We start from the raw sequence: 138,092 nt of genomic DNA, 5'->3' as shown, positions 1-138,092 counted from the left end.
TATAAAATGAATAAACCAGAGCAAGGACCCATTTCCACTGGGGTTACGTGATCATTTCAGAAACACCACCAACACAAATCTAATGCAAAACCCTGAAAGCATATTGTTATTGAACTACAGCATCTCAAAGACATTCCTAGGGACTCATTAATAATAAGTGAGCTTTCAAATATTCTGGTCATTTCCCCCCTCATGCAGAAAGTGTCGACTTTATTGGATAAACATTTCAATCCCTGTACATTTATTAAAATTATACTTTTACAATGCGTTTGCAGGAAAGTGAAAGTCTCTCTGATGCTGAAGAAAGATGCGAGGCGCTTATCAAAAGCAAAATCCAGCTCGAGGCAAAACTTAAAGAGACAACGGAGAGACTGGAAGATGAGGAGGAAATGAACTCTGAGCTGACTGCCAAGAAGAGGAAACTGGAAGACGAGTGCTCTGAGCTCAAGAAGGACATCGACGACCTCGAGCTCACACTGGCCAAAGTGGAGAAGGAGAAGCACGCCACAGAAAATAAGGTGAGGATTTTAACAAGCGACATGCAATTATTTATTAAAAAACTGAACACAAACAAATCCATTGGTTTTGTTTCTAACCCTTTTATATAGGTTAAAAACCTTACTGAAGAAATGGCTACTCAGGATGAAAGTCTTGCAAAATTAACCAAGGAAAAGAAAGCCCTCCAAGAGGCACACCAACAGACCCTTGATGACCTGCAAGCAGAGGAGGACAAAGTCAACACTCTGACCAAAGCAAAGACTAAGCTGGAACAACAAGTGGACGATGTGAGTGAAGCAGACCAAGCAGACTCTCAAGGGGTTTAACTTCATCAAATACAATCATATCATATCATTGGCTTTTCCTTTTGTGTAGCTTGAAGGTTCACTGGAGCAAGAAAAGAAACTCCGTATGGACCTTGAGAGAGCCAAGAGAAAGCTTGAGGGAGATCTGAAGCTAGCCCAGGAATCCATAATGGATCTGGAAAATGACAAGCAGCAATCAGATGAGAAGATAAAGAAGTAAGACTACTATATAGAAAGAAATGTAGATTTAAATGTGTAGATTTAACAAGCAAACAAAATAACTAAATGAACATAAGGATCTACGCTGGAGACAATACTGGGACTAATTTGGCCCCCGATTGATTCATAAATCCAGATATTAATAATGCAGGTCATGTTATATAAGAACATAAGACAATTTAGGAAAAAGAGAAAACTATTCAGTCCACCAAAGATTGTATGGTTCCTAGCAGCAGGTTGATCTCCAAAACGTTGATCAAGTCGGGTCTTAAAGGGTGGTTCAGCATTAGCTACTGTATGTGTTCATGTTAGAAAAAAAGTATTCTTGCCAGAGGTGGGATTTGAACTCCTCAGTAGGCGACTGCAACCTGAATACAGCGCCTACAACCGCTAGACTGTACTTTTACTACTGTGGCTCAATTCATTCCATATCAATTCTTTGAACTTTCCAGGAAGGACTTTGAAACAAGCCAGCTGCTAAGCAAAATTGAGGATGAACAAGCTGTGGGTGCTCAACTTCAAAAGAAGATTAAGGAGCTCCAGGTATTGTGGGGAAATCAAACTCTTTGAATTCACAGAAAATAACTGATCACAGATGTTTGACTCCAGCTGAGAAATGTTTCCATTTTGTTCCATTTTCTAGGCGCGCATCGAAGAGCTTGAAGAAGAAATCGAAGCAGAACGAGCTGCTCGGGCAAAGATTGAAAAGCAAAGAGCTGATCTTTCCAGGGAACTTGAAGAGATCAGTGAAAGGCTTGAGGAAGCTGGCGGTGCAACTTCAGCTCAGATTGAAATGAACAAGAAACGTGAAGCTGAGTTTCAGAAGCTCAGACGTGACCTGGAGGAGTCCACTCTGCAGCATGAAGCCACTGCAGCTGCTCTTCGCAAAAAGCAAGCCGACAGCGTGGCGGAACTGGGAGAACAAATCGACAACCTCCAGCGTGTGAAACAGAAGCTCGAGAAGGAAAAGAGTGAATTGAAAATGGAACTCGATGACCTCTCCAGCAACATGGAATCTGTAGCCAAAACCAAGGTACAGTGAACAGCGGATGTATGTATGCATGTATGTGTGTGTGTGTGTGCTCTCAGGACAAGCCTATAGGATTGTGTTCATGTACACTAATCCTTTTCATCTTTTAACTAAAGGCTAACCTGGAAAAGATGTGCCGTTCTCTGGAGGACCAGCACAGTGAGATTAAGACCAAGAACGACGAGAACGTGCGTCAGATCAATGACATCAGTGGGCAAAAAGCACGTCTTCTGACAGAGAACGGTAAGCCGGTACCTGCTGCCTGATGCAATTGAATTGACAGCACAGTAGAAGAAAGAGCGTCCTTGAAAACTCTCAATGCTTCTGTTTCAGGTGAATTCTCTCGCCAGCTGGAAGAGAAGGAAGCTTTAGTTTCTCAGCTGACGAGGGGCAAACAGGCTTTCACTCAGCAAATTGAGGAGCTCAAGAGGCAGCTGGAGGAAGAATCAAAAGTAATACTGCCATTATTCTATTACACAGTGCTTTCAGACCTTAGGCATGCTTTTAAAATGTCATTTTATTGAACCCGTAGATTGATACCATGCCAACTGGCTAATGCAGGGTCACGTGACCAATAGTCTGTGCTGTTCCCCAAATGATCTGTAATCAATAGCAGTCAATAGAGCCCCCTGAGGACACCCCCACAATAAACAGAACAGCGGACCAGCTACACGGTCACAGACTTCTTAGGATGAATCATTTTTAATAAATACAAGTGTAATAAAACAGCTAGTGACTTTAGACTTCACCTTATAATGGAACAAACGACCTCCAGAGAGCAATAAAGCCCACTGTCTCACTTCCTCAGCCTCTGGGCAACGGGTTTCCAGTATAAGACTCAACTCCAGTCAATATTTGTACATTGTAATCTCTTCGTATATGGTGTTGTAGTCTTTGGCATTGCATGTTTTTTATTATAATATTCCTGTCATTCTTTAAAGGCCAAGAGTGCCCTGGCTCATAGTGTGCAATCTGCCCGCCATGACTGTGACCTGCTTCGTGAGCAATTTGAGGAGGAGCAGGAAGCCAAGGCTGAGCTGCAGCGTGCAATGTCCAAGGCTAACAGTGAGGTGGCTCAGTGGAGAACCAAATACGAAACTGATGCTATCCAGCGCACGGAGGAGCTTGAAGAAGCAAAGTAAATAACCACGCTTTACTTCACATACATTTCAGTGCATTCATTCTCTGCTCCCTTTTCTAAACACAAACACTCATTCCCAGGAAAAAGCTGGTACAGCGCCTTCAAGATGCTGAAGAACACATTGAGGCTGTGAACTCAAAGTGTGCCTCTCTGGAGAAAACCAAACAGAGGCTCCAGGGTGAAGTGGAAGATCTCATGGTTGACGTAGAAAGAGCAAATGCACAAGCCGCTGCTCTCGACAAGAAGCAGAGAAACTTCGACAAGGTACGCAAAAGATGGCTGTTCAAAAACCTAATACAGGGCATCTGGTAGAAATATTGCTGTCTGGCTCAAAGTTAGTAACAAAGAGACATCTTGGTGTATATTTATGAGCTGTATTGTTTCAGGTTCTTGCTGAGTGGAAGCAGAAGTTTGAAGAAGGCCAGGCAGAGCTGGAAGCTGCACAGAAAGAGGCTCGCTCTCTCGGCACTGAGCTCTTCAAATTGAAGAACTCCTATGAAGAATCTTTGGACCACCTGGAAACCCTTAAGCGGGAGAACAAGAACTTACAGCGTGAGTCCCGACTTCAACACCCTGTTCACACTCAGATACGGGTTCATTCACTCATCTCGTGCTCACATTGGTTTTGTAAAGTCAACCATTTTGTCCAGTCACTGTAAATGTTTCTGACACCAAGGATCACAGACAGAATTGGGCAGAAATGTGGCAAATGTAATGTAAACAAATGTAAAATTGTATATGCCAGTATTAAAAATGTATAGCACTAATTATAATACAATCTCTGTGTGATACACTGCAGTGAGAGCCAACGACAAGGTAAAAGTGGAAGAAACCAAGTGAAGCAGACAAACGTTTTGGCTAGTGTCTTCTTCAGTGCACTAATGCAATTCTGACTGTGCATTCTGAATCATGGAGGAGCAACATTTGAATCTGTTGTCTCTAAGCCTGCAGTGGGATGCTGTGAATGAAAAGCGCCCGGTTATTGTTGCATTCCAATTCTAACCATGTTTCTCATCTTCTTCTTCGTCTTGTAGAGGAGATCTCTGATCTGACTGAACAGATTGGTGAGGGTGGGAAGGCTATTCATGAGCTGGAGAAGTCAAAGAAGCAGACTGAAACTGAAAAGTCAGAAATCCAAACCGCCTTGGAAGAGGCAGAGGTAATTCTTTAGAAACACACACCTTCTCATCTCCATGTCCATTATCTCTATACTATGTTAAGTTTCCTCTCTATCTTTCTCTTTGAATCTTTAATAAAACAGGCTACACTGGAGCACGAGGAGTCCAAGATTCTCCGTGTCCAGCTGGAGCTGAACCAGGTGAAATCGGAGGTTGACCGAAAGATCGCCGAGAAAGACGAGGAGCTGGAACAGCTGAAGAGAAACAGTCAGAGAGTGGTGGACTCCATGCAGAGCACTCTCGACTCTGAAGTTAGGAGCCGCAACGATGCCCTGAGAGTGAAGAAGAAGATGGAGGGAGACCTGAATGAAATGGAAATTCAGCTGAGTCACGCCAACCGCCAAGCAGCTGAATCTCAGAAACAACTGAGGAACGTCCAAGGACAACTCAAGGTAGGGAGACTTTCTTTTGAGGGCTAGTGTCACACATTTCACTTGTGAACAGATCTTCCTAATTGTCTTACTGGTTTTTATTTTCTATCCAGGATGCTCAACTGCACCTTGACGATGCTGTCCGAGGACAGGAAGACACGAAGGAACAGCTCGCCATGGTGGAACGCAGGAACACCCTGATGCAGGCTGAAATTGAAGAGATGAGGGCTGCCCTGGAACAGATAGAGAGAGGCCGCAAAGTGGCTGAACAGGAGCTCATTGACGCCAGCGAGCGTGTGCAGCTGCTGCACACCCAGGTCCGAAGGAATTCCTGCGGTGGTGTTGTTTTTTATTCTTGTTTTAAATGATGTTTATGAGCTTTTGGGAGCTGACAGTCTTTACCTTGTTACAGAACACCAGTCTCATCAACACCAAGAAGAAGCTCGAGTCTGATGTTAGCCAGCTGCAGAGCGAAGTAGATGACACCATCCAGGAAGCAAGAAACGCAGAAGAAAAAGCCAAGAAAGCCATTACTGACGTGAGTCTTTTTTATGGGTAATGATAGATGCTATTGGATTGGGGGCTGTGTGTTTAAACACCTGTTACTTAACATTCACCTTGCAAGCTGTGGAGGTTTCGCTTGCTCCAGTTCAAAACCTACATTCAAACCAATGTGGTGTGCAGGGATGAGGCTCTCCACCACTGAGCAATTGATGTTCAATCAGTTCAGCATTAACGGCCAACCGCAAGAGACAGTTAGGTGTCCCAACTTAAATACGAGGCCACTTAAACAATGACAAGAACATTTTCTACAGTTAATGACAGCTGCACAGGACATTAATGCTATTATATGAATGAAAAGATTTTTAAATCTTTTTAGTTTCCGTACTTGATAATTTAGGCTGCTTGGCATTTATGAGCTTCACGATTCTAAAGTCCTCTTAGCTTTTAGATGCCATCTACCTGTGGGATAATTACCGCTCTACTCAGAACCTGTTTGGCTGAGACATGCCGTGAGGCTCACAGTTACAATTTCCCCATTTCTACTTCTGCTCCAGCTCTAAATGTCTTCCCTTCAACTACCAGGCTGCCATGATGGCAGAGGAGCTCAAGAAGGAGCAGGACACCAGCTCTCACCTGGAGAGGATGAAGAAGAACCTGGAACAGACAGTGAAGGACCTGACCCACCGTCTGGATGAGGCTGAGCAGCTGGCCATGAAGGGTGGAAAGAAACAGCTCCAGAAACTGGAGACCAGGGTGAGCTGAACATCTGGAGAAGTACTTTGCAGGTCCAAACTTGGGTGACTATTTGGAATAACTTGGAATGCTTTGACTTTCCAGGTGCGCGAGCTGGAGAACGAGCTTGAAGCTGAGCAGAGACGTGGCATCGATGCGGTTAAAGGAGTCCGCAAATACGAGAGAAGAGTCAAGGAGCTCAGCTACCAGGTACAGTGAAGCCTTCAGCATTGCAGCATTGGGCTTAGACATTGAAAACATATTGGGGGTTATTGAAGGTACAGAGAAGGGCAACTAGGCTGATCCCAGGACTTAATGGAATGGGTGATGAGGACAAGTGTAAAGAATGAAATCTCTTCAGGTGAAGAAGTAAGAGCTAAAACTCTGGGATCATAAGGAAGGGACGAGCCTTGTTGGGTCGAATGGACTCTTCTCACTCCCAAACTGTCCTTATGTTTTTATAATGTTATATTTTCATAACCCCCTTTTCCTTGTTAGGTTCTTGAAAATCACAATAAAAAGAAAAAGTATGGAATTTATTTTTCTGTCCAGCAGAATATGAATATATTGCTGCCTGTATAATTTATGAATGTATTGAGTCTGATCACTCTGAATGTGCTCTATTGCAGCGTTAAGTTTAGTAATTGGTCACGTGAGTTATTATTGTGATTGATTTCATCGCAGGGTGAAGAAGACAAGAAGAATGTGGCCAGACTCCAGGATCTGGTTGATAAGCTGCAGCTGAAAGTGAAGGCTTACAAGAGGCAGGCTGAGGAAGCTGTACGTGACCCTTGAGATCTGAAACACCATGTTTTCTGAAGCACCGCTTTTCTTTCACTCTTGTATTTGAACCCATTTGTGTAACCCTGTGTCTCGCGCTTCCCTTTCAGGAGGAACAAGCCAACACCCACCTGGCTAAGTTCAGGAAGGTGCAGCACGAGCTTGAGGAGTCTGAGGAGCGCGCTGATATCGCTGAGTCCCAGGTCAACAAGCTGAGGACCAAGAGCCGCGAGCTGGGAGCCAAGGTGACTTAAAAGATGAAATCCAGCACAGTTCCCTTTACTGCAAGGCATTTGAACTGGTCTCAGTTAAGCATTTGCCAGGAGAGCATTGGTGTTCCTCCTGAGCAGCGCTCTGATCTTTGTGAAAGCATTTTACTGATTTTAAGGAACTTCAGTGCAGTGATAGAGATTTTGGACAGGATTTCAGAAGCAGCGTTATATATTTCTAATTACAAATGTTGGACAATATAGTAACATATCTCTCATATTCTATACTAGAGGTATATCTTATTAATGCTTCAGTATGTGTATTAATTAAATGTAGTGTTTTGTTTTAAATGTTGGTGAGATAAAGCAGGGTGGTCTGTTTTATTTTCAAGCATGATTTTTTTTTTTTTAAACAGTTAAAGAGTAAAGCTGTGTTTGTCTCACAGTGTGCACAGTGACTAATCGTGAATTCATTTCTTTGTTTCTAAAGGGAAAGGAAGCCGAAGAATAGAGGACTCGACGACTTGAACCAGAGATTCATATAATATGAAATCTGCTGAATAGTCACTGTAGGATTATTGAAAAATAAATAGACTTCATTTGCATCCTCTCCCTGTGTCTTGGTGTTTTTCTTCTTTCCTGACACTCTAGTCTTAACACTGATGTAAAGCATCCAGAAAGAGCGCTCTGTTCAGTACGAGGAGGAGACATTTCACATGTCTGTTGTTATTTTTAAATTTATTTATGGTTTTATTTTCTTCGATAATTAACTGATGGTGAAAATATAATCTTTAAAAGGTGGACCTAAAAAAACGAAATATTCCACAGTTTAGCATTTAGTGTTATTCAGGTAAGCATTTAACACGAGAACGAGTGCGTTTACAGGCACACCAAGAACAACCATGATCAGTCAATCTGACCAGCCTGTTAAAAACAACATAAATATTATAATGAAAGGAGAAACGTAGTTTTATTCAGGAACGTCATATAAAGCATCTGCACAACCGAAACATTGTAAATAAACAGAAATGTGTTTATATCCAGACATATTACATAACGTGCATCCTCAAAAAAATGGTAAAAATGAAATAAAACAAATATTTGAAAACAAATGTGTGTATATACAGGTATATCACGTACATACAAAACTGTACAACATGGGTTCAAATAAATGGGTTTATATTGCCTACATAACAAAGTGCATATACGGAACCAAAGCCACGTGTTTATACACAGACATACTATAATCGAAATGACATGAATAAATAAACATTTGAACAGAATGGGCTTCATTTACAATCATTTACAAAGTCTGAGTGCTGGCACAAATCATATGCTTTTCAACATACGCAGTCTTTATGCATTTGACACAGCTATCAGCAGTAACTCAGGCTTCTGGCACCAAAAGCTCCACAGGCATATACTACCTGCAGCTTCAACACCAGGATTTATAGTGTTCCAAACAGTGCCCTCATTACCAGCCTCTTGAGTGCCAGGTGGTGCTGGCTCTACTGCTGCTGAAGCGGCTGCCTCAGGTGAAGTAGCGGCTGGGTCAGGTGCCGGGGCGGATGCAGGTGAAGTGGCTGGCATCCTTGCAGGGGCTGCCACAGGATTGCTTCTTCTCCCACGAGATTTCTCCTGCACCCTCGGCGTCACTGCTGCTGGAAGATTCATCTTCGCAAACCCAGTCTGCTTCGGATCCAGACTGGTCACTGTCTGTCTCTGCTGCATCAGAATCGCTGTTTGGTAAAAATTAGCTGTAATTCCAAACACTGCTTTGCTGCCCCGCGTCTTCCGCGATCCATTTCCACTGTGTATTAGGATGAAAATGAATTTCTTAGAAACCAGAGTGCAGACAGACAGCCTGGGTCAGGGTAATTAGTACATATATTTAGGAAAGGTCAGGAAAGCACAGCTCTGTATCTTAAACACACGCACCACAATTTACATTTAAACTGGTCATTCTAGTGTTAAATATTTAGGAACAATTGTTGTATAGTAATTCTACAAAATTATCAATGTTGAACGTGACAACACTATTTTATTGTATTTATTGCTTTAATAAATATTATCTTTAATCGTGGAATATTGTGCTATTTTTAGACCTTGAAATGCCGTGAAATAAGATATTTTTTACAGTGTAATAAATACAGCCTGGTTCATAACTAACTGCCCTGCAATGGATCTCCCAGAGGCTGATGAGTTAATAATACAGAGCTCCCCCTACTGGTCAGAAGAGGACTCGCGTTCTCTGTCAGCACTTCTTGAATCATATACTGTTCTGTATATAGAGCACCCCCTGCTGGTCAGAAGAGGACTCGCGTTCTCTGTCAGCTCTTCTTGAATGATATACTGTTCCGTTTATAGCGGCCAAATCTACCAACGCGTAAAACCTGTCACATTCCACATAGCAGTTCATGATGCAGAGATTAGCCTCTTCATTCCTACAGGCATGACAAGCATGAGAGTCTGAACAGCTGGCTCTGAATCAACAGCATAGTGTGTGTGTGTGTGTGTCTCAGTGTCTGTGCATGTCTCTGTGTGTGTGTGTCTCAGTGTCTGTGCATGTGTGTGTGTGTGTGTGTGTGTGTGTGTCTCAGTGTCTGTGCATGTCTCTGTGTGTGTCTCAATGTGTGTGTGTGTGTGTGTGTGTAGCTATGGCCAAAAGTTTTGAATCACCTAGAATATTAGGTTTGAGGTAAAAAAGTAAACTGATATGAACATAATTTAGATATTTTATTTAACATAATGTAATCAAAGAAACTACAATATGATATCACAAAAGTCATAATAGTAGTACAGTAGTATTTCATGTTAGATTTCAAAATGTCAGTTTTTCCGTGAAGCGTATGTAATTCCACATGTTAACATTACATTATTCAGCAGGTTTCGTTCCACTTTATGAAGCAAGTTAATTCTATAGGAGGATGCAAAACATTTGGGCATAGCTGTAGATATGAATCCCTTTAAATGCATCTATCAACCCCAACACATATACCAACGACAGACAGCTAGAACTGAAGAGCTGCTCCTGAACTCAGACCAAAGCCCCCTAACACACACTTACATTAAAAACACAGGATTCATTAATTGCAACAAGAAGCTCTTAAGGAACGATGACAGACGTCCAGCAGTAGAGGAGAATGAAACATGAAGCTGCAGTATTTTTAACAGCAGATAGCTTTCATCGGGATTGGTGTGTTCAGCATTTCTTTACAGAGTTTGAAATGATATGCAGCTCTGTGTATGGGAGCCAAAACCCTCACTGTGTAAATTGACCCGTCAGATTTCACCAAGAACAAGTAGAAGAATTGTGAGGAAGATTAATAACAATCCGAGATTGACTGCCAAAGATATTCAAAGTGAATTGGCTGCAAGTGGGACTGGGGATTCCATTTCAAACACAGGTCGAGGTCTCAATGGTCGCAGGCCAAGGAAAAAGCCAGTCTTAGGAAAACGTAACAATGACAATCGCTTAAAAAAGGCATTTGAATGCTGGGTATGAGTTCTGGTCAAATGTTTTGTGGAGTTATGAAGCACAAATCAAGCTGTTAGATCACGCTGATTGTCGTTACATTTGGAGAAAGCCACATTACATCAGGGCTTCTGGTTTTCAGGGTTTTCATTTCGACTTTTCGCTCTCTCCTTTACGAATTGATTTTCACAATGAACACATTTCTCAGTTTGAATTCAGAAACCAAAACTAGTTAAACAGTGCTCAGAGTCATTTTAAAAGGAAAGTATTTAAACACGATGAAAACACAGAAAACGTTAGGTTACCTACCTTAACCATGGTTCCCTGAGAGAGAGAGGAAAACCACCAACATGACGATGGGATGTCCCTGCCCACTGGGGAGGTATCATTAATGATTTAGATTCTGGTATAGTAAGCTAAAATAGGAGGAGTGGCAAACACTGTTGCAACAGCAAAGGTCATTCAAAATGATCTAGACAGCATTCAGAACTGGGCAGACACATGGCAAATTACATTTAATAGAGAAAAGTGTAAGGTACTGCACACAGGCAATATAAATGTGCATTATAAATATAATATTGGAAATACTGAAATTTAATGAAGGAATCTATGAAAAAGACCTAGGAGTTTATGTTGACTCAGAAATGTCTTCATCTAGACAATGTTGGGAAGCTACAAAAAAAGGCCAACAAGATGCTCGGATATATTGTGAAAAGTGTTGAATTTAAATCAAGGGAAGTAATGTTAAAACTTTACAATGCATTAGTAAGACCTCACCTAGAATACTGTGTTCAGTTCCGGTCACCTCGATACAAAAAGGATACACAAACACATTAATGGATTTGCCATGGCAACAAAAGCCTCTAAGTACCTCCACTGTTTTATTTTCAAACACACTTTCCCTTGACAAAGGCATGCTGAACACACTGAAACTGTGGGAAGTTGACTCTGTAAGAGATAGTAAACTAACCCTTCTAAAAGTGTGTCATGAAAGCACAGCAAAGTGTAATCAAGCAGTGAAAGCAGGGTAAAGTACAGGTAAGCACTGTAAAGAATAGCGAGGTATGGTAAAATGTATTAAAATAAACAACTGCAATAAACGTATAACTGTGGGAAAAGCATGGAGGGGAAACTGCTCAAATACCTTGGTAATGTTGTATTAAAATCAAGATATAAATGTGTAAAAAGAAAGAAACCAATCAGTGTACAAAATCATAATGGGAAACACAATTAAGAGCCCATGGTTACAGTGAAGGTCTGCAGGAGTTGTATGGCAGCCACAGTCCTGCAGACTTTAGTTGCAGTTTGATCCAATCTGTCCAGTCTATCAAATCACATGCAAAGTCTATACATTAAGTTTGCTGACAGCAAGATAACATATAGAGCGCCCCCTGCTGGTCAGAAGAGGACTCGCGTTCTCTGTCACCACTTCTTGAAAGATATACTGTTCTGTATATAGAGCTCCCCCTGCTGGTCAGAAGAGGACTTGCGCTCTTTGTCAGCACTTCCTGAATGATATACTGCTCTGTAGATAGCGGTCCAAACTACCAACCTGTCACATTCCACATAGCAGTTCATAATACAGAGATAAGCCTCTTCATTTCTACAGGCATGACAAGCATGAGAGTCTGAACAGCTGGCTCTGAATCAACAGCATAGTGTGTGTGTGTGTGTGTGAGAGAGTCTGAACAGCTGGCTCTGAATCAACAGCATAGTGTGTGTGTGTGTGTGTGAGAGAGTCTGAACAGCTGGCTCTGAATCAACAGCATAGTGTCTGTGTGTCTGTGTGTGTGTGCGTGTGGGTCTGTGTATCTCAGTGTGTGTGTGTCTCAGTGTGTGTGTGCGTGCATGTGTCTCAGTATGTGGGTGTGTGGGTGTGTGTGTGGGTGTGCGTGTGGGTCTGTGTATCTCAGTGTGTGTGTGTGTCTCAGTGTGTGTGTGCATGCATGTGTCTCAGTATGTGGGTGTGTGGGTGTGTGTGTGGGTGTGCGTGTGGGTCTGTGTATCTCAGTGTGTGTGTGTGTCTCAGTGTGTGTGTGCATGCATGTGTCTCAGTATGTGGGTGTGTGGGTGTGTGTGGGGGCGTGCAGAGGTCCCAAGTTTCATTAACTGCACCCCCCTGATTAATCTGACCTAAATAATTAAAACTACATTTTGAATCCATAAAATAGAAAGAAAACCACAACACTGATTCATTTAAAATGACATAATTTGCAGCTTGAATTAAGAACCCAGCGGTGAATGAATCACACACACAGCGCTGGCCAAAAGTGTTGCGTCATCTAGATTTTTTTCGGATTGAGACATCGTTACAAAAACAAGACTGTGAACACAACTGAAATCTTTTATTTAACATGAGGTAATGCCAATCGACCTTTTGTAGTAAAAACATAAAAGTCCTGGGCTGTTGTCGTTACACGTGGTCTACCGGCTCTTGGGCGGTCAGGTGTTGTTCCACGTTGCTGTATCGGTGACAAAGTCGTCCTATAGTGCTCTGGGAAACATTCAGACGCCGTGCCACGGCGGGCTGAGATTCTCCGGCTTCCACGTGTGTGTGAATGACACGCGTGGAGCGCGCAACCCTTTCCAAGTTCAAACACTTCAAGAATAAAGTTTAGCAACTCATTTCGTTTTTTGTTACGACAACTTTCTCTGGGGCTGACTAAACTCATAACATGTGTATTCATTATTATTATTATTGTTATTATTATTATTATTATTATTATTATTATTATTATTATTATTATTATTATTATTATTATTTATTTATTTATTTATTTCTTAGCAGACGCCCTTATCCAGGGCGACTTACAGTCGTAAACAAAAATACATTTCAAGAATCACAGTACAAGTATCAATACAATTAAGAGCAAGATAAATACAATGACTTCAGTTCTAGTAAGTGCAGGAATATGACAAAATACGATTCAATAACGGAGCAGATAACAGTGTCAGTGATAGTTACATCAGGATACGATTAAATACAACTAAATGTTGTAACGTAACTTAATCCATTTGAGTTTCATTTACTTTTTAATAATCAAGTTAGTTTGAACATTGCAGTTTATGGCAGCATTTAGAAGAGCTGGAACCAGACAGGTGCAGAGATGGAGATAGAGGGAGAAGGGAGTGACGTCACATCCGTAGACTGACCACCGAACTGGTGGGGGGGGGGAGGAACACACAACACAAGGAGAACACGTGTAAGGGAGCAGGCGGGGGTACAAGAGACAAGCAAACACAACACACCTACATAGTTAAAAAAAAAAAAAAAACGATGCCAAAAAATACATTGAACCGCAAGGGCTGATGGGAATCGAGTCCCCTGAGTCTACTAATTTACGTTTGAACAACTAAAGTTCATTTGAATGTTCAACTAACTTAAAATGGATGAGTGTCATGAATACAAATTGATTTTTTTCAAGATAATGTAACTTTAATGTATGGCGTTCACAGTGTATAGATTGAGTTTGCTGACAGTAAGATATCATTAGGCACCATGATTAGTTATACAACATCAGCATATATATTTGAGTCAGTAACCCTAACCCAGGATAACATTAGGCACAGTGACTAGTTATACAACATCAGCACATGTCACTAATAGATTATGGAATGCCATATGCTAGCCTCCTGACAAAGTGGAACTGATATCTATAATGCAATATAGGAGCAAAGCTACATGACCAAATACAGCTGGCAGTTTTGCTGGAGTGGCAGAAAAGCTCCTGATAAAAGCAGAGCCCGAGCGAGCCTCCAGCACTGGTCCTAGAACATCCATACTCTGGTAAGTGTCTGGAGGGTAACTGTCTGTATCTGTTGAGCAGTGTTGAGGCTGTGCTGTTTCACTTTGGTTTAGTGCACAGATCGTTTGGGGCGTTTGTGGGGCCGGAAGCCTCTTGCACGAGATGACTTCTCTCTTATGAAAAATAAGAGACGTCCTCCGCGTGATGTATTGTCGTTCAGGCAGCTTTTTTGGTGTTGAGGCTTCCGCATTCTAACTCCGTGCCTTTCTACTGTAAGCATTGTGCGTTTTTAGTGATGTTCTGTAACGACAGCGATGAAAATGTTGCTTCATTCTGTGTGTGTTTAATGCGAGCTAGCTGTGTTGGTGTCAATAGCAATGATTTAACGTGTTAAAGGCTCCGTGGCGTGCTGTGCAGGGAGTCACACAGGATCCTGCCTGGGTCTTCAGATCTTTGCTGGGGTTCCACATCGCTATGGACGCAGAGATGGCGAGATACGGACCGGCCGCTAAAAGCGCCTCCGGAAACCCGAGAAAGAAGCGAGTCCCAAATCAGACCTTACGCCCAAACCGCCGCAGAGCAGAAACTGGAGACCGGGGTGAGCTGAACACCTGGAGAAGTACTTTGCAGGTACAAACATGGGTGACTATTTGGAATAACTTGGAACGCTTTGACTTTCCAGGTGCGCGAGCTGGAGAACGAGCTGGAAGCTGAGCAGAGACGTGGCGTCGATGCGGTTAAAGGAGTCCGCAAATACGAGAGAAGAGTCAAGGAGCTCAGCTACCAGGTACAGTGAAGGCTTCAGCATTGCAGCATTGGGCTTAGACATTGAAAACATATTGGGGGTTACTGAAGGGGAACTAGGCAACTGAGATACACGAATAGGTGAAGAGGTAGCAAGTGAATTCTTAAAGGAGAGGAGAAAAGTCGGATTAAAACACCGACAATCACAAACTCTAATTATAACAGTACTATGTACACTTTAGAACAAATGTTTTTATATACTTTTAAAAAAAAAATGACAGAGAAGTGAACCGCCGTGTAGTTCCAGCTAGCTGTGTGTGTTTTGCAGGGTTGAATAAATAAGAATTGGATTAATATGCGGTTAACCATTCTCCGAGGTTTAGTTACAGATTAATAAACACTCAATCGCTATGCCATGCGTGTGTGTGCGTCGTCTCATCGCTCATCGTTTTATTTGTACGTTGAGTGTATTTTTTGAGTTTCCTGCTCCAGTAAATAGACATTCGATACATACATGCCATATTCCCTAAAGAAAAAACAAACAAAGCCGCGTAAAAGCTGGAGAAAAACGTTTTTGTTTTTTTTTACTGCCGACATTTTTAAAATTAGAGCTTCTTAATATGCAAGCCGTGCAGTCAGCGTTATAAGAACCAATCAGAGTTGGCGAATTGCCACGTGATCGCCGGTGTCTACAAAAGTCGCTCAGCTGGTTGCTTGGAAAGTAGAGCCCGGCTCCACTTCAAGCAACTGGTTGCAGGGACATCCACATATAAGCGACTCGGTTACAAGCAACTAAGTTGCGCAACTGATCGCTCAGGTGTGGACCCAGCTTTACAGTTCCTGACCTTCAGTGCCATCTAGTGGTCGAATATCAGAACGCCACTGTGGTCGTTCCACCTGTGTTCCAGACTTTGCTTTCACTGCCTTTTGTTAATAAAAGATGATGTCGCTGCTAACAGGTCCCTCTTTAGTCACTACATGTTTATTTGTACATTGTGTGTTTGCTCGTACATATGTGTGCTCATACAGACGTTTACGAGACAGTAGGCTTAAGCCTATGTTGGTTTGATGTCGTGCCAAGGGGAGTGGGCTACAGTGAGGGGGGCCCCCAAATCAAATCCTGCTTAGGGCCCCCAAAAGGCTAGAAACGGTCGTGTGTGTGTGTATATATATATATATATATATATATATAATATATATATATATATATATATATATAAAGGGCGTCTGCTAACTAAGAAATAAATAATAATAATAATAATAATAATAATAATAATAATATATTACTGAAATACATTATTTTGTAATCATATATGATTACAAAATAATGTATTTCAGTAATTCTTATACCTCAATATATTAAACTGGAAAAAAAGATATAAATCATAATTTTTTGTAATGAATTTTAGTTTGGGGGGGAACATGAATCCAACCGTGGACAATACATATGTATCGCGTATAAAACTCAAAAAATAAATGTATATTTTAAAACAAAATTAGCCACAGACTGGATATCCAATCCAATCGCAATTGTCTCTGGAAAAAATAAAAAACCCTCCAAATTTCGCATCCCTCTAGTCGTAAACGAGTCACGTGACGATTTAATTCTCGTGATTCCGAGTGGACAGAAAAAAAATTGCATTTAAAAAATATGTTTGATTTTTTTTTAAATAAGAATTGAATTACAACGTTTATACTTGTATTGCTTTTGTTATTTATCGTCTCCTGGTGCTTAACATTACATAGATCCGCCTGTGATTAAATACACAGCCTTTACAGTAAATAAATATATTAATCAAATATATTAATATATAAATAATACATCCAATATAGTATTACTATATCTATATTAATTAAACCATATATATATATATATATATATATATATATATATATATATTTGACCCAGGCACACGTTAGATTCTTAATTGCACATTTACTCAAACAAGCGCGGTGAAAATGGGAGATTTACAAATACTGCACCGATCTGTTCGTTGTATTCGATTTGATAAACATAGCGAAAAGTTAAAAACGAGAGCTGAAAATATAGGAAATCAAAAATGAAGGGTTAATTCTGCATTTCTGTGCTTCAGGGTTCCAGTAATACACTCCCGTGTTTATATGAACGAAACTGGCGTTTCAAACCGGCTTTTTTTTTAATGAATTCGCCAAATATTTTTGACGTAATTATTTATGGAGTTTCATTATTTCCACAGTCAATTTCCAATGTCTTTGAAACAACCCTTTGTGTTTCACACAACCAAGTGAAACTCAAATCAAATTAAAATTAATGTATTCGTGTATTAGGTGTATGGCGTTATTGTATTGGCGGGTTCTGCATACAGCACGTAACAGGAACGGCAAAAAAATCAAAAATCACTTCAAAGAGAAATATTCTTTAAAATCCTCTGCTTACTTCTGGCGTTTTTACATTTCTTGAAACCAACAAAAAAAAACGGTTAACGGATATAATCCGTTTTTATTTCGCTATTATAAAATGAGTCACTTTACAGTCAAATAACGCTTAATTTCACCGGCTTGAACTAAACCGTAAAAAAAAAACTAACACTAGGTATAATGTATGCCTGTAAACAGTTGTTATTTTAAATACACGTACATCAAAACTCATTTTATAAAACCAATGTTCTAGTATATCATATTTTTGTTCTCGTCTACTAGCCCGAATGCTCCTATCGGCGGCGCTCGTCATAGCGTTTAGACCGTGAGCCAATCACAGAGGCGCCTCACGTCGGTCACGAGACACCGCGAGCGGCTGGGTTGCTAGGCAGGGCAAGCGCTCGCGTAGCTCGCGAGGGTGATTCAATTTTCAAACACACATCATAACATTTTTTAAATATAAATAAAATTACTTTCATTTTTTTTTTCACCTCTGAAATCTAGCGCCTCGCCCCGCCGTCTCTCAAGAACAGCTTGAAATGTTCTGTGAAGATGTGGACGCCGTTGAGACGGTATCAAAACGGGAGAGGACACGGAGGACAGACGAGGTGAGCTGGGTTAGTCAGTAATGTTTACACGAGAGCGAGTTTTCAGAAAAAAAATAAAAACTAAACAAATGTATTCGAAAAACTGAATTAGATTTATTTATTTATTTTTCTGAAAACGACACTTTTTCTGTGTTCACGTCCCAACTCGACCCCCCCGTAATTCCTGGACATTTTAAGACAGGGCCGGTTTTTCAAGTCTCGTCTCCAACCGCAAATTATAATTGACTTTATTAAACATGTAAAGCGAGTGTGATTTGCGTGGAACTGGAAGGAAATTGAACGGTTTTGGTAACTAATTACCAACCTGATCCGGGGCGGGCATTACTTACCGTGAGAGGTCGTTTCCGTCAATCAGAGCTGTACAGCTCGCTGATTGGCTGTGTTTGTCTGCTTGGGGGCGGGACTGTGTGAAGCAGGAAGAAATAAATAAATAAAATTAACCGCAAGGTTTAAACGAGAAAGCGCGCTGGTGAGTGATTCTCTTTAAAGATGGAATTGCACTATTTTGATAGCTAATGTTTACCATATCAAATATAAAGTCGTACAATTTTAATATGATGCAGCTCCCCCGATAGAATCGCCCCCGCGATTCACACTCCCTTTACTTCTTGTGGATTTAAAACGATTTTAGTTGTGGTTTAGAAGCGAGTTAAAAACAAGATTAAAACGGATACATGTTACATAGTAATCATTTTACATTTCCTACCTATTAAAAAATCCTATCGTGTGTGAGCTGAAATTGATAGGGATACATTTTTACATTTCAGCATCACATTTTCCTAATATACACATTCTTACTAAAATCTTACTGCTCCTCATTTGTGTATATATGGCTCCCAACTGTCCCTCATTATCAGTGACACTGTGTGTGTGGCTCCCAACTGTCCCTCATTATCAGTGACACTGTGTGTGTGTGTGTCTCCCAACTGTCCCTCATTATCAGTGACACTGTGTGTATGACTCCCAACTGTCCCTCATTATCAGTGACACTGTGTGTATGACTCCCAACTGTCCCTCATTATCAGTGACACTGTGTGTATGACTCCCAACTGTCCCTCATTATCAGTGACACTGTGTGTGAGGCTCCCAACTGTCCCTCATTATCAGTGACACTGTGTGTGAGGCTCCCAACTGTCCCTCATTATCAGTGACACTGTGTGTGAGGCTCCCAACTGTACCTCATTATCAGTGACATTGTGTGTGTGGCTCCCAACTGTCCCTCATTATCAGTGACACTGTGTGTGTGCCTCCCAACTGTCCCTCATTATCAGTGACACTGTGTGTGTGCCTCCCAACTGTCCCTCATTATCAGTGACACTGTGTGTGAGGCTCCCAACTGTACCTCATTATCAGTGACACTGTGTGTGTGGCTCCCAACTGTCCCTCATTATCAGTGACACTGTGTGTATGACTCCCAACTGTACCTCATTATCAGTGACATTGTGTGTGAAGCTCCCAACTGTCCCTCATTATCAGTGACACTGTGTGGGGGGGCTCCCAACTGTCCCTCATTATCAGTGACACTGTGTGTGAGGCTCCCAACTGTCCCTCATTATCAGTGACACTGTGTGTGTGGCTTCCAACTGTACCTCATTATCAGTGACACTGTGTGTGTGGCTCCCAACTGTCCCTCATTATCAGTGACACTGTGTGTGTGGCTCCCAACTGTCCCTCATTATCAGTGACACTGTGTGTGCCTCCCAACTGTCCCTCATTATCAGTGACACTGTGTGTGTGGCTCCCAACTGTCCCGCATTATCAGTGACACTGTGTGTGTGGCTCCCAACTGTCCCTCATTATCAGTGACACTGTGTGCCTCCCAACTGTCCCTCATTATCAGTGACACTGTGTGTGTGTGAGGCTCCCAACTGTCCCTCATTATCAGTGACACTGTGTGTGAGGCTCCCAACTGCCCCTCATTATCAGTGACACTGTGTGTGTGTGACTCCCAACTGCCCCTCATTATCAGTGACACTGTGTGTGGCTCCCAACTGCCCCTCATTATTAGGGCCCTGTGTTTTTCATGACTTTTTTTTTAACCTGTAATTTAGTCCTACAGCCCCTAGATGTCGATGTAGCCTCCACAGTAAGCCACATAATGAGCAATCTTTAAACAATGACATCATTACGTTACTTTAACCATTTGAATTGCTCATTCCTTTACTACAAATTACTTAACAGATTAATGCTAAACAGAATGCCTGTTAATGCCTCACATCCCTGTGAATACGTATAACAGGATTTTAAAAGGATATTTTTTTTTAATTCAGTATTATTTCAGAGAACTCATGAGTGTAAATACGTTAGGTTTTAATTTACCAGTACACTTTTACACAAATCATTTCGTAAAAAAAATTAATAATAATTACATTTTCTTGGGCACAAATATATATTTTGTCAACAGAAGAGAAGATACTGTTTTTTTTACAGTCAGCATCAAACTCTGCAATGATAGGAGGCTGTGTGGTCCAGTGGTTAAAGAAAAGGGCTTGTAACGAGGAGGTCCCCGGTTCAAATCCCACCTCAGCCACTGACTCTGTGTGACCCTGAGCAAGTCACTTCACCTCCTTGTGCTCCGTCTTTCGAGTGAGACGTAGTTGTAAGTGACTCTGCAGCTGATGCATAGTTCACACACCCTAGTCTCTGTAAGTTGCCTTGGATAAAGGCGTCTGCTAAATAAACAAATAATAATGAAATCTAGTGGGAGAGGTAACCAAACTACAAACATGCTGTGGGTCTAAAATCCTCACTGCCTTCAGAAACGTGTGAGCTGGTTAAATAGAAAGTGGTTTTGTTGTGCATGGATCAGGGTTGTAGTAACGCGTCTCGTTTTAACATCACACTGTTTGTTTTTTCTCAGTGCTGTGCCACTCTCGTGCCAGTGCTCTCGTGCCAGTGCTCTCGTGCCAGTGCTCTCGTGCCAGTTTGATGAATCCTAACGTTACGTCTTTCAGAATAAGTTCTGCCCAGTGTGCACCACACCAGGTGGATAGAGCTGCGGGCGAGCTCTCAAAGAAATGCTTATTGAGTTTGTTGGTGCATCTATTTGTTCTAAAACAGCAAGTCCCGAGGTAAGCTTTTTCTCCACATGCATCACTTTATAGAATGGCAGTCACTGTCTCTGTGTTTTCTAATTAGCCGGAATTGTCTAGGTTGAAGACACACCGTGGCTACACGGACATCTGGAGGTTCAGGGCTGAATTGCAGTTAAAAAAAAAATGTAATGAAAAACGCGGTTCCCTTCTCATTATCATTGATATTGTGTGGGGCTCCGAATTGTCCCTCATTATCAGTGACACTGTATACAGCTCATTATTATTATTTATTTCTTAGCAGACGCCCTTATCCAGGGCGACTTACAATTGTTACAAGATATCACATTATTTTTACATACAATTCCCCATTTATACAATTGGGTTTTTTACTGGAGCAATCTAGGTAAAGGACCTTGCTCAAGGGTGTCCCCCACCTGGGATTGAACCCACGATCCTCCGGTCAAGAGTCCAGAGCCCTAACCACTACTTCACACTGCTGCCCTATACATTACCATACAATACAGTACAATACAGTTTATTACAGTTCTGCTGCTACATTAGTGAAATAAATCTCTGTTTGAAGGCCTTGCTTCTGATAGTCTGGAGAGTGAAAGTGACCCCACCCCCTGCAGAACCCTCTGTCATGTTAACAACCAATCAGCTGCTGCCTTTGATGATGGGCATGGTTTGCAGCCAGTAAAGATGCTTGAAACTGCTGAAGTGAAACGACGAGGAAGTACAAATCTAACACATTTCCTGGAATGGCAAACCAGGACATTGAAAAACACTTGTGCTGTTTTATTATGAAAATCTAACTTTGCAATTTGACACATTCTTTTCAGACTTCATAGTGAATAGATCTTCAGATAGGTGACATTGAAGTGATGTGTGAGCCGCAGCCTCTTTATCATTGAAGTGATGTGTGAAGTGAACTGAATTGAATTGGTTGGTCGTGGTTTGGGAAGACCTAGATAATGTCAACACCAAGTCTTATCGCTTCATTCCCTGCAGGGGCTTCATGCCACCATTATGGTCAAGTTATGGTACCTCTGGATGTTTTACATCAGTGTTAAGACTAGCATTGTCAGGAAAGAAGAAAAACACCAAGACAGAGGGAGAGGATGCAAATGAAGTCCATTTATTTTACAGTAATTCTACAGTGACTATTCAACAGATTTCATATTATATGAATCTCTGGTTCAAGTCGTCGATTCCTCTATTCTGCTTCCTTTCCCTTTAGAAACAAAGAAATGAATTCACGATTAGTCACTGTGCACACTGTGAGACAAACACAGCTTTACTCTTTAACTGTTTAAAAAAAAAAATCATGCTTGAAAATAAAACAGACCACCCTGCTTTATCTCACCAACATTTAAAACAAAACACTACATTGAATTAATACACATACTGAAGCATTAATAAGATATACCTCTAGTATAGAATGTGAGAGATGTGTTACTATATTGTCCAACATTTGTAATTAGAAATATATAACGCTGCTTCTGAAATCCTGTCCAAAATCTCTATCACTGCACTGAAGTTCCTTAAAATCAGTAAAATGCTTTCACAAAGATCATAGTGTTGCTCAGGAGGAACACCAATGCTCTCCTGGCAAATGCTTAACTGAGACCAGTTCAAATGCCTTGCAGTAAAGGGAACTGTGCTGGATTTCATCTTTTAAGTCACCTTGGCTCCCAGCTCGCGGCTCTTGGTCCTCAGCTTGTTGACCTGGGACTCAGCGATATCAGCGCGCTCCTCAGACTCCTCAAGCTCGTGCTGCACCTTCCTGAACTTAGCCAGGTGGGTGTTGGCTTGTTCCTCCTGAAAGGGAAGCGCGAGACACAGGGTTACACAAATGGGTTCCAATACAAGAGTGAAAGAAAAGCGGTGCTTCAGAAAACATGGTGTTTCAGATCTCAAGGGTCACGTACAGCTTCCTCAGCCTGCCTCTTGTAAGCCTTCACTTTCAGCTGCAGCTTATCAACCAGATCCTGGAGTCTGGCCACATTCTTCTTGTCTTCTTCACCCTGCGATGAAATAAATCACAATAATAACTCACGTGACCAATTACTAAACTTAACGCTGCAATAGAGCACATTCAGAGCGATCAGACTCAATATATTCATAAATTGTACAGGCAGCACTGTAGATTTAGACTTTATTAAACCAATTCTTTAATGGAGCTCAATGCAAAGAAAATAGCCAGTTTTAGGTAACCCTGGATTGCTGTCACCCTCCCCTCATGAAATATATGTCCTTTGTCATTATATATTAAGTGATTATCATAATATTTATCCTTTGGCAGTTAAACTTTATTATCTCCATTCTACAAGACTTTTACAGTTTTCCCAGCATTCTTAGGCTTGTCAGTTATTGCTTAGTTGGAGTAGGTCACAGCCCCACTTTCATATTCTGCTGGACAGAAAAATAAATTCCTACTGTTTCTTTTTATTGTAATTTTCAAGAACCTAACAAGGAAAAGGGGTTTATGAAAATGTAACATTGTAAAAACATAAGGACAGTTTGGGAGCGAGAAGAGTCCATTCGACCCAACAAGGCTCGTCCCTTCCTTATGATCCCAGAGTTTTAGCTCTTACTCCTTCACCTGAAGAGATTTCATTCTTTACACTTGTCCTCATCACCCATTCCATTAAGTCCTGGGATCAGCCTAGTTGCCCTTCTCTGTACCTTCAGTAACCCCCAATATGTTTTCAATGTCTAAGCCCAATGCTGCAATGCTGAAGCCTTCACTGTACCTGGTAGCTGAGCTCCTTGACTCTTCTCTCGTATTTGCGGACTCCTTTAACCGCATCGATGCCACGTCTCTGCTCAGCTTCAAGCTCGTTCTCCAGCTCGCGCACCTGGAAAGTCAAAGCATTCCAAGTTATTCCAAATAGTCACCCAAGTTTGGACCTGCAAAGTACTTCTCCAGATGTTCAGCTCACCCTGGTCTCCAGTTTCTGGAGCTGTTTCTTTCCACCCTTCATGGCCAGCTGCTCAGCCTCATCCAGACGGTGGGTCAGGTCCTTCGCTGTCTGTTCCAGGTTCTTCTTCATTCTTTCCAGGTGAGAGCTGGTGTCCTGCTCCTTCTTGAGCTCCTCTGCCATCATGGCAGCCTGGTAGTTGAAGGGAAGACATTTAGAGCTGCAGCAGCAATAGAAGTGGGGAAATTGTAACTGTGAGTCTCATGGCATGTCTCAGCCAGACAGGTTCTGAGTAGAGCGGTAATTGTCCCACAGGTAGATGGCATCTAAAAGCTAAGAGGACTTTAGAATCGTGAAACTCATAAATGTCAAGCAGCCTAAATGATCAAGTACGGAAACTAAAAAGATTTAAAAGTCTTTTCATTCATATAATAGCATTAATGTCCTGTGCAGCTGTCATTAACTGTAGAAAATGTCCTTGTCATTGTTTAAGTGGCCTCGTATTTAGTTTGGGACACCTAACTGTCTCTTGCGGTTGGCCGTTAATGCTGAACTGATTGAACATCAATTGCTCAGTGGTGGAGAGCCTCATCCCTGCACACCACATTGGTTTGAATGTAGGTTTTGAACTGGAGCAAGCGAAACCTCCACAGCTTGCAAGGTGAATGTTAAGTAACAGGTGTTTAAACACACAGCCCCCAATCCAATAGCATCTATCATTACCCATAAAAAAGACTCACGTCAGTAATGGCTTTCTTGGCTTTTTCTTCTGCGTTTCTTGCTTCCTGGATGGTGTCATCTACTTCGCTCTGCAGCTGGCTAACATCAGACTCGAGCTTCTTCTTGGTGTTGATGAGACTGGTGTTCTGTAACAAGGTAAAGACTGTCAGCTCCCAAAAGCTCATGAACATCATTTAAAACAAGAATAAAAAACAACACCACCGCAGGAATTCCTTCGGACCTGGGTGTGCAGCAGCTGCACACGCTCGCTGGCGTCAATGAGCTCCTGTTCAGCCACTTTGCGGCCTCTCTCTATCTGTTCCAGGGCAGCCCTCATCTCTTCAATTTCAGCCTGCATCAGGGTGTTCCTGCGTTCCACCATGGCGAGCTGTTCTTTCATGTCTTCCTGTCCTCGGACAGCATCGTCAAGGTGCAGTTGGGCATCCTGGATAGAAAATAAAAACCAGTAAGACAATTAGGAAGATCTGTTCACAAGTGAAATGTGTGACACTAGCCCTCAAAAGAAAGTCTCCCTACCTTGAGTTGTCCTTGGACGTTCCTCAGTTGTTTCTGAGATTCAGCTGCTTGGCGGTTGGCGTGACTCAGCTGAATTTCCATTTCATTCAGGTCTCCCTCCATCTTCTTCTTCACTCTCAGGGCATCGTTGCGGCTTCTAACTTCAGAGTCGAGAGTGCTCTGCATAACGTCTATCACTCGCTGACTGTTTCTCTTCAGCTGTTCCAGCTCCTCGTCTTTCTCAGCGATCTTTCTGTCAACCTCCGATTTCACCTGGTTCAGCTCCAGCTGGACACGGAGAATCTTGGACTCCTCGTGCTCCAGTGTAGCCTGTTTTATTAAAGATTCAAAGAGAAAGATAGAGAGAAAACTTAACATAGTATAGAGATAATGGCCATGGAGATGAGAAGGTGTGTGTTTCTAAAGAATCACCTCTGCCTCTTCCAAGGCGGTTTGGATTTCTGACTTTTCAGTTTCAATCTGCTTCTTTGACTTCTCCAGCTCATGAATAGCCTTCCCACCCTCACCAATCTGTTCAGTCAGATCAGAGATCTCCTCTACAAGACGAAGAAGAAGATGAGAAACATGGTTAGAATTGGAATGCAACAATAACCGGGTGCTTTTCATTCACAGCATCCCATTGCAGGCTTAGAGACAACAGATTCAAATGTTGCTCCTCCATGATTCAGAATGCACAGTCAGAATTGCATTAGTGCACTGAAGAAGACACTAGCCGAAACGTTTGTCTACTTCACTTGGTTTCTTCCCCTTTTACCTTGTCGTTGGCTCTCACTGCAGTGTATCACACAGAGATTGTATTATAATTAGTGCTATACATTTTTAATACTGGCATATAAAATTTTACATTTGTTTACATTACATTTGCCACATTTCTGCCCAATTCTGTCTGTGATCCTTGGTGTTAGAAACATTTACAGTGATCGGACAAAATGGTTGACTTTAAAAAAACAAATGTGAGCACGAGATGAGTGAATGAACCCGTATGTGAATGTGAACAGGGTGTTGAAGTTGGGACTCACGCTGTAAGTTCTTGTTCTCCCGCTTAAGGGTTTCCAGGTGGTCCAAAGATTCTTCATAGGAGTTCTTCAATTTGAAGAGCTCAGTGCCGAGAGAGCGAGCCTCTTTCTGTGCAGCTTCCAGCTCTGCCTGGCCTTCTTCAAACTTCTGCTTCCACTCAGCAAGAACCTGAAACAATACAGCTCATAAATATACACCAAGATGTCTCTTTGTTACTAACTTTGAGCCAGACAGCAATATTTCTACCAGATGCCCTGTATTAGGTTTTTGAACAGCCATCTTTTGCGTACCTTGTCGAAGTTTCTCTGCTTCTTGTCGAGAGCAGAGGCTTGTGCATTTGCTCTTTCTATGTCAACCATGAGATCTTCCACTTCACTCTGGAGCCTCAGTTTGGTTTTCTCCAGAGAGGCACACTTTGAGTTCACAGCCTCAATGTGTTCTTCAGCATCTTGAAGGCGCTGTACCAGCTTTTTCCTGGGAATGAGTGTTTGTGTTTAGAAAAGGGAGCAGAGAATGAATGCACTGAAATGTATGTGAAGTAAAGCGTGGTTATTTACTTTGCTTCTTCAAGCTCCTCCGTGCGCTGGATAGCATCAGTTTCGTATTTGGTTCTCCACTGAGCCACCTCACTGTTAGCCTTGGACATTGCACGCTGCAGCTCAGCCTTGGCTTCCTGCTCCTCCTCAAATTGCTCACGAAGCAGGTCACAGTCATGGCGGGCAGATTGCACACTATGAGCCAGGGCACTCTTGGCCTTTAAAGAATGACAGGAATATTACAATAAAAAACATGCAATGCCAAAGACTACAACACCATATACGAAGAGATTACAATGTACAAATATTGACTGGAGTTGAGTCTTATACTGGAAACCCGTTGCCCAGAGGCTGAGAAAGTGAGACAGTGGGCTTTATTGCTCTCTGGAGGTCGTTTGTTCCATTATAAGGTGAAGTCTAAAGTCACTAGCTGTTTTATTACACTTGTATTTATTAAAAATGATTCATCCTAACAAGTCTGTGAATGTGTAGCTGGTCCGCTGTTCTGTTTATTGTGGGGGTGTCCTCAGGGGGCTTATTTGACTGCTATTGATTACAGATCATTTGGGGAACAGCACAGACTACTGGTCACGTGACCCTGCATTAGCCAATTGGCATGGTATCAATCTACGGGTTCAATAAAATGACATTTTAAAAGCATGCCTAAGGTGTGAATGCACTGTGTAATAGAATAATGGCAGTATTACTTTTGATTCTTCCTCCAGCTGCCTCTTGAGCTCCTCAATTTGCTGAGTGAAAGCCTGTTTGCCCCTCGTCAGCTGAGAAACTAAAGCTTCCTTCTCTTCCAGCTGGCGAGAGAATTCACCTGAAACAGAAGCATTGAGATTTTTCAAGGATGCTCTTTCTTCTACTGTGCTGTCAATTCAATTGCATCAGGCAGCAGGTACCGGCTTACCGTTCTCTGTCAGAAGACGTGCTTTTTGCCCACTGATGTCATTGATCTGACGCACGTTCTCGTCGTTCTTGGTCTTAATCTCACTGTGCTGGTCCTCCAGAGAACGGCACATCTTTTCCAGGTTAGCCTTTAGTTAAAAGATGAAAAGGATTAGTGTACATGAACACAATCCTATTGGCTCGTCCTGAGAGCACACACACACACACACATACATGCATACATACATCCGCTGTTCACTGTACCTTGGTTTTGGCTACAGATTCCATGTTGCTGGAGAGGTCGTCGAGTTCCATTTTCAATTCACTCTTTTCCTTCTCGAGCTTCTGTTTCACACGCTGGAGGTTGTCGATCTGTTCTCCCAGTTCCGCCACGCTGTCGGCTTGCTTTTTGCGAAGAGCAGCGGCAGTAGCTTCATGCTGCAGAGTGGACTCCTCCAGGTCACGTCTGAGCTTCTGAAACTCAGCTTCACGTTTCTTGTTCATTTCAATCTGAGCTGAAGTTGCACCGCCAGCTTCCTCAAGCCTTTCACTGATCTCTTCAAGTTCCCTGGAAAGATCAGTTCTTTGCTTTTCAGTCTTTGCCCGAGCAGCTCGTTCAGCCTCGATTTCTTCTTCAAGCTCTTCGATGCGCGCCTAGAAAATGGAACAAAATGGAAACATTTCTCAGGTGGAATCAAACATCTGTGATCAGTTATTTTCTGTGAATTCAAAGAGTTTGATTTCCCCACAATACCTGGAGCTCCTTAATCTTCTTTTGAAGTTGAGCACCCACAGCTTGTTCATCCTCAATTTTGCTAAGCAGCTGGCTTGTTTCAAAGTCCTTCCTGGAAAGTTCAAAGAATTGATATGGAATGAATTGAGCCTCAGTAGTAAAAGTACAGTCTAGCGGTCGTAGGCGCTGTATTCAGGTTGCAGTCTCCTATTGAGGAGTTCAAATCCCACCTCTGGCAAGAATACTTTTTTTCTAACATGAACACATACAGTAGCTAATGCTGAACCACCCTTTAAGACCCGACTTGATCAACGTTTTGGAGATCAACCTGCTGCTAGGAACCATACAATCTTTGGTGGACTGAATAGTTTTCTCTTTTTCCTAAATTGTCTTATGTTCTTATATAACATGACCTGCATTATTAATATATGGTTTTATGAATCAAAGGGGGGCCAAATTAGTCCCAGTATTGTCTCCAACGTAGATCCTTATGTTCATTTAGTTATTTTGTTTGCTTGTTAAATCTACACATTTCAATCTACATTTCTTTCTATATAGTAGTCTTACTTCTTTATCTTCTCATCTGATTGCTGCTTGTCATTTTCCAGATCCATTATGGATTCCTGGGCTAGCTTCAGATCTCCCTCAAGCTTTCTCTTGGCTCTCTCAAGGTCCATACGGAGTTTCTTTTCTTGCTCCAGTGAACCTTCAAGCTACACAAAAGGAAAAGCCAATGATATGATATGATTGTATTTGATGAAGTTAAACCCCTTGAAAGTCTGCTTGGTCTGCTTCACTCACATCGTCCACTTGTTGTTCCAGCTTAGACTTTGCTTTGGTCAGAGTGTTGACTTTGTCCTCCTCTGCTTGCAGGTCATCAAGGGTCTGTTGGTGTGCCTCTTGGAGGGCTTTCTTTTCCTTGGTTAATTTTGCAAGACTTTCATCCTGAGTAGCCATTTCTTCAGTAAGGTTTTTAACCTATATAAAAGGGTTAGAAACAAAACCAATGGATTTGTTTGTGTTCCATTTTTTAATAAATAATTGCATGTCGCTTGTTAAAATCCTCACCTTATTTTCTGTGGCGTGCTTCTCCTTCTCCACTTTGGCCAGTGTGAGCTCGAGGTCGTCGATGTCCTTCTTGAGCTCAGAGCACTCGTCTTCCAGTTTCCTCTTCTTGGCAGTCAGCTCAGAGTTCATTTCCTCCTCATCTTCCAGTCTCTCCATTGCCTCTTTAAGTTTTGCCTCAAGCTGAATTTTGCTTTTGATAAGACCCTCACATCTTTCTTCAGCATCACAGAGATTTTCACTTTCCTGCAAACACATCATAAATGTTTTAGTAAAGGAACAGGAATTGAAATGTTTACCCAATAAAGTCGATACTTTCTGCATGAGGGGGGAAATGACCAGAATATCTGAAAGCTCACTTATTATTAATGAGTCCCTAGGAATGTCTTTGAGATGCTGTAGTTCAATAACAATATGCTTTCAGGGTTTTGCATTAGATTTGTGTTGGTGGTGTTTCTGAAATGATCACGTAATCCCAGTGGAAATGGGTCCTTGCTCTGGTTTATTCATTTTATATGCTGGTTTGGTCCAGAAGGAGGTGGCAAAAAGAATCATGAATCATGAATCTCTCACGTCTAGGCAGTGTCCACCACATGAGATAAAGCAATTGAAAGGATGATAAGCCATAGTAATAAAGAATGGATACGTACCGACTGGACTTGAAGCAGCAGGTCATTCTTTTCCTGCACCACAGAAACCATTTTCTCCTCCAGTGACTTGCGTTTTGCTTCTGACTTGGCCAGATTTTCTTTGCACTTTTCGAATTCTTCCTTCATGTTGGCCATTTCCTTTTCAGATTCGGCGCTCTTCAGGAGTGGCTTGATCTTGAAGTAGAGCTTCATCCACGGCCAGTGTTTCACATTCATGAATGAACGAATGTTGTACTGGATGGTGAAAAGAGCTTCCCTATAATACATGAACAAAAGAACACAAATTATATATGAGCCTTTTTGTAAAACTCTTTTGTTTAACTCACAAAAGCAGAACACTGTTATATCTGATTCTTGAAACGTTTCCATAACTATAATATATATTTCTAAAAAGAAATCACAATGTGCTGGGGAATCAAATCTCAAAGTCTTTTTGCATTTTATCCGTAGCAACATAAAACAAAGTTTATGAAATGTTCCTATTGCAGAAATGGTTTGTTATTTCTTCATCACCTTCTTTCCATCATCTTTTTGAATTCCTTTCTCATCAGGAAGCCACGGGCCTGAGCCTGAGTGCAGGTCACGAGTTTGGCTAGCTTTTCATCTCGCATCTCCTCAAGTACACCCAGCAGACCAGCTTTAAAGAACACCTGAATTCAAGAGATTCACGGTAAAATAGGCTTTTGTCTTAGCATGGCACACCATTAGACTAGGGGTACAGAGTTCACTTAATCATGTAACAATAAACAAAGAGTCTCTATCTTGAAAATGATTGACTTTCATAAGTATAATGTGGTTTACATTAGCATTTAAATCCATCTTTACTGTTCAATAACATTTTCAAGGTGATGCTAATTTTAAAGACATATTTATGTAGACTAACCTTGGTGTGCCCAAATTTATACTCGTCGTGATTTATATCAATGGATCCCAAAAGCTTCTCTGATGCTTTCTTGTTGTCCATGAACTGACCATCAGGGATGACACTTGCATTTAATACTTTGTATCTATGTCAGAAATAGTGAATACATGTCATTATACACTTTGAATAGCTGCACAGAGAAATGTAAAAGAATGAAAAAGCTTTCATGAGAGGGAAACTCAGAGGTGTTGATACCTTTGCTTGAAGTCACCATACAAGATTCTGCTTGGGAATCCCTTTCTGCAAATTCTGATACCTTCCAGCACACCGTTACATCTCAGCTGGTGGATAACCAAATGATTTTCCATAAGGGCTGTAAAGAAGGGTACATGTTATATAGAACAGTAATCATGTTTTTATAATTTAAATACAAATAAAAAGCCACGTCATTTATGTACACGTAATTGATGTTGCTTGCGATACTCATGCATATATAGAAGTGTTAGACGATAAAGCAATTTTCTGTTCTCGATTATCGGCTGTCAATTAACACGATAATCATGATTATCGGCTGAATAAATAAAATACTTGTCTTGTGTCTTGTTATTGTTCCATATACCGCATGACGAACTTTCAAAGGTTTAGAACTACCTTTTGAATTGCTGACTAGCGAACAAACCTTCAAACCTTTGAACACAGCCTGAAATACCTGTGATTGCAGTTAGACATGTGTCAGGAATGAGCATCAAAATGAAGAGTCTCACACGCTATAACATCATAAGTACCTGGAGTCTTTGACTCGTTGGGAATCAAGCAGCGCACAAAGTGAGGGTGAGTGCTCCTCAAGTTGGACATCAGTTTGTTCAGATTCTCCTGTAGCATGATGAACATTGGAAGATTGATTTCACATTTTTCAATTCATAAACGACACGTAGTACAGATTCAGGGCGATACTCGGATTCTCCCAGTATTCATCGTCAGGTATTAAATAAATCAAAGCACATCTATTTATTAATGTGTTGACTTCAAAGCAGGACAAGCTGCCCTTATCTCAACTCTACAATTGAGTACCAATCAATGCCAGTGAACTTTCACATGGAGTGTTTTCAAAGATCCGGGACGCTGACATATTTACTGCTGTATCACCGTACCATCGCCATAAACTGACCAAATATGTTGCAAAACTAGCAAATGCATTTGATGCAAGCGGAGTACAAAAAGGTGAAGCAGGAACACATACCCTGAAGAGTCCAGACACAGTCTGGAAGGAGCCACCCTTCTTCTTGCCAGCCTTCTTCGCGCCTCCAGCATCTTCAAATGCAAAAGAGCAAAACCTCAGACAGGTGAAGTACAATCAGTATGAAGCAGGTTGAACCCCTCCCTTAGCCCTCAATAGCAATGTGTGTATAAAATGAAAACCATTAGAAACGTCCAGAATCTGACACAGGTAATCTGCAACACCTTGAAGGGTTAAACTGTATGTTTAAAGGGTTATGAAGGTTCACAAAAACAAGTCACAGGTCTGGCTAAAACTGCTCTTATCAAGATTGTATACATGGCTGAGTGGAACGAACAAAGGTGGAACACATAAGGGTGAGTTGGAGCTGTAGAATATAAATACTTTCAGAAGTAATGAGGCTATTCGGGAGACTCACAATGACAGCCACACTCCTGTCCTGAAAGAATACCTCCAGTTCAGGTAAATATCACACACCTATCTTGTAACTGTATATTAAACTAGATGGCTATTATGCCATGTCTAGATATATAATCTAAATAACTTTATTTCTGTATTACTGATAATCATTGAATGCTAATCCTTGAATAATGTAAGCTTAATAAATACATTATTATTATTTTCTTAGGAGACGCCCTTATCCAGGGCAACTTACAATTGTTAGAATATATCACATTTTTACATACAATTACCCATTTATACAGTTGGGTTTTTACTGGAGCAATCTAGGTAAAGTACCTTGCTCAAGGGTACAGCAGCAGTGTCCCCCACCTGGGATTGAACCCACAACCCTCCGGTCAAGAGTCCAAAGCCCTAACCACTACTCCACACTGCTGCCCTGATTGAATTTACTCGCTGTTGTCAAGTATAATTAATAACATGACTTATCTAAGGTAAATACAATGATTATAGTCTGCTCCCACACCCTTGCAACCTTACCTCCAGCGGGTGTTGCGAAACTGGCATAAAGGTGGGCCAGGAGTTTCATGGGTGATTTCTGGTACAGCCCCACTACAGTGTCGTTCAGTGGGTCCTTGTTCTTGTCCAGCCAGCCGCCGACGTTGTAGTCAACAGTGCCAGCATAGTGCACCAGGGAGAAGCTGGCCTCAACTTTGCCTTTGGCGGGTTTAGGTTTCTGGAAGGCGTTGGTCTTGCTAAGGTGTTGGTCATACAGCTTGTTCTTGAAGGAAGTGTCTGAGGCCTTGGGGAACATGCACTCCTCTTCAAGGATGGAGAAGATGCCCATTGGCTATTGGAAACAAAGATGTGAATTTTAGAAAGAGAAAAACAACAGAGACAGTGACAAGAGCGTTGAATTTATTAACAGCGTCACTGACGTACCTTTTCAATAAGCTCAATGCAAGCAGCCAAGTCCATACCGAAGTCAATGAAATCCCAAATGATCCCTTCTTTCTTGTACTCTTCTTGTTCCAGTACAAACATGGTATGATTGAAGAACTGTTGCAGTTTTTCATTGGTGAAGTTGATGCACAGCTGCTCCAAGCTGTTGAACTAAATATATACATAAAAAAATATATGAAATCCCAACAATAAATAACGCTGTGTGTAGTACGGAAATGACGATACAGAAATCCTCCAACTTACATCAAAGATCTCGAATCCTGCAATATCCAGGACTCCAATGTAGAATTGTCTTGCCTGCTTTGTATCCAGCATCTCGTTGATACGGACAACCATCCACAAGAACAATTTCTCATAGACAGATTTGGACAGAGCGCCAACAGCGTTATTGACCTAATGAGATAATAGAGGTTGTGTTAAATGAAACTATTATTCAGTTGAATTGTGTGCAATGTTCGTGGAGGTCTAGAGCAAACACATTACCTGGGGGACAGTCTGCCCCTTGGTCACATACTCATTCCCCACTTTCACTCTCGGGTAGCACAAGGCTTTCAGCAAGTCGGCGGAGTTCAGTCCCAACAGATAACTGACTTTGTCAGCCACTGAAACCAAACACAACATCTTGTTTACGACTCCTGGTAATCTTGGATGTGTAAACTGGTTGTAATCGATAGAATAGCTTAGTAGATTTGCATGTCTTGAGAAACAATGCATGTTCATCTAATGTCTGATTCTTAACAGTAATGCAAAAGCAATGGCGCTATCTCTGCATGATTTCTGCAGGCTCTCACAATAGCGTCTCGCAAGGCTGCCTTTCATGTCTTGTTAGCTGCTTATACGAGAGGTGCTTGTAAATCAGTTACCTTCAGTGCCGTCTGGTTCAGCCTGCTCCTCACGCTGCTTCTGCTTGAACTTCATGTTACCATAGTGCATCACCGCACCAGTGATTTTGTAGATGCCCAATTTCTCTTCATTGTTGAACCCAAGAATGTCAATGGCAGACTGGATAACAAAAACAACATGAGGAGCATCAACACTAAAAAAAAGGGTAACAAAATCATTAAACAAAGCTAATCAATGGAACTTACGTCTGTGGCCATTAACTCCTCTTTGTCGTCAATGCTGGCGACGGTGATCTGCCCTTGACTGATCATAGGGAAATCATAGGGGTTGGTGGTAATGAGAAGCATGTCTGGAAGGAAGAACAACAGCAAACACATTGTAGAATATTTCAGCACAGAGACTTCAATCAACCTGTTAACAGAGTGATTTAGTTTCACCTACCAATAAGTTCTGGCTTGTGGTTGGTCATGATCTGATAGAAGATATGGTAGCTCCTTTCTTCTTTCAGCTGAAACGTGACTCTGGATTTTTCCAGCAAGTCTGTGATGAATAAGTATTACAGTCAGAATTGTAAATGTCTTTAAACAAGACACAGATGGAAAAGAGATACTACAGCAGAAAAAAGAAACTTACAGGTCTCAATGTCTGCGGAGGCCAGTTTTCCTGTGGCTCCGAAGTGAATTCTGATAAATTTACCCTGAATGAAAATAAAATGAAATCATGTCAGTATGCTAATACACTGTTAATGGTTTAAGAAAGTCCAAACATGCTCCAATATAATGGAAACAAAAGCGTTGTCACTTACAAAGCGAGACGAGTTGTCATTTCTCACAGTTTTGGCATTACCAAAAGCTTCCAGGAGAGGGTTAGCTGAAATAATCTGATCCTCCAGGGTTCCCTGTATAAGACACAATCCTAGAGTTAGTTAATGGAACTGGAACCAGTTGAATGCTCCATACTATTTCATGTCAATGACAATAGTTTCCAACCTGGATTTTTCCAGGAGCCGCCTCTTTCTTCTTGTCACCACCAGACACTGCGATTGTCGCAAAGTACTGGATGACACGTTTGGTGTTCACAGTCTTTCCTGCACCAGATTCTCCACTGAGTAAAAGAGAAAAACATGTTGAGATGATATTTCTGGAGAGGTTTATATTTTAATAATGTTTGTAGTTGTATCCATACTTACGTGATCAGGATTGACTGGTTTTCACGATCTGTAAACAGAATTAAGAATTTGATTAAAGATTGTTTCTTAGTTATTATTTAGTTTAACTGATACTAATGAGCAACAGATCCAATGTGGGGTCACACTAAATCAGATTTTCATTTCTTTCACAATATTGGCATTAAATGCTCTTCATAACTCATTGTGTTTGTGAAATATGAGATCCATTACCACACCAAAAAGCATGAGATATAAAAACAAAGGAGCTGAATGGATTTACCCCAGAAGAAAAAAATAGGCTTGATTTTGAAATACCTACCAGTAAGCATGAACTGATAGGCATTGTCAGAGACAGAGAAGATGTGTGGGGGAGCCTCCATACGCTTCTTGCCTCTGTATGCATTAACTACGGACTGGTCGTACACTGGAAGCCACTTGTATGGATTCACAGTAGCGCAAAACAGCCCAGAGTAAGTCTGAAATTGTGAACATATGAAATGCAGTTGAGTCATAATAAAAAGATCCTTTTCAATGTGTTGATTTACTCGGTGCAAACACACTCACGTAGATCATCCATGCTGCAAAACGCTCTTTGAGGTTATACAGCACAGTGGCTTCATTGAGGTGGGTCATCATGGCCATGTCCTCAATCTTATCGTACTTGGGGGGGTTCATGGGCAAGACATCATCCTCTTTAACAGTGACGGTCTGAAATGGAAAGTTAGTTAGCAGCGGCAAAGCAGCGTGGAAGTGGTTCTTGTGAACAGCGAAACAGCGTTCAACAGCAACGCAACTTCTAAGCTGTGACTTACTTCCCCAGCTTCAGTTTTGACGGTGGCTTTGCCCCCTTCTTTGCTCTGGATGACGCCTTTGACGTAGAACTCCTTGGCATGTGGTACGTAGCAGGCGGTTTTAGCGTCGAAAGGTCTGCTTTGCGCCTCAATTCTTTCCTTCTCGGGCTTCCGGAGGTATATGGCCGCCGCCCCGTAAATCTCCATCTCTGCGTCCGTACTCATGATGGCAGATTACTGCAGCTGGAACAAGTGATGCACACAGTGAACGAAACATGTAGATTATCAATATACAGGACAGAGGCTCACAGCGGAAAAGATGCAGAATACACAGTTTGTAACCCAAGCAGGTCCATTATCAGGTGCAAAGCGCAGTGTGTTTTATTAAATCATAGCGTGAAGTGGACAGGAGCTACAAGCACAGCACACAGTGTGGTGCAGTTACACTGTGCACCTTTCCTGACATACATCTATCACTTACAACTGATCAACTCAGTGTGTTTATGCTTCAAGCAGACCTCGTAAAGGCTAGAAACTGATTTTGTGCTGCTTGTAGATTTTAACATGGATCAGTTTTACAGGGATTTGCAGCACAGTTGAGAAAGCAGAAAGTGTTTTAGAAAGTTGTTTTTCTTTTAGCGACATGGGAAGTGTGTGCTTACTCACTAAGGGGAAGAGCTTCTACATTAATCTCCACACTACAAGTTATAACATACTGAAATAAAAGATTCCCAGTCTATTCCGTAGCTTCCTAAAATACCTTCAGTTGAAGACTTGGTCCTGCCATTAAATACAAATAGAAAGATAAAAAGAATCATGAATAATTCTTACCTTCCTCAGCAAGAAATCCTGGAATTTGGAAGGTTTTTGAATTGGCGACACTGCAAACAAAATGAAGGAGATACGTGTGATTTCTGTGCAGGGCATGCTGGACTCATATGCTGCGCAATGGAAGCATTTAATAGCTGATACTGACTCCTGATTGTTAGAGAGATGTTTCTGAATGGGTTGGAAATGGTTTAGAATTTAGAGTGCGCAATTATTTTATCACATTTCACTCCCTAATTTAAACTCTCCAATTATGTCCCCTCACTGCAGCAATTCCTCACAAAAGCTCAAGAGGACTGAAGGTCAGTAAATAGCCTCTGATCCCCAAGCCAATCGCCTCTACAGCCAGGAGTTTGAGAGTGGATGCCAGTGAGCTACCGGCTCCTAACTCGCTCGAGCAGCAGAACCAATGTGACGCTCCTTGTGGAACCCCAATGAAGATCTGAAGACACAGGCAGAAACCAGCACTCTCCCCCTGCACACCACGTCATAGTGCCTTTACCAGGGGAGACCCTCGGGGACCCCTGCGCTTCCCTGACTGTGTGACTCACCCTGCACACCACACAGCCATGCCTTTACCAGGAGAGACCCTCGGGGACCCCTGTGCTCCCCTGACTGTGTGACTCCCCCTGCACACCCTGCCACAGTGCCTTCACCAGGGTAGACAATCAGAAGTCATATTAAATTTTAAACTCTGATTATAAGCAATAATTTACAAACGCTGTCTGATTGCCTTGAAAGTGGACTGCAATGCAGCCGCCTCCATTACTACTTAAAAAGTGTACAAGTACAACAGACAAACTGCTTAATCTGACTCACTCTTTACTGTGCTGCGGATATGTTTCATCATTGCTATTGACAACACGTGTTAAACCAACACAGCTAGAGAAGCCATAGGCAAGAGGCTTCCACCCCCACAAACACCCCAAACGATCTGTGCACTAAACCAAAGTGAAACAGCACAGCCTCAACACTGCTCAACAGATACAGACAGTTACCCTCCAGACACTTACCAGAGTATGGATGTTCTAGGACCAGTGCTGGAGGCTCGCTCGGGCTCTGCTTTTATCAGGAGCTTTTCTGCCACTCCAGCAAAACTGCCAGCTGTATTTGGTCATGTAGCTTTGCTCCATTAACGCATTGTGGATATCAGTTACATTTGTCAGGAGTGTGATCAAAGGGGAGCATATGGCATTCCACAATCTATTTACTGACACATATATCTGCTGATGCTGTAAGTTCAGGCACAGTGCCTGCTGTTGTGTTATATCAGTCTGAGCAACTCAATGTATACACTTTGAATGTGATTTTATAGACTGGTCAGATCGGATCAAACTGCAAATACAGCTATGGCCAAATGTTTTGCATCACCTAGATTTGTAGGCTTGAGACATCAAAAGAACTATGATGATGTAACTATCACTATTTAATCATATCCTGATGTAACTATCACTATTTAATCATATCCTGATGTAACTATCACTATTATCTGCTGTATTATTGAATTGTGGTTTGTCACACTTGTACTTTGCTTGAACAAAAGTTATTGTATTTCTTGCTCTTATTGTATTACTTGTATTGTAACACTTGAAATGTATTTGCTTACGATTGTAAGTCGCCCTGGATAAGGGCGTCTGCTAAGAAATAAATAATAATAATAATAATAATAATAATATATGAACATTATTTATTTATTTATTAGCAGGCGCCCTTATCCAGGGCGACTTACAATTGTTACAAGATATCCCATTATTTTTACATACAATTACATTATTTGTTATACATTATTTTTACATAGGTTAGATATTTTATTTAATATCGTGTAAAAGAAACTCCAAAATGATATGGGAAAAGTCTAGCAGAAGCCATAATAGCAGTACAGTATTTCATGTTGGATTTTGAAACGTTAGTTACATTGCTGTCAGTTTTTCGTTAAGTTTATGGAAAACTACAAAGCGGTGTGTAATTCAGTATGCTAACGTGACATTATTCAGCAGGTTTCAATCGACTTTGTGAAGCAAAATTAGTTAATTCTATAGGGTGATGTAAAACATTTGGGCATAGCTGTATGTTTTTTTTCTGTAGAAGTTCTTTATTTGCTTCCCATTTTATAAATAATATAATCTTATATTTCCAGGCGGGTTACAGTAATTATATTCTCTTATTTAAATTTGATTTTTATTTTCTACTGATGTTGCTGCTATTATCTGTAGTGTGATATTTTACAATGTGATATTTTGTACTGTGATATTTTGTAAGTCACCCTGGATAAGGGAGTCTACTAATAAATAAATAAATAATAATACAAAATAATATGGAGCGCTTTCTCAAACGCCCGAGAAATTATATATGGTTTGTTTTCTGTATAAATGGGCAATTGTATGTAAAAAATAATGTGATATCTGTATAATGTGAAATAATGTGATATCTGTATAATGTGAAATAATGTGATATCTTGTAAGAATTGTAAGTCGCCCTGGATAAGGGCGTCTGCTAAGAAATTAATAATAATAATAATAATAATAATAATAATAATAATAATAATAATAATAATAATAATAATAATAATAATAATTCTTGATATATATTTTTCTCCCTACATAAATAAAATAACGTTATATTTACAGGCGCGTTTGTGTCTTATTTGCAGTGCAGTAATTATGGAGCGTTTTCTCAAACGTCGGGGAAATTACACTGAACACAATGACAGCAGTATGACTTCCACCAGTACCTACGAACATCCTCTCTCACTGAACCTCAAGAAGCGGGGTCCTAGTGTCACGGGAGAGGGGCTTGATCCAAGGAGCCCCTGTCTGAGCTCCTGTTATTGAGTGACTCACAATCCTGGGGTGATAGCCGCACTCTCTTTACCGGCTTGAGTCTCCGGCCGAATATGACCCGATGTTTTCACATGTATAAACAGCAGCTAGTCTAAATTCAATTAACCCCAGTTATTCGGTGTCCTTGAACACAGCTGTCTGTAACACTTGCGTGGGCGGACAAGCGGATGAAGGTCCTATAGCGATTAACTTATTAATGTTACTGAAGAAGGCATTTGTTTGTAATGGTTTTTTTTTTGTTTGGCCAGGGAGGGATTGTATTCAACATCAAAGAAATTAGATTGTAAAAGTCTACCGGAAGCCATAATAGTTCACACACCCTAGTCTCTGTAAGTCGCCTTGGATAAAGGCGTCTGCTAAACAAACAAATAATAATATAAATGCATTAACTGAACATTTAATTTAACGTCATGCAATCAAAGAAACGACACACTGATATCGCAGAGGTCTACCGGAACCTACAATAATAGCAGTACAGTAGTATTTCACGTTAGATCTCTGAAATATTAAATATTTCTATTTGTGTCCGTTCTTTCTTTCGTTAAGTATATGGAAAACTACAAAGAGGAAGTATGTAATTCAATATGTTAGCCTAACATTATTCTTTATAACATTATGAAGCTGAATGAGTTGATGCTATAGAGTGGTGCGAAACTTCTAATCATAGCTGAGATGCCTTCTCCAATTGCGTCTGTATCCTAGCAGAATGACCCCTGAAGCTACAGCAGCTGCTGTTACAACACCCCCCACCGCCCCCGACTCCTTTATCCAAGGCGATTTACAGAGACTAGGGTGTGTGAACTATACATCAGCTGCAGAGTCACTTACAACTACGTCTCACCCGAAAGACGCAGCACAAGGAGGTGAAGTGACTTGCTCAGGGTCACACAATGAGTTGAGGTGGGATTTGAACCGGGGACCTCCTGGTTACAAGCCCTTTTCTTTAACCACTGGACCACACAGCCTAGTAAACACATAAACACATAAATAAAGACATTGAAATCTAATTTTTGCGCGTTCTCTACTCTCTTTTTGCATTGCTGTTTTCCTATAAAATAACTCCCCCCCCCCCCCACCGTTAGAGAAGCAAAATTAGTTCATTATAAAGGCTGAAATAACAATGGCAAAAAAGGACAAATCATTCAAACTGGATAATTAAAACAACCGCAAAAAACATGGATACAAAATAAAACCATTAAATAATAAAAAGAAATCTCAATGTGCTGCGCGTGATCGTGGTTATAGTCAACATTGACAGGATTTGCAGCCCTGGTCAGATTTCAAAAACACGTTTATTTAGGTCTTGTGAAGGGGCCCGTTTTCTTATGTTCGAAGGCAAGGAATTTCAAAGATGAAACACTGACGACTCTTAAAAGGCGCTTTTGAAAATAGAGCCGGACCGAAAGCCTTTCTAAAAATAAAAACGAAATGGGTAATTTAAGACGTCTAACCAAAACTGAAATTCCTTTGAGAGTTTCTCGACCTGTGTCGAAGGAACAGTCGGTGTCGCGCCCTGTGTCACGACAGCTGAATCCGAACAGGGAGGTTAATTTTGGAGAAGCATTTCTGAGAGGCGAGTTTCGTTTCAGACAGAAGTCAAGGAACTAACTATAGCTCTGGACAAAATTTTTGTATCACTTTGAATTTTAGGATTGAGACACAATAAAAAATACAACTGTATTAGCATAATTTTAGATATTTTATTTAGCATCATGTAATCAAAGAAACGACAAAATGATATCGCAAAAAAAAATTCTACCGGAAGCCATAACAGTAGTACAGTGATATTTCATGTTAGAATTTGAACTGTCACATTTTTCAATTTTTGTCGTTTTTTTTTCTGTATCTGGAAAACTACAAAGCTGTGTGGAATTCAATATGTTGACAAGGGAACATTATTCAGCAGCTTTCATTGGACTCTATGAAGCTGAGGGAGTTCATTCTATATAGAGGGGGTGGAATTCAATATGTTAACAAGGGAACATTATTCAGCAGCTTTCATTGGACTCTATGAAGCTGAGGGAGTTCATTCTATATAGAGGGTGTGGAATTCAATATGTTAACAAGGGAACATTATTCAGCAGCTTTCATTGGACTCTATGAAGCTGAGGGAGTTCATTCTATATAGAGGGTGTGGGATTCAATATGTTAACAAGGGAACATTATTCAGCAGCTTTCATTGGACTCTATGAAGCTGAGGGAGTTCATTCTATATAGAGGGGGTGGAATTCAATATGTTAACAAGGGAACATTATTCAGCAGCTTTCATTGGACTCTATGAAGCTGAGGGAGTTCATTCTATATAGAGGGGGTGGAATTCAATATGTTAACAAGGGAACATTATTCAGCAGCTTTCATTGGACTCTATGAAGCTGAGGGAGTTCATTCTATATAGAGGGGGTGGAATTCAATATGTTAACAAGGGAACATTATTCAGCAGCTTTCATTGGACTCTATGAAGCTGAGGGAGTTCATTCTATATAGAGGGGGTGGAATTCAATATGTTAACAAGGGAACATTATTCAGCAGCTTTCATTGGACTCTATGAAGCTGAGGGAGTTCATTCTATATAGAGGGGGTGGAATTCAATATGTTAACAAGGGAACATTATTCAGCAGCTTTCACTGGACTCAATCAACCCCCCTTATAAAAGTCCACCATGGTATTTCTGCAGTTTTCCCATGCTTTTTCCCATGGGTTTACTATACATTTACCACAGTCAACCTGGTTTATTAATAGTCTTTACCATACCTCTCTGTGCTTCACAACACCTGTGCTTTATGATGCTTTATCGTGTTTAAGCTTTATTACACTGTGCTGTGCTTTTACTGTGGGACACGTTTATAAGGGACTCTGCACAAGAGTTGAATTCCATACATCTGGACCCTCGAAATTAAAACAGGGCCTCTCTCAACACAAGTGAAAAAAAACTTCTAAAAGAATTGAATCTATTCAGTCTTGAACAAAGAAGACTACGCGGGGATCTGAGTCAAACATTCAAAATCTTAAAAGGTATAGACAATGTCAACCCAGGGGACTTTTTTGACCTAAAAACATGGACTAGGGGTCACAAATGGAGATTAGATAAAGGGGCATTCAGAACAGAAAATAGGAGGCACCTTTTTTACACAGAGAATTGTGAGGGTCTGGAACCAACTCCCCAGTAATGTTGTTGAAGCTGACACCCTGGGATCCTTCAAGAAGCTGCTTGATGAGATTCTGGGATCAATAAGCTACTAACAACCAAACGAGCAAGATGGGCTGAATGGGGCCTCCTCTCGTTTGGAAACTTTCTAATGTTCTTATTATAACTTCCGGTAGACCTTTTTTGGCGAGATCATTTTGTAGTTTTCTTTGATTACGTCATGTTAAATAAATAATGATGTCACATATTTTTTTTTTGGATCATGTCTCAACCCAAAACTTGTAGTGGACGCTACGCGTTTGTACAGATCTGTACAGTATACTGTGTATAAGATGCTCCTCTTCTCTTCAGAGCAAACACGCGGGTGTAAGACGAGCCCTCTTCAGCACAGTGACTATAACTTCAGGAATGCTCAGATCATTACCATAGGCTGAGGATTAGTCACACACTGCACGGCAAACTGTAACTGATAATTCTATACTGCGCCATGACCAAATACAGAAGCCAGTTTAGATTAACGGACAAAAAACACCACACCCCTATTCCGCCGACACCTCTCTGCAACTGCGGACAATTAACGCGTTTCTCCCGGCCTGTAGATTGAACTCATTTCGGTTCATAAAGTCGAATATACAGCCCGCTGAAGTTCACACATTGAACCGCTTTGGAGTAAAAAAACGAAAAGCAACATTAACGTACAAACCCACAAAAAAATAAGATTGCAATGCACACACACACACACAGTGTTAGTTACAGGTTTAAAATGGTTTAATGAGATGTGTGCATTTTTACAAACCCACAGCACACGTAGCGTTCGAAACGTGGAAACCACAACGGTATCTACAGAAAGAGATATCAATTTCAGCTTGTAATCTTTATTTAGATAAAATGACCTATGATATCAGTGTTCGGTGCCGTGCTTCATTGGACTAAGCAGAATGTGTTCTTATAGGGATACCCTGTGCGTCACCCACCCCCGTTTGAGAAGCAATACACTGCGCCCCTAGTGGTGGTCCCATAGATCACGGGTATGCCTCCCGAGAGCGTGTTTCTAACCAGTGTGATATTAACAGACCATAATTAGAGCTTCTGACTATTCTCCTCTACGACTTCAGTCGATCCCTGTTAAGTCATTCGTGTCTCTCAATCACACTCTAGTCAAGTAATTTGAGGGCTCAGTTGGAATGGAACCACTGACTTAGGACAGGGGGTCTCCAATCCTGGTGCTGTCCTAACAGGAGATATCAGGCTTAAAGAGCATGGAAAGCAAGAGAGAACAGGAGGGTCTTGAGAGCTGATTTGAAGTGAGCGACGGTGGGAGCGTCACGCACCAAAGCTGGGAGAGAGAACCAGAGAGTCGGAGCCGTGAAGCTAAATTGGTCCAATTAAGTAATTTAGGGAACAGTTGGTGCACAAACCAGGAGGGACGGGGACCCTGCAGGACCAGGGTTTGGACACCCCTGATTTATAGGAGGCGGTATGGTCCTGTGGTTAAAGTCCAGGGCTTGTAACCAGAAGGTCACGGGTTCAAATCCCACCTCTGCCACTGACTGACTCACTGTGTGTGACCCTGAGCAAGTCGCTTCACCTCGCTGTGCTCAACCAACGTCCTATTGTAAGCGACTCTGCATATAGTTCTGTAAAGCGCTTTGTGCTGATGGTCCTCTACGAAAGGCGCTATATAAAAACAGATATTATTATTATTATTAGAGGACGGATCTCAAAACCCAGTGGCCATTTTGAAAAGAGCTTTGAAACACACTTTACAGTTATTAGTGTAAAAACTTTTCAGAAAGTTAACAAAGAAAAATAAATTTTAGCAGCACTTGGGGGACGTACTGTGCTCTATTTTACTAACCCCCCCCATTTACCCTTTAAAAGGACCCCAGTGATTCTGCATCAGCAACATGACTAGGCAGCCCCCCCCAACTTAACATTAAATCAAATCTAATGGAAAAACGAGGCAACGCGTGTATCATTTTATTAAGAGATTAACAAATAAAAACATCTTCAACTCCTCGCTGTAAATTTCAACAGCTACTGAATTTCTCTACAGACCACATCTTCAGCCCATCTTGCTCGTTTGGTTGTTAGTAGCTTATTGATCCCAGAATCTCATCAAGTAGCTTCTTGAAGGATCCCAGGGTGTCGGCTTCAACAACATTACTGGGGAGTTGGTTTCAGACCCTCACAATTCTCTGTGTAAAAAAGGTGCCTCCTATTTTCTGTTCTGAATGCCCCTTTATCTAATCTCCATTTGTGACCCCTAGTCCTTGTTTTTCAGGTCAAAAAAGTCCCCTGGGTTGACATTGTCAATACCTTTTAGGATTTTGAATGTTTGACTCAGATCGCCGCGTAGTCTTCTTTGTTCAAGACTGAACAGATTCAATTATTTTAGAAGTTTTTTTTTCACTTGTGTTGAGAGAGGCCCTGTTTTAATTTCGAGGGTCCAGATGTATGGAATTCAACTCTTGTGCAGAGTCCCTTATAAACGTGTCCCACAGTAAAAGCACAGCACAGTGTAATAAAGCTTAAACACGATAAAGCATCATAAAGCACAGGCGTTGTGAAGCACAGAGAGGTATGGTGAAGACTATTAATAAACCAGGTTGACTGTGGTAAATGTATAGTAAACCCATGGGAAAAAGAATGAGAAAACTGCAGAAATACCATGGTGGACTTTTATAAGGGGGTTGATTGAGTCCAATGAAAGCTGCTGAATAATGTTCCCTTGTTAACATATTGAATTCCACCCCCTCTATATAGAATGAACTCCATCAGCTTCATAGAGTCCAGTGAAAGCTGCTGAATAATGTTCCCTTGTTAACATATTGAATTCCACCCCCTCTATATAGAATGAACTCACTCAGCTTCATAGAGTCCAATGAAAGCTGGTAAGGAAGTGAATCTCACAGCGTGCAGGCGTGTGTTCTCAGCTGGTAGGAGTAGGTGAATCTCTTCCCACAGGCTGCGCACAGGTAAGGCATCTCTCCGGTGTGGAGCCGCTGGTGGATCTTCAGGTTCCCCAGGAGAGAGAAGGTCTTCCCGCAGTCCGAGCAGCGGTAGGGGGCCTCTCCGGAGTGGCTCCGGAGGTGGATGCCCAGCTTCCCGGACTCCCTGAAGCTCCTCCCGCACTGGGGGCACTGGAAGGGCGTCTCTCCCGTGTGGATGCGCTGGTGGATCTTCAGGTTCCCCAGGAGGCCAAAGCTCCTCCCGCACTGCGGGCACTGAAAGGGCGTCTCTCCCGTGTGGACCAGCCGGTGGGTCTTGAGGTTGCCGGAGTTGGTGAAGCGTTTGCCGCAGTCGGGGCAGGGGTAAGGAGCCTCTCCTGTGTGGCTCCGGACGTGGCGTTTGAAATCCCCCGAGTGGTGGAAGGTTTTGCCACACTCCCCGCAGCGGTGGAGGGGAGGGGAGGAGGAGGAGGGGGCGGGGCTGGAGCAGGAGGGGCGTGTCTCCACGTTGTGGGAGCGCGCGCGCAGGATCAGGGTGAAGTGCTCTCGGTGGCTGTTCTTGATGTGCTTGTTCAGGTACTGAGCCCCAGTGAAGGAGATCTTGCAGTGAGGGCAGGGGAAACACAGCTCCTCTGCCTCCGATTCATCCACTGCAGGAATAAAACCAAGACTGTGAAATAACAACAACAATAATAATATTAATAATACTAGACTTCATTGAGGGGAGCTCGGAACCCCAGGACTGGGTGCAGCAGCAGCAGCAGGGCTAGTGTGAGTTTCTAACCCTGCTCAAACTCCTGGCTCCTGATCATTTCAATATTAATAATACTAGACTTCATTGAGGGGAGCTCTGAACCCCAGGACTGGGTGCAGCAGCAGCAGCAGCAGGGCTAGTGTGAGTTTGTAACCCTGCTCAAACTCCTGGCTCCTGATCATTTCAATATTAATAATAATAATACTAGACTTCATTGAGGGGAGCTCTGAACCCCAGGACTGGGTGCAGCAGCAGCAGCAGCAGCAGGGATAGTGTGAGTTTGTAACCCTGCTCAAACTCCTGGCTCCTGATCATTTCAATATTAATAATAATAATACTAGACTTCATTGAGGAGAGCTCTGAACCCCAGGACTGGGTGCAGCAGCAGCAGCAGCAGCAGAGCTAGTGTGAGTTTGTAACCCTGCTCAAACTCCTGGCTCCTGATCATTTCAATATTAATAATAATACTAGACTTCATTGAGGAGAGCTCTGAACCCCAGGACTGGGTGCAGCAGCAGCAGCAGGGCTAGTGTGAGTTTCAATGAAGTCTATGATTTGTGCAGCCTCTGTTAAACACGCTGTCCCAACACGTGCTTGTGTGTAACCAGCGCATCTGGGATGCGAGCAGCCAATGGAAAAGCGCCCTGCTGTGTAATGTGTGTGATGATATAACCTGTTTCAATGCGCTGGGAAATAAGGCAGGAATGGGCTTTCTCCTTAGCAAACGCTCCACAGTAAAAAAAAAATGATAAACGCATTGCCCAGCTGGTTTCTGAAGTGTGTGGTTATGCAGTATTCTTAAAAATATGAATAAACATATAAACTTTGCAGGGGTTTCTGTAACATTATAACAAAGGAGTGATTTTAAAATGGTTTGATAATAATAATAATAATAATAATAATAATAATAATAATAATAATAATAATAATAAGGTGTTGCTTACAGGTCACAGTGATACTGGATGGTGTTCTTTCTTCCTCGTCAGTGGATTCTCCTGCAGTGATCTCATTTACTTTGAGACCGGCTGCCGTGTCAAGCCTGCCATCTTGGGTGTGGAATGCTCTTGGGTGTGAGCGGCCATCTTGGGTGTGGAATGGTGCCGGCTGCGGACGGCCATCTTGGGTGTGGAATGGTGCTGGCTGTGGGTGACCATCTTGGGTGTGGAGCTGAGGCGGCTGTGAGCGGCCATCTTGGGTGTGGAGCTGGGGCGGCTGTGAGCGGCCATCTTGGGTGTGGAGCTGGAGCGGCTGTGAGTCGCCATCTTGGGTGTGGAACTGGGGCGGCTGTGAGCCCTGGGGACTCTCTTGGTCACACTGCAGCTCAGTCTCCTCCTCTTTGATCTGAATGGTCATGTCCTCACGCACAACCCACCTGATTGGAGCCTTGCTGCCCTCAGTCCTGCCAGACCGGACCCTTCTCATCGCCAGCACCTGTGCAGGGAACACAACCACGACACGCGTTTCCATAGCGACTGAACTGAAAACGTGTTTAACATGGCCCCCCCCCCCACCTTGAGCAGCTCAGCTGGTGAGAAGTGGTTTTATTTTCTATTACAATTGTTTGAAATGTTTGTTCTGCTTGAATTATTTTATGCCGTTGATTTTGTAAATGATTATTTCTGACATAGGAGGCTGTGCGGTCCAGTGGTTAAAGAAAAGGGCTTGTAACCAGGAGGTCCCCGGTTCAAATCCCACCTCAGCCACTGACTCACTGTGTGACCCTGAACAAGTCACTTAACCTCCTTGTGCTCCGTCTTTCGGGTGAGATGTAGTTGTAAGTGACTCTGCAGCTGATGCATAGTTCACACACCATAGTCTCTGTAAGTCGCCTTGGATAAAGGCGTCTGCTAAATAAACAAATATTATTATTTATTTCTTAGCAGACACCCTTATCCAGGCCGACTTACAATTGTTACAAGATATCACATTATTTTTACATACAATTACCCATTTATACAGTTGGGTTTTTTACTGGAGCAATCTAGGTAAAGTACCTTGCTCAAGGGTACAGCAGCAGTGTCCCCCCACCTGGGATTGAACCCACGACCCTCCGGTCAAGAGTCCACAGCCCTAACCACTACTCCACACTGCTGCTCCAGCCCTTTCACTGCTTTCTGAGGGGAGCGCAAGGCAGCTACAGCGCACCCTGCTGGCCAGGCGCCCCGGTGAGCTCAGATCGGACACCTGCGGGACTGGCCTTTGACCTCTAGGGGTCAGTAGCGCGCTGACCTGCTCTCAAGCCCCTGGGTGTAAAGAGAAGCGACTGGCACGGGGATCGGAGGACGCCCACTGAACCTTCAGTCCTCCCGAGCTGTTGGAAGATATTGCTGTGGCGTGGGAGTCTAAACGGGCACTATAAAAACAATTCGAGGGGACTGATTCTGCACGTACTCCTATCGCACAGCAGTGTGATCCAGTCCAGGTTTTACTGCTCCCAGCTTGATCAGCCCCCAGTGTGTCTAGCTAACAAGCTCAGGGTGTGTCTGATTATTAAACTCCCAGTGAAACCAGGACTGGATCACACTGCTGTGGAATAGGAGTCTTTATTTCCATACCTGAATAATATTAGAGGTCAAAAGGTGTACGTTTTAGGCAGGTGTGTGTGTGTGTGTCTCTACGAGGCATAAACACTCGTGTCTTCACGAAAATAAAGCTACACTACAGAATGTTAAATCTGACCAAAAAACGGTATGCTACAATTAAAAGCGTTACTGTTCTCATGTTATAACGTAATGTCTAGAGTGAATCAATTCCTAATCTTTTAATTAATAATGTTAACAAACGTTGACACAAATTCAAAGGCGTTTTTGTGTCGTTTCGTTCTGCGCGTCAGTGTCTCACCTTATGCGCTGTCCTGCGGCTCAAAAATTTTATATTCGTTGAAGAAAACACAAAAGAAGACTAAGAAAAAAATAAAATTAAATAAAATAAAACGACTCGGGCCGAATCAAAACAAAACCGGACGCAGCTTCCGTTTCCAATATCAATTGAACCGGATTCGTCACAGCCAGGTGATGGGGCCAGCCAATCAGAACCCTCGCCCGGGCTGGTTCAGCCAATGAAGAGGGGAGAATCCCACTGCTTGAAATACACATTTAAAAAAAATAATGTGATATCTTGTAACAATTGTAAGTCGCCCTGGATAAAGGACGTCTGCTAAGAAATAAATAATAATCTATTGGAAAAAGGTAACAGTGAGCATTCACAAAATATACTATAGGACGTAGAATCCCCTTCCCAATTCTCACTGTGCTAACAGAAACACACAATTTATTTATTATTATTTATTTCTTAGCAGACGCCCTTATCCAGGGCGACTTACAATTGTTACAAGATATCACATTATTTTTACATACAATTCCCCATTTATACAGTTGGGTTTTTACTGGAGCAATCTAGGTAAAGTACCTTGCTCAAGGGTACAGCAGCAGTGTCCCCCACCTGGGATTGAACCCACAACCCTCCGGTCAAGAGTCCAGAGCCCTAACCACTACTCCACACTGCTATAATAATAATAATAATAATAATAATAATAATAATAATAATAATAATAATAATAATAATACGGGTTTAATCTATTGTACTGCAAAGATGTGAAAAAAAATGTACCGTGTAAAAATACTTTGTTCTTAATTGTAAGACAAAACTGAACACGTCGTCAGATTCGTCATAAATACAAAAAGTGTTCTTTTAATTCTGCAAGAGAAATTTTAAAAAAACAAAAACCGAGACAGTCAGACACCAACCGCGCGTTCACGACGCAGAATGAGCTTGACGTGGACGCGCAAAGAGAAAAACGCTCGTTCCCGTGAGAGGACGCGTTCTGCACATGCGCACTGAGGACAGAGCCCACAGACACGCGTACGACACCGGTGGGGGTTTCATGTGTGTTTTTTGTGATGCGTTGCATTACAGCCGGAGACGCTGAGAATTTGAACGTGTTCGTGTGCATCAATGAGAGAAAACGTTCGTGTTAATGTGAACACAACCTCGGTCATCTGCTCAGAGTTGAATGCGACTTGCAGCGTCCTAATAAGAGATAGTTATTTATGTGGGAGTTTTTGGAGGTCGGGTCTCTGCGTTCACATGATGAATCGGTGGAGATACGAAACTCAATCGTTCATAAGACTGCTTTAGTAATTTAACACGCACAAATCCGAATACAGAATTGCTACGCCAGTTGAAATCGGATCGAGCGTCTTCAGAAAATATTACAGCACACCGGGCTGTTGACAAATCCATATTTATTTAAGAGACACGACACACAAGATGGACGTCAGCGTGTCCGTGTCGTGCTTTCACGACGAGCTCGCCTCTACTGTCGAGCGCGCACTCAAAGCTGCCGTGGACACCGTCTTGTGGGAAATTACAAAAACCGTGGGGGGCAGGTTTGCCGAAAAAGAGAAAGAGAACGAAAAGCTGAAGCTGAGGCTGGAAATGTCGGAGCGGGAGCTGAGAGCGATGCGAGAGTGCCTGATGATGAGCGCCGCCCGAAGTCCGCCATCAGCCGTCAGCTTCAGTCGTGCCGTACAGAACTATACCGAGGACGGGACCGGAACGTGCGTCCGGTTCAGGGAGCAGCTGAACGACCCGCGAGTCGCCGAGGACCGTGCGTTTGCAGCCGAGCAGAGACCCGTTTTAATCGAGGAAGTCGAAACCAAAGAAAACCTTAACTGTGACGAGATTGGAGAAAGAGCGATAACAGGTGATTTGTTTGTATTTTTCATTAATGAGGTTAGAAAATAGCGGCTTGCGTAGCAGTTTGATCCGCTCCTGGTTTTACGATGAGTCCGACACAGCTGGTCCTAATCAAGCTCGGAGGAAAACCTGGACTGGGTGAAACTGCTGTGCAATAGGAATCATTTTCATCCGTGTTACTAAAAATAACTTGCAAGTAACCCAAAATGTGATCTAGTATTTATTGTGGTAAAGCATAGGGAAGCATTGTAAAGCACAGAGAGGTCTGGTAAAGCATAGGGAAGCATTGTAAAGCACAGAGAGGTCTGGTAAAGCATAGGGAAGCATTGTAAAGCACAGAGAGGTGTGGTAAAGCATAGGGAAGCATTGTAAAGCACAGAGAGGTCTGGTAAAGCATAGGGAAGCATTGTAAAGCACAGAGAGGTCTGGTAAAGCATAGGGAAGCATTGTAAAGCACAGAGAGGTCTGGTAAAGCATAGGGAAGCATTGTAAAGCACAGAGAGGTGTGGGAAAGCATAGGGAAGCATTGTAAAGCACAGAGAGGTCTGGTAAAGCATAGGGAAGCATTGTAAAGCACAGAGAGGTGTGGGAAAGCATAGGGAAGCATTGTAAAGCACAGAGAGGTCTGGTAAAGCATAGGGAAGCATTGTAAAGCACAGAGAGGTCTGGTAAAGCATAGGGAAGCATTGTAAAGCACAGAGACACACACACAGTGAACTGTCACATTTCATTGAAATAAATGCTTCCAAAAAATCTGGAAAAGGGGGCACTGTACAGTGAAGAACTCACCTTTTTATGTGAAGATGTTGTGGGGACGTTTCTTCCCCTCTGAACTTTCTCGCGCACCCATATTGTGAATTCGTATTGCTCTTGGTCCTGTCGTTTCTGGTTGGCATGGATACGGCTTCCCGCACGCCAAACCGTGCCGAATATTCAGATATGAGCCCCGCCCCCCGGCCTCCTGCTTCATTTCAGCGTTTGAAACGGCTGTGGTGCAAATTAGGAACGATTGCCAAAGTCCCAAAAGACTGAACTGCAAGCGTCCTTCATCGCTGAACAGCGTTTCTATTGGGAGGTTTTGGAATATGTACTGACTGAAACAGCAGTGTGGATAATCGCCTTCTTGTCTTCTGTTTCCCAAGACACAGGTGCTGCGGGGAAACTGGCCTATCAGACGACAAGACCAGAGACAGAGACAGAGCTGGCGCCTGTTAAAGAGGAACCCAATGAGTCTGTCCACAGCCAAGAGCACGGGAATGCAATAGAGACTGTCCACAGCCGTGGACGTGGAGCTGAAATAGAAACTGTCCACAGCCGTGAATATGGAGCTGAAATAGAGGCTGTCCACAACCGTGGACGTGGAGCTGAAATAGAAACTGTCCACAGCCGTCAATATGGAGCTGAAATAGAGGCTGTCCACAACCGTGGATGTGGAGCTGAAATAGAAACTGTCCACAGCCGTCAATATGGAGCTGAAATAGAGGCTGTCCACAACCGTGGATGTGGAGCTGAAATAGAAACTGTCCACAGCCGTCAATATGGAGCTGAAATAGAGGCTGTCCACAACCGTGGACGTGGAGCTGAAATAGAAACTGTCCACAGCCGTCAATATGGAGCTGAAATAGAGGCTGTCCACAACCGTGGACGTGGAGCTGAAATAGAAACTGTCCACCGCCATGAATATGGAGCTGAAATAGAAACCGTGCGCATTAAAGAGGAGCTCCCTGAACTCGAATACTCTTGCACTGAAGTCCCCGACTCGGACCATAACAACACCCGTGTCCACGACGAGCATTCGGAACCGTCGAGCCGCCCTCCCGTCTTGGGAATCGCTCCGGGTGAGAAACCGCACCGCTGCCCCGACTGTGGGAAGAGGTTCCGTCGCCTGGCTCACCTCCGAGACCACCGGAGAATCCACACGGGAGAGAAGCCGTTCCACTGCGAGGACTGCGGGAAACGGTTCAGCCGTCTGGAGCACCGGAAGATCCACCAGCGCATCCACACGGGAGAGAAGCCGTACCACTGCGCCGCCTGCGGGAAACGCTTCAATCAGCTGTCTGCTTTTAAAACTCACCTGCGCATCCACACGGGAGAGAAGCCCTACCGCTGCGACGCGTGCGGCGCCAGGTTCACGTACTCCCAGCAGCTCAAAACGCATCGCTGCCAGGGGCCGGCAAACAGCAGGGAGAATTCACACTCGGACCTCACAGACTGGAAGACGCCGCTTCACTACGGGTTATAAACAGCGGGAAACAACGGCCAATGAGAGTTTGGGATTTGTGTTCTAAGGAAATGTGGTCAGTGCAAGTGTGTGAAGTCATTCGTGGCTTTCAGGAATTTGATACAGCAAGCGTTTTTTGTCAGTAAACTCCTTTTTTTTTTAGAAACGGTCCAAAACAAAAACATCGCAGCGAGACTTCTTGCTGGATTTCCAAAAGCCTCGACTCCAGTTTTTTTTATGAAGGAGACAAAAACATCAACATAAAACTAGAAGGGAACAGCCAGGCGCTGTATTTCAGTAGCAGTGGGTTTTAAAAAGTCGCACGGACAGCTCCTGAACATGTCGACTGTGTTTATTCTCCTCGGCAGGAATCGCAGGTACAAATACTCAAACGTACTAGAGAACGATTTCTCATACCACTCAGGGGAGTCGGTCTCCTGTACCCCGCTTGCCAGCCCTGGTCACATGACACAAAGGGGGGATAGGGGGTCTATAAAGCAGCAACAGCACCATCTAGTGGTCGGCAAACTCCAACACAGCTCGCTCCAGAGTGAGAGATCGCTAAACCCTTCTGTACAGATTTGGATTGATGTATATGTGTAGCTGTGGCAGGACGTTTTGCATCACATGGGAGTCACAGTGGGACTGGAGCTCAGGTTTGGTTGATGGCTTTGATCCGCAACAGACCCCCCCCCACCCCCCACCCCCCCCCCCCCACAGAAGCCAGTGTCCCCTTTTAGCGTTGGCTTTTAAAAAACGTGGCGATCGCTTGTGAGGATCACAGATTAGAAACGAACGCGGCAAACCACAGGGGTGCTATCGGGGATGGAGACAAAACACAAGGCAGGGACGGTGATGCTGTGGACCCGTTCGCTTTTTTGTAAAGTCATTCTGCTGATCTCTGGATTGTGCTGTTGAACCGTTACAGATTTAAACAACTGAAAAAAAATTAAAACCTGATCACGGATCAGGTAAGAACATGATTCTATGTCTGTTGATCAGTGTGACGGTTTTCATAGAGTCCAATGAAAGCTGCTGAATAATGTTCCCTTGTTAACATATTGAATTCCACCCCCTCTATATACAATGAACTCCCTCAGCTTCATAGAGTCCAATGAAAGCTGCTGAATAATGTTCCCTTGTTAACATATTGAATTCCACCCCCTCTATATAGAATGAACTCCCTCAGCTTCACAGAGTCCAATGAAAGCTGCTGAATAATGTTCCCTTGTTAACATATTGAATTCCACCCCCTCTATATAGAATGAACTCCCTCAGCTTCATAGAGTCCAAGGAAAGCTGCTGAATAATGTTCCCTTGTTAACATATTGAATTCCACCCCCTCTATATAGAATGAACTCCCTCAGCTTCATAGAGTCCAGTGAAAGCTGCTGAATAATGTTCCCTTGTTAACATATTGAATTCCACCCCCTCTATATAGAATGAACTCCCTCAGCTTCATAGAGTCCAGTGAAAGCTGCTGAATAATGTTCCCTTGTTAACATATTGAATTCCACCCCCTCTATATAGAATGAACTCCCTCAGCTTCATAGAGTCCAGTGAAAGCTGCTGAATAATGTTCCCTTGTTAACATATTGAATTCCACCCCCTCTATATAGAATGAACTCCCTCAGCTTCATAGAGTCCAATGAAAGCTGCTGAATAATGTTCCCTTGTTAACATATTGAATTGCACCCCCTCTATATAGAATGAACTCCCTCAGCTTCATAGAGTCCAATGAAAGCTGCTGAATAATGTTCCCTTGTTAACATATTGAATTCCACCCCCTCTATATAGAATGAACTCCCTCAGCTTCATAGAGTCCAATGAAAGCTGCTGAATAATGTTCCCTTGTTAACAATTCCACACTGCTTTGTCACTTGAAAAACTTCAAAATCTAACACCAAATCCTCCTGTTGTATACTTCGATGTTAAGTAAAACATCTCAGTTATGTTGGTGTGGTTTTTTTCATTTTTAAATCCTGTCTCAGTCCTAAAATTCCAGGCGATCCGAACGCTGTGCTCAGAGCTGTAGACCGTCCTCAAATTTATTCTGCTTTTGTTTTCTGACGCAGGGAGTGAGGCGGACTGGGCTGAATTTGACGCAGGACCAGCTTCAGTAGAGATGAGAGCCGTGCGCGTCAAAGAAGAGACTGGGGAGTCCGTCTGTATCGAAGAGGAGACTCCCCAACTCCAACCCGCTGAACCGGGACCTCTCCACCTCCTGGAGGAAGCCTTTGAACTGACCTGCTCCGCTGTGGCTCAAGCCAGCCCAGGGGTGAGGCATTCCCCTGCCCGCGACAGAGAAGCAAAGCATTCTGGGAGCGGAATTCGAATCCCACATCCGTGTCCGGACTGCGGGAAGCGTTTCGTCGAGCTCGGACCGCTGAAGAGACACAGACGGACTCACGCGCGGAAGACCCCTTATCCATGCGCGGAGTGCGGGAAGAGGTTCAGCCAGAAGGGGGCGCTGCAGGACCACCTGAGAATCCATACTGGGGAGAGACCGTTCCACTGCGGGGAGTGTGGGAGGAGCTTTACCCGCGTGGACGGGCTGCGGATCCACCAGCGGATTCACACTGGAGAGAAGCCGTACCGCTGCGGGCAGTGTGGGAGGAGCTTTAGACATTCCGCTGGACTCAAACAGCACAGCCAGACTCACACGCCCCGCGGTCAAGGTGAAGCGTCAGTGGAGTGCCACAGGGATCAGTATTAGGTCCTCTGCTATTCCTAATCGACATTAATGATTTAGATTCTGGTATAGTAAGCAAGCTTGTTAAATTTGCAGACGACACAAAAATAGGAGGAGTGGCAAACACTGTTGCAGCAGCAAAGGTCATTCAAAATGATCTAGACAGCATTCAGAACCGGGCAGACACATGGCAAATGACATTCAATAGAGAAAAGTGTAAGGTACTGCACACAGGCAATAGCAAAATAGGAGAAAATAGGAGGCACTTTTTTACACAGAGAATTGTGAGGGTCTGGAACCAACTCCCCAGTAATGTTGTTTAAGCTGACACCCTGGGATCCTTCAAGAAGCTGCTTGATGAGATTCTGGGATAAGCTACTAACAACCAAACGAGCAAGATGGGGCGAACGGGGCCTCCTCTCGTTTGTAAACTTTCTTATGTTCTTATATAGACCTGAGAAGGGCTCCAGGTGTATCGTGGAGGAAGGAGAGGTCTACTAACCAACTCGAGGCTAAAATATGCCACAGAAAACAAAGTTCAGACGAGGTATGTACTGAGGAGACAATAGGACAGTTCAGGGCTGTTTAGTGGAGACAGTTTTTGATCCTTGTCCTACGCCTTGACTTTCATATCAACACCTGAGAAACAAAAGCTTTTAAAAACATAATGGATATATTCACAAATTATGTTTGTGTTATAGGTGATGTGAAAACTTTTGCTGTAGAAATGGGCAGTCTAATCTAAATTCTACCAGTAGCTGTGCTTCAGCAGAGGGAGGTTATCCTCGCTTTAATAGCTGCCTTTGAAAAAAATCGCACCAATGATTTGAAAATGTTATTTCGATAGATGTGTTTAAGTTTTTGTGGCTCATAATGTTTGTGTTATTATTTGAGATCCATGCAGGCAATATAAATCTGCATTATAAATATCATATGGGAGATACTGAAATTGAAGAAGGAATCTATGAAAAGGACCTAGGAGTTTATGTTGACTCAGAAATGTCTTCATCTAGACAATGTGGGGAAGCTATAAAAAAGGCCAACAAGATGCTCGGATATATTGTGAGAAGTGTTGAATTTAAATCAAGGGAAGTAATGTTGAAACTTTACAATGCATTAGTAAGACCTCACCTAGAATATTGTGTTCAGTTCTGGTCACCTCGTTACAAAAAGGATATTGCTGCTCTAGAAAGATTGCAAAGAAGAGCAACCAGAATTATCCCGGGTTTAAAAGGCATGTCGTATGCAGACAGGCTAAAAGAATTGAATCTATTCAGTCTTGAACAAAGAGGACTACGCGGTGATCTGATTCAAGCATTCAAAATCCTGAAAGGTATAGACAATGTTGACCCAGGGGACTTTATCAACCTGAAAAACAAGGACCAGGGGTCTCAAATGGAGAATAGATAAAGGGGCATTCAGAACAGAAAATAGGAGGCACTTTTTCACACAGATAATTGTGAGGGTCTGGAACCAACTCCCCAGTAATGTTGTTGAAGCTGACACCCTGGGATCCTTCAAGAAGCTGCTTGATGAGATTCTGGGATCAATAAGCTACTAACAACCAAACGAGCAAGATGGGCTGAATGGGGGCTCCTCTCGTTTGGAAACTTTCTAATGTTCTTATTAATAAACATCGTAACCTGTCCTCTTAATTTGAGTCTCATTTCTCTTTTCAGTCTGCAGTATGTCTAAATGAATTTGAATGTACTTTGTAATTTGACATCATCTTTATGTAAGAGAGCGTGTGTCTGGAAATGCACATGTAAACAGAATATTTTGGAGTTAGAAATGCCGTTTCATAAGGGATACCAAAACTAGTAACGTTGTTTAGGGTAGATTTTGCTAAAAATGCACCAGGATCAAATCTGTAGGAGAGGCAGCTACAGTTTTATTTAGAACAACGCAGAATCTCAAACACAAGAAATACAAAAGTAAACGAACCTGCAGCTCGTTACAGCATTAACTATGCAGGAAGTGACATCACAAACACACCAATAGATTTGAATAGAAATGAGTGAGTGCGGTTGCCATGGCATCAAGCCGATAAGCTCCCTCCACAGTTTTGTTTTCAAAGGTGTGCTGAACACGCCAGAACACGCCTCTGTCCCTTTACTGTGTTGTAACAAGCAGCCTTCGAAGAAGGGGGCGCTGAGATTAGTGTGGGGGGGATGGTAAACAAACTGGACTGTCAGTTTTCAATGCCATTGTGTTTATTTATAATATAGCCAGTCAGTCAAAACAAATAAGACTTCAGCATCACAAGCAAGAGTAAACATTTCAAAACAGCAAGACATAGAAATACAATGATAACACTGTCAATCAATCAATAAGAAGGGGCGGTCAAATTAGTGTTGGGGAATGTAAACAAACTGGACTGTGAACAGCTTCCTGTGAAGAAACAAAACAGAAATGAATGCGCTCTAACAATCTCTCTCTCGCCTCTTTCTCATTCTCTCCTCTTTCTCATTCTCTCCTCTTTCTCATTCTCTCCTCTCTCTCCTCTCTCTTGCCTTTCTCTCTCCCTCGCCTCTTTCTTTCTCTCCCCTTCTCTCTCCCTTTTCTCGCTCTTTCTCTCTCCCCTCTCTGTCTTTCTCTCTCTGTCTTTCTCTTTCTCTCTCTCCTCTCCTCTCTCTCCTTTCTCTCCTCTGTCTTTCTCTCTCTTTCTCTTTCTCCTCTCCTCTCTCTCCTTTCTCTCCTCTCTGTCTTTCTCTCTCTTTCTCTCTCTCCTCTCCTCTCTCTCCTTTCTCTCCTCTCTGTCTTTCTCTCTCTTTTTCTCTCCTCTCTCTTTCCCTGTCTTTCTCTCCTCTCTCTTTCCCTCTCTGTCTCTCTCTTTCTCTCTCTCCTCTCCTCTCCTTTCTCTCTCTCCTCTCTGTCTTTCTCTCCTCTCTGTCTTTCTCTCTCTCTCTATCTCTCTCTTTCTCTCTCCTCTCTCTCCTTTCTCTCTCCCCTCTGTCTTTCTCTCCTCTCTGTCTTTCTCTCTCTCTCTTTCTCTCTTTCTCTCTCTCCTCTCTTTCCCTCTCTGTCTTTCTCTCTCTCTATCCCTCTCTGTCTCTCTCTTTCTCTCTCTCCTCTCCTTTCTCTCTCTCTCTGTCTCTCTCTCCCTCTGTCTTTCTCTCTCTCTCTTTCTTTCTCTCTCCTCTCTCCTGTCTCCTGTTCTTTTCTTTACCCATAGTATCTTACATCTACAGCAGCTGGCCCGTACAATAACAAAACACCGAGCCCTCGCTGCACTGCGCAGTTAAAGGCAGAAACTGGCGCCATTCTGGCTCCGCGCCGTCAGCACTGCGCATTAAAACACAGCGCGGATAGAGCCAACATGGCGACCGCAGCAACCTAGTTTCATAAACACCTCCTCCCCGGCGTTTGACAGGGAGGCCAGCCAATCAGCCTCGCAAACTGGATCAAGAGTGTTTCTGCAGCCAATAACAGGCGACGGTACCGACCAACCACGCCCACTGCTAGTGACGTTTTCAGAAAACAGACAACTGTAGTTTGCTTTATTTATGGTGTAGAGAGAGAGAGAGAAAGCAGCCGCCGGGGAGTTTCCGCGATTAATTTTTTTGACAATAACTGTTCATTATTAATATTAAAAAATAAGATGGTTTAATAATAAGCTAGCAAGCGTTTCGAAATAAACGTATTTAAAATGAACGCGTTAAATGGATGGAGTCCCCCTGAGTTTCAATAGCCATAGTTTTATATATTATACAGCAACACCAAACACGATTCAGACAGTCCCCCTGAGTTTCAATAGCCATAGTTTTATATATTATACAGCAACACCAAACACGATTCAGACAGCCCCCCTGAGTTTCAATCTGCATAGTTTTATATATTATACAGCAACACCAAACACGATTCAGACAGCCCCCCTGAGTTTCAATAGCCATAGTTTTATATATTATACAGCAACACCAAACACGATTCAGACAGTCCCCCTGAGTTTCAATAGCCATAGTTTTATATATTATACAGCAACACCAAACACGATTCAGACAGTCCCCCTGAGTTTCAATAGCCATAGTTTTATATATTATACAGCAACACCAAACACGATTCAGACAGCCCCCCTGAGTTTCAATAGCCATAGTTTTATATATTATACAGCAACACCAAACACGATTCAGACAGTCCCCCTGAGTTTCAATAGCCATAGTTTTATATATTATACAGCAACACCAAACACGATTCAGACAGTCCCCCTGAGTTTCAATAGCCATAGTTTTATATATTATACAGCAACACCAAACACGATTCAGACAGCCCCCCTGAGTTTCAATAGCCATAGTTTTATATATTATACAGCAACACCAAACACGATTCAGACAGTCCCCCTGAGTTTCAATAGCCATAGTTTTATATATTATACAGCAACACCAAACACGATTCAGACAGTCCCCCTGAGTTTCAATAGCCATAGTTTTATATATTATACAGCAACACCAAACACGATTCAGACAGTCCCCCTGAGATTCAATAGCCATAGTTTTATATATTATACAGCAACACCAAACACGATTCAGACAGCCCCCCTGAGTTTCAATAGCCATAGTTTTATATATTATACAGCAACACCAAACACGATTCAGACAGCCCCCCTGAGTTTCAATAGCCATAGTTTTGTATGTAGCAGGGCTGGGAATCAGACTCCCGCTGCACAGCAGTGTGATCCAGTCCTGGTTTCACTAGGAGTTTAATAATCAGACACACCTGAGCTTGTTAGCTACACTGGGGGCTGATCAAGCTGGTAGTAAAACCTGGACTGGATCACACTGCTGTGCGATAGGAGTCCCAGCCCGGTGTGTGTATACAGGAAGGGTGTGCGTGTGGGTGATTCTGCGTTCTTCTATATAAAACTGTAGCTGCCTCTCCTACATTTTTTGCATTCAGAACAGAAAATAGGAGGCGCTTTTTTACACAGAGAATCGTGAGGGTCTGGAACCAACTCCCCAGTAATGTTGTTGAAGCTGACACCCTGGGATCCTTCAAGAAGCTGCTTGATGAGATTCTGGGATCAATAAGCTACTAACAACCAAACAAGCGGGCTATAATAGATCATGACTAAATATTATCTATTACACACTATTAGAATGAAATCCTTGGTTTTATTAGCTTGAACGCTGGCTTTTTTTCATGTTTTGGTCAGTTCCCTTTTTAAAAAAAATGAGTTTATCTTCTCTGATAGTCTCATCTCCCCCTGTCCGCGAAAATGTGTTGATAATTTGCCCTGAACCGATGCTGCAGCTAGATGTTCGTGTGTTTGGTGTCTATACCGCTGTAAAATCAGAATACAGCGTTGTGTGTATCCGTCACAAAACACACACGACCGTGAACGCTAACATTTATTATAAACTATAGAAGTTAAAGTTGTTGTATTTATCTTGCTCTTAATTGTATTAATACTTGTACTGTGATTCTTGAAATGTATTTTTGTTTACGACTGTAAGTCGGCCTGGATAAGGGCGTCTGCTAAGAAATTAATAATAATAATAATAATAATAATAATAATAATAATAATAATAATAATAATAATAATAATAATAAACCCAGATATTAACGTACTCAATCTGTTAATAGAAGCGTCGGATTATTAAATTATAGATGTAGTGGTTGCTTCTATAAAGCACGGACAGGATTTATCTCGTTTTAAATTATCTGTACTTGATAGTCTGATATTCAGAATATTTAAACGCTGCTTCACGAATATTCGCTTCTCATTGGTCAGTTTCCCTGTGCCAGAAATCGGATCAAAACAATTTTTCTTATTTAAAAATAACCAAAACACTAATGGTAATAAATAAATAAATAAATAAATAAATAAATAAATAAATAAATAATAATAATAATAATAATAATAATAATAATAAACCCAGATATTAACGTACTCAATCTGTTAATATATATATATATATCACGTTATAATATAATATAATATACGTCACCTTGAGCACCCGCCTACAGTTTTGTGTGCGTTTAAAAGTAAACGTGTAAAACAAACAAACAGCAAAACCGGGACGGTTTTAAAAAATTGAAATGTTTTCCGAAAAAAAAAAAAAAAAAAAAAGAATTTTGAAAACTCTCACCATCCCGGTTACCCCGGGACGTCTGGTAACACAATCGGTTCCGGTATTTTGTAACATGTGACTCGACCCTGTCTGTTACAATTATTACTGTTAATATGACATTAATTATATATAAAAAAACACTTATACAATATCCCATAATAAAAGCACAGCACAGTGCAATAAAGCATAAAGCATTGTAAAGCACAGAGAGGTGTGGTAAAGCATAGGGAAGCATTGTAAAGCACAGAGAGGTCTGGTAAAGCATAGGGAAGCATTGTAAAGCACAGAGAGGTCTGGTAAAGCATAGGGAAGCATTGTAAAGCACAGAGAGGTCTGGTAAAGCATAGGGAAGCATTGTAAAGCACAGAGAGGTCTGGTAAAGCACAGGGAAGCATTGTAAAGCACAGAGAGGTCTGGTAAAGCACAGGGAAGCATTGTAAAACACAGAGAGGTCTGGTAAAGCATAGGGAAGCATTGTAAAGCACAGAGAGGTCTGGTAAAGCATAGGGAAGCATTGTAAAGCACAGAGAGGTCTGGTAAAGCATAGGGAAGCATTGTAAAGCACAGAGAGGTCTGGTAAAGCATAGGGAAGCATTGTAAAGCACAGAGAGGTGTTGTAAAGCATAGGGAAGCATTGTAAAGCACAGAGAGGTCTGGTAAAGCACAGGGAAGCATTGTAAAGCACAGAGAGGTCTGGTAAAGCATAGGGAAGCATTGTAAAGCACAGAGAGGTCTGGTAAAGCATAGGGAAGCACATCCAGATAACATTGAGAGAATGCGTGGTCAACAGTGAGTGATTATTGACAAACTGGCTGTTGACCACGCATATGAGAAACCCCATGCCGAATGTGGCAGAGGGATAAATTATTATTAATTAATTTAGCTGACGCCTTTATCCAAGGCGACTTACAGAGACTCGGGTGTGTGAACTATGCATCAGCTGCAGAGTCACTTACAACTACGTCTCACCCGAAAGACGGAGCACAAGGAGGTGAAGTGACTTGCTCAGGGTCACACAATGAGTCAGTGGCTGAGGTGGGATTTGAACCAGGGACCTCCTGGTTACAAGCCCTTTTCTTTAACTACTGGACCACACAGCCTCCTTAACCAGGTAATTAATAGCCAGTTAATCTCTCTGCCACGATATAAAAACCCACAGCTTGGCAGAACAGGGTTAGTGTGTTCAGAGGAGGAAACGAGACACGACTGAAAGAGAAACTAAACAGCTTTCCAGCTGCTATCGGTGCTGGGTTCCGTGTCTGTCTGTTTTGGCCAGTGTGCCGTTTTCTTTTGGGTGGAGAGTTTTGTTTTGTACAAAACCTTTTGGTTTGTAATAAACCGAACCCCATCTCGCATCCATTTATCATTGTACTTCCTGGACTGACGTCACCACCAGCCAGCCAGAGAGTTTTGTGGTTTCAGTAAAGTTTTTTTAAAAAAAATTAATAAACAGTTGTAGCCGCACGTGGGGACGTGTGACGCTGTAATTTTCGGAACCCCCCCATCTTGCTGTTTAAGATATTGTAATTTTCCACCTACTTAACAAAAAACGTGACATTTCGAAATCTGACTTGAAATACTGCTGTGCGACTATCATGACTATTTTTTGCGATATTGTTCTGTAGTTTCTTTGATTGCAAGATGTTAAATAAAAGAGCTAAATTATGTTCTGTATGAAGGTATTCTCAATGTGTAATTTGCAAAACAGAAACGTTAGGGGTATAGAATGTGTATTTCATGTATTACATTTTACAGGGAGGGGAATCAGACTCCTATTCCACAGCAGCGTGATCCAGTCCAGGTTTTACTGTGATCAGCCCCCAGTGTGTCTAGCTAACAAGCTCAGGGTGTGTCTGATTATTAAACTCCCAGTGAAAGCAGGACTGGATCACACTGCTGTGGAATAGGAGTCTGATTCCCATGTCTGACATGAACAATTCTCACATTCCTCACACTAAAGCAAGTTAAAGTGTATTTGTGTTTATAGTATCTCTCATACTGCAGCATTGCAAAGCGATTTACAAGTCAATACCACAAGTTACAATAAAAATAATTTTCTATGGAATTTAATGGAATTCTCTTGGCTGATGTCACCGTGACGTGTCTGCGGAACTCCGCCCCCCCCCAGGCCCGCCCACCAGCCTGCACGACACCGCGTGTAATTCTGGGAGATTCTCAGACCGGACCCGGACGTGTCCCGTGTGGAGATCAAGAAGCAGACCCAGGGGGGGAAAAAAATAAAATTAAAAAATAAAGCAAGGAGGAACGGGTTCAACGAGGCTGCGCTTCAAGACACGGGTTTGTCCGGTTTGCCTAAACAGGTACTACTTTGAGGGAGGATTGTAAGATGACGCGGACAGATAGATAAATCAGTCTTGAAATATAATTTAAAATGGGAGACGTATCGAGCAAAAACCCAAAATAAATGCGCACTAGTCTAAACCTAACCTAGAACCGCTCTGAATTACTGCGGACTGTGAGTATTACGACATAGCGTGCTGGCGATTTGAAGTAATTCGCAATTGATTTATTTAACATGCCTCTCGTGTCTTTATTTTTTTTCTTGGGTGTCTTTGTCTCGCTGTATCATCGCTGCTGCGATGTCGAGCATTTCAGTGGAAAAAAAAAAATTCAAATAAGCCTCACGGTGACACAGCAGCGGCCATAGAAGGAAAAAAAAAACAACTTCACTTCCGGAAAGGAGTCTGCCCTTCTCCGGCCGTGTCGATGGTAACGCAACCGCCGCCATTCCGGCTCCGCCGTGGAGCCGCGCCGCGGGTTCGAGTATCAGCGCGGAGCCGGAATGGCGTCCGGCGGTCTCCGGTTTCATAAACCCCGCCGAGTCACTCCAGCGAGGAACGGGGACCGGACCCAGCCCGGTTCGGAGAGAAACACTCTGACTAGTTCGCCACGAAAATGTGGTTTATAAGTTTTGGGGTTTTTGTTCAGACTTTCCCTCCCTTCCCACAGTAGTTGGATAATTCTCAAAGCTGCGTTGTTGGAGAATGCCGCGGTAATTCGCGCGTAGTTAAAACCGCGCTGCTGTAACGACAGCGCTGGGATTCGATTCGAATTATAATCGAACTGAACCCGCCGATTTATAGTCATTGAAATGCGGTTTAGCTGTATCGCAGTTTCTCGCCTGCCGGTTTAATAAATAATGACGCTGAACCGTAGATTTTGAAAATGTACATTTGGTAAGCAGCCAGTGTTTTTATTTTAATTTATTTATATATAAACAATTCAACACGCAGCGTTTATTATATATTTTATTAAACATTTGCTGCCTAACACGGTTAGGGCTGATGTGGGTCGGTTATGTTGTTTTGATCGAGTCGCTGCATGCTCTATTAATCGCTAGGTTTATTTCTTGTGTGTGTATATATAGATATATTTTAATTTTAAGGATTTGAACCCCCCAAAGCGTGTGTTTGGGAATACAGCGTGTGGCCGCATAAAGTCGCCTAAAACCTGCTTCATTTTTAATGCCATTTGTTGTATTCTTGTAATATTGTTAAAACGTGCTGGTTTTTTCTGAGCTTGCGTGGGTTTCGAAACTGAATTGTTTTTCCAAAACCACTTAAAAAAATGGAAAAAATGAAGTCAGAGAAATTGGACGCCAGTATCTCCGTTTCTGGGTGCAGTGAAAGCGTCGAGTGTGAAATTATAAAAGTTTGTCGTCGGTAAAATTCACAGAAATGGCCGGAGAGGATACAGAGAATGAAACTCGGAAACTGAGGTTTGGTAATCTCCTCGCAGAAATCAGGACGAGGGATTATATTACCCGGTTAGGTAAGTCTGTTTTTCCCGGGATAGACTCGCTCCAACTCTCCAAACTGCAAGACATTCTCTGTAGAATTCCCTAACAGAAATCCTATAGCATTTGTTTTGGAGCAATTTGATATGGAGACGAATTAATTGCAATTAATTCATGAGAACCTCATTTTAAAATCTGTGTGCACTGTGTGTGTGTGTGTTTCAGTATTTGAAAAAAGCCGTGAAGCTGTGTAGAAAATTGTTCCCCTTTAGTAAAGTCATATTTCTATTTTGTAACGTCCCTTTTCAAGCGTTTGTTTTATTTATGTATATATAATTAATTTTTCTATTTATTGTATGCAAAATGGCCTGTGCTTTTTAAACGCTGAATCGTCACGTCTAATTACTTTATTATTATTATTATTATTATTATTATTATTATTATTATTATTATTATTATTATTATTTATTTCTTAGCAGATGCCTTTATCCAGGGCGACTTACAATCGCAAGCAAATACATTTCAAGTGTTACAATACAAGTAATACAATAAGAGCAAGAAATACAATAACTTTTGTACAAGTGTGACAAACCACAATTCAATAATACAGCAGATAATAGTGATAGTTACATCAGGATATGATTAAATAGTGATAGTTACATCAGGATGTGATTAAATACAAAATACTACAGGTTAAACACTTGGCAGATTACAGTATTCTGAAGTACAGGATTAAATGCAGTAAAATAGGGGGCAGATAAGAGCAAAATAAAGCACATTTAAATGAAGGGTGATAGTGTCCCAGGATACAACAGAGGAGTTCTACAGGTGCTGTTTGAAGAGGTGAGTCTTAAGGAGGCGCCGGAATGTGGTCAGGGACTGGGCAGTCCTGACATCTGTAGGAAGGTCATTCCACCACTGCGGAGCAAGGGTGGAGAAGGAGCGGGCTCTGGAGGCAGGGGAGCGTAGAGGAGGTAGAGCTAGTCTTCTAGTGCAGGCGGAGCGGAGAGGTCGAGTGGGGGTGTAGGGAGAGATGAGGGTCTGGAGGTAGCTGGGTGCAGTCTGGTCAAGGCATCTGTAGGCTAGTACAAGAGTCTTGAAGTGGATGCGAGCGGTTTTGTCCCCCTGGTATACTTTTACGAAAAACGTAGAAATTGAAAAATATGGCATTTTGAAATCTAACAAATACTACTATTAAGAACATAAAGTTTACAAACGAGAGGAGGCCCCATTCAGCCCATCTTGCTCGTTTGGTTGTTAGTAGCTTATTGATCCCAGAATCTCATCAAGCAGCTTCTTGAAGGATCCCAGGGTGTCAGCTTCAACAACATTACTGGGGAGTTGGTTCCAGACCCTCACAATTCTCTGTGGAAAAAAGTGCCTCCTATTTTCTGTTCTGAATGCCCCTTTATCTAATCTCCATTTGTGACCCCTGGTCCTTGTTTGTTTTTTCAGGTCGAATAAAGTCCCCTGGGTCGACATTGTCTATACCTTTCAGGATTTTGAATGTTTGAATCAGATCGCCATGTAGTCTTCTTTGTTCAAGACTGAATAGATTCAATTCTTTTAGCCTGTCTGCATACGACATGCCTTTTAAACCCGGGATAATTCTGGTTGCTCTTCTTTGCACTCTTTCTAGAGCAGCAATATCCTTTTTGTAACGAGACGACCAGAACTGAACACAATATTCTAGGTGAGGTCTTACTAATGCATTGTAAAGTTTCAACATGACTTCCCTTGATTTTAATAATTATGGCTACCGGTAGACTTTTGCGAGATCATGTTGTAGTTTCTTTGATTACATGATAAAAAAAAAAGATCTAAATTATATTCATAGTTTTGTTTCATATAAATTGTCTCAATCCTCGATGCTAAACCTTTTGTTTTGCTTCTGTGATCATCGCTGGCAAATCTCACTTGTACTTTGATTCATTATGTCCTAATCTCCACTCTGTCGGTCTCTGGTGCGCAGCGTGTCACTGATTCACATGAATAAGGCCCCATTGTTGAAGTCTAATAATTAGTAATTAATAACATGAATATTACAATCCTAAAATCTTCCCATGATCCTTTAGTTTGGGAGGGGGGGGAGCTCAAACGGTCGCGTGAAACAGACTCTGGGTTCAATTCTGATTCACAGCCCCCCCCTGCCAGAATTTGTGTGCTGAAATTGCATTTGCGATCGCAGTGCGGGTTTTGTTCAGTTACGATTTTTACGCTGCAGTTTATAATTAAGATTTCCAGGGAAAAAGTGACGAACAAACGCGTTATTCGCTGTGTTTGTTTTTAAATGACCCTGCAGTGATAATCGCAGGTGCGGGTACTGATTTGATTTGACTTGGTTGTGGATCTCGCAGTTGTAATTGATGTTAAGTCCGGATCTTGGGAAGGATGGGGATGGGGATGGGGATGGGGATGGGGATGGGGATGGGGATGGGGATGGGGGGGGCCCTGAACTCGAAAACTCCCCGTCCAATCCACCCAGGGGGGAAGCTGTACCAACACAGTGGTTTCTCTCCTGTGTGAATTTGCCGGAGTCTTTTCAATGCCATCGAAGCTCTCCCCCTCGTTCAGCACAGCGATGTCTTAAATCTCCTTTTCTGAATTTTGCTGGTGTTTCTGTTTTTAAGGTTTCCTAACTGAGTTTAAACTTTTTTTTTTACAACTTTTTGAACCCACAGCGGTCCGACCGGTCAGATGATCCCTGAATGAACTGGTTTAATTTAAAGACGCTGTCCCCACATTTTACTGCTGTGTGTTTTAAACGTACGCTTGTGGTCGTTCGTGTCGTACGATGTTCTCTGTATCTGTGTCCTCGATCTTTCTTTCTTTCTTTCTTTCTTTCTTTCTCGCTCTCTTTCTCTCTCCTTTCTCTATTTTTCTCTTTCTTTCCTGTCTGTTCTGTGCAGTGTCTCTCTCCCCTCTCCCCTCTCTCTCTATTCATGCTCCTGTCTGTTCTGTGCAGTCTCTCTCTCTCTCTCTCTCTCTCTCTCTCTCTCTCTCTCTCTCTTTCTTTCTTTCTCTCTCTCTCTCTCTCTGCAGGGACCTCCTCTTTAGATTTGAAATGCTCAGCAGTGTGTTTTTTACTTCACTATAATGTCCTTAACGAAAAGAAATCCTATTCGTTGATAATAATCAACTAGAAAACACTGTCAAATGAGAACGAAATAATGAGAAGAAAAAAAACCAAAAGTTAAAACTGCCGTTTCTCTTCCAATCCCACGATCCTCGCGAGTCGTGTGCATTGTGAAGCAATGCTCAAGTCTTTTGTTGCTCCTCGATGACCACTGGAGGTAACCGTGGCGACAGGACCTCACCCCAGGCGTTTAGAAACATCTCCCCAAGATCTCCGAATAGGAGGGGGTGCCTGTCCGTCTAGAACGGGGGCGTCAGACTCCCGTCCTCGAGGGGCGACCGCACGGCCTCGTGGTTTTCATACCAGCTCTAAGCTCTTGATTTTAACTTCCTCCAGCACAGACCCTCCCTCTGTTATCAGGCTGCCGTCGCAAGACCCTGAATTTAGATTCAACGTCCGGTAACCGTTCGACTTCATTAGGAAGCGAAACCGTTCTGTAGGGTTGCTGCTGCAAAACCTGAATATCTGTGACGATAATGTTTCTTTCGCTCTCTCTCTTTCTGTTTCCACAGTTGGAGGCTGCAGTGAAAAATCTCCTCCCGTGGGGGGGGGGAACTGGGAACACCCCTGTCCGAAAATCCTCATTTCCCAGACGTGAGACCGCTGGATGTTCCGAGTGGGGAAATAAGTTTCCTCGGCTTCGACGGACTGGAGAAGCTCCAGTCGCTTCTTGAGCTGCTGGAAACTCCCCGTCCAATCCACCCAGGGGGGAAGCTGTACCAACACAGCGGTTTCTCTCCTGTGTGAATTTGCCGGAGTCTTTTCAATGCCGTTGAAGCTCTCCCCCTCGTTCAGCACAGCGTACAGCGTTTTACATCCTCACCCTGTGGAACAAGCACATTTAAAACTGTAAAGCGTTATTTGTAATTGAATACGTTAACGTTTTTCAGAGGGTTTCGTTTGAGTTTATGAAGCTAAATGTCGACCCAGGGGACTTTTTCGACCTGAAAAACAAGGACCAGGGGTCTCAAATGGAGATTAGATAAAGGGGCATTCAGAACAGAAAATAGGAGGCATTTTTTTACACAGAGAATTGTGAGGGTCTGGAACCAAGTCCCCAGTAATGCTGTTGAAGCTGACACCCTGGGATCCTTCAAGAAGCTGCTTGATGAGATTCTGGGATCAATAAGCTACTAACAACCAAACGAGCAAGATGGGCTGAATGGAGCCTCCTCTCGTTTGTAAATTTTCTTATGTATATTTGTCAACTCTACAATACAATCCTCCGCGTTTGCTCTGGAGTTTGCCGGGAGAGAGATTGTTTTTCTAAGGGTCGCAGTGTATCCAGATCGCTCTCTCTAATGAGAACAGGAAATAATTGAAACAGGTTGTAATGTGTTGATAAATATCGCTGCAATATTATTAATATCTTAGACACCCTTATCCAGGGTGACTTACAATTGTTACTAGATATCACATTATTTTTACATACAATTCCCCATTTATACAGTTGGGTTTTTACTGGAGCAATCTAGGTAAAGTACCTTGCTCAAGGGTACAGCTGCAGTGTCCCCCACCTGGGATTGAACCCACGACCCTCCGGTCAAGAGTCCAGAGCCCTAACCACTACTCCACACTGCTGCACAATGCAATAGGGAGATCTCTAAAACTGTCTTGATCTGAAATCCTTACTGTTTGATCGTTTCATTGGCACTGCATGCTGTGTGGATATTGAATTAAAGTGATCAGTGAACTGTGTTGTGTTGTGTCAGATTCTTCTGTCGTTCTGGATTTAGAAATCATTTTAAAAAAACAACATGGTAGACCTTTCCTCCCCCATCCCACCCCTCCTCTCCCCCGTTTCCTTAAGCTAAAATAATGTTTTATTGCTTAAGAAAACATATGTATTGTCAAACTCCAAGCCAAAAATAAAATCTTTTAACTTGTTATTAAAAATGAAAGTTGAACATTGTTTGCCAGGTTGAGTGATGTGGGATATATTCGTGCAGATACAGGTATAAACTTCAATGATCCTGGAGCACATTACCAAACGGGTCGCTATGGAAGGGGGTAGGAACCACAGCGGTTCTGAATGGGTCGAATCCTACACTGTACGCTGCAGGGAGAAAGGCCTGCGTGGCATACAGTACAAGCCTTTTTCCAGTGTGCTGTGATGTGGCATAAGGAGGCTAATTAGGGTTAATCAAGTACTGTACTGTTTTATTTTCTTACAGAGGGCTGTTCAGGTTGTTTCATGTGATTACAGCCACGGAACAAACCAGAAGCTGATATCTGCACTGATCTCCTGCCTCAGGCTCAGATTAATGCTGACCGGAGTCTGTGAAACCAGCCTTGAATCCGTTCTGGCGTTCAAACAGAAACTGAGGGGTCGATACCACAGCGATTATCATTTGTTTATTTAGCAGACGCCTTTATCCAAGGCGACTTACAGAGGCTAGGGTGTGTGAACTATGCATCAGCTGCAGAGTCACTTACAACTACGTCTCACCCGAAAGACGGAGCACAAGGAGGTTAAGTGACTTGCTCAGGGTCACACAATGAGTCAGTGGCTGAGGTGGGATTTGAACCGGGGACCTCCTGGTTACAAGCCCTTTTCTTTAACCACTGGACCACACAGCCTCCTTGAATTCTGAATTGCAATCGACTCGGTTCTGTAATGTAATTAGAGCTGGGGGGGGGGGGGGGGAGGAGGAGTGGGTGTTTATAAATGTAATGGGGGTTTATTTGTCACTAGTTTTGGGGGTTTATTGGGGCGTGTCTCTTTGGGAATACCCGTCGTGGGGGGGGGGGGGGGGGGGGTGAAATTAAGCTACCAGCTTAATAAATAACAGCTAAGCAAAACAGAATAGGCACCGACGTCACTATGTGCAAAGAGCCCTTTGGTGCAACTGTCGCCATTACGGCTCTACCGTGGAGAGATTTCATTGCAGAATAACAGCAACCTGGAGCCCAAACGCCGGACTGTGAGATCCAGTTTCATAACCAGCCCTCCCCCGACAGCGACGAGCTGGCCAGCCAATCAGCTTCGCAATCCGGTTTCGGAATGTGTTACCGCAGCCAATGACGAGCGACGGTTTCAGCCAGTCACGCCCACCACCGTTGCCATCGAGCAGAGAAGAGATGTTTTTGTTGTGCGTCGATACTTACAGCTTCAGAAAAGACGCCGGTTTTTTTTCGTATTAAGTTTACTGGGCGAGAGAGCGTATCAACAGATATTAAATTAATTATCTCGCCTGACCAGTCTCCTAAGATAATGGACGTCAGCGTCTCCGTGTCGTTCTTTCAAGACGAGCTCGCCTCTACCATCGAGCACGCAGTGAAAGCGGCTGTAGACACCGTCTTGTGCCAAATCACAAAAGTTGTCGGCGGCAAATTCACTGAATTCCAAATGGAAATGGCTGGAAAGGAGAAAGAGAATGAAAGTCTGAAGCTGAGATTGGAAATATCAGAGAGCGAGTTGAAAGCGATGCGTCTGTGCGTCAGCGCTGCGGATGCAAACATCAAACAAGCCCTGGGAAACATGAACACGGACTGCAATGAACAAGACCATCCGAGGATTGAGAGCCAGAGGTTATTCAACAGAGTTAAAGGTGAGTTCACATGTGTAACCCTAACGCACTGCAGATATTAAGTTTCAATAGCCATAGTTTTAAATATTATACAGAATCATAAAAAAACTACAACTCCCAGCATGCCACTACACTAGCAGTAACAGTGAGGGATGCTGGGAGCTGTAGTTCAGATACTGAGTTTCAATAGCCATAGTTTTATATATTATACAGCAACACCAAACACGATTCAGACAGTCCCCCTGAGTTTCAATAGCCATAGTTTTATATATTATACAGCAACACCAAACACGATTCAGACAGTCCCCCTGAGTTTCAATAGCCATAGTTTTATATATTATACAGCAACACCAAACACGATTCAGACAGTCCCCCTGAGTTTCAATAGCCATAGTTTTATATATTATACAGCAACACCAAACACGATTCAGACAGCCCCCCTGAGTTTCAATAGCCATAGTTTTATATATTATACAGCAACACCAAACACGATTCAGACAGCCCCCCTGAGTTTCAATAGCCATAGTTTTATATATTATACAGCAACACCAAACACGATTCAGACAGCCCCCCTGAGTTTCAATAGACATAGTTTTGTATGTAGCAGGGCTGGGAATCAGACTCCCGCTGCACAGCAGTGTGATCCAGTCCTGGTTTCTCTAGGAGTTTAATAATCAGACACACCTGAGCTTGTTAGCTAGACACACTGGGGGCTGATCAAGTTGGTAGTAAAACCTGGACTGGATCACACTGCTGTGCAATAGGAGTCTGATTCCCAGCCCTGTGTGTGTGTTTGTGTGTCCCCACAGATTCCAGAGAGAGACGCTCTTTGCTTGAATCCGAGTCGGGACTCGAGGAAGGGTGTGTTTACACCCCACAGGAGGGCTTGCATCAGGATTGGGGTGTTTCTCAAATGCGTGCCGCGGATCTGACGTCTGTCGAGAGTGAAGCGGTCAAAGAGGAGAACCCGGAACTGGACTTTATCGTCATCAAAGAGGAGACCCCAGAAGTGGAATACATCTCCATCACGGGAGAGGTTTCTACAGAGAGGGACTTCCACGAATTACAGGAGAGCAGCCTCTGTGAGGATCCTGAACTGATCTGCATGAAACCCAATCAGCCTGTCTCTGAAGACACTGGTTCTAGTGTTGGAGAAGAGGGCACTGTGCTGGGGTCCATTCAGAGGAAACATCACCCCCCTCAGGAAAGAGCTGCAGATGGAAAGGAGGAAGGAGCGATGCCGTCCACGAGCAGCACAGCATGTGAGTAGAACCCAGTGCTTCTGCTCATGAAAGCTGCTGAATAATGTTCCCTTGTTAACATATTGAATTCCACACCCTCTATATAGAATGAACTCCCTCAGCTTCATAGAGTCCAATGAAAGCTGCTGAATAACGTTCCCTTGTTAACATATTGAATTCCACCCCCTCTATATAGAATGAACTCCCTCAGCTTCATAGAGTCCAATGAAAGCTGCTGAATAATGTTCCCTTGTTAACATATTGAATTCCACCCCCTCTATATAGAATGAACTCCCTCAGCTTCACAGAGTCCAATGAAAGCTGCTGAATAACGTTCCCTTGTTAACATATTGAATTCCACACCCTCTATATAGAATGAACTCCCTCAGCTTCATAGAGTCCAATGAAAGCTGCTGAATAATGTTCCCTTGTTAACATATTGAATTCCACACCGCTTCGTAGTTTTTCAATATACTTCAAGAAAAACTGAAGATCTTGGCATTTTCGAAATCCTACTGTGCTACTGTCACGGCTTCCTGTATTATTTTGTAGTTTTATTTTGATTTACATAAGTACAATATCTAAATTTATATCTTTTATATAATGATAAGCATTTTCTTTTTTGAAATTCTCAATACTAAAATTCTAGGTGATGCAAAACTTTTGGCCAGAGCTGGCTTGACTTTGGGGGAGGTTAATTTTGAGCTTTTTAACCTAGTACTTGCTAGAACCAAAGTCATTGTATTTATCTTGCTCTTAATTGTATTATTACTTGTACTGTGATTCTTGAAATGTGTTTTTGTTTACGATTGTAAGTCGCCCTGGATAAGGGCGTCTGCTAAGAAATAAATAATAATAATAATAATAATAATAATAGTCTCGCTGATGGGACAGGATCTGTGAAGGCAGTGGGTCTCGCAGCCCTGTCTGTAACATTAGGTCCTGTGTAGTAACCTTATTGTCTTTTTCTAAAGCAGATGTCCCAGAAATCGACTCCGTAACCTCTTCCTGTGGCAGACAGCTCCACCGCTCCTCCGTACAGAGGCGTCCCGTTTATCTGCCCTCCTGGATTACAGACAGCGAGGACCCTCGGTTGAACCGCCCCGAAACGCAGAGCGCCGTGTCCGGTCCGGGGGTCCGTCAGCCGGATCCTGTTCAAGCCAGCCAGCGAAATCGTCAGGCGGAGCCTCCTTTCGCTTTCGGTGAATTTGAGCAGAGTTTCCAACGCTTCGATCCCCAGCACGCACCCCGCGACGGACCCTGGGGGTGGGGGGATCCTAGCCCCTCGGGCAACGGGAGAAATCAGCCGGCAGGGAGCTCACCCTCTTACCACTGCCCAGAATGCGCCAAGAGCTTCACCAACCTGCGCAACCTGAAAACCCACCGGCTCATCCACTCGGGAGAGAAGCCGTATCAGTGCGGGCAGTGTGGGAAGAGTTTCAGACAGGTGTGTAGGATTGAGGAGGGCTTTGTCGCTGCCTTTATCATAAATATATAACACTACTAAATAATAACGTCTGCAGGTAAATGGACTCAAATGGCGTGATTGTAGACCACAGACCAGTTGTTGCCGGCAAATATTTCTTTAGATCAAATATATTAGACCTGGGATACCTGCTTTAGATTGATCTACCTGCACACCTGGAAAGTTCTCTCAAGGCAGGGAGATTTTCTTTGTTGAATTCCTCGAATCGCTCACTGGTGTACTCCCTTCTTTTGTACCCCCAAACCAAACCTCGCTGTCGTAAATATTATTATTATTATTATTATTATTTATTTCTTAGCAGACGCCCTTATCCAGGGCGACTTTACAGTCGTAAACAAATACATTTCAAGAATCACAGCACAAGTATTAATACAATTAAGAGCAAGATAAATATAATGACTTTGGTTCTAGGGGCAGCAGTGTGGAGTAGTGGTCAGGGCTCTGGACTCTTGACCGGAGGGTCGTGGGTTCAATCCCAGGTGGGGGGACACTGCTGCTGTACCCTTGAGCAAGGTACTTTACCTAGATTGCTCCAGTAAAAACCCAACTGTATGAATGGGTAATTGTATGTAAAAAATAATGTGATATCTTGTAACAATTGTAAGTCGCCCTGGATAAGGGCGTCTGCTAAGAAATAAATTATTTATTGTGTATATATATATATTTATAGCAAGTACAAGTATATGACAAAATCCGATTCAGTAACGGAACAGTGTCAGTGATCGTGTATGTGTGTGATCGAAATTGATTGACTGTTTTTAACCCCTAGCCCCAAACTGTGTTCTCTTAACCCTTTGCGGACCTGGTCCAACATCATCAAAAAGACACAAAAAAACAGGTCTCTAGTCATTTTTTCTCCGGAAAAAGCCGAGAAAACCGTTCAATGGCCGAGTGAGACCAATAGGGGCGTATCTCATGAATACTGATAGACCCGACACCACATAGATAACACAGACATACACAAACAAGATAGCTGCTTCCGCATCCAGCGCTCAAAGAACATCACAGACATCTGCAGAGCTTTTTTGAGATGTTATAGTAATAAAATAATGACTTGGATCGCATTATTGAGGAGTTTGGTGATAAAACGAGTGATCAGGAGATGATTTATCGGTATGCACGACTATGAAGAGGTATGTGATAAATACAGCGAACAAGGAACGGGGCTGGAGATGCAGTACTGAGTGTCCTGTTGATATGCAGAGCCTTTTAAACCTGTTTTACTGTGAAAAAAAATACTTTTAAACAGCGCGTCTAAAATAAACTGCCCGTGTGAAAATAAACTGGACCTGACGTGCTGAATAAATGGACCTCAAAGGGTTTTGATCGGGTATGACAGCTGTTTCGTTATGCTCTCGTTTTGATAAAAAATAGTTTTTTCTGTTTTCTTACAGATGGGAGCAGTGAGGAAGCACCAGCGGATCCACACGGGAGAGAAGCCCTATCAATGCACGGAGTGTGGGAAGAGCTTCAACGAGCTGGGGAACCTGCGCAAGCACCAGCGGATCCACGCGGGGGTCAAACCCTACCACTGCACCGTGTGCGGACGCAGGTTCGTGCAGTCCGAGCACCTGAAGAAGCACAGGAGGACCCACACGGGAGAGAAGCCCCATCGCTGCCCGCGGTGCTGGCAGGGCTTCGCGGACTTGCACAGGCTGAAGAGCCACCAGTGCAGCCTGACCAGCGCGTGAGAGCAAGCGAGCAAGCGTTTGCTCCACACCAGATGAAAAAGGGGCTAGTTTTTTTAGTTCGCTTGAGATTTGGAACCTCTTGGAATGAACTCTCTTGTCCGACAACCTCCACAGAATTTTACTGGACTGTTCTACTTTCTACCCAGTTCAAGATGGGGCTTTTTTTCCACTCAAAACATCCTGAAATGTTTTAATTTGTGTACACTACCTCCTTCTATATATATTATTATTTATTTGTTTATTTAGCAGACGCCTTTATCCAAGGCGACTTACAGAGACTAGGGTGTGTGAACTATGCATCAGCTGCAGAGTCACTTACAACTACGTCTCACCCGAAAGACGGAGCACAAGGAGGTTCAGTGACTTGCTCAGGGTCACACAATGAATTGAGGTGGGATTTGAACCGGGGACCTCCTGGTTACAAGCCCCTTTTCTTTACCCACTGGCCCACACAGCCTCCTCTATATCATTACACATACAGCAGTGTGCAACCACGTTGCTGCCGTAGACTTGATTTGTCGTGCTGATGAAATCGAGCCGCTGGGACCGAGCATCTGGGGAAAGAGGTGGTCTCTGTGTGAAGACGTGTCTCCTGCCCTCTGTCCTGAGTCTCCACTTCATGTCCTCACTGTGTGTCTCTGCTCCTAGTTCCTGTGTTTTAAAATGTAGAAAGCATTGCCCTGAAATCGCGTTGTGTTCTCTGTACGCCTTACATTATACACAGATAGAAATCTATACAGGACAGTAGAGCTATCGAATAGATCATGGTGCCTCATTAACATCCCATGATACTGCGTGGCACCTTCCATATGCTGCACACACTTCACAGAAATGAATCCGTCTTCAATATGCAGTTTGTGGAAGCTTCCCTCTTCAGTCGATCGACGAGGAGTGGAGTTGACATCTCCTGCGTTTCATTTTCACAGGTCTACAGCGCTGGCTGACCAAAAGTTTAGCATCGCCTAGAATTTTAGGATTGAAACGTAATTAGAATATATATACATGAACATAATTTAGATCTTTATTTTCAACATCATGTCATCAAAGGAAACCGGGTAATAGTATTTCATTTTAGATTTTGAAGTGTCACATGTTAACGGGACATGAGTCAGCGGGTTCCACTGGACTTTCTGAAGCAGAATGAGTTCATTCTAGGAGTTAGCTCCTAGGTTCGGTTCTGTCTATTCTCCTCCTGTCTTTGGTCAATATAACATGTTTGGTTTTTTTTCACAGAGACCTAGCGTCACACTGCATTGCTTTTTAACGGGCGGGTATGTGCTGTTTCCGACACAGCCAAGTGTCCGTCATAGCGATGTCTGTATTATCGAAAATAGCGAGAGAGAAAATAACTATGCTGGTGCTAAAGTGTTTAATTGTATATCGTTTCTGTTTTAATAAAGACATTTACACACACGTTCCCAAGCGTATTTATTCCACTGCTGTCGTGAATATCTGGGTACTGAGAATAAGATAACTGAAGCCGGGTTCTGAACAAGAGCCGTCAGGATAAGAGCGTGGATTCGTGGAGCGTGGAGCTCCGGGTTTGTTTATCAGGGACAGTGAGATAACGAACGAGTTCAGGGTCTGGGCTGGAGGGTGGATTGGGTTAAATTCATCTACGTCACAACTGAACTTGCAACTTTTTAAAAATGTAATTTGTGATTCACCAGCAGATGGCAGCGTTGTGCTAGGGATAGATACGGAATCACAAACACAGCGATGGACAAAACGTGAAGTCGAATGAAACCTGCTGGATAATGTTACCATAACATATTGAATTAAATACCGCTTTGCTGTTTCTCCACATACTTAAAAACAAAACAAAAAACTGACAAAACTGCTAAACTGTGACGTTTTGAAATCGAGCCTGAAATACTACTTGTACGATCGGTATGGTTTCCGGTAGACGTTTTTTTTTTCAATATCATTTTGTAGTTTCTTTGATTACGTGGTTAAATAAAAGATCTAAATTATGTTCATGTCGTTTATTATTATTAGTATTATATGGGCAGCAGTGTGGAGTAGTGTTTAGGGCACTGGACATTTCTGATCATTTTGCTTTTGATATTATGCGCGATGTCCTCGAAGGCATCCCCCAGTATGAAATGAAGTTGCTTTTTGGCTCTCTCTCTGACAGTGTCATCTCCAAGCATGACATCATTAATAGAATTCACTCTTAGAATTATGGTTTCTTGGAGAGAAAGAATCGTCCAAGGATCAATCTAGAGCAGTCTGGCAATGGGATAGAGCTCAATGCTATGCGGGCAGCAGTGTGGAGTAGTGGTTAGGGGCTCTGGACTCTTGACCGGAGGGTCGTGGGTTCAATCCCAGGTGGGGGACACTGCTGCTGTACCCTTGAGCAAGGTACTTTACCTAGATTGCTCCAGTAAAAACCCAACTGTATAAATGGGGAATTGTATGTAAAAATAATGTGATATCTTGTAACAATTGTAAGTCGCCCTGGATAAGGGCATCTGCTAAGAAATAAATAATAATAATAATTATGTCGCATTCCTAAAATTCTAGGTGATGCAACACGAAGCAACGCTAGTTCATTATTGTACAGAGTGATGCAATTATCAAATTCTATGTAAGATCTCTCTCTCTCTCTCTCTCTCTCTCTCTCCTCTTTCTCCTCTCTCTCTCCCCTCTCTTCTCTCCTCTCTCTTACTCTCTCCTCTCTCTCCTCTTTCTCCACTCTCCTCTCTCTCCTCTCTCTCTCCTCTCTCCTCCACTCTCTCCTCTCCTCTCCTCCTCTCTCCTCTCCTTTCCTCCTCTCTCCTCTCTCCTCCTCTCTCCTCTCTCCTCCACTCTCTTCTCTCCTCCACCCTCTTCTCTCCTCCTCTCTCTCCTCTCCTCTCTCTCCTCTCCTCCCCTCTCTCCTCTCTCCTCTCTTCTCTCTCCTCTCTCTCCTCTCTCCTCTCTCCTCTCTCTCCTCTCTCCTCTCTCCTCTCTCTCCTCTCTCCCCTCTCTCCTCTCTCTCTCCTCTCTCCTCTCTCCACTCTCCTCTCCTCTCCTCTCTCTCCTCTCCCCTCTCTCCTCTCTCCTCTCTCCTCTCCTCTCCTCTCCCCTCTCCTCTCCTCTCTCTCCTCTCCTCTCTCTCTCCTCTCTCCTCTCTCTCTCCTCTCCTCTCTCTCCTCTCTCCTCTCCTCTCCTCTCCTCTCTCTCCTCTCTCCTCTCTCCCTCTCTCCCTCTCTCCACATTGGTTGGTTGCTGTTTCTATGTTTGTTAAAACACAATACAACCAAGACCGCACTGACAATCGTGTCGTGACAGAAAGCCGTGAACACCACACCTCAATATACCGATACAGTCGACGAGTTATGAAACTGGCGCCATGTTGGCTCTACCAGAGAGTGGGACCTGCAGCTAAAAACGGAGGATTTTGAGCCAACAGGGCGGAGACTGAATGCAGTTTCATCCCAGCGACGGACAAAAATCAGCCAATCAGCGGCGCCAGCTGGGTTCAGAGCCAATAAACCCGCAGAGACTCCGACCGGCCACGCCCACTAGTAGTGACGCTTTTCTCATTTCATTTTCAGGAAACATTAGGACTGTGCGATCTGTTGGCATTGGGTCGTGTTTTTAAATCTTGCTGGCAGTAACGCTGGTGAGTATATATATATATATATATATATATATATATATATATATATATATATATATATATATATATATATATAATCATGTTTTGCGATTAAACGTGTCTTGTGTGCTTTGAAATTCGTGCGCTGTTTTCTGTGTTGATGTTGTATTTGGGTGCGCTATGATTATTTATTTAATTAGCAGACACCCTTATCCAGGGTGACTTACAGCTGTTACGAAATCAAATAAAGAGAAAATACAGTAAATAATTACTGATGCAAGTGCTGGTACAATCGGGTCCCGTATAGTCCGGGATAGGTGAGCTGTGAGGTTTGCAGGTGCTGTCTGAGCAGGTGCGTCATGAGGAGGCGCTGGAAAGCTGGTCAGGGACCGCTGAGGGGTGAGAGTGGAGAAGGAGCGGGCTGTGGAAGCGAGGGAGCCCGCTCCTTAATTATGTATTTATTTTAACTGCTTTAGAGATGCTACAAAACTGGTCCAGTTCTTCCACTCTGGTAACCCTTGGTGTGGTTCTGGTGAGATCAATCAGTGAATCTTTATATTATATAGCGCCTTTCACAGTGGACCGTCATCACAAAGCGCTTTACAAGATGCAGTAACAACAAGAAAATCCATAATACTTTAAATACAGTGGAAAGTGATACATACAGGATTATTATTATTATTATTATTATTAATATTATTATTATTATTATTATTATTATTATTATTATTATTATTATTATTATTATTATTATTATTATTTATTTGCCAGACGTCTTTATCCAAGGCGACTCACACAGGTATCACAGCACAGGGTTACAATGCAAGCTTCATAATTAAATACAGTGTAGTTTACAATGAGTGCAGATAATAGGAGGCTGTGTGGTCCAGTGGTTAAAGAAAAGGGCTTGTAACCAGGAGGTCCCCGGTTCAAATCCCACCTCAGCCACTGACTCATTGTGTGACCTTGAGCAAGACCACAGGATGCACCACAGATGAAGTGGAGACTCAGGACAGAGGGAAGGGTTAGGGTTAGGAGACAGAAAGACAGAGGAGGGGATGAAAAGGACGTGTTGTTGAGGCAGAATCACTGGGATCCTTGAAGACCCGACTTGAGAAAGTTCTGAGATCCATCAGCTGCTGAGAGAGCTGTGATGGGCCGAACTTTCTTATGTTCTTATGTAACAAATGTATCATATTCCTGCGATGCTTCTAACAGTCCTGTCTCCTTCTCTTCAGTGAGAACGGATCAGCCTCACTCAAAGGAAGTTTCTGAGATGGAAGCAGCTCACATCAGCCCAGAGCTTCCTATTCGATGGGTTGTTTCTGCAGACAGGACTGTTGAGATCAAGGAGGAAGTGACTGAGCTGGGGTGTGACCAGGCCAATGAGCGGATCCTGCAGGAGGAAACGCCACCGTCTAGCATCACTGAGAGAGGTGAGTGACACTGGAATGCAGATCTATAGAGGGGGGCTTTATTGAAAGAGGGGAAGAGAGCCTGTGGAATCTACAGATACTGCGAAATGTTTTTCATCACCACCCTGTAGAATGAACTAATTTTGCTTCATAAACTCAGCAGTGTGGAGTAGTGGTTAGGGCTCTGGACTCTTGACCGGAGGGTCGTGGGTTCAATCCCAGGTGGGGGACACTGCTGCTGTGCCCTTGAGCAAGGTACTTTACCTAGATTGCTCCAGTAAAAACCCAACTGTATAAATGGGTAATTGTATGTAAAAATAATGTGATATCTTGTAACAATTGTAAGTCGCCCTGGATAAGGGCGTCTGCTAAGAAATAAAAAATAATAATAATAATAAACTCGAATGAAAAATTACCTTAACATATTGCTTTGTAGTTTTCCATATACTTAACGGAAAACTGACATATTGAAAATGTGTGACATTTCGAAACATGAAATACTACTGGACTACTATTATGGCTTGCGATATAGACCTTTTTTTGAGACGTCAGTTTGTAGATTCTTTGATTTACATGGTGTTTAACAAAAGATAATGTTAATATGTCATGTATTTGTTTTATTTGCCTCAATCCTAAAATTCTAGCTGATGCAAAACTTCTGGCTAGAGCTGTAAGTTAGTCATCTCCAGCAAAGTGATTCAGCCTCGCTGTACAGGTGCGTTGTGTCGACAGCAACGAGTGATCCTGTATGCTTTCTCCTGAGCAAAGCAAAGCCATGCAACAACAAGTGTAACCTTTGTATCTCTCTCTTCCTTCCCCCTGCTTCTAAAATAGACAACTCCACTCCAGCACCCCACTGCAAAACCTCTTCTGGTGGGCAACTGCAGAGCAGGAAACGCAGAAAGACGACGAGTGGAGAAGAACTGAGAGCAGAGAGCGAAACCGTCCGGTACGCGCGCGTCGACGATTCTGCACCCCTGTGCTCGCCTCGGAGCTCGCCTCGTTCTGTTAAACGAGGGAGCAGTTCCCCTCCTTCGGGTTCCCGTCGAGCCCCCAAGCGACCCCTCGCGAGAGGGGCTCCGTTTCCCTGCAGCGAATGCGGGAAGACGTTCACTCAGCTGAGCTCTCTTAAAACTCACTCCCGGATTCACACGGGAGGCATGGAGTTCCCCTGCGCGGACTGCGCAAAAATTTTCAAGCACTTGCATTCGCTCAAAATCCACCAGCGCACTCACACAGGAGCGAAGCCTTACCCGTGCAGCGAATGCGGGAAGAGATTCAATCAGTCGGGAAGTCTTACAAAACACCAGCGGATTCACACAGGGGAGAGACCGTATCACTGTAGTGACTGCGGGAAGAGCTTCAGTCAGCTGGGTCACCTGACTGTACACAGACAGGCTCATACGGGGGTGAAGATGTTTCAGTGCGGCGAGTGTGGGAAGAGATTCAGTCACATGAGGTATCTCGGGGTACACCAGCGGATTCACACGGGAGAGAAACCCTATCACTGCACTAAATGTGGGAAGAGCTTCACGCATTCAAATTCCTTGAAAATCCACGAGCGTGCCCACGCAGGACAGACCCGCTATATCTGTGACAAGTGTGGAAAGAGCTTCAGTCAGTTCAGGCATCTTACTGTCCACCAGCGGATCCACACTGGGGAGAAACCCTACCAGTGCCCGGACTGCGGGAAGAGGTTCCGCCATTCCGGAGTGCTGAAAAAACACCAGCGGATTCACACGGGAGAGAAACCCTATCACTGTACCGAGTGCGGGAAGAGATTCAGCCGGCTGGACAACCTGAAGCTGCACCAGATGATTCATACAGGAGAGAAACCGTTTGGGTGTTCGGAATGCAGGAAGAGTTTCAGGGAGGCGAAAAAACTGAAGAAACACCAACAGGTTCACAGAGCGAGGGTCAGTTAGGAGACTTGGGAGCGAGGCGGGGTTTACCGAAAGATGAACGACTAGTCCCATTGATAGTCCAGCTCCAAATCTGCTAGGAATTGTGACCATATATAAAGATCAACACAGTCAAATTTGCTTTAAATTTCCGTATGTACCTCTCTGATAAAACTGCTTCCGCTATTCAAGCTCAGTGTTGAGTGAGGCTTCAGTTTACTTCAATCAGTATCCACAGCTGTTCAAAAACACAGAAAATAATAACAGTCGCCCCTAAAGATCGGATCAACGAGTCCATGATAATGTCCTGTTCTGTATTTCATTAACAATAACTGTGATGTTGTTGAAGCTGACACCCTGGGATCCTTCAAGAAGCTGCTTGATGAGATTCTGGGATCAATAAGCTACTAACAACCAAACGAGCAAGATGGGCCGAATGGGGCCTCCTCTCGTTTGGAAACTTTCTTATGTTCTTATGATGTATAACAGGAAGCGCTAAACATAAACTGAATGAAACGAAACGGAAAACAGCAGCAAACCTGGGATTCAGTTCCGTGCTCAACGCCAGCGCGTCTCGGACAGTCTGGCACGGATGACGAAGACTTGAACTAACGTGAATTTTTTATTTTACAACCCGGAACTATTTGTAATATTTGAAGTTAAAAAAAAAATTGTTTTATTGATCAATGGCACTGGTAAGCTTGTAACTTGCTTAAAATCTAAAAGTGTAAAAAAATGGTATTTTCCCTGTAATATTTGTTATATTTCAATGCCTCTTATTGTTATTGTTAATGTTATTCTATAGCTGTATGTTTAGTAATCTTACAAGAGATTATAGCAGCAGTGTGGAGTAGTGGTTAGGGCTCTGGACTCTTGACCGGAGGGTCGTGGGTTCAATCCCAGGTGGGGGACACTGCTGTTGTACCCTTGAGCAAGGTACTTTACCTAGATTGCTCCAGTAAAAACCCAACTGTATAAATGGGGAATTGTATGTAAAAATAATGTGATATCTTGTAACAATTGTAAGTTGTCTTGGATAAGGGCGTCTGCTAAGAAATAAATAATAATAATAATAATTTGGCTCAGTTGTGAGTTTGCCTTTGCAATCCGAGTGAAGTATCCATTACCACAATAACTATTCACACCTGTCAGCGCTAGCAAGTTGCTGTTTTGTTTCCTGTGTTCTTGAGAGAATAATGCGATTGTGGGTGCGGGTAAGCTCGGACCATCACCTCCTCACACACCATAACAGGAAGTCAAAATAATCAATATGTTGTTGTTTTTTAAAAATATATACCATAAATTGCTTCTGTACTGCATTGAGATTAACAAACATCTTCTACATATCCCAGTAGCTTTACCGTTCTGAGTGCAGGCTATCGTTCTATAAACAGTAACACAGTAAAATGTTAGTCCTGCTTTTCAGTCACCCACGTGAACGCGAGAAGGGATCCTCTGAACGGGGATGCAGACCTGAATAGGGGGGTGGCGCCCTGTGATCAGTCTGTTTCTGTGAAGGGTCAGCCTCCGTCTCATCCAGGTGAGGCATGTGACCTTCTGTGACCATGGCAACACAGAGACACAAGGCAACAGTGTCTGAATATTATTATGTGTTTATTTAGCAGACGCCTTTATCCAAGGCGACTTACAGAGACTAGGGTGTGTGAACTATACATCAGCTGCAGTCACTTACAACTACGTCTCACCAGAAAGACAGCAGTGTGATCCAGTCCTGGTTTCACTAGGATTTTAATAATCAGACACACCTGAGCTTGTTAGCTAGACACACTGGGGGCTGATCAAGCTGGTAGTGAAACCTGGACTGGATCGCACTGCTGTGCGATAGGAGTCTGATTCCCAGCCCTGCACAATAAGGTAAGCCATTTCATTTATGACAGACTCAGCTCCTGTGGGGTCGCAGTGTCTCCTGGCTTCGTTCCACCCAAGCTCTCAATTACTTAATTGGTCTAATTATTGGATTAATCGGACGACTTTAACATTTAAAATGTTTCACAGGCAGGGTAGCTTGAATCAAGTGCATGTTTAAAATCATCAACTGTAAAAGACTTTCAAAACTACGAAACACGTCCAATTGAACAAATGATCGGATCAGTGATGTTTAACTGAGAGCGTCAGCTTGAATGAAAACCATTAGACCCCTCGTCCCTCGAGGACGGGAGTTTGACGCCCCCTGATTTATGATAATTAACGTTTAGCTTTTCAAAGAGGCACTGAGACCAAGCAAGTTTGTTTTTTAAATTAGACATCATCACCAAAATAAGAATAGAAAATGGAGATGGCAGATTTAAGATCTGGAGCGTGCCAGGACCGCGGATGACGACGTCCTTGATTGCCTGTCCCTGGGAGAGCTGGTCTATCTCCTTAACGCTGAGACGCAGGCCAGCAGGTAAGTTCTGTAGCTGGGAGGGTAGGATGAGTCGCACAGCTTCGACGACGCTGGTTCACCTCCGGGCTGTGCAAAGAGGCCAGACTTTGCTGGGGACTCTGAAGGGGCGTCACATTAACGCATACCCAGGGGTGGAGGATGAGGAAACAGCATGGACTCCACCTCCTCCTCACTGCGCAACAGCGGCCCCTGCTGGCCAGACACCGAACACATTCAGAGTGGACAGAAAGCAGGATACTCACAGACACATTTTAATTATGGCTTCCGGTAGACTTTTTTCGATATCATTCTTTGATGTTAAACAGATTCTTTGCAAAACTCCAAAAATGTGAATTCAGAATTATCCCTGGCCGTTCTACCATGTGACCTGTGACTCACAAATACATACAGTATAATTGTGAATACAGTAAGGGAGCTGCATTTGAACAAACAAATAAAAACAACGAAGCATTCTTTGATGTTAAACAGATTCTTTGCAAAACTCCAAAAATGTGAATTCAGAATTATCCCTGGCCGTTCTACCATGTGACCTGTGACTCACAAATACATACAGTATAATTGTGAATACAGTAAGGGAGCTGCATTTGAACAAACAAATAAAAACAACGAAGCAGTTAAAACCTTGTTGGTATGTCCTGCACATGACACAGTAGCCTCCCATTTTAATTTTGACACCCCTGCGCCTCGAGGGGGTCCCTGCATTGCTATGCCGCACGCATCACATTTCAGCACCAGCATGTCAAACACAGATTTTTGTGTCCTTCATAAACAAAACCAAAATCAGACAGGAAAGAGAAAAACAAGCTTTATTAACAGCATTGCTACAGAAATACAGAAAAGGCAGAGTACTTTATATAGAGAAACAGAGCAGTCTTCACTTGTCACACAGTGGTTTGAATCTGTCCTGTTTGCACAATGCAATTCACATGGGCAACTCATTACAGAATTTCAGAGCTTCCTGGCGTTTTTTGTTTTATTAACCTTGGGAATAACTAACTCTCTGTTATCTAAGATTGCGATACAGCACTTATTTACATATTTTATAACTATTGAGATCGCATCTCATCGCATCTCATCGGTCCACAGTTCACGAAAACCACGCCCCCGGCGGGGATGACGTCACCACGCAACCAGCGTACAAAGCGTCCCTCCCGTTGAGAGTTTGCGTGCTGCCTGTACAAAATATCACAAAAAGTCTTACGCAGTTTACACAACGGGTTTAACTTTTAAAAAATTTAAAATACTCTGCGCATGTGTGAGAGATCCGTTCTTGAATTTTCCTAAATACACGTGTTAAATACCGTGACGGCGTTTGAAAGGCAGGATGGCAAAAATAATATATAAAAACACAAGTTATAATCCCCTCTACCCGCCAGAGCAGTCATTCTGTCTTTTACAATACATGTTTTTATTTTGAATATAACCTACAATATTCAGTATTTGATTTTTATATAGAAGCCTGTTGTTCTTTCACCTGGACCTGGCAGCCAGCAATTCTTTCGCTTTGTAGAAGAAATGAGCCAGGGAAAATATCAGTAGGAGAGATTTCATCTTGAAGCTAGCCTCTGTGGCAGAAACATTTCGATCAGAAAACAGCCTCGACTCTGTGCTACACTGAGGGACACACGCAAGAGAAAACACACGTCAATTTCGTTTTAAATTAAAAACTACTTTCGTTTCTACAGTTTTGTAGGTACATAAACCCCTTCACACACTAGCTTCTTTAGAAATGCTTACTTTTATACTCGTTTTTCATTTTTGGAAGTAGTGCTTTATATGTGGGAAGTTAAAATTATAAACACTTATGTTTAATTGTTTATTTAAATACTGCGGTTCGGCTGTGCAGATGTTTGATATGATTGAATAAAACTTTTGAGTTGTATCCGATATTATTAATTAATTTCTTAGCAGACGCCCTTATCCAGGGCGATTTACAATTGTTACCAGATATCATATTATTTTTACATACAATTACCCATTTATACAGTTGGGTTTTTACTGGAGCAATCTAGGTAAAGTACCTTGCTCAAGGGTACAGCAGCAGTGTCCCCCACCTGGGATTGAACCCACGACCCTCCGGTCAAGAGCCCTAACCACTACTCCACACTGCTGCCCTGTCTTTCGTTTTAATATTGAGATCTTCTGGGAAGCCTTGTCACAAGGTCTCGTCTTTTACAGAATTGTCAGCTGTTACTGTCGAGTAAAACGTTTATTTAAGAAAGAACTTACCAGGGTTTTTTTTAATGTTTATTTTTCAATTCAAGCAGAGAATGGGTGAAAAAAATCGACCTTTTTGCTTTTAAAAAAAAACCTTTTCATGCCATTGAAAAACGTCTCATTTAGGGAAACCCCTTTATCATGTTCAACACGCAACAAAACCGCGGTTACCAACAGTCTAACTGAAATAACGTTTGGTCACAGCAAAACTACACATTTAAAAACAGTCTTAAAAAAAAACTCTGTACATATACAAGCGTATTACTTCATAGCACACATTTACGAGTGAAAATGATATGAACAGAACAAAACATTAGATAGCTGAACAGAGCTAACTTGCAGGTATTATTCAGTCTGATCTCTACCCCTCTCCAGCTTCAGCACAGCCGCACTCAGTCACTGGACACAATATTCATCAAGTGAGTTTCTCTTGAGCCCCCATTTTCAAATCAAACTAGTAACCGTACACCTAAGGCAAAATCTTACCTACACCTTGACCTGCTTAATTTCTAAGTAGGCGCTTTGAATGACAGGAGCTGTTGCTGGCAAATGAAATAATTCTAGCATTGCTTCAGTCAGTGATATCTGTCCGGACTGGGTGAAGCTACAGTACTAACGGACATATATTTTTTTCCTGATTTGAGAAACGCTGCTGTGGTTCACAGAGCTGCAGTCATTTGCATAAATCGCAGGCTTTTGAGTTTAAATTCTTTTCGATTCATTTATTTTAACAGTTGCCTGCATTTGAAACCGACGAGATGTTTTGTTCTGGTGCGATTGAGGTTGTTTTTTGTAAGTCTCCTGGACTGATTAAATCTCTGTGAACGAGACTGTGTCTCTACAAGTCTCTTCCCGAACGTGGCCTCCACTCAAGAGGTTTCTCTGCTGTGAATTATTTTGTGGTGTATCCCAAGGTTGTCCCTTCGACTGAAACCCTTCCCACATACGTGACAGTGAAACGGTTTCTCCCCCGTGTGAATCCGCTGGTGGGTTTCCAGTCTGCATTTCTGACTAAAACTCTTCCCACAATCAGCGCAGTGAAACGGTTTATCTGCAGTGTGAGTTAGCCGGTGTGATTGAAGTTCGCCTTTTTTGTTAAATCTCTTCCCACACTCACCACACTCAAAAGGTTTCTCTCCCGTGTGGATTATGTGGTGTGATCGCAGGCTGTCTCTCCGACTGAATCTCTTCCCGCATATGGGACACAGATACGGTTTCTCTCCCGTGTGAATTTGCTGGTGTGTATGAAGTCTGCGTTTCTCAGTAAAACCCTTCCCACAATCAGCACAGTGAAACGGTTTATCTGCAGCGTGAGTTAGCTGGTGGGTTTGAAGGTTACCTTTCTGAGTAAAACTCCTCCCACAGTCAGGACACACAAATGGTTTCTCTCCTGTGTGAATTCGTTGGTGTAGTTTTAATCCAGTTGCACCTCTGAATGACTTCCCACACTCTGTACAGTGAAACAATTTCTCCCCCGTGTGACTACGCTGGTGTATTTTCAGCTTTCCCAGTTCACTGAAATTGGTGCCACATTCAGTACAGTGATACAAGATCTGCTCTGAAGGAATCTCCTGGGGAGTTTGTAGGGAAATGAAGTTGCCCTGGGTTGCAGAACTGTCGGGATGTGGAGTCGCTGTATATCCCACAGGAAGTGGTCGGCTATCTTGTGCAGAAAGATTCTGAACAGAGTCAGTTCTCAGTTTCTTCACATATTCATCTTGGGGTGTCGACTCTCTGTGTTTCTGCTTACGCTGCAGTTTCCTCTGAATGGACCCCAGCACAGTGCCCTCTTCTCCAACACTAGAACCAGTGTCTTCAGAGACAGGCTGATTGGGTTTCATGCAGATCTGTTCAGGAGGATAATCTTCACAATGGCTAGATTCCATCTTAACTATATTCTCCTCCAGCGTATTGACTTTATTTTCTTTACTAACTTCCTCTGTGATGTGATCACACTCCAGCTCTACAGCCTCCTCTTTAATGTGGACAGGTTCAAGTTCAGGGATCTCTTTACTTTCTACAATTGTCAGCTCTGTAATATCCATTATTCTTCCACACCACTCCTGATCACAGATTTCCTCTTTTGTGTAAACAGCTTCTATCACTGGCCCCTCCTCTGCTTCACTGAAAGCACGTCTCTCTCCAGAATCTGCGTGAAACAAAATTATACATGCTTTTAACTCTCACTGTACAAATAAATACAATCATGTAATTCTGTGGAGGTTATAACTGTATAAAATAACACATCATGGATATTCATCCCATAGAGAGACAGTTACCTGGATACTGCACATCAGAATTTGGCCTGCGAGTTATCATTTGGTTATTTATTTAGCAGACGCCTTTATCCAAAGCGACTTACAGAGACTAGGGTGTGTGAACTATGCATCAGCTGCAGAGTCACTTACAATGAACCGGGGACCTCCTGGTTACAAGCCCTTTTCTTTAACCACTGGACCACACAGCCTACTTGTTGAAAGTTGAAAATGTGTTAAATATGGTTTCTTTTTAATTATATATCCATTCCACCCACCCCCCAAAATAATTGAAACACGATTACTTGTTTGTGGGATTCTAAACAGCTACGGTATGTTAAATGAAGCACGTAGCGTTTTAACCACGCTGCTACCATGCGTGCTGACGTAGAAGCGTTCTCACGCTGTAAATATTATGGGATGAACAGTGCCTTCTTAGTATTAATGTTTTGAAGCTCCTATTACGTACAGTACGGTATTTTTTTTTTTTATAATGACCGAAAGGCATACAAGAACCATAACATTATTAAACTCACCTTGAACTCTGATGAATAACCCCTGGTTCTCGTTCCTCTGAAAGTCTTGTTCATTGCAGTCGGGGTTCATGTTTCTGAGAGGTTGTTTAATGTCTGCATCTGCAGCGTTCATGCATTCCCGCACTGCTTTCAACTCGCTCTCTGATATTTCCAATCTCAGCTTCAGACTTTCATTCTCTTTCTCCTTTCCAGCCATTTCCATTCGGAATTCAGTGAATTTGCCGCCGACAACTTTTGTGATTTCGCACAAGACGGTGTCTACAGCCGCTTTCACTGCGTGCTCGATGGTAGAGGCGAGCTCGTCTTGAAAGAACGACACGGAGACGCTGACGTCCATCTTCACTGACTGTTAGCTTGAGACTGATATCCTTTCTGTGTTCACGCTTTTATTATGAATAATATTGGGAGCCTCTCTTTGTTATTCAGTCAGCACTTGACTTATTTAGCAAGTTTCTCTGCTGCTGCAGCTCAACAACCCCACGCAGTCCCACACACACAATGTAAACAAACCCGCACACACTTCCGCTTCCTCCCTGCTCCCATGGAGACGAGCGCGTCGTGACGTCACGTTAGCGGATTGGCGCCTCCTGCTGGAAGCACCCGGATGGAAGCTGACGGTCTCGTGCCAAATTTGTCCCCCCCTGAGTCATGTGACATGTCAGCGTTCTGTTGCTATGCGCGTCACTGCTTTTGCTCCACAGATCTTGACGCTGACAGTTGGAGTTCGTTGGCGCCGTCGTACAATTGTAATCAAATAATTTCTCTTTTTACAGGACAAATTTGTAATACTGTGTTTTTTTCCCCCTCAGAAAACTACATTTATCAATCGATATGGATCACTTGAGAGCGGTATATCGCTACCTCAGCACAGGTGAGTATCCTGAACAAGCCACCAAAGAGGAGAAGAGGGGTATCAGAAAGAAAGCCAGTACATTCGTTTTGAAAGGTAAAAAAAAATAGAGAAATATTGAAAATTAATATTAATACATTATAAGTTATTGAAGCCGCCCTGTATTTTTGAAGATGTACATCTAAATAAATGATAAACGTGTGTGTGTAATATATATATATATATATATATATATATATATATATATATATATATATATATATATATATATATATAATATGAAAGAAAAGGGTTAAAAGATTAAATATATAACTATATATAACTAATAGCAGAAATGTGAGAACCAGAAAACAGAATTTGTATTAAAGAAGAATATATACATATACATATATATATAAATGATGTAACTTAAGAGTCTAAGAAATGACCATTATAAAGGGCAGAGACAGTTTTCCACATGTCAGTATTGTCAGTGGTTCTGATTCTTTTGAATAGGTTTTAGGTCATTCTTTTTAAAAACATTCATTTAAAAACCTCCACTCATTGAAGTGTTTACTGTAGTATTATCTTTCCTTTTGTTTTATCTGTCAGGTAAGTACCTGAGAAGACTGGAGAGTGTCTCTGTAGGGTTGTGACCGATGAAGAGGAGAAGACTGCCATTCTCAATGAAGGGGGAGGGGGGGGGGCAGAATTAGGAGTCATTTGTTTTATTGTGTTGGACAGCACCTGTGGAGGGGTGATGAGGTGATGGACCACAGCCAGGCTCTGCTACGTAGACAGTTCCCACAGGTTGGAGGTTTGTATGCTGTCACCAGCCTGACACAGCTGACCTCCTTCAGCTCATCGGCTCAAGGATTTGTACAGAATCTCAATGTGTCTGGCAATCACTGGGTCACGGTAAGTAACATAGGCTGTGAGGAAGTACATTAAATGTCATCTCATTCAGGGTAAGTTTAACTATATTGTGCTGTAAGTGTAAATGTCACACTGCTATTTAGTAATTTTAACTCACTCATAAATATTCAGCTTCATAGATTAAATACTATGCTATAGGAATACTTGTAAGACAAAGCAGTAATTAAACACACTTCATACAAATTCTAAAAAGGGATCCAGACACATGACTCTATTAAAACAAAGCATTTATTTCACAAAATACACCTTTTGGACACTAAGTACAGTTTATAATTTTTGGATGTCAGTTACTTTTAGACAACAGTGTTCATCCACAAGAATAACTGCTGGTAAAGGAAAAAAAAGTACACTTGAATATCATTTTACAAATCAAAATGTCCTCACTGCCATCCTGGGTTATTTTGTACTATTTCTGTAGCCCAACTTGTAATTCACACAAATGCATTTAACTCCAGAACATGACATTGAGTTACTGCTTCACTTTAACTCGGGAGATTTTGACATCACAGCCAAAAGTTTGTGTCCACGGTGAGTGGTTTGGTTGCCTTTGGATCTCATATTTTGGACGTTCTTTGTGAACACACTTTTGGCTGCGATTTCTAAATCTCCTCAATTCAATGGAAGCAGTGACAAACCTGCACCTTCTGTGGAAGGAGCGATATTTACATCTTCCTTTATATCTCCCTATTTATAGAAATTCCCATTGCATAACCAGCCCTCAAAGTGCCACGATACTTATTTCAATTCCAAAACTATAGAACTTAAAATCAAAATACAATGTTGTGGTTGGCATATACATTAAATAACTCACTGGAACCGCATGCAAATCAGGTTCTTCAAAGCCATATGAAGTCTGAAGATCAAATGGAACGTTTTTCCAAGTTCCTCTCGCATGAAATGAATGAAGATGTTCTACAAAACAAACTGTTTCAAATTCAGATGCCACTAAAAGATATTGTTCAGCTTCTCGAACAATTCCAGTTATTTTACTAAATACCGCAATTTCGTCTTCTATTTTTATACAAATCAGACGGCCGGTCCGATATTCAGTTCCTGAGTATCTAATCCTAGAAGTAATATTAATTTCACAATCTAAACCAACTTGCAGTTTTTCCGCTATAATTTCACAGTCAGGAAAATCATTTAAAGCTTGTGTTTTAAGAGGTCCACATTCAATAGTCTTTATTGATAAAGACTCCCAGTGGCATGCTGTAGCTATTTGGTGTTTTTGGTCCAGTGATTTGTTAATAGTTTTGAAATTCTTGACACTGTTTTTAATAAACTAGTGCTTTGCCTCAAATCTCATTGCCCAGAAATGCAATAATGGATCTATTTTTCTGATGCATCTGGGATAATGGATCATGAAATGGTGCTTTGGAATCGAATTGCATTGTGGGTATAGCTCTCTGAAAAGCTTATGATGTTCTGCAATTAGGTGCTTGAGATACACTGTCATACCCTCAGCAATCACTGGTGAAAAAACAATATTGAAAATATTTAACAACATCAGAAGCAAGCTCCGATTTTTGTTTCCCTCATTTACAATGTCTCCAAATACTAGGGAAATATTTTTAATTAAGCAGAATGTTTGAATATTATTACTTATTTCTTAGCAGACACCCTTAACCAAGGCGACTTACAATTGTTACAAGATAACACATTATTTTTTACATACAATTCCCCATTTATACAGTCTGGTTTTTACTTGAGCAATCTAGCTAAAGTACCTTGCTCAAGGGTACAGCAGCAGTGTCCCCCCACCTGGGATTGAACCCACGACCCTCCGGTCAAGAGTCCAGAGCCCTAACCGCTACTCCACACTGCTGCCCGCATCGCATTGAGCTCTATCCCATTGCCAGACTGCTCTAGATTGAACCTTGGATGATTCATTCTCTCCAACAAACCATAATTCTAAGAGTGAATTCTATTAATGATGTCATGCTTGGAGATGACACTGTCAGAGAGAGAGAGCCAAAAAGCAACTTCATTTCATACTGGGGGACGCCTTCGAGGACATCGCGCATAATATCAAAAGCAAAATGATCAGAAATGAGAAAGAAACTGTAAGTCATTCAGCAAACAATATCGCTTCATTCCAAAGGAGGAGGGTCATGTAGGGTCTGCTAACAGATCATTGCAATGCTGTTCATGCAAAACTCTGTCATGTAATATGATGTTAGAATCATCATCGCTGAATACTGACTGAGACGCATTCTTATCAATCAAGCAGAGTCAACAGAAAAAAACTGAACTGAAAGATTCCCTGAACCCCAGAAGTGTGTGCACCCCCAAGGTATCTCCTGTGACCTGAGCAACTGTACCATCAATTGGTTCTTCAGAAAAAGGAACTTTAATTCCAGTACTTTCAAGAATGTTTTTAATCATCAACGTGAGGTTGTAGTATAGCATTAAATCTATACTTTTTAATATCTTGTGTGTGGAACAGTGAAACAAGGTGAATATTCATTAGTGCTGAATTTACCTTTGGTGAAAGATTTCTAAGAATAAAATATAAGCTTCCAATTTGATGTATCCCTTGTTTGGATCCTAATGGGTTTGCAGTTTCAAAGTCATCCTAGTAAAGTTGTATTTGAAATGCATTTCTATGCCGAGAGAAAAGTGGATGATTTCTATAGCAGCTGCCGTCACCAAAAATCTTTATAAACCGTGTTTTGTTCACAGGGTTGTACAATAGGATTACAAATGTCTGGACTCCAAAATATAAACTTTAAAGTTTCTAACAATGGAATATAAATACACTTGTCAGTTACAGGATCGTGATCATATGTGCCTGTATCCCGGTTTCTTCTGCTGTCAAATCTTACTCCTAGAGGGACCTCAACAGACTCCACTACACCTCGTTTTTCACTGAAATGTCTTTTCCATTTAGCTTCAGTATTAATGTTTGTAAATAGATTTTCAAAGCTGTCGGTTTCTATCTTGTGTGAATTCGCTGGTGTTGTTGAAGGTCACACAGTGAAATGGTTTATCTGTACTGTGAGTTAGCTGGTGTCTTTGAAGATCACCTTTCTGATTAAAACTCCTCCCACAATCTGCACAGTGAAACGGTTTCTCTCCCTTGTGAATTTGCTGGTGTTTTTGAAGGTTACCTTTGTGATTAAAACGCCTCCCACAGTCAGGACACTGATACGGTTTCTCTCCTGTGTGAATTCGCTGGTGTTTTTGAAGGACACATTTCTGATAAAAACCTTTCCCACAATCAGCACATTGAAACGGTTTCTCTCCCTTGTGAATTTGCTGGTGTGTTTGAAGTGAAGTTTTACGATTAAAACCTTTCCCACAATCAGCACAATTAAACGGTTTATCTGTACTGTGAGTTAGCTGGTGTCTTTCAAAGCTTCCTTTCTGATGAAAACGCCTCCCACAGTCAGGACACTCATACGGTTTCTCTCCTGTGTGAATTTGCAGGTGTGCTTGAAGTGAAGTTTTATGATTAAAGCCTTTCCCACAATCGGCACATTGAAATGGTTTATCTGTACTGTGAGTTAGCTGGTGTCTTTCAAAGCTTCCTTTCTGATTAAAACGCCTCCCACAGTCAGGACACTCATACGGTTTCTCTCCCTTGTGAATTCGCTGGTGTGTTTGAAGGTTTCCTTTCTGAGTAAAACTCCTCCCACAGTCAGGACACACAAATGGTTTCTCTCCTGTGTGAATACGTTGGTGTCTTTTCAGCTTTCCCCGGTCACTGAAATTGGTGCCACATTCAGTACAGTGATACAAGATCTGCTCTGAAGGAATCTGCTGGGGAGTTTGTAGGGAAATGAAGTTGCCCTGGGTTGCAGAACTGTCGGGATGTGGAGTCGCTGTATATCCCACAGGAAGTGGTCGGCTATCTTGTGTAGAAAGATTCTGAACCGAGTGAGTTCTCAGTTTCTTCACATATTCATCTCGGGGTGTCGACTGTCTGTGTTTCTGCTTACGCTGCAGTTTCTCATCAGTAGAGATTTTGCTCTGGGGTGCTGGAGTGGAGGTGCGTCTTCCTAGATCTGCTTTAGAAGCGCAGGAAACAGAAGCCAAGGTTACTGCACAGCATTGAATCACAGCCACTTTCCTGCAAGGCTTCACCTCACAGCCATCACTGTTAACAATTAGAACATTGAAAAGCAAGACAAATTATAAAACTCTTAATCCTTCACAAAACAATTGCAATTCTTATATAAACTGTATTTTTGACATTCTACTCACATGCTGTGCTGCTCGTGGACGGCATCGCTCCTTCCTCCTTTCCATCTGCAGCTCTTTCCTGAGGGGGGTGATGTTTCCTCTGAATGGACCCCAGCACAGTGCCCTCTTCTCCAACACTAGAACCAGTGTCTTCAGAGACAGGCTGATTGGGTTTCATGCAGATCTCTTCAGCAGGATAATCTTCACAATGGCTAGATTCCATCTTAACTATATTCTCCTCCAGCGTATTGACTTTATTTTCTTTACTAACCTCCTCTGTGATGTGATCACACTCCAGCTCTACGGCCTCCTCTTTAATGTGGACAGGTTCAAGTTCAGGGATCTCTTTACTTGCTACAATTGTCAGGTCTGTAATCTCCATTATTCTTCCACACCACTCCTGATCACAGATTTCCTCTTTTGTGTAAACAGCTTCTATCGCTGGCCCCTCCTCTGCTTCACTGAAAGCAGGTCTGTCTCCAGAATCTGCGTGAAACAAAATTATACATGCTTTTAACCCTCACTGTACAAATAAATACAATCATGTAATTCTGAGGAGTTTATAACTGTATGAAATAACACATCATGGATATTATATTTGCAACATTGTGAACGGGGCCTTCTTCAAGGAAACACAATCATTACAGTAGTGCTGTATTTAATAGTATTTCATTTTGAAATGACTGGAAGACATACAAGAACCACAACATTATTAAAAATCACCTTTAACTCTGGTGAATAACCTCTGGCTCTCAATCCTCGGATGGTTTTGTTTCTTACAGTCCGTGTTCATGTTTCCGAGGCCTTGTCTGATGTTTGCATCCGCAGCGCTGACACACAGACGCACCGCTTTCAACTCGCTCTCTGATATTTCCAATCTCAGCTTCAGACTTTCATTCTCTTTCTCCTTTCCAGCCATTTCCATTCGGAATTCAGTGAATTTGCCGCCGACAACTTTTGTGATTTGGCACAAGACGGTGTCTACAGCCGCTTTCACTGCGTGCTCGATGGTAGAGGCGAGCTCGTCTTGAAAGAACGACACGGAGACGCTGACGTCCATCTTCACTGACTGTTAGCTTGAGACTGATATCCTTTCTGTATTCACGCTTTTATTATGAATAATATTGGGAGCCTCTCTTTGTTATTCAGTCAGCACTTGACTTATTTAGCAAGTTTCTCTGCTGCTGCAGCTCAACAACCCCACGCAGTCCCACACACACAATGTAAACAAACCCGCACACACTTCCGCTTCCTCCCTGCTCCCATGGAGACGAGCGCGTCGTGACGTCACGTTAGCGGATTGGCGCCTCCTGCTGGAAACACCCGGATGGAAGCTGACGGCAATGGATTCCTTGACCAGGGTGACCAGACGCCCCGGTAAAGCCGGGCTTGCCAGTTTTCAGACTTCATGTTTTTGTCCCGGTCAGAAACAGTAACATTATCTTCCCGGTTTTGTTATTTTGTACTCACATTGCTTATAAGTACACAACTGTAGCGATGTGCTGAGCAAGTTCACAGCAGAGTGATTTTATTATACAATCAATCGTGTGAATCACTTGTTTTCTGATTATGTGTTTAATAATTGATATTCTGTTTAACGTCCTGGACCATGGCTATGTATTTATTTATTTAATTGTATCTTGCCAGTGCCACAAGCTGTTCCTAAAATATACCTTCAATCAAGTCCGGATTAACCCATAATTAACTCTGACACTTTTGTAGTGAACATATGGCTCCCTCGATTTCCGTGTTAAATGAACACTTTGGAAAGTGTTAAGAAATTAACCCTGCTAGAGAGTAAAGTTTTCAACACGGTAGGAGTTTAAATGTCATCTCGTTCAGTGTAAGTTTAACTATATTGTGGTGTAAGTGTAAATGTCACACTGCTATTTAGTAATTTTAACTCACTCATAAATATTCAGCTTCATAGATTAAATACTATGCTACAGGAATACTTGTAAGACAAAACAGTAATTAAATACACTTCATACAAATTCTAAAAAGGGATCCAGACTCATGACTCTATTAAATTAAAGCATTTATTTCACAAAATACACCTTTTGGACACCAAGTACAGTTTATAATTTTTGGATGTCAGTTACTTTTAGACAACAGTGTTCATCCACAAGAATAACTGCTGGCAAAGGAAAAAAAAGTACACTTGAATATCATTTTACAAATCAAAATATCCTCACTGCCATCCTGGGTTATTCTGTACTATTTCTGTAGCCCAACTTGTAATTCACACAAATGCATTTAACCCCAGAGTACATTCTGTGCCTCCCCAGTTTCAGAAGCACTGCTGTAGGAAACAGGGCTACAATCATTTGCATGCACAGCAGGCTTGGGATTTTTTTGAGTTGAATTTGTTTATTTTCACAGTTGCCTGCATTTGAAACCGACGACAGAGACGCAGGGTCTGCTTTGGTATTTTGGTGTGATTGAGATGCTTTTATTGAGTAAACTGAATTGTTTTTTTTGTTTTTAAGTGTCCTGACTGACTGAATCTCTGTGAACTAGACTGTGTTTCTTTAGTTTTTTTGACTCTACAAATCTCTTCCCACACTCACTACACTCAAAAGGTTTCACTCCAGTGTGGGTTATGTGGTGTGTTCTGAGGCTGCGTCTTCGACTGAAACTCCTCCCACATACTGGACTCACATACGGTTTCTCTCCTGTGTGAATTCGCTGGTGTGTTTGAAGGTTACTTTTCTGATGAAAACGCCTCCCACAGTCAGGACACTCGTACGGTTTCTCTCCTGTGTGAGTTCGCTGGTGATTTTGAAGAGCACCTTTCTTATTAAAACTCTTCCCACAATCAGCACAGTGAAACGGTTTCTCTCCCTTGTGAATTCGCTGGTGTGTTTGAAGGTTACATTTGTAACTGAAACGCCTCCCACAGTCAGGACACTCATACGGTTTCTCTCCTGTGTGAATTCGCTGGTGATTTTGAAGAGCACCTTTCTGATTAAAACTCTTCCCACAATCAGCACAGTGAAACGGTTTCTCTCCCTTGTGAATTCGCTGGTGTGCTTGAACGTTACTTTTCTGAATAAAACTCTTCCCACAGTCAGGACACTCGTATGTTTTCACTCCTGTGTGAATACGTTGGTGTACTTTTAATCCAGTTGCAAATCTGAATGTCTTCCCACAATCTGCACAGTGAAACGGTTTCTCTCCCGTGTGAATTCGCTGGTGTATTTGAAGGTGTACTTTCTGATTAAAACCCTTCCCACAATCTGCACAGTGAAACGGTTTCTCTCCTGTGTGAGTTAGCTTGTGTGTTCTCAGCTTACATTTCTGATTAAAACTCCTCCCACAGTCAGGACACTCATATGGTTTCTCTCCTGTGTGACTACGCTGGTGTATTTTCAGCTTTCCCCGGTCACTGAAATTGGTGCCACATTCAGTACAGTTATACAAGATCTGCTCTGAAGGAATCTGCTGGGGAGTTTGTAGGGAAATGAAGTTGCCCTGGGTTGCAGAACTGTCGGGATGTGGAGTCACTGTATATCCCACAGGAAGTGGTCGGCTATCTTGTGCAGAAAGATTCTGAACCGAGCGAGTTCTCAGTTTCTTCACATATTCATTTTGGGGTGTCGACTCTCTGTGTTTCTGCTTACGCTGCAGTTTCCCATCAGTAGAGATTTTGCTCTGGGGTGCTGGAGTGGAGGTGCGTCTTCCTAGATCTGCTTTAGAAGTGCAGGAGACAGAAGCCAAGGTTACTGCACAGCATTGAATCACAGCCACTTTCCTGCAAGGCTTCACCTCACAGCCATCACTGTTAACAATTAGAACATTGAAAAGTAAGAAAGATGATAAACTCTTAATCCTTCACAAAACAATTGCAATTCTTATATAAACTGTATTTTTGACATTCTACTCACAGGCTGTGCTGCTCGTGGACGGCATCGCTCCTTCCTCCTTTCCATCTGCAGCTCTTTCCTGAGGGGGGTGATGTTTCCCCTGAATGGACCCCAGCACAGTGCCCTCTTCTCCAACACTAGAACCAGTGTCTTCAGAGACAGGCTGATTGGGTTTCATGCAGATCTGTTCAGGAGGACAATCCTCACAGCGGCTAGATTCCATATTAACTATATTCTCCTCCAGTGTATTGACTTTATTTTCTTCACTAACTTCCTCTGTGATCTGATCATACTCCAGCTCTACGGCCTCCTCTTTAATGTGGACAGGTTCAAGTTCAGGGATCTCTTTACTTTCTACAATTGTTAGGTCTGTAATCTCCATTATTCTTCCACACCACTCCAGATCACAGATTTCCTCTTTTGTGTAAACAGCTTCTATCACTGGCCCCTCCTCTGCTTCACTGAAAGCACATCTCTCTCCAGAATCTGCGTGAAACCAAATTATTCATTTATTTGTACAAATAAATACAATCATGTAATTCTGTGGAGTTTATAACTGTATGAAATAACACATCATGGATATTATATATGCAACATTGTGAACGGGGCCTTCTTCAAGGAAACACAATCATTACAGTAGTGCTGTATTTAATTGTATTTTTTTTTAATGACTGGAAGGGTTACAAGAACCATAACATTATTAATCTCACCTTGAACTCTGATGAATAATCCCTGGTTCTCGTTCCTCTGAAAGTCTTGTTCATTGCAGTCGGGGTTCATGTTTCTGAGAGGTTGTTTAATGTCTGCATCTGCAGCGTTCATGCATTCCCGCACTGCTTTCAACTCGCTCTCTGATATTTCCAATCTCAGCTTCAGACTTTCATTCTCTTTCTCCTTTCCAGCCATTTCCATTCGGAATTCAGTGAATTTGCCGCCGACAACTTTTGTGATTTGGCACAAGACGGTGTCTACAGCCGCTTTCACTGCGTGCTCGATGGTAGAGGCGAGCTCGTCTTGAAAGAACGACACGGAGACGCTGACGTCCATCTTCACTGACTGTTAGCTTGAGACTGATATCCTTTCTGTATTCACGCTTTTATTATGAATAATATTGGGAGCCTCTCTTTGTTATTCAGTCAGCACTTGACTTATTTAGCAAGTTTCTCTGCTGCTGCAGCTCAACAACCCCACGCAGTCCCACACACACAATGTAAACAAACCCGCACACACTTCCGCTTCCTCCCTGCTCCCATGGAGACGAGCGCGTCGTGACGTCACGTTAGCGGATTGGCGCCTCCTGCTGGAAGCACCCGGATGGAAGCTGACGGTCTCGTGCCAAATTTGTCCCCCCCTGAGTCATGTGACATGTCAGCGTTCTGTTGCTAAGCGCGTCACTGCTTTTGCTCCACAGATCTTGACGCTGACAGTTGGAGTTCGTTGGCGCCGTCGTACAATTGTAATCAAATAATTTCTCTTTTTACAGGACAAATTTGTAATACTGTGTTTTTTTCCCCCTCAGAAAACTACATTTATCAATCGATATGGATCACTTGAGAGCGGTATATCGCTACCTCAGCACAGGTGAGTATCCTGAACAAGCCACCAAAGAGGAGAAGAGGGGTATCAGAAAGAAAGCCAGTACATTCGTTTTGAAAGGTAAAAAAAAATAGAGAAATATTGAAAATTAATATTAATACATTATAAGTTATTGAAGCCGCCCTGTATTTTTGAAGATGTACATCTAAATAAATGATAAACGTGTGTGTGTGTAATTATATATATATATATATATATATATATATATATATATATATATATATATATATATATATATGAAAGAAAAGGGTTAAAAGATTAAATATATAACTATATATAACTAATAGCAGAAATGTGAGAACCAGAAAACAGAATTTGTATTAAAGAAGAATATATATACATATATATATATATATATAAATGATGTAACTTAAGAGTCTAAGAAATGACCATTATAAAGGGCAGAGACAGTTTTCCACATGTCAGTATTGTCAGTGGTTCTGATTCTTTTGAATAGGTTTTAGCTCATTCTTTTTAAAAACATTCATTTAAAAACCTCCACTCATTGAAGTGTTTACTGTAGTATTATCTTTCCTTTTGTTTTATCTGTCAGGTAAGTACCTGAGAAGACTGGAGAGTGTCTCTGTAGGGTTGTGACCGATGAAGAGGAGAAGACTGCCATTCTCAATGAAGGGGGAGGGGGGGCAGAATTAGGAGTCATTTGTTTTATTGTGTTGGACAGCACCTGTGGAGGGGTGATGAGGTGATGGACACAGCCAGGCTCTGCTACGTAGACAGTTCCCACAGGTTGGAGGTTTGTATGCTGTCACCAGCCTGACACAGCTGACCTCCTTCAGCTCATCGGCTCAAGGATTTGTACAGAATCTCAATGTGTCTGGCAATCACTGGGTCACGGTAAGTAACATAGGCTGTGAGGAAGGTACTTTAAATGTCATCTCATTCAGGGTAAGTTTAACTATATTGTGCTGTAAGTGTAAATGTCACACTGCTATTTAGTAATTTTAACTCACTCATAAATATTCAGCTTCATAGATTAAATACTATGCTATAGGAATACTTGTAAGACAAAGCAGTAATTAAACACACTTCATACAAATTCTAAAAAGGGATCCAGACACATGACTCTATTAAAACAAAGCATTTATTTCACAAAATACACCTTTTGGACACTAAGTACAGTTTATAATTTTTGGATGTCAGTTACTTTTAGACAACAGTGTTCATCCACAAGAATAACTGCTGGTAAAGGAAAAAAAAGTACACTTGAATATCATTTTCTAAATCAAAATGTCCTCACTGCCATCCTGGGTTATTTTGTACTATTTCTGTAGCCCAACTTGTAATTCACACAAATGCATTTAACTCCAGAACATGACATTGAGTTACTGCTTCACTTTAACTCGGGAGATTTTGACATCACAGCCAAAAGTTTGTGTCCACGGTGAGTGGTTTGGTTGCCTTTGGATCTCATATTTTGGACGTTCTTTGTGAACACACTTTTGGCTGCGATTTCTAAATCTCCTCAATTCAATGGAAGCAGTGACAAACCTGCACCTTCTGTGGAAGGAGCGATATTTACATCTTCCTTTATATCTCCCTATTTATAGAAATTCCCATTGCATAACCAGCCCTCAAAGTGCCACGATACTTATTTCAATTCCAAAACTATAGAACTTAAAATCAAAATACAATGTTGTGGTTGGCATATACATTAAATAACTCACTGGAACCGCATGCAAATCAGGTTCTTCAAAGCCATATGAAGTCTGAAGATCAAATGGAACGTTTTTCCAAGTTCCTCTCGCATGAAATGAATGAAGATGTTCTACAAAACAAACTGTTTCAAATTCAGATGCCACTAAAATATATTGTTCAGCTTCTCGAACAATTCCAGTTATTTTACTAAATACCGCAATTTCGTCTTCTATTTTTATACAAATCAGACGGCCGGTCCGATATTCAGTTCCTGAGTATCTAATCCTAGAAGTAATATTAATTTCACAATCTAAACCAACTTGCAGTTTTTCCGCTATAATTTCACAGTCAGGAAAATCATTTAAAGCTTGTGTTTTAAGAGGTCCACATTCAATAGTCTTTATTGATAAAGACTCCCAGTGGCATGCTGTAGCTATTTGGTGTTTTTGGTCCAGTGATTTGTTAATAGTTTTGAAATTCTTGACACTGTTTTTAATAAACTAGTGCTTTGCCTCAAATCTCATTGCCCAGAAATGCAATAATGGATCTATTTTTCTGATGCATCTGGGATAATGGATCATGAAATGGTGCTTTGGAATCGAATTGCATTGTGGGTATAGCTCTCTGAAAAGCTTATGATGTTCTGCAATTAGGTGCTTGAGATACACTGTCATACCCTCAGCAATCACTGGTGAAAAAACAATATTGAAAATATTTAACAACATCAGAAGCAAGCTCCGATTTTTGTTTCCCTGATTTACAATGTCTCCAAATACTAGGGAAATATTTTTAATTAAGCAGAATGTTTGAATATTATTACTTATTTCTTAGCAGACACCCTTAACCAAGGCGACTTACAATTGTTACAAGATAACACATTATTTTTTACATACAATTCCCCATTTATACAGTCTGGTTTTTACTTGAGCAATCTAGCTAAAGTACCTTGCTCAAGGGTACAGCAGCAGTGTCCCCCCACCTGGGATTGAACCCACGACCCTCCGGTCAAGAGTCCAGAGCCCTAACCGCTACTCCACACTGCTGCCCGCATCGCATTGAGCTCTATCCCATTGCCAGACTGCTCTAGATTGAACCTTGGATGATTCATTCTCTCCAACAAACCATAATTCTAAGAGTGAATTCTATTAATGATGTCATGCTTGGAGATGACACTGTCAGAAAAGCAACTTCATTTCATACTGGGGGACGCCTTCGAGGACATCGCGCATAATATCAAAAGCAAAATGATCAGAAATGAGAAAGAAACTGTAAGTCATTCAGCAAACAATATCGCTTCATTCCAAAGGAGGAGGGTCATGTAGGGTCTGCTAGCAGATCATTGCAATGCTGTTCATGCAAAACTCTGTCACGTAATATGATGTTAGAATCATCGTCGCTGAATACTGACTGAGACGCATTCTTATCAATCAAGCAGAGTCGACAGAAAAAAACTGAACTGAAAGATTCCCTGAACCCCAGAAGTGTGTGCACCCCTAAGGTATCTCCTGTGACCTGAGCAACTGTACCATCAATTGGTTCTTCAGAAAAAGGAACTTTAATTCCAGTACTTTCAAGAATGTTTTAATCATCAACGTGAGGTTGTGGTATAGCATTAAAGCCATACTTTTTAATATCTTCTGTGTGGAACAGTGAAACAAGGTGAATATTCATTAGTGCTGAATTTACCTTTGGTGAAAGATTTCTAAGAATAAAATATAAGCTTCCAATTTGATGTATCCCTTGCTTGGATCCTAATGGGTTTGCAGTTTCAAAGTCATCCTAGTAAAGTTGTATTTGAAATGCATTTCTATGCCGAGAGAAAAGTGGATGATTTCTATAGCAGCTGCCGTCACCAGAAATCTTTATAAACCACGTTTTGTTCACAGGGTTGTACAATAGGATTACAAATGTCTGGACTCCTAAATATAAACTTTAAAGTTTCTAACAATGGAATATAAATACACTTGTCAGTTACAGGATCGTGATCATATGTGCCTGTATCCCGGTTTCTTCTGCTGTCAAATCTTACTCCTAGAGGGACCTCAACAGACTCCACTACACCTCGTTTTTCACTGAAATGTCTTTTCCATTTAGCTTCAGTATTAATGTTTGTAAATAGATTTTCAAAGCTGTCGGTTTCTATCTTGTGTGAGTTAGCTGGTGTTGTTGAAGGTCACATTTCTGATTAAAACCTTTCCCACAATCAGCACAGTGAAACGGTTTCTCTCCTGTGTGAATTCGCTGGTGTGTTTGAAGGTTACCTTTGTGATTAAAACGCCTCCCACAGTCAGGACACTGAAACGGTTTCTCTCCTGTGTGAATTCGCTGGTGTTGTTGAAGGTCACATTTCTGATTAAAACCTTTCCCACAATCAGCACAGTGAAACGGTTTATCTGTACTGTGAGTTAGCTGGTGTTTTCGAAGGACACATTTCTGATAAAAACCTTTCCCACAATCAGCACATTGAAACGGTTTCTCTCCCTTGTGAATTTGCTGGTGTGCTTGAAGTGAAGTTTTACGTTTAAAACCTTTCCCACAATCAGCACAATTAAACGGTTTATCTGTACTGTGAGTTAGCTGGTGTCTTTCAAAGCTTCCTTTCTGATGAAAACGCCTCCCACAGTCAGGACACTCATACGGTTTCTCTCCTGTGTGAATTTGCAGGTGTGCTTGAAGTGAAGTTTTCTGATTAAAGCCTTTCCCACAATCGGCACATTGAAATGGTTTATCTGTACTGTGAGTTAGCTGGTGTCTTTGAAAGTGTCCTTTCTGATTAAAACGCCTCCCACAGTCAGGACACTCATACGGTTTCTCTCCTGTGTGAATTCGTTGGTGTAACTGAAGTCTACATTTATGAGTAAAACTCTTCCCACAATCAGCACAGTGAAATGGTTTATCTGTACTGTGTGTTAACTGGTGTGTTTGAAGGTTACCTTTGTGATTAAAACATTTCCCACAATCAGCACAGTGAAATGGTTTATCTGTACTGTGTGTTAACTGGTGTGTTTGAAGTTTACCTTTGTGATTAAAACCTTTCCCACAATCTGCACAGTGAAATGGTTTATCTGCAGTGTGAGTTAGCTGGTGGGTTTGAAGGTTTCCTTTGTGATTAAAACGCCTCCCACACTCTGAACACTGAAACGGTTTCTCCCCTGTGTGAATTCGCTGGTGTGTTTTCAGCTTTCCCCGGTCAATGAAATTGGTGCCACATTCAGTACAGTGATACAAGATCTGCTCTGAAGGAATCTGCTGGGGAGTTTGTAGGGAAATGAAGTTGCCCTGGGTTGCAGAACTGTCAGGATGTGGAGTCGCTGTATATCCCACAGGAAGTGGTCGACTATCTTGTGCAGAAAGATTTCTCAGTTTCTTCACATATTCATCTTTGGGTGTCGACTCTCTGTGTTTCTGCTTACGCTGCAGTTTCCCATCAGTAGAGATTTTGCTCTGGGGTGCTGGAGTGGAGGTGCGTCTTCCTAGATCTGCTTTAGAAGCGCAGGAAACAGAAGCCAAGGTTACTGCACAGCATTGAATCACAGCCACTTTCCTGCAAGGCTTCACCTCACAGCCATCACTGTTAACAATCACAACATTGAAAAGCAAGAAAGATGATAAACTCTTTAGCCTTCACAAAACAATTGCAATTCTTATATAAACTGTATTTTTGACATTCTACTCACATGCTGTGCTGCTCGTGGACGGCATCGCTCCTTCCTCCTTTCCATCTGCAGCTCTTTCCTGAGGGGGGTGATGTTTCCTCTGAATGGACCCCAGCACAGTGCCCTCTTCTCCAACACCAGAATCAGTGTGTTCAGAGACAGGCTGATTGGGTTTCATGCAGATCTGTTCAGGAGGATAATCTTCACAATGGCTAGATTCCAGTTTAACTATATTCTCCTCCAGTGTATCGACTTTATTTTCTTTACTAACTTCCTCTGTGATGTGATCACACTCCAGCTCTACGGCCTCCTCTTTAATGTGGACAGGTTCAAGTTCAGGGATCTCTTTACTTTCTACAATTGTCAGGTCTGTAATCTCCATTATTCTTCCACACCACTCCTGATCAAAGATTTCCTCTTGTGTGTAAACAGCTTCTATCACTGGCCCCTCCTCTGCTTCACTGAAAGCAGGTCTCTCTCCAAAATCTGCGTGAAACAAAATTATACATGCTTTTAACTCTCACTGTACAAATAAATACAAGCATGTAATTCTGTGGAGTTTATAACTGTATGAAATAACACATCATGGATATTATATATGCAACATTGTGAACAGAGCCTTCTTCAAGGAAACACAATCATTACAGTAGTGCTGTATTTAATTGTATTTTATTTTTAAATGACTGGAAGGCATACAAGAACCATAACATTATTAAAAATCACCTTTAACTCTGGTGAATAACCCCTGGTTCTCAATCCTCGGATGGTTTTGTTTCTTACAGTCCGTGTTCATGTTTCCCAGGGCTTGTTTGATGTTTGCATCCGCAGCGCTGACACACAGGCGCACCGCTTTCAACTCGCTCTCTGATATTTCCAATCTCAGCTTCAGACTTTCATTCTCTTTCTCCTTTCCAGCCATTTCCATTCGGAATTCAGTGAATTTGCCGCCGACAACTTTTGTGATTTGGCACAAGACGGTGTCTACAGCCGCTTTCACTGCGTGCTCGATGGTAGAGGCGAGCTCGTCTTGAAAGAACGACACGGAGACGCTGACGTCCATCTTCACTGACTGTTAGCTTGAGACTGATATCCTTTCTGTATTCACGCTTTTATTATGAATAATATTGGGAGCCTCTCTTTGTTATTCAGTCAGCACTTGACTTATTTAGCAAGTTTCTCTGCTGCTGCAGCTCAACAACCCCACGCAGTCCCACACACACAATGTAAACAAACCCGCACACACTTCCGCTTCCTCCCTGCTCCCATGGAGACGAGCGCGTCGTGACGTCACGTTAGCGGATTGGCGCCTCCTGCTGGAAACACAGCCTTAAACCTAAACTCAAACCCAACACGTAACCCTAAAACTAACTCTTAAAATTCCCATTACACGAGAGTAGATGTTAAAACGTCATGCTGTTTTGAACTTGGCTCTCGCCAAGATAAGCAACAACTAAGACGTAGCTTTACAGTAAACTAATGTGATCCATCTGTGTCTCCATCCATTTGCGCTTCCTTCCATATGATGATGTAGATACCCTTCTGTCTGGTGTTGTGGCAGAATGGCTGAAGTGTAATGCTGGCTCCAGGGATCAGCTTATTTTGCCTCCCTGGCGCATCAGCACACACAACGGCTGCGATGCTGGCTCCGGGGATCAACCACAGTGCGGTCTCCCCAGCGCATCAGCAGGACAGCCGTCTGGATTGAGCTAAGTAGGGTACATCTCTGGGGTCTTCAAGTGGGCACCTTCCATCCTCAGTGTTTCGTCGACTAGCCCACGACACCTCAAGAGTGCTCGACGGTGATTCTGGCGTCCCAGCATCACCCCCCTCCGTCCCCCACTCAACTCAACCCAGCTTACTTACCTGTACATCAGCGTTTCTTTCTTTCTTGTGCTTGAGATCCCCAGCCAGAATCTTTCCGTCTCAACCACAGCCAGTTGCTGCTCCTCTCTGCTGCTTCAGATAAGTTCTTCACTGTGCGACGCAACTCTTGGCCGCTGAATCCGACGTCTCTGAGAAACCGGGTTGTAGAGTGTGCCAGGACACTTTATAAGAGATATTCGTCTGTGCTGGGATGTACACTCACGGCAAAAGTGTGCCTTCACCATACCTGACTTCCCAGAAATAGTGTTGAACAGGGTGGGGAGGCTGTGTGGTCCAGCGGTTAAAGAAAAGGGCTTGTAATCAAGAGGTCCCCGGTTCAAATCCCACCTCAGCCACTGACTCATTGTGTGACCCTGAGCAAGTCACTTTACCTCCTTGTGCTCCGTCTTTCGGGTGAGACGTAGTTGTAAGTGACTCTGCAGCTGATGCATAGTTCACACACCCTAGTCTCTGTAAATCGCCTTGGATAAAGGCGTCTGCTAAATAAACAAATAATAATAATAATAATACTAACACCTGTCCCCATAATTCCGGAACACTGCACGACAGAACGGGATTTTGAAGTTGCCTTTAATTGAGCGCTAAACCTTTGCTAAATTGATCCAGTTAATTAATTATCTCGAGGCAGCATGACAATACAATAATATCTTTTAACAAATTAAATAAACGAAGTACCATCATAAATGTTTATATTGTAGCGAGCACAGGGATTAACGGAGACACGCACACAATAGCTATTTTAGGTAATGCAGTTTATTAAGCAGCTAACAGCAAGTCAGCGCCCTCCAACAACAATAATTCCGTTTCTCCCCTACCATAGTTTGTACTCCCAGCATCCTCTGCTGCACATTAACCAAATGTGGGGGACTGGCTCCGGGCACAGCGCCCTATTCGCCGACAGGTGGCAACGGCGAGTCAGTCCAGCCGTGCCCGTTACTATATATATATAGTGAAACTTATTAACAGGATGTAACATTAATTAACAACTAATTACCAGGATATAAAAAGCAACATTTTTTAAATATTGAGAACTGAAAAACTAATTTTACAAAATAAAAAAGTATATTATTATTATTATTATTATTATTATTATTATTATTATTATTATTATTATTTTGTAAGAATTATATTATCACAGTGATTTGGATCATTTAAAAGCAGTATAAATTAAGCACGTGTTTAGCGCTCAATTCGCGTGTTTTTTTCTTTCAGTTTCAGGGCAACTTAAAAACCGCGCCACGTCCCAAAGTGTCCCGGAATTATAGGTCCAGGTGGCAGCCCTCGTTTTCACAATACTGACACCTGATTGGCTGAGCTATTAAAGGCTCTATATTGGGAACGGCTCTATGGGAATTTAATATATATATATATATATATATATATATATATATATATATATATATATATATATATTTAAAAAAGCCATGGTCCAGGATAAATATTGATTTTAAACACATAATCAGAAAATAAGTAATTCATTTTTTATTTCATAATAAAATTACTCTGCTGTTAACTCGCTGCAGTTATCAACTTATTCCTTAGCTGATGTCCTTATCCAGAGTGACTTACAATTGTTACAAGATATCACATTATTTTTACATACAATTCCCCATTTATACAGTTGGATTTTTACTGGAGCAATCTAGGTAAAGTACCTTGCTCAAGGGTACAGCAACAGTGTCCCCCCACCTGGGATTGAACCCACGACCCTCCGGTCAAGAGTCCAGAGCCCTAACCACTACTCCACACTGCTGCCCATATAAACCATTTCAACACAAAATAACAAAACCGGGAAGATAATGTTACTGTTTCTGACCGGGACAAAAACATGAAGTCTGAAAACTGGCAAGCCCGGCTTTACCGGGGCGTCTGGTCACCCTGGTCAAGGAATCCATTGCCGTCAGCTTCCATCCGGGTGCTTCCAGCAGGAGGCGCCAATCCGCTAACGTGACGTCACGACGCGCTCGTCTCCATGGGAGCAGGGAGGAAGCGGAAGTGTGTGCGGGTTTGTTTACATTGTGTGTGTGGGACTGCGTGGGGTTGTTGAGCTGCAGCAGCAGAGAAACTTGCTAAATAAGTCAAGTGCTGACTGAATAACAAAGAGAGGCGCCCAATATTATTCATAATAAAAGCGTGAATACAGAAAGGATATCAGTCTCAAGCTAACAGTCAGTGAAGATGGACGTCAGCGTCTCCGTGTCGTTCTTTCAAGACGAGCTCGCCTCTACCATCGAGCACGCAGTGAAAGCGGCTGTAGACACCGTCTTGTGCCAAATCACAAAAGTTGTCGGCGGCAAATTCACTGAATTCCGAATGGAAATGGCTGGAAAGGAGAAAGAGAATGAAAGTCTGAAGCTGAGATTGGAAATATCAGAGAGCGAGTTGAAAGCGGTGCGTCTGTGTGTCAGCGCTGCGGATGCAAACATCAGACAAGCCCTGGGAAACATGAACACGGACTGTAAGAAACAAAACCATCCGAGGATTGAGAGCCAGAGGTTATTCACCAGAGTTAAAGGTGATTTTTAATAATGTTATGGTTCTTGTATGCCTTCCAGTCATTAAAAAATAAAATACAATTAAATACAGCACTACTGTAATGATTGTGTTTCCTTGAAGAAGGCTCCGTTCACAATGTTTCATATATAATATCCATGATGTGTTATTTCATACAGTTATAAACTCCACAGAATTACATGATTGTATTTATTTGTACAGTGAGAGTTAAAAGCATGTATAATTTTGTTTCACTCAGATTCTGGAGAGAGACGTGCTTTCAGTGAAGCAGAGGAGGGGCCAGTGATGGAAGCTGTTTACACAAAAGAGGAAATCTGTGATCAGAAGCGGTGTGGAAGAATAATGGAGATTACAGACCTGACAATTGTAGAAAGTAAAGAGATCCCTGAACTTGAACCTGTCCACATTAAAGAGGAGGCCGTAGAGCTGGAGTGTGATCACATCACAGAGGAAGTTAGTAAAGAAAATAAAGTCAATACGCTGGAGGAGAATATAGTTAAGATGGAATCTAGCCATTGTGAAGATTATCCTCCTCAACAGATCTGCATGAAACCCAATCAGCCTGTCTCTGAAGACACTGGTTCTAGTGTTGGAGAAGAGGGCACTGTGCTGGGGTCCATTCAGAGGAAACATCACCCCCCTCAGGAAAGAGCTGCAGATGGAAAGGAGGAAGGAGCGATGCCGTCCACGAGCAGCACAGCATGTGAGTAGAATGTCAAAAATACAGTTTATATAAGAATTGCAATTGTTTTGTGAAGGATTAAGAGTTTATCATCTTTCTTGCTTTTCAATGTTCTAATTGTTAACAGTGATGGCTGTGAGGTGAAGCCTTGCAGGAAAGTGGCTGTGATTCAATGCTGTGCAGTAACCTTGGCTTCTGTCTCCTGCGCTTCTAAAGCAGATCTAGGAAGACGCACCTCCACTCCAGCACCCCAGAGCAAAATCTCTACTGATGGGAAACTGCAGCGTAAGCAGAAACACAGAGAGTCGACACCCCAAGATGAATATGTGAAGAAACTGAGAACTGACTCGGTTCAGAATCTTTCTGCACAAGATAGCCGACCACTTCCTGTGGGATATACAGCGACTCCACATCCCGACAGTTCTGCAACCCAGGGCAACTTCATTTCCCTTCAAACTCCCCAGCAGATTCCTTCAGAGCAGATCTTGTATCACTGTACTGAATGTGGCACCAATTTCAGTAACCGAGGAAAGCTGAAAATACACCAGCGTATTCACACAGGAGAGAAACCGTTTCGCTGTACAGAGTGTGGAAAGAGTTTTAATCAGAAAGGACACCTTCAAAGACACCAGCGAATTCACACGGGAGAGAAACCGTATGAGTGTCCTGACTGCAGGAGGCGTTTTACTCGGAAAGAAAGCCTTCAATTACACCAGCGAATTCACACAGGAGAGAAACTGTACGAATGTCCTGACTGTGGGAGGCATTTTAATCAGAAAGGTGACCTTCAAACACACCAGCTAACTCACAGTACAGATAAACCATTTCACTGTGCTGATTGTGGGAAAGATTTTAATCATAAAACTTTACTTAAAGCACACCAGCAAATTCACAAGGGAGAGAAACCGTTTCAATGTGCTGATAGTGGGAAGAGTTTTAATCATAAACGTAAGCTTCAAAAACACAAGCGAATTCACACGGGAGAGAAACCGTACGAGTGTCCTGACTGTGGGAGGCGTTTTACTCGGAAATATAACCTTCAATCACACCAGCGAATTCACACGGGAGAGAAACCGTATCACTGTGCAGATTGTGGGAAGAGTTTTAATCATAAACGTAACCTTCAATCACACCAGCGAATTCACACGGGAGAGAAACCGTTTCACTGTGCTGATTGTGGGAAGAGTTTTAATCATAAATGTAACCTTCAAAGACACCAGCTAACTCACACAGGATAGAAACCGACAGCTTTGAAAATCCATTTACAAACATTAATACTGAAGCTAAATGGAAAAGACATTTCAATGAAAAACAAGGTGTAGTGGAGCCTGTTGAGGTCCCTCTAGGAGTAAGATTTGACAGCAGAAGAAACCGGGATACAGGCACACATGATCACGATCCTGTAACTGACAAGTGTATTTATATTCCATTGTTAGAAACTTTAAAGTTTATATTTAGGAATCCAGACATTTGTAATCCTATTGTACAACCCTGTGAACAAAACGCGGTTTATAAAGATTTTTGGTGACGGCAGCTGCTATAGAAATCATCCACTTTTCTCTCGGCATAGAAATGCATTCCAAATACAACTTTACTAGGATGACTTTGAAACTGCAAACCCATTAGGATCCAAGCAAGGAATACATCAAATTGGAAGCTTATATTTTATTCTTAGAAATCTTTCACCAAAGGTAAATTCAGCACTAATGAATATTCACCTTGTTTCACTGTTCCACACACAAGATATTAAAAAGTATGGATTTAATGCTATACTACAACCTCACGTTGATGATTAAAACATTCTTGAAAGTACTGGAATTAAAGTTCCTTTTTCTGAAGAACCAATTGATGGTACAGTTGCTCAGGTCACAGGAGATACCTTAGGGGTGCACACACTTCTGGGGTTCAGGGAATCTTTCAGTTCAGTTTTTTTCTGTCGACTGCTTGATTGATAAGAATGTGTCTCAGTCAGTATTCAGCGACGATGATTCTAATATCATATTACGTGACAGAGTTTTGCATGAACAGCATTGCAATGATCTGCTAGCAGACCCTACATGACCCTCCTCCTTTGGAATGAAGCGATATTGTTTGCTGAATGACTTACAGTTTCTTTCACATTTCTGATCATTTTGCTTTTGATATTATGCGCGATGTCCTCGAAGGCGTCCCCCAGTATGAAATGAAGTTGCTTTTTGGCTCTCTCTCTGACAGTGTCATCTCCAAGCATGACATCATTAATAGAATTCACTCTTAGAATTATGGTTTGTTGGAGAGAATGAATCATCCAAGGTTCAATCTAGAGCAGTCTGGCAATGGGATAGAGCTCAATGCGATGCGGGCAGCAGTGTGGAGTAGTGGTTAGGGCTCTGGACTCTTGACCGGAGGGTCGTGGGTTCAATCCCAGGTGGGGGACACTGCTGCTGTGCCCTTGAGCAAGGTGAGGGAAACAAAAATCGGAGCTTGCTTCTGATGTTGTTAAATATTTTCAATATTGTTTTTTCACCAGTGATTACTGAGGGTATGACAGTGTATCTCAAGCAGCTAATTGCAGAACATCATAAGCTTTTCAGAAAATAGAAGACGAAATGCCGGTATTTAGGAAAATAACTGGAATTGTTCGAGAAGCTGAACAATATCTTTTAGTTGCATCTGAATTTGAAACAGTTTGTTTTGTAGAACATCTTCATTCATTTCATGCAGGAGGAACTAGGATAAACGTTCCATTTGATCTTTAGACTTCATATGGCTTTGAAGAACCTGATTTGCATGCGGTTCCAGTGAGTTATTTAATGTACATGCCAACCACAACATTGTATTTTGATTTTAAGTTCTATAGTTTTGGAATTGAAATAAGTATCGTGGCACTTTGAGGGCTGGTTATGCAATGGGAATTTCTATAAATATGGAGATATAAAGGACGATGTAAATATCACTCCTTCCACAGAAGGTGCAGGTTTGTCACTGCTTCCATTGAATTGAGGAGATTTAGAAATCGCAGCCAAAAGTGTGTTCACAAAGAACGTCCAAAATATGAGAACCAAAGGCAACCAAACCACTCACCGTGGACACAAACTTTTGGCTGTGATGTCAAAATCTCCCAAGTTAAAGTGAAACAGTAACACAATGTCATGTTCTGGAGTTAAATGCATTTGTGTGAATTACAAGTTGGGCTACAGAAATAGTACAAAATAACCCAGGATGGCAGTGAGGACATTTTGATTTGTAAAATGATACTCAAGTGTACTTTTTTTCCCCCTTTACCAGCAGTTATTCTTGTGGATGAACACTGTTGTCTAAAAGTAACTGACATCCAAAAATTATAAACTGTACTTGGTGTCCAAAAGGTGTATTTTGTGAAATAAATGCTTTGATTTAATAGAGTCATGTGTCTGGATCCCTTTTTAGAATTTGTATGAAGTGTATTTAATTACTGCTTTGTCTTACAAGTATTCCTGTAGCATAGTATTTAATCTATGAAGCTGAATATTTATGAGTGAGTTAAAATTACTAAATAGCAGTGTGACATTTACACTTACACCACAATATAGTTAAACTTACCCTGAATGAGATGACATTTAAAGTACCTTCCTCACAGCCTATGTTACTTACCGTGACCCAGTGATTGCAAGACACATTGAGAATCTGTACAAATCCCTGAGCCGGTGAGCTGAAGGAAGTCAGCTGTGTCAGGCTGGTGACAGCATACAAACCTCCCACCTGTGGGTACTGTCTACGTAGCAGAGCCTGGCTGTGGTCCATCACCTCATCACCCCTCCACAGGTGCTGTCCAACACAATAAAACAAATGACTCCTAATTCTGCCCCCCCTCCCCCTTCATTGAGAATGGCAGTCTTTCTTGTCTTCATCGGTCACAACCCTACAGAGACACTCTCCAGTCTTCTCAGGTACTTACCTAACAGATAAAACAAAAGGAAAGATAATACTACAGTAAACACTTCAATGAGTGGAGGTTTTTAAATGAATGTTTTTAAAAAGAATGACCTAAAACCTATTCAAAAGAATCAGAACCACTGACAATACCGACATGTGGAAAACTGTCTCTGCCCTTTATAATGGTCATTTCTTAGACTCTTAAGTTACATCATTTATATATATATATATATATATGTATATATTCTTCTTTAATACAAATTCTGTTTTCTGGTTCTCACATTTCTGCTATTAGTTATATATAGTTATATATTTAATCTTTTAAACCTTTTCTTTCATATTATATATATATATATATATATATTACACACACACACGTTTATTATTTATTTAGATGTACATCTTCAAAAATACAGGGCGGCTTCAATAACTTATAATGTATTAATATTAATTTTCAATATTTCTCTATTTTTTTTTACCTTTCAAAACGAATGTACTGGCTTTCTTTCTGATACCCCTCTTCTCCTCTTAGGTGGCTTGTTCAGGATACTCACCTGTGCTGAGGTAGCGATATACCGCTCTCAAGTGATCCATATCGATTCATAAATGTAGTTTTCTGAGGGGGAAAAAAACACAGTATTACAAATTTGTCCTGTAAAAAGAGAAATTATTTGATTACAATTGTACGACGGCGCCAACGAACTCCAACTGTCAGTGTCAAGATCTGTGGAGCAAAAGCAGTGACGCGCATAGCAACAGAACGCTGACATGTCACATGACTCAGGGGGGGACAAATTTGCCACGAGACCGTCAGCTTCCATCCGGGTGCTTCCAGCAGGAGGCGCCAATCCGCTAACGTGACGTCACGACGCGCTCGTCTCCATGGGAGCAGGGAGGAAGCGGAAGTGTGTGCGGGTTTGTTTACATTGTGTGTGTGGGACTGCGTGGGGTTGTTGAGCTGCAGCAGCAGAGAAACTTGCGAAATAAGTCAAGTGCTGACTGAATAACAAAGAGAGGCTCCCAATATTATTCATAATAAAAGCGTGAATACAGAAAGGATATCAGTCTCAAGCTAACAGTCAGTGAAGATGGACGTCAGCGTCTCCGTGTCGTTCTTTCAAGACGAGCTCGCCTCTACCATCGAGCACGCAGTGAAAGCGGCTGTAGACACCGTCTTGTGCCAAATCACAAAAGTTGTCGGCGGCAAATTCACTGAATTCCGAATGGAAATGGCTGGAAAGGAGAAAGAGAATGAAAGTCTGAAGCTGAGATTGGAAATATCAGAGAGCGAGTTGAAAGCGGTGCGTCTGTGTGTCAGCGCTGCGGATGCAAACATCAGACAAGGCCTCGGAAACATGAACACGGACTGTAAGAAACAAAACCATCCGAGGATTGAGAGCCAGAGGTTATTTACCAGAGTTAAAGGTGATTTTTAATAATGTTATGGTTCTTGTATGTCTTCCAGTCATTTCAAAATGAAATACTATTAAATACAGCACTACTGTAATGATTGTGTTTCCTTGAAGAAGGATGTTCACAATGTTGCAAATATAATATCCATGATGTGTTATTTCATACAGTTATAAACTCCACAGAATTACATGATTGTATTTATTTGTACAGTGAGAGTTAAAAGCATGTATAATTTTGTTTCACGCAGATTCTGGAGAGAGACGTGCTTTCAGTGAAGCAGAGGAGGGGCCAGTGATAGAAGCTGTTTACACACAAGAGGAAATCTGTGATCAGGAGTGGTGTGGAAGAATAATGGAGATTACAGACCTGACAATTGTAGAAAGTAAAGAGATCCCTGAACTTGAACCTGTCCACATTAAAGAGGAGGCCGTAGAGCTGGAGTGTGATCACATCACAGAGGAAGTTAGTAAAGAAAATAAAGTCAATACGCTGGAGGAGAATATAGTTAAGATGGAATCTAGCTGCCTTGAGGATTGTCCTCCTGAACAGATCTGCATGAAACCCAATCAGCCTGTCTCTGAAGACACTGGTTCTAGTGTTGGAGAAGAGGGCACTGTGCTGGGGTCCATTCAGAGGAAACATCACCCCCCTCAGGAAAGAGCTGCAGATGGAAAGGAGGAAGGAGCGATGCCGTCCACGAGCAGCACAGCATGTGAGTAGAATGTCAAAAATACAGTTTATATAAGAATTGCAATTGTTTTGTGAAGGATTAAGAGTTTATAATTTCTCTTGCCTTTCAATGTTGTAATTGTTAACAGTGATGGCTGTGAGGTGAAGCCTTGCAGTAAAGTGGCTGTGATTCAATGCTGTGCCGTAACCTTGGCTTCTGTTTCCTGCGCTTCTAAAGCAGATCTAGGAAGACGCACCTCCACTCCAGCACCCCAGAGCAAAATCACTTCTGATGGGAAACTGCAGCGTAAGCAGAAACACAGAGAGTCGACACCCCAAGATGAATATGTGAAGAAACTGAGAACTCGCTCGGTTCAGAATCTTTCTGCACAAGATAGCCGACCACTTCCTGTGGGATATACAGCGACTCCACATCCCGACAGTTCTGCAACCCAGGGCAACTTCATTTCCCTCGAAACTCCCCAGCAGATTCCTTCAGAGCAGATCTTGTATCACTGTACTGAATGTGGCACCAATTTCAGTAACCGAGGAAAGCTGAAAAAACACCAGCGTAGTCACACAAGGCAGAAACCCAATCACTGTACAGAGTGTTGGAAGACATTCAGACTTGCAACTGGATTAAAACTACACCAACCTATTCACACAGGAGAGAAACCGTTTCACTGTGCAGATTGTGGGAAGGGTTTTAATCAGAAAGTATATCTTCAAGCACACCAGCGAATTCACACGGGAGAGAAACCGTTTCACTGTACAGAGTGTGGGAAGACATTCAGATTTGCAACTGGATTAAAACTACACCAACGTATTCACACAGGAGAGAAACCGTATGAGTGTCCTGACTGTGGGAAGAGTTTTAATCACAAAGGTAACCTTCAAACACACCAGCGAATTCACAAGGGAGAGAAACCGTTTCACTGTGCAGATTGTGGGAGGAGTTTTAATCAGAAAGGTGAGCTTCAAATACACCAGCTAACTCACAGTACAGATAAACCATTTCACTGTGCAGATTGTGGGAGGAGTTTTAATCAGAAAGGTGAGCTTCAAATACACCAGCTAACTCACAGTACAGATAAACCATTTCACTGTGCAGATTGTGGGAGGAGTTTTAATCAGAAAGGTGAGCTTCAAAAACACCAGCTAACTCACAGTACAGATAAACCATTTCACTGTGCAGATTGTGGGAGGAGTTTTAATCAGAAAGGTGAGCTTCAAATACACCAGCTAACTCACAGTACAGATAAACCATTTCACTGTGCAGATTGTGGGAGGAGTTTTAATCAGAAAGGTGAGCTTCAAAAACACCAGCTAACTCACAGTACAGATAAACCATTTCACTGTGCTGATTGTGGGAAGACATTCAGAGGTGCAACTGGATTAAAACTACACCAACGTATTCACACAGGAGAGAAAACATACGAGTGTCCTGACTGTGGGAAGAGTTTTACTCAGAAATGTAACGTTCAAGCACACCAGCGAATTCACAAGGGAGAGAAACCGTTTCACTGTGCTGATTGTGGGAAGAGTTTTAATCAGAAAGGTGCTCTTCAAAAACACCAACGTATTCACACAGGAGAGAAACCGTATGAGTGTCCTGACTGTGGGAGGCGTTTCAGATACAAATGTAACCTACAAACACACCAGCGAATTCACACAGGAGAGAAACCGTTTCACTGTGCTGATTGTGGGAGGCGTTTTAATCAGAAAGTTGAGCTTCAAAAACACCAGCGAATTCACAAGGGAGAGAAACCGTTTCACTGTGCTGATTGTGGGAAGAGTTTTAGTCAGAAAGATGAGCTTCAAAGACACCAGCTAACTCACACAGGAGAGAAACCGTACGAGTGTCCTGACTGTGGGAGGCGTTTTAATCAGAAATGTAACCTTCAAACACACCAGCGAATTCACACAGGATTGAAACCGTATGTGAGTCCAGTATGTGGGAGGAGTTTCAGTCGAAGACGCAGCCTCAGAACACACCACATAACCCACACTGGAGTGAAACCTTTTGAGTGTAGTGAGTGTGGGAAGAGATTTGTAGAGTCAAAAAAACTAAAGAAACACAGTCTAGTTCACAGAGATTGTCAGTCAGGACACTTAAAAACAAAAAAAAGAATTTAGTTTACTCAATAAAAGCATCTCAATCACACCAGAATACCAAAGCAGACCCTGCGTCTCTGTCGTCGGTTTCAAATGCAGGCAACTGTGAAAATAAACTAATTCAACTCAAAAAATCCCAAGCCTGCTGTGCATGCAAATGATTGTAGCCCTGTTTCCTACAGCAGTGCTTCTGAAACTGGGGAGGCACAGAATGTACCCTGGGGGGGGTGGGGGAAAGCTCATGCAAACATGTGTAGAAATGAACGCACACATCTTAACCTGTATATATATTAAAACAAATGCTACTGCTGACACCTCCTGCCACACGAAGTACCGCAGACAAGAGGAAGGGTCCCAGGGTGTCAGCTTCAACAACATTACTGGGGAGTGGCTTCCAGACCCTCACCAGTCTCTGTGTAAAAAAAAGTGCCTCCTATTTTCTTCTCAATTTAAGGGTCTATATTTTCAGTGACAGATCTTAGAACATTAGTAGCTACACCACAACCCTGCAGATTTGCAATTACACACTCACACATTTCCTGGGTGAGATCCTTTGTCTCGTAGCAGCTTTGTGAAGTACCCGGTGATTCTAAAGAAAAATCATTCAAGTCGCTTTGCCGGTCAGAGATACTTATATCTGTCATTGGAAATATGGAGGAACTTGTGCATGAATTGCATTCAGATATAAAAGATGATGTAATGGGCTTCGTATCTTCTCACAACATCATTAGATCTAAGATGGAGCAAAGCTTCGACAGCTTTGAAAATCCATTTACAAACTTTAATACTGAAGCTAAATGGAAAAAACATTTCAGTGAATAATGGGGTGTATTTGTATTTTGATTTTAAGTTCTATAGTTTTGGAATTGAAATAAGTATCGTGGCACTTTGAGGGCTGGTTATGCAATGGGAATTTCTATAAATATGGAGATATAAAGGAAGATGTAAATATCACTCCTTCCACAGAAGGTGCAGGTTTGTCACTGCTTCCATTGAATTGAGGAGATTTAGAAATCGCAGCCAAAAGTGTGTTCACAAAGAACGTCCAAAATATGAGATCCAAAGGCAACCAAACCACTCACCGTGGACACAAACTTTTGGCTGTGATGTCAAAATCTCCCGAGTTAAAGTGAAGCAGTAACACAATGTCATGTTCTGGAGTTAAATGCATTTGTGTGAATTACAAGTTGGGCTACAGAAATAATACAAAATAACCCAGGATGGCAGTGAGGACATTTTGATTTGTAAAATGATATTCAAGTGTACTTTTTTTTCCTTTACCAGCAGTTATTCTTGTGGATGAACACTGTTTTCTAAAAGTAACTGACATCCAAAAATTATAAACTGTACTTGGTGTCCAAAAGGTGTATTTTGTGAAATAAATGCTTTGATTTAATAGAGTCATGTGTCTGGATCCCTTTTTAGAATTTGTATGAAGTGTATTTAATTAGTGCTTTGTCTTACAAGTATTCCTGTAGCATAGTATTTAATCTATGAAGCTGAATATTTATGAGTGAGTTAAAATTACTAAATAGCAGTGTGACATTTACACTTAGTGTCCAAATTCTTCACTGAGAGAGTTTTTTCTTTACACCACAATATAGTTAAACTTACACTGAATGAGATGACATTTAAACTCCTACAGTGTTGAAAACTTTACTCTCTAGCAGGGTGAATTTCTTAACACTTTCCAAAGTGTTCATTTAACACGGAAATCGAGGGAGCCATATGTTCACTACAAAAGTGTCAGAGTTAATTATGGGTTAATCCGGCCTTGATTGAAGGTATATTTTAGGAACAGCTTGTGGCACTGGCAAGATACAATTAAATAAATAAATAAATACATAGCCATGGTCCAGGACGTTAAACAGAATATCAATTATTAAACACATAATCAGAAAACAAGTGATTCACATGATTGATTGTATAATAAAATCACTCTGCTGTGGACTTGCTCAGCACATCGCTACAGTTGTGTACTTATAAGCAATGTGAGTACAAAATAACAAAACCGGGAAGATAATGTTACTGTTTCTGACCGGGACAAAAACATGAAGTCTGAAAACTGGCAAGCCCGGCTTTACCGGGGCGTCTGGTCACCCTGGTCAAGGAATCCATTGCCGTCAGCTTCCATCCGGGTGCTTCCAGCAGGAGGCGCCAATCCGCTAACGTGACGTCACGACGCGCTCGTCTCCATGGGAGCAGGGAGGAAGCGGAAGTGTGTGCGGGTTTGTTTACATTGTGTGTGTGGGACTGCGTGGGGTTGTTGAGCTGCAGCAGCAGAGAAACTTGCTAAATAAGTCAAGTGCTGACTGAATAACAAAGAGAGGCTCCCAATATTATTCATAATAAAAGCGTGAATACAGAAAGGATATCAGTCTCAAGCTAACAGTCAGTGAAGATGGACGTCAGCGTCTCCGTGTCGTTCTTTCAAGACGAGCTCGGCTCTACCATCGAGCACGCAGTGAAAGCGGCTGTAGACACCGTCTTGTGCCAAATCACAAAAGTTGTCGGCGGCAAATTCACTGAATTCCGAATGGAAATGGCTGGAAAGGAGAAAGAGAATGAAAGTCTGAAGCTGAGATTGGAAATATCAGAGAGCGAGTTGAAAGCGGTGCGGGAATGCATGAACGCTGCAGATGCAGACATTAAACAACCTCTCAGAAATATGAACCCCGACTGCAATGAACAAGACTTTCAGAGGAACGAGAACCAGGGATTATTCATCAGAGTTCAAGGTGAGTTTAATAATGTCATGGTTCTTGTATGCCTTCCGGTCATTTAAAAATATAATATAATTAAATACAGCACTACTGTAATGATTGTGTTTCCTTGAAGAAGGCACCGTTCACAATGTTGCATATATAATATCCATGATGTGTTATTTCATACAGTCATAAACTCCACAGAATTACATGATTGTATTTATTTGTACAGTGAGAGTTAAAAGCATGTATAATTTTGTTTCACTCAGATTCTGGAGAGAGACCTGCTTTCAGTGAAGCAGAGGAGGGGCCAGTGATAGAAGCTGTTTACACAAAAGAGGAAATCTGTGATCAGGAGTGGTGTGGAAGAATAATGGAGATTACAGACCTGACAATTGTAGAAAGTAAAGAGATCCCTGAACTTGAACCTGTCCACATTAAAGAGGAGTTCGTAGAGCTGGAGTGTGATCACATCACAGAGGAAGTTAGTGAAGAAAATAAAGTCGATACACTGGAGGAGAATATAGTTAATATGGAATCTAGCCGCTGTGAGGATTGTCCTCCTGAACAGATCTGCATGAAACCCAATCAGCCTGTCTCTGAAGACACTGGTTCTAGTGTTGGAGAAGAGGACACTGTGCTGGGGTCCATTCAGAGGAAACATCACCCCCCTCAGGAAAGAGCTGCAGATGGAAAGGAGGGAGGAGCAATGCCGTCCACGAGCAGCACAGCCTGTGAGTAGAATGTCAAAAATACAGTTTATATAAGAATTGCAATTGTTTTGTGAAGGATTAAGAGTTTATCATCTTTCTTGCTTTTCAATGTTCTAATTGTTAACAGTGATGGCTGTGAGGTGAAGCCTTGCAGGAAAGTGGCTGTGATTCAATGCTGTGCAGTAACCTTGGCTTCTGTTTCCTGCGCTTCTAAAGCAGATCTAGGAAGACGCACCTCCACTCCAGCACCCCAGAGCAAAATCCCTTCTGATGGGAAACTGCAGCGTAAGCAGAAACACCGAGAGTCGACACCCCAAAATGAATATGTGAAGAAACTGAGAACTCGCTCGGTTCAGAATCTTTCTGCACAAGATAGCCGACCACTTCCTGTGGGATATACAGCGACTCCACATCCCGACAGTTCTGCAACCCAGGGCAACTTCATTTCCATACAAACTCCCCAGCAGATTCCTTCAGAGCAGATCTTGTATCACTGTACTGAATGTGGCACCAATTTCAGTGACCGGGGAAAGCTGAAAATACACCAGCGTAGTCACACAGGAGAGAAACCATATGAGTGTCCTGACTGTGGGAGGAGTTTTAATCAGAAATGTAACCTGAGAACACACAAGCTAACTCACACAGGAGAGAAACCGTTTCACTGTGCAGATTGTGGGAAGGGTTTTAATCAGAAAGTACACCTTCAAATACACCAGCGAATTCACACGGGAGAGAAACCGTTTCACTGTGCAGATTGTGGGAAGACATTCAGATTTGCAACTGGATTAAAAGTACACCAACGTATTCACACAGGAGTGAAAACATACGAGTGTTCTGACTGTGGGAAGAGTTTTATTCAGAAAAGTAACGTTCAAGCACACCAGCGAATTCACAAGGGAGAGAAACCGTTTCACTGTGCTGATTGTGGGAAGAGTTTTAATCAGAAAGGTGCTCTTCAAAATCACCAGCGAATTCACACAGGAGAGAAACCGTATGAGTGTCCTGACTGTGGGAGGCGTTTCAGTTACAAATGTAACCTTCAAACACACCAGCGAATTCACAAGGGAGAGAAACCGTTTCACTGTGCTGATTGTGGGAGGAGTTTTAATAAGAAAGGTGCTCTTCAAAATCACCAGCGAACTCACACAGGAGAGAAACCGTACGAGTGTCCTGACTGTGGGAGGCGTTTTAATCAGAAATGTAACCTTCAAACACACCAGCGAATTCACACAGGAGAGAAACCGTATGTGAGTCCAGTATGTGGGAGGAGTTTCAGTCGAAGACGCAGCCTCAGAACACACCACATAACCCACACTTGAGTGAAACCTTTTGAGTGTAGTGAGTGTGGGAAGAGATTTGTAGAGTCAAAAAAACTAAAGAAACACAGTCTAGTTCACAGAGATTCAGTCAGTCAGGACACTTAAAAACAAAAAAAAGAATTCAGTTTACTCAATAAAAGCATCTCAATCACACCAGAATACCAAAGCAGACCCTGCGTCTCTCTCGTCGGTCTCAAATACAGGCAACTGTGAAAATAAACAAATTCAACTCAAAAAAATCCCAAGCCTGCTGTGTAGGCAAATGATTGTAGCCCTGTTTCCTACAGCAGTGCTTCTGAAACTGGGGAGGCACAGAATGTATCTTGGGGGGGGGGGGGGGTGGTGAGAAAGCTCATGCAAACATGTGTAGAAATGAACGCACACATCTTAACCTGTATATATATTAAAACAAATGCTACTGCTGACACCTCCTGCCACACGAAGTACCGCAGACAAGAGGAAGGGTCCCAGGGTGTCAGCTTCAACAACATTACTGGGGAGTGGCTTCCAGACCCTCACCAGTCTCTGTGTAAAAAAAAGTGCCTCCTATTTTCTTCTCAATTTAAGGGTCTATATTTTCAGTGACAGATCTTAGAACATTAGTAGCTACACCACAACCCTGCAGATTTGTAATTACACACTCACACATTTCCTGGGTGAGATCCTTTGTCTCGTAGCAGCTTTGTGAAGTACCCGGTGATTCTAAAGAAAAATCATTCAAGTCGCTTTGCCGGTCAGAGATACTTATATCTGTCATTGGAAATATGGAGGAACTTTTGCATGAATTGCATTCAGATATAAAAGATGATGTAATGGGCTTCGTATCTTCTCACAACATCATTAGATCTAAGATGGAGCAAAGCTTCGACAGCTTTGAAAATCCATTTACAAACTTTAATACTGAAGCTAAATGGAAAAAACATTTCAGTGAATAATGGGGTGTATTTGTATTTTGATTTTAAGTTCTATAGTTTTGGAATTGAAATAAGTATCGTGGCACTTTGAGGGCTGGTTATGCAATGGGAATTTCTATAAATATGGAGATATAAAGGAAGATGTAAATATCACTCCTTCCACAGAAGGTGCAGGTTTGTCACTGCTTCCATTGAATTGAGGAGATTTAGAAATCGCAGCCAAAAGTGTGTTCACAAAGAACGTCCAAAATATGAGATCCAAAGGCAACCAAACCACTCACCGTGGACACAAACTTTTGGCTGTGATGTCAAAATCTCCCGAGTTAAAGTGAAACAGTAACACAATGTCATGTTCTGGAGTTAAATGCATTTGTGTAAATTACAAGTTGGGCTACAGAAATAGTACAAAATAACCCAGGATGGCAGTGAGGACATTTTGATTTATAAAATGATATTCAAGTGTACTTTTTTTCCCCTTTACCAGCAGTTATTCTTGTGGATGAACACTGTTGTCTAAAAGTAACTGACATCCAAAAATTATAAACTGTACTTAGTGTCCAAAAGGTGTATTTTGTGAAATAAATGCTTTGATTTAATAGAGTCATGTGTCTGGATCCCTTTTTAGAATTTGTATGAAGTGTGTTTAATTACTGCTTTGTCTTACAAGTATTCCTGTAGCATAGTATTTAATCTATGAAGCTGAATATTTATGAGTGAGTTAAAATTACTAAATAGCAGTGTGACATTTACACTTACACCACAATATAGTTAAACTTACACTGAATGAGATGACATTTAATGTACTTCCTCACAGCCTATGTTACTTACCGTGACCCAGTGATTGCCAGACACATTGAGAATCTGTACAAATCTTTGAGCCGATGAGCTGAAGGAAGTCAGCTGTGTCAGGCTGGTGACAGCATACAAACCTCCCACCTGTGGGAACTGTCTACGTAGCAGAGCCTGGCTGTGGTCCATCACCTCATCACCCCTCCACAGGTGCTGTCCAACACAATAAACCAAATGACTCCTAATTCTGCCCCCCCTCCCCCTTCATTGAGAATGGCAGTCTTCTCCTCTTCATCGGTCACAACCCTACAGAGACACTCTCCAGTCTTCTCAGGTACTTACCTGACAGATAAAACAAAAGGAAAGATAATACTACAGTAAACACTTCAATGAGTGGAGGTTTTTAAATGAATGTTCTTAAAAAGAATGACCTCAAACCTATTCAAAAGAATCAGAACCACTGACAATACTGACATGTGGAAAACTGTCTCTGCCCTTTATAATGGTCATTTCTTAGACTCTTAAGTTACATCATTTATATATATATATATATGTATATATTCTTCTTTAATACAAATTCTGTTTTCTGGTTCTCACATTTCTGCTATTAGTTATATATAGTTATATATTTAATCTTTTAACCCTTTTCTTTCATATTATATATATATATATATATATATATATATATATATATATATATATATATATATATATATATATATATATAACACACACACACACGTTTATCATTTATTTAGATGTACATCTTCAAAAATACAGGGCGGCTTCAATAACTTATAATGTATTAATATTAATTTTCAATATTTCTCTATTTTTTTTTACCTTTCAAAACGAATGTACTGGCTTTCTTTCTGATACCCCTCTTCTCCTCTTTGGTGGCTTGTTCAGGATACTCACCTGTGCTGAGGTAGCGATATACCGCTCTCAAGTGATCCATATCGATTGATAAATGTAGTTTTCTGAGGGGGAAAAAAACACAGTATTACAAATTTGTACTGTAAAAAGAGAAATTATTTGATTACAATTGCACGACGGCGCCAACGAACTCCAACTGTCAGTGTCAAGATCTGTGGAGCAAAAGCAGTGACGCGCATAGCAACAGAACGCTGACATGTCACATGACTCAGGGGGGGACAAATTTGCCACGAGACCGTCAGCTTCCATCCGGGTGTTTCCAGCAGGAGGCGCCAATCCGCTAACGTGACGTCACGACGCGCTCGTCTCCATGGGAGCAGGGAGGAAGCGGAAGTGTGTGCGGGTTTGTTTACATTGTGTGTGTGGGACTGCGTGGGGTTGTTGAGCTGCAGCAGCAGAGAAACTTGCTAAATAAGTCAAGTGCTGACTGAATAACAAAGAGAGGCTCCCAATATTATTCATAATAAAAGCGTGAATACAGAAAGGATATCAGTCTCAAGCTAACAGTCAGTGAAGATGGACGTCAGCGTCTCCGTGTCGTTCTTTCAAGACGAGCTCGCCTCTACCATCGAGCACGCAGTGAAAGCGGCTGTAGACACCGTCTTGTGCCAAATCACAAAAGTTGTCGGCGGCAAATTCACTGAATTCCAAATGGAAATGGCTGGAAAGGAGAAAGAGAATGAAAGTCTGAAGCTGAGATTGGAAATATCAGAGAGCGAGTTGAAAGCGGTGCGTCTGTGTGTCAGCGCTGCGGATGCAAACATCAGACAAGCCCTGGGAAACATGAACACGGACTGCAATGAACAAGACCATCCGAGGATTGAGAGCCAGGGGTTATTCACCAGAGTTAAAGGTGATTTTTAATAATGTTAGGGTTCTTGTATGCCTTCCAGTCATTTAAAAATAAAATACAATTAAATACAGCACTACTGTAATGATTGCGTTTCCTTGAAGAAGGCACCGTTCACAATGTTGCATATATAATATCCATGATGTGTTATTTCATACAGTTATAAACTCCACAGAATTACATGATTGTATTTATTGGTACAGTGAGAGTTAAAAGCATGTATAATTTTCTTTCACGCAGATTCTGGAGAGAGACGTGCTTTCAGTGAAGCAGAGGAGGGGCCAGTGATAGAAGCTGTTTACACACAAGAGGAAATCTGTGATCAGGAGCGGTGTGGAAGAATAATGGAGATTACAGACCTGACAATTGTAGAAAGTAAAGAGGTCCCTGAACTTGAACCTGTCCACATTAAAGAGGAGGCCGTAGAGCTGGAGTGTGATCACATCACAGAGGAAGTTAGTGAAGAAAATAAAGTCAATACACTGGAGGAGAATATAGTTAAGATGGAATCTAGCCATTGTGAAGATTATCCTCCTGAACAGATCTGCATGAAACCCAATCAGCCTGTCTCTGAAGACACTGGTTCTAGTGTTGGAGAAGAGGGCACTGTGCTGGGGTCCATTCAGAGGAAACATCACCCCCCTCAGGAAAGAGCTGCAGATGGAAAGGAGGAAGGAGCGATGCCGTCCACGAGCAGCACAGCATGTGAGTAGAATGTCAAAAATACAGTTTATATAAGAATTGCAATTGTTTTGTGAAGGATTAAGAGTTTATAATTTCTCTTGCCTTTCAATGTTGTAATTGTTAACAGTGATGGCTGTGAGGTGAAGCCTTGCAGTAAAGTGGCTGTGATTCAATGCTGTGCAGTAACCTTGGCTTCTGTTTCCTGCGCTTCTAAAGCAGATCTAGGAAGACGCACCTCCACTCCAGCACCCCAGAGCAAAATCCCTTCTGATGGGAAACTGCAGCGTAAGCAGAAACACAGAGAGTCGACACCCCAAGATGAATATGTGAAGAAACTGAGAACTCGCTCGGTTCAGAATCTTTCTGCACAAGATAGGCGACCACTTCCTGTGGGATATACAGCGACTCCACATCCTGACAGTTCTGCAACCCAGGGCAACTTCATTTCCCTACAAACTCCCCAGCAGATTCCTTCAGAGCAGATCTTGTATCACTGTACTGAATGTGGCACCAATTTCAGTGACCGGGGAAAGCTGAAAATACACCAGCGTAGTCACACAGGAGAGAAACCATATGAGTGTCCTGACTGTGGGAGGAGTTTTAATCAGAAATGTAACCTTCAAACCCACCAGCTAACTCACACAGGAGAGAAACCGTTTCACTGTGCAGATTGTGGGAAGGGTTTTAATCAGAAAGTACACCTTCAAACACACCAGCGAATTCACACGGGAGAGAAACCGTTTCACTGTGCAGAGTGTGGGAAGACATTCAGATTTGCAACTGGATTAAAAGTACACCAACGTATTCACACAGGAGTGAAAACATACGAGTGTCCTGACTGTGGGAAGGGTTTTAATCAGAAAGGTGATCTTCAAGCACACCAGCGAATTCACAAGGGAGAGAAACCGTTTCAATGTGCTGATTGTGGGAGGCGTTTTAATCAGAAAGGTGCTCTTCAAAATCACCAGCGAACTCACACAGGAGAGAAACCGTATGAGTGTCCTGACTGTGGGAGGCGTTTCAGTTACAAATGTAACCTTCAAACACACCAGCGAATTCACAAGGGAGAGAAACCGTTTCACTGTGCTGATTGTGGGAAGAGTTTTAATAAGAAAGGTGCTCTTCAAAATCACCAGCGAACTCACACAGGAGAGAAACCGTATGTGAGTCCAGTATGTGGGAGGAGTTTCAGTCGAAGACGCAGCCTCAGAACACACCACATAACCCACACTGGAGTGAAACCTTTTGAGTGTAGTGAGTGTGGGAAGAGATTTGTAGAGTCAAAAAAACTAAAGAAACACAGTCTAGTTCACAGAGATTGTCAGTCAGGACACTTAAAAACAAAAAAAAGAATTTAGTTTACTCAATAAAAGCATCTCAATCACACCAGAATACCAAAGCAGACCCTGCGTCTCTGTCGTCGGTTTCAAATGCAGGCAACTGTGAAAATAAACTAATTCAACTCAAAAAATCCCAAGCCTGCTGTGCATGCAAATGATTGTAGCCCTGTTTCCTACAGCAGTGCTTCTGAAACTGTGGAGGCACGGAATGTACCCTGGGGTTAAATGCATTTGTGTGAATTACAAGTTGGGCTACAGAAATAGTACAGAATAACCCAGGATGGCAGTGAGGACATTTTGATTTGTAAAATGATATTCAAGTGTACTTTTTTTTTCCTTTGCCAGCAGTTATTCTTGTGGATGAACACTGTTGTCTAAAAGTAACTGACATCCAAAAATTATAAACTGCACTTGGTGTCCAAAAGGTGTATTTTGTGAAATAAATGCTTTAATTTAATAGAGTCATGAGTCTGGATCCCTTTTTAGAATTTGTATGAAGTGTATTTAATTACTGTTTTGTCTTACAAGTATTCCTGTAGCATAGTATTTAATCTATGAAGCTGAATATTTATGAGTGAGTTAAAATTACTAAATAGCAGTGTGACATTTACACTTACACCACAATATAGTTAAACTTACCCTGAATGAGATGACATTTAATGTACTTCCTCACAGCCTATGTTACTTACCGTGACCCAGTGATTGCCAGACACATTGAGAATCTGTACAAATCCCTGAGCCGATGAGCTGAAGGAGGTCAGCTGTGTCAGGCTGGTGACAGCATACAAACCTCCCACCTGTGGGAACTGTCTACGTAGCAGAGCCTGGCTGTGGTCCATCACCTCATCACCCCTCCACAGGTGCTGTCCAACACAATAAACCAAATGACTCCTAATTCTGCCCCCCCTCCCCCTTCATTGAGAATGGCAGTCTTCTCCTCTTCATCGGTCACAACCCTACAGAGACACTCTCCAGTCTTCTCAGGTACTTACCTGACAGATAAAACAAAAGGAAAGATAATACTACAGTAAACACTTCAATGAGTGGCGGTTTTTAAATGAATGTTTTTAAAAAGAATGACCTAAAACCTATTCAAAAGAATCAGAACCACTGACAATACCGACATGTGGAAAACTGTCTCTGCCCTTTATAATGGTCATTTCTTAGACTCTTAAGTTACATCATTTATATATATATATATATATATATTCTTCTTTAATACAAATTCTGTTTTCTGGTTCTCACATTTCTGCTATTAGTTATATATAGTTATATATTTAATCTTTTAACCCTTTTCTTTCATATATATATATATATATATATTACACACACACACGTTTATCATTTATTTAGATGTACATCTTCAAAAATACAGGGCGGCTTCAATAACTTATAATGTATTAATATTAATTTTCAATATTTCTCTATTTTTTTTACCTTTCAAAACGAATGTACTGGCTTTCTTTCTGATACCCCTCTTCTCCTCTTTGGTGGCTTGTTCAGGATACTCACCTGTGCTGAGGTAGCGATATACCGCTCTCAAGTGATCCATATCGATTGATAAATGTAGTTTTCTGAGGGGGAAAAAAACACAGTATTACACATTTGTCCTGTAAAAAGAGAAATTATTTGATTACAATTGTACGACGGCGCCAACGAACTCCAACTGTCAGCGTCAAGATCTGTGGAGCAAAAGCAGTGACGCGCATAGCAACAGAACGCTGACATGTCACATGACTCAGGGGGGGACAAATTTGCCACGAGACCGTCAGCTTCCATCCGGGTGCTTCCAGCAGGAGGCGCCAATCCGCTAACGTGACGTCACGACGCGCTCGTCTCCATGGGAGCAGGGAGGAAGCGGAAGTGTGTGCGGGTTTGTTTACATTGTGTGTGTGGGACTGCGTGGGGTTGTTGAGCTGCAGCAGCAGAGAAACTTGCTAAATAAGTCAAGTGCTGACTGAATAACAAAGAGAGGCTCCCAATATTATTCATAATAAAAGCGTGAATACAGAAAGGATATCAGTCTCAAGCTAACAGTCAGTGAAGATGGACGTCAGTGTCTCCGTGTCGTTCTTTCAAGACGAGCTCGCCTCTACCATCGAGCACGCAGTGAAAGCGGCTGTAGACACCGTCTTGTGCCAAATCACAAAAGTTGTCGGCGGCAAATTCACTGAATTCCGAATGGAAATGGCTGGAAAGGAGAAAGAGAATGAAAGTCTGAAGCTGAGATTGGAAATATCAGAGAGCGAGTTGAAAGCGGTGCGGGAATGCATGAACGCTGCAGATGCAGACATTAAACAACCTCTCAGAAACATGAACCCCGACTGCAATGAACAAGACTGTCAGAGGAACGAGAACCAGGGATTATTCATCAGAGTTCAAGGTGAGATTAATAATGTTATGGTTCTTGTATGCCTTCCGGTCATTATAAAAAAAAATACAATTAAATACACGGTTACCGTACTGTACGTAATAGGAGCGTCAAAACGTTAATACTTAAGAAAGCGCCGTTCATCCCATAATATTTACACCGTGAGAACGCTTCTACGTCAGCACGCATGGTAGCAGCGTGGTTAAAACGCTACGTGCTTCATTTATGATACAGTAGCTGTTTAGAATCCCACAAACAAGTAATCATGTTTCAATTATTTTGGGGGTGGGTGGAATATATATATAATTAAAAAGAAACCATATTTTACACATTTTCAACTTTCAACACGGAGGCTGTGTGGTCCAGTGGTTAAAGAAGAGGGCTTGTAACCAGGAGGTCCCCGGTTCAAATCCCTCCTCAGCCACTGACTCACTGTGTGACCCTGAGCAAGTCGCTTCACCTCCTTGTGCTCCGTCTTTCGGGTGAGACGTAGTTGTAAGTGACTCTGCAGCTGATGCATAGTTCACACACCCGAGTCTCTGTAAGTCGCTTTGGATAAAGGCGTCTGCTAAATAAATAACCAAATGATAATTTGCAAGCCAAATTCTGATGTGCAGTATCCAGGTAACTGTCTCTCTATGGGATGAATATCTATGATGTGTTATTTCATACAGTTATAAACTCCACAGAATTACATGATTGTATTTATTTGTACAAATAAATGTATAATTTTGTTTCACGCAGATTCTGGAGAGAGACGTGCTTTCAGTGAAGCAGAGGAGGGTCCAGTGATAGAAGCTCTTTACATGAAAGAGGAAATCTGTGATCAGGAGTGGTGTGGAAGAATAATGGAGATTACAGAGCTGACAAGTGCTGAAGGTAAAGAGATCCCTGAACTTGAACCTGTCCACATTAAAGAGGAGGCCGTAGAGCTGGAGTGTGTTCACATCACAGAGGAAGTTAGTGAAGAAAATAAAGTCAATACGCTGGAGGAGAATATAGTTAAGATGGAATCTAGCCATTGTGAAGATTATCCTCCTGAACAGATCTGCATGAAACCCAATCAGCCTGTCTCTGAAGACACTGGTTCTAGTGTTGGAGAAGAGGGCACTGTGCTGGGGTCCATTCAGAGGAAACATCACCCCCCTCAGGAAAGAGCTGCAGATGGAAAGGAGGAAGGAGCGATGCCGTCCACGAGCAGCACAGCATGTGAGTAGAATGTCAAAAATACAGTTTATATAAGAATTGCAATTGTTTTGTGAAGGATTAAGAGTTTATCATCTTTCTTGCTTTTCAATGTTCTAATTGTTAACAGTGATGGCTGTGAGGTGAAGCCTTGCAGGAAAGTGGTTGTGATTCAATGCTGTGCAGTAACCTTGGCTTCTGTTTCCTGCGCTTCTAAAGCAGATCTAGGAAGACGCACCTCCACTCCAGCACCCCAGAGCAAAATCTCTACTGATGGGAAACTGCAGCGTAAGCAGAAACACAGAGAGTCGACACCCCAAGATGAATATGTGAAGAAACTGAGAACTCGCTCGGTTCAGAATCTTTCTGCACAAGATAGCCGACCACTTCCTGTGGGATATACAGCGACTCCACTTCCCGACAGTTCTGCAACCCAGGGCAACTTCATTTCCCTACAAACTCCCCAGCAGATTCCTTCAGAGCAGATCTTGTATCACTGTACTGAATGTGGCACCAATTTCAGTGACCGGGGAAAGCTGAAAATACACCAGCGTATTCACACAGGAGAGAAACCGTACGAGTGTTCTGACTGTGGGAGGCGTTTTAATCAGAAATTTAACCTTCAAACACACCAGCGTATTCACACGGGAGAGAAGCCGTATCACTGTGCAGATTGTGGGAAGAGTTTTACTCGGAAAAGCAGACTTCAGTTACACCAGCGGATTCAGACAGGAGAGAAACCGTACGTGTGTTCACTATGTGGGAGGAGTTTCAATCGGAAAGACAACCTGAGAATGCATCACAAAACCCACACGGGAGAGAAACCTTTTGAGTGTAGTGAGTGTGGGAAGAGATTTGCAGTGTCAAATAAACTAAGGAAACACAGTCTAGTTCACAGAGATTCAGTCAGTCAGGACACTTAAAAAAAACAATTGTTTCCTGAATGACAGCACCTCAATCACACCAGAATATGAAAGCAGACCTGCGCATCTCTCGTCAGTTTCAAATTATTAGTATTTCTTAGCAGACGCCCTTATCCAGGGCGACTTACAGTCGTGAACAAAAAATACATTTCAAGAATCACAGTACAAGTAATAATACAATTAAGAGCAAGATAAAATACAATGACTTTGGTTCTAGGAAGTGACAAACGGGCTGCAAATTATTGTAGCCCTGTGCTGTACACAACCTATATAATGTGAGTTTTGAGTCATTCAGAGACGTTACTTCACAAAACGCTTGGGAGGAGAGGGGGGGGGGGGTCAATGAATGCATTTAGCCCCCCCCCCCCTTCTCCATAATTATAATAACACTGCAACAAACTTAAACAAGCCTGGCATTGCATAAATAAACCTAGTGAAGCAGTGGCTATCGCCTAGGCTTCATTTTTGCAAAGATATCAACCAGGACATCAAAATCAAGTTTCTTTTGGTTTACCACCAATGATTTTTCAGTTGCCGTTACAAGCAGAACACTCAGACGAGGATCGGTCATAGAGGTTTCGTAGATAGGTTTTAATCAAACTTGAAACAGAAACCGGACGCTCGTTTCTGCAGTGGTTACTGGAAGATCGATGACTTCCTTGATGATATTTAGTAATACATATAAAGCAGGTTAAATTCTCATGGAATATCTCCAGGACCCCAACCACCACCCTCACCCACCCCACCAAAAATAAATAAAAAACTGGATCATTTAAGCAATTAATTTATTTTAGCAAAGCATAATCTTCACAGGTTTTATAAGTATTTCTCACACATGTTGTTTTTCTGTTTCAGTCCTCAACTAGGAAATTAAATACAAGTACACCTAAGTAAAACTCCGTCTTCAAATAAGTTTTTTTCTGATTCAAGCATTCAAAATCCTAAAAGGTATTGACAATGTCGACCCAGGGGACTTTTTCAACCTGAAAAACAAGGACCAGGGGTCACAAATGGAGATTAGATAAAGGGGCATTCAGAACAGAAAATAGGAGGCACTTTTTTACACAGAGAATTGTGAGGGTCTGGAACCAACTCCCCAGTCATGTTGTTGAAGCCGACACCCTGGGATCCTTCAAGAAGCTGCTTGATGGAGCAGGTGTCCCTGTAACTGGACAATTTTCCTCTGCGTTGTGGCTGCCTTGACCAATGTGCCTCTGAGGGCAGTCCTGGGAGCTACTGGACTGGCAACGTTTTCAGAAAGACAGCAGGGAGCTGCAATTGCAGCGTGTTTTTAAGTGAATTTGAGATCTCTGTAAATAAACTGTTTTAAACACACCGTTGTGATTTATCTAAAGGTTAAGCAGAGCTCTCTCAAATTAACTTACAGGCCTCTTTTTAAAATAATGTTTCGCTAGCGTGGTACTGACTCTGGAAAGGACTTCCGGTCCGTTTAGAGATGTCTCGGAAAATCAACAGGAAGTTATTCAGAGAGGTCTTTAAATGAGTTAACTCACTTTGAATTCCATACCGCTGTGTAGTTTTCTCTATTTAACAAAAAAAAACGTATAATTTTACTGTACTCCTGTTACGGTTTCCGGTAGACTTTTTGCAATATCATCAGGTAGTTTATTTGATTACACGATGTTATAAAAAGTCTAAATGATGTGGATATAGTTTGTTTTTTTTAAATGTTTCACCCCTAGGGTTGTAGGTGATGTGATCTTTTTGGTGCTAGCTGTAGACTTTCACTCTGTAGAGGATATCCTGTCTGTAGGTGCATGTTTTTATGTTAATTAATGAAG

The 138,092-nt window shown here is 42.2% G+C and overlaps 17 protein-coding genes and 2 long non-coding RNA genes across 25 annotated transcripts in view; 13 read left to right on the top strand and 6 right to left on the bottom strand.

Moving 5' to 3' along the window:
* Window positions 1-7,577, top strand: part of LOC117407754 (myosin heavy chain, fast skeletal muscle-like) — a 16,690-nt gene extending 9,113 nt beyond the window's left edge. Inside the window, exons 23-41 of the mRNA XM_059017917.1 lie at window positions 276-518; window positions 609-785; window positions 874-1,019; window positions 1,475-1,565; window positions 1,666-2,055; window positions 2,169-2,295; window positions 2,386-2,504; window positions 2,994-3,190; window positions 3,274-3,457; window positions 3,580-3,745; window positions 4,228-4,352; window positions 4,455-4,763; window positions 4,856-5,059; window positions 5,155-5,280; window positions 5,829-5,999; window positions 6,084-6,188; window positions 6,663-6,758; window positions 6,869-7,003; window positions 7,458-7,577. Coding sequence (XP_058873900.1) covers window positions 276-518; window positions 609-785; window positions 874-1,019; window positions 1,475-1,565; window positions 1,666-2,055; window positions 2,169-2,295; window positions 2,386-2,504; window positions 2,994-3,190; window positions 3,274-3,457; window positions 3,580-3,745; window positions 4,228-4,352; window positions 4,455-4,763; window positions 4,856-5,059; window positions 5,155-5,280; window positions 5,829-5,999; window positions 6,084-6,188; window positions 6,663-6,758; window positions 6,869-7,003; window positions 7,458-7,478 — 3,132 coding nt within the window. The 3' untranslated portion in view covers window positions 7,479-7,577. The remainder of the gene's footprint in view (window positions 1-275; window positions 519-608; window positions 786-873; window positions 1,020-1,474; window positions 1,566-1,665; window positions 2,056-2,168; window positions 2,296-2,385; window positions 2,505-2,993; window positions 3,191-3,273; window positions 3,458-3,579; window positions 3,746-4,227; window positions 4,353-4,454; window positions 4,764-4,855; window positions 5,060-5,154; window positions 5,281-5,828; window positions 6,000-6,083; window positions 6,189-6,662; window positions 6,759-6,868; window positions 7,004-7,457) is intronic.
* A 6,482-nt stretch (window positions 7,578-14,059) lies between these two features.
* LOC131724975 (uncharacterized) lies at window positions 14,060-15,054 on the top strand. Its single transcript, XR_009320368.1, has 3 exons — window positions 14,060-14,229; window positions 14,585-14,786; window positions 14,871-15,054. It is a non-coding gene; the product is annotated as an uncharacterized LOC131724975 (long non-coding RNA).
* A 7,035-nt stretch (window positions 15,055-22,089) lies between these two features.
* On the bottom strand, window positions 22,090-38,231 carry LOC117968872 (myosin heavy chain, fast skeletal muscle-like). The gene is made up of 41 exons (XM_059017918.1): window positions 38,153-38,231; window positions 37,143-37,192; window positions 36,333-36,554; window positions 36,085-36,228; window positions 35,840-35,996; window positions 35,542-35,569; window positions 35,342-35,456; window positions 35,158-35,250; window positions 34,986-35,049; window positions 34,794-34,892; window positions 34,598-34,701; window positions 34,373-34,511; window positions 33,993-34,111; window positions 33,753-33,902; window positions 33,489-33,659; window positions 33,087-33,396; window positions 32,151-32,221; window positions 31,696-31,783; window positions 31,166-31,283; window positions 30,932-31,055; window positions 30,562-30,698; window positions 30,049-30,304; window positions 29,402-29,644; window positions 29,135-29,311; window positions 28,901-29,046; window positions 28,355-28,445; window positions 27,865-28,254; window positions 27,623-27,749; window positions 27,414-27,532; window positions 26,728-26,924; window positions 26,461-26,644; window positions 26,173-26,338; window positions 25,565-25,689; window positions 25,154-25,462; window positions 24,858-25,061; window positions 24,637-24,762; window positions 23,918-24,088; window positions 23,729-23,833; window positions 22,904-22,999; window positions 22,659-22,793; window positions 22,090-22,206 (listed from the first exon to the last, which is right to left on the bottom strand). The coding sequence occupies exons 3-41, from the start codon at window positions 36,534-36,536 to the stop codon at window positions 22,189-22,191; spliced, it is 5,820 nt and encodes a 1,939-aa protein (XP_058873901.1). The 5' UTR covers window positions 36,537-36,554; window positions 37,143-37,192; window positions 38,153-38,231; the 3' UTR covers window positions 22,090-22,188.
* A 6,857-nt stretch (window positions 38,232-45,088) lies between these two features.
* Window positions 45,089-49,855, bottom strand: LOC131724945 (zinc finger protein OZF-like). 2 transcript variants are annotated; one of them, XM_059018081.1, is made up of 3 exons: window positions 49,671-49,855; window positions 47,774-48,260; window positions 45,089-46,725 (listed from the first exon to the last, which is right to left on the bottom strand). In XM_059018081.1, the coding sequence occupies exons 2-3, from the start codon at window positions 48,249-48,251 to the stop codon at window positions 46,034-46,036; spliced, it is 1,170 nt and encodes a 389-aa protein (XP_058874064.1). In that variant the 5' UTR covers window positions 48,252-48,260; window positions 49,671-49,855; the 3' UTR covers window positions 45,089-46,033. The 2 variants fall into 2 exon arrangements, with proteins under 2 accessions (XP_058874064.1, XP_058874063.1); XM_059018080.1 differs by lacking the exon at window positions 49,671-49,855 and having other exon boundaries at window positions 47,774-49,419.
* A 715-nt stretch (window positions 49,856-50,570) lies between these two features.
* LOC117407694 (zinc finger protein 658B-like) lies at window positions 50,571-55,958 on the top strand. 3 transcript variants are annotated; one of them, XR_009320357.1, is made up of 3 exons: window positions 50,573-51,534; window positions 52,670-54,125; window positions 55,824-55,958. XR_009320357.1 is itself a non-coding variant. In XM_059018018.1 (2 exons), exons 1-2 carry the CDS (start codon window positions 51,099-51,101, stop codon window positions 53,767-53,769), a joined length of 1,530 nt encoding a protein of 509 aa, XP_058874001.1. In that variant the 5' UTR covers window positions 50,571-51,098; the 3' UTR covers window positions 53,770-54,376. The 3 variants fall into 3 exon arrangements, 2 of the variants coding, with proteins under 2 accessions (XP_058874001.1, XP_058874000.1); XM_059018018.1 differs by lacking the exon at window positions 55,824-55,958 and having other exon boundaries at window positions 50,571-51,534; window positions 52,676-54,376; XM_059018017.1 differs by lacking the exon at window positions 55,824-55,958 and having other exon boundaries at window positions 52,670-54,376.
* Window positions 55,959-64,701: 8,743 nt separating this feature from the next.
* Window positions 64,702-71,094, top strand: LOC131724978 (uncharacterized). Its single transcript, XR_009320373.1, has 2 exons — window positions 64,702-64,829; window positions 69,914-71,094. It is a non-coding gene; the product is annotated as an uncharacterized LOC131724978 (long non-coding RNA).
* A 1,286-nt stretch (window positions 71,095-72,380) lies between these two features.
* LOC131696610 (zinc finger and SCAN domain-containing protein 2-like) lies at window positions 72,381-78,762 on the top strand. 3 transcript variants are annotated; one of them, XM_059018007.1, is made up of 4 exons: window positions 72,384-72,952; window positions 73,741-74,193; window positions 75,147-75,619; window positions 77,053-77,495. In XM_059018007.1, the coding sequence occupies exons 1-4, from the start codon at window positions 72,616-72,618 to the stop codon at window positions 77,347-77,349; spliced, it is 1,560 nt and encodes a 519-aa protein (XP_058873990.1). In that variant the 5' UTR covers window positions 72,384-72,615; the 3' UTR covers window positions 77,350-77,495. The 3 variants fall into 3 exon arrangements, with proteins under 3 accessions (XP_058873992.1, XP_058873990.1, XP_058873991.1); XM_059018008.1 differs by having other exon boundaries at window positions 72,385-72,952; window positions 75,150-75,619; XM_059018009.1 differs by lacking the exon at window positions 75,147-75,619 and having other exon boundaries at window positions 72,381-72,952; window positions 77,053-78,762.
* Window positions 78,763-80,883: 2,121 nt separating this feature from the next.
* LOC117407715 (zinc finger protein 567-like) lies at window positions 80,884-85,291 on the top strand. Its single transcript, XM_034917347.2, has 3 exons — window positions 80,884-80,959; window positions 82,174-82,371; window positions 83,185-85,291. The coding sequence occupies exons 2-3, from the start codon at window positions 82,212-82,214 to the stop codon at window positions 84,273-84,275; spliced, it is 1,251 nt and encodes a 416-aa protein (XP_034773238.2). The 5' UTR covers window positions 80,884-80,959; window positions 82,174-82,211; the 3' UTR covers window positions 84,276-85,291.
* A 2,156-nt stretch (window positions 85,292-87,447) lies between these two features.
* LOC117407678 (zinc finger protein 782-like) lies at window positions 87,448-99,400 on the bottom strand. Of its 2 annotated transcripts, none has more exons than XM_059017998.1 (2): window positions 98,340-99,400; window positions 87,448-91,024 (listed from the first exon to the last, which is right to left on the bottom strand). In XM_059017998.1, the coding sequence occupies exons 1-2, from the start codon at window positions 98,674-98,676 to the stop codon at window positions 89,745-89,747; spliced, it is 1,617 nt and encodes a 538-aa protein (XP_058873981.1). In that variant the 5' UTR covers window positions 98,677-99,400; the 3' UTR covers window positions 87,448-89,744. The 2 variants fall into 2 exon arrangements, with proteins under 2 accessions (XP_058873981.1, XP_058873982.1); XM_059017999.1 differs by lacking the exon at window positions 98,340-99,400 and adding an exon at window positions 91,667-92,197.
* Window positions 93,642-97,839, bottom strand: LOC131725004 (zinc finger protein 501-like). The gene is made up of 2 exons (XM_059018299.1): window positions 97,727-97,839; window positions 93,642-97,530 (listed from the first exon to the last, which is right to left on the bottom strand). Exons 1-2 carry the CDS (start codon window positions 97,837-97,839, stop codon window positions 96,351-96,353), a joined length of 1,293 nt encoding a protein of 430 aa, XP_058874282.1. The 3' UTR covers window positions 93,642-96,350.
* A 228-nt stretch (window positions 99,401-99,628) lies between the features above and the next one.
* Window positions 99,629-103,700, bottom strand: LOC117407667 (zinc finger and SCAN domain-containing protein 2-like). Its single transcript, XM_059017902.1, has 2 exons — window positions 103,640-103,700; window positions 99,629-101,305 (listed from the first exon to the last, which is right to left on the bottom strand). The coding sequence occupies exons 1-2, from the start codon at window positions 103,698-103,700 to the stop codon at window positions 100,101-100,103; spliced, it is 1,266 nt and encodes a 421-aa protein (XP_058873885.1). The 3' UTR covers window positions 99,629-100,100.
* A 462-nt stretch (window positions 103,701-104,162) lies between these two features.
* LOC131724901 (gastrula zinc finger protein XlCGF26.1-like) lies at window positions 104,163-112,185 on the bottom strand. Its single transcript, XM_059017901.1, has 2 exons — window positions 112,136-112,185; window positions 104,163-108,305 (listed from the first exon to the last, which is right to left on the bottom strand). The coding sequence occupies exons 1-2, from the start codon at window positions 112,183-112,185 to the stop codon at window positions 106,874-106,876; spliced, it is 1,482 nt and encodes a 493-aa protein (XP_058873884.1). The 3' UTR covers window positions 104,163-106,873.
* Window positions 112,186-113,073: 888 nt separating this feature from the next.
* On the top strand, window positions 113,074-116,853 carry LOC131724900 (gastrula zinc finger protein XlCGF52.1-like). Its single transcript, XM_059017900.1, has 2 exons — window positions 113,074-113,117; window positions 113,598-116,853. Exons 1-2 carry the CDS (start codon window positions 113,074-113,076, stop codon window positions 114,706-114,708), a joined length of 1,155 nt encoding a protein of 384 aa, XP_058873883.1. The 3' UTR covers window positions 114,709-116,853.
* A 1,354-nt stretch (window positions 116,854-118,207) lies between these two features.
* Window positions 118,208-119,500, top strand: LOC117967221 (uncharacterized). The gene is made up of 2 exons (XM_059018147.1): window positions 118,208-118,789; window positions 119,025-119,500. The coding sequence occupies exons 1-2, from the start codon at window positions 118,453-118,455 to the stop codon at window positions 119,495-119,497; spliced, it is 810 nt and encodes a 269-aa protein (XP_058874130.1). The 5' UTR covers window positions 118,208-118,452; the 3' UTR covers window positions 119,498-119,500.
* Window positions 119,501-119,576: 76 nt separating this feature from the next.
* Window positions 119,577-122,962, top strand: LOC131724899 (gastrula zinc finger protein XlCGF26.1-like). The gene is made up of 2 exons (XM_059017899.1): window positions 119,577-119,581; window positions 119,623-122,962. The coding sequence occupies exons 1-2, from the start codon at window positions 119,577-119,579 to the stop codon at window positions 121,580-121,582; spliced, it is 1,965 nt and encodes a 654-aa protein (XP_058873882.1). The 3' UTR covers window positions 121,583-122,962.
* A 593-nt stretch (window positions 122,963-123,555) lies between these two features.
* Window positions 123,556-125,083, top strand: LOC117969372 (uncharacterized). The gene is made up of 2 exons (XM_059018149.1): window positions 123,556-124,299; window positions 124,536-125,083. The coding sequence occupies exons 1-2, from the start codon at window positions 123,963-123,965 to the stop codon at window positions 125,006-125,008; spliced, it is 810 nt and encodes a 269-aa protein (XP_058874132.1). The 5' UTR covers window positions 123,556-123,962; the 3' UTR covers window positions 125,009-125,083.
* A 15-nt stretch (window positions 125,084-125,098) lies between these two features.
* Window positions 125,099-126,929, top strand: LOC117407647 (zinc finger protein OZF-like; the record flags this gene model as incomplete). Its single annotated transcript, XM_059017898.1, has 1 exon — window positions 125,099-126,929. A coding segment is annotated over one exon (1,200 nt), but the record flags the coding sequence as incomplete, so codon positions are not given.
* Window positions 126,930-129,242: 2,313 nt separating this feature from the next.
* Window positions 129,243-130,503, top strand: LOC131724967 (uncharacterized). Its single transcript, XM_059018148.1, has 2 exons — window positions 129,243-129,790; window positions 130,028-130,503. The coding sequence occupies exons 1-2, from the start codon at window positions 129,454-129,456 to the stop codon at window positions 130,498-130,500; spliced, it is 810 nt and encodes a 269-aa protein (XP_058874131.1). The 5' UTR covers window positions 129,243-129,453; the 3' UTR covers window positions 130,501-130,503.
* Window positions 130,504-130,579: 76 nt separating this feature from the next.
* Window positions 130,580-137,062, top strand: LOC131724898 (zinc finger protein 27-like). Its single transcript, XM_059017897.1, has 3 exons — window positions 130,580-130,584; window positions 130,626-131,828; window positions 135,498-137,062. Exons 1-3 carry the CDS (start codon window positions 130,580-130,582, stop codon window positions 136,288-136,290), a joined length of 2,001 nt encoding a protein of 666 aa, XP_058873880.1. The 3' UTR covers window positions 136,291-137,062.
* The last annotated feature ends 1,030 nt before the right edge of the window (window positions 137,063-138,092 follow it).

This window comes from Acipenser ruthenus, chromosome 58 (assembly GCF_902713425.1).
Source record: "Acipenser ruthenus chromosome 58, fAciRut3.2 maternal haplotype, whole genome shotgun sequence".
NCBI classification, from domain to species: Eukaryota; Metazoa; Chordata; class Actinopteri; order Acipenseriformes; family Acipenseridae; genus Acipenser; species Acipenser ruthenus.
The sequence above is the reverse complement of the archived record's forward strand: the minus strand, read 5'-3'. Positions and strand labels throughout refer to the sequence as shown.

Excerpts from the sequence above, each read along its gene's own strand:
- LOC117968872 (XM_059017918.1), bottom strand. The coding sequence starts at position 36,536 with ATGAGTACGGACGCAGAGATGGAGATTTACGGGGCGGCGGCCATATAC. Across the intron at positions 34,893-34,985 it reads CTCCGCAGACATTGAGACCT|ACTTGCTGGAAAAATCCAGA; the intron begins GTAAGTTTCTTT and ends TATTCATCACAG. Across the intron at positions 24,089-24,636 it reads CCAAGAAAGCCATTACTGAC|GCTGCCATGATGGCAGAGGA; the intron begins GTGAGTCTTTTT and ends TTCAACTACCAG.
- LOC131724945 (XM_059018080.1), bottom strand. The coding sequence starts at position 48,296 with ATGGAAACGCGTGTCGTGGTTGTGTTCCCTGCACAGGTGCTGGCGATG. Across the intron at positions 46,726-47,773 it reads ATCCAGTATCACTGTGACCT|TGGATGAATCGGAGGCAGAG; the intron begins GTAAGCAACACC and ends TTATTCCTGCAG.
- LOC117407694 (XM_059018017.1), top strand. The coding sequence starts at position 51,099 with ATGGACGTCAGCGTGTCCGTGTCGTGCTTTCACGACGAGCTCGCCTCT. Across the intron at positions 51,535-52,669 it reads TGGAGAAAGAGCGATAACAG|ACACAGGTGCTGCGGGGAAA; the intron begins GTGATTTGTTTG and ends CTGTTTCCCAAG.
- LOC131696610 (XM_059018007.1), top strand. The coding sequence starts at position 72,616 with ATGGACGTCAGCGTCTCCGTGTCGTTCTTTCAAGACGAGCTCGCCTCT. Across the intron at positions 72,953-73,740 it reads GTTATTCAACAGAGTTAAAG|ATTCCAGAGAGAGACGCTCT; the intron begins GTGAGTTCACAT and ends GTGTCCCCACAG. Across the intron at positions 74,194-75,146 it reads GTCCACGAGCAGCACAGCAT|CAGATGTCCCAGAAATCGAC; the intron begins GTGAGTAGAACC and ends CTTTTTCTAAAG.
- LOC117407715 (XM_034917347.2), top strand. The coding sequence starts at position 82,212 with ATGGAAGCAGCTCACATCAGCCCAGAGCTTCCTATTCGATGGGTTGTT. Across the intron at positions 82,372-83,184 it reads GTCTAGCATCACTGAGAGAG|ACAACTCCACTCCAGCACCC; the intron begins GTGAGTGACACT and ends CTTCTAAAATAG.
- LOC131725004 (XM_059018299.1), bottom strand. The coding sequence starts at position 97,839 with ATGGAATCTAGCCATTGTGAAGATTATCCTGCTGAAGAGATCTGCATG. Across the intron at positions 97,531-97,726 it reads GAAGAGGGCACTGTGCTGGG|TGATGGCTGTGAGGTGAAGC; the intron begins GTCCATTCAGAG and ends AATTGTTAACAG.
- LOC117407678 (XM_059017998.1), bottom strand. The coding sequence starts at position 98,676 with ATGGACGTCAGCGTCTCCGTGTCGTTCTTTCAAGACGAGCTCGCCTCT. Across the intron at positions 91,025-98,339 it reads GTTATTCACCAGAGTTAAAG|ATTCTGGAGAGAGACGTGCT; the intron begins GTGATTTTTAAT and ends TGTTTCACGCAG.
- LOC117407667 (XM_059017902.1), bottom strand. The coding sequence starts at position 103,700 with ATGGCAGTCTTCTCCTCTTCATCGGTCACAACCCTACAGAGACACTCT. Across the intron at positions 101,306-103,639 it reads ACACTCTCCAGTCTTCTCAG|ATCTAGGAAGACGCACCTCC; the intron begins GTACTTACCTGA and ends CTTCTAAAGCAG.
- LOC131724901 (XM_059017901.1), bottom strand. The coding sequence starts at position 112,185 with ATGGAAGCTGACGGCAATGGATTCCTTGACCAGGGTGACCAGACGCCC. Across the intron at positions 108,306-112,135 it reads CAGGGTGACCAGACGCCCCG|TGATGGCTGTGAGGTGAAGC; the intron begins GTAAAGCCGGGC and ends GATTGTTAACAG.
- LOC131724900 (XM_059017900.1), top strand. The coding sequence starts at position 113,074 with ATGGAAGCTGTTTACACAAAAGAGGAAATCTGTGATCAGAAGCG. Across the intron at positions 113,118-113,597 it reads GAAATCTGTGATCAGAAGCG|TGATGGCTGTGAGGTGAAGC; the intron begins GTGTGGAAGAAT and ends AATTGTTAACAG.
- LOC117967221 (XM_059018147.1), top strand. The coding sequence starts at position 118,453 with ATGGACGTCAGCGTCTCCGTGTCGTTCTTTCAAGACGAGCTCGCCTCT. Across the intron at positions 118,790-119,024 it reads GTTATTTACCAGAGTTAAAG|ATTCTGGAGAGAGACGTGCT; the intron begins GTGATTTTTAAT and ends TGTTTCACGCAG.
- LOC117969372 (XM_059018149.1), top strand. The coding sequence starts at position 123,963 with ATGGACGTCAGCGTCTCCGTGTCGTTCTTTCAAGACGAGCTCGGCTCT. Across the intron at positions 124,300-124,535 it reads ATTATTCATCAGAGTTCAAG|ATTCTGGAGAGAGACCTGCT; the intron begins GTGAGTTTAATA and ends TGTTTCACTCAG.
- LOC131724967 (XM_059018148.1), top strand. The coding sequence starts at position 129,454 with ATGGACGTCAGCGTCTCCGTGTCGTTCTTTCAAGACGAGCTCGCCTCT. Across the intron at positions 129,791-130,027 it reads GTTATTCACCAGAGTTAAAG|ATTCTGGAGAGAGACGTGCT; the intron begins GTGATTTTTAAT and ends TCTTTCACGCAG.
- LOC131724898 (XM_059017897.1), top strand. Across the intron at positions 131,829-135,497 it reads AAAACAAAAAAAAGAATTTA|TGATGGCTGTGAGGTGAAGC; the intron begins GTTTACTCAATA and ends AATTGTTAACAG.